This window comes from Pongo abelii, chromosome 1 (genome assembly GCF_028885655.2).
Source record: "Pongo abelii isolate AG06213 chromosome 1, NHGRI_mPonAbe1-v2.0_pri, whole genome shotgun sequence".
Taxonomy (NCBI): domain Eukaryota; kingdom Metazoa; phylum Chordata; class Mammalia; order Primates; family Hominidae; genus Pongo; species Pongo abelii.
In genome coordinates, this window is record NC_071985.2 from 193,410,971 (window position 1) to 193,552,883 (window position 141,913).

General features: G+C 44.5%; 4 protein-coding genes across 22 annotated transcripts in view; 2 read left to right on the forward strand and 2 right to left on the reverse strand.

Moving 5' to 3' along the window:
- Positions 1 to 12,709: 12,709 nt before the first annotated feature.
- Positions 12,710 to 39,513, forward strand: PPT1 (palmitoyl-protein thioesterase 1; the record flags this gene model as incomplete). Its single annotated transcript, NM_001134216.1, is given in 9 exon segments — positions 12,710 to 12,842; positions 17,445 to 17,554; positions 17,780 to 17,907; positions 18,555 to 18,625; positions 22,714 to 22,816; positions 31,714 to 31,804; positions 33,545 to 33,643; positions 35,301 to 35,372; positions 38,047 to 39,513. Coding segments are annotated over 9 exon segments (921 nt in total). The 3' UTR covers positions 38,170 to 39,513.
- A 63-nt stretch (positions 39,514 to 39,576) lies between these two features.
- On the reverse strand, positions 39,577 to 73,413 carry CAP1 (cyclase associated actin cytoskeleton regulatory protein 1). 18 transcript variants are annotated; one of them, XM_054527095.2, is made up of 13 exons: positions 71,889 to 73,413; positions 52,748 to 52,869; positions 52,036 to 52,136; positions 50,397 to 50,474; positions 47,858 to 48,001; positions 47,669 to 47,754; positions 45,907 to 46,012; positions 44,514 to 44,691; positions 42,347 to 42,531; positions 41,939 to 42,062; positions 41,708 to 41,790; positions 41,244 to 41,387; positions 39,577 to 40,775 (listed from the first exon to the last, which is right to left on the reverse strand). In XM_054527095.2, the coding sequence occupies exons 2-13, from the start codon at positions 52,857 to 52,859 to the stop codon at positions 40,692 to 40,694; spliced, it is 1,425 nt and encodes a 474-aa protein (XP_054383070.1). In that variant the 5' UTR covers positions 52,860 to 52,869; positions 71,889 to 73,413; the 3' UTR covers positions 39,577 to 40,691.
- A 56,334-nt stretch (positions 73,414 to 129,747) lies between these two features.
- The window catches only part of MFSD2A (MFSD2 lysolipid transporter A, lysophospholipid), a 16,466-nt gene continuing 4,300 nt past the window's right edge, over positions 129,748 to 141,913 (reverse strand). For both annotated transcript variants that reach the window (XM_002810995.6, XM_054537486.2), the window contains exons 3-14: positions 141,496 to 141,620; positions 134,355 to 134,478; positions 134,140 to 134,218; positions 133,675 to 133,832; positions 133,010 to 133,100; positions 132,769 to 132,890; positions 132,532 to 132,615; positions 131,990 to 132,073; positions 131,784 to 131,896; positions 131,225 to 131,368; positions 130,957 to 131,133; positions 129,748 to 130,197 (exon numbers count right to left, since the gene is read on the reverse strand). In XM_002810995.6, coding sequence (XP_002811041.1) covers positions 130,134 to 130,197; positions 130,957 to 131,133; positions 131,225 to 131,368; positions 131,784 to 131,896; positions 131,990 to 132,073; positions 132,532 to 132,615; positions 132,769 to 132,890; positions 133,010 to 133,100; positions 133,675 to 133,832; positions 134,140 to 134,218; positions 134,355 to 134,478; positions 141,496 to 141,620 — 1,365 coding nt within the window. In that variant the 3' untranslated portion in view covers positions 129,748 to 130,133. The remainder of the gene's footprint in view (positions 130,198 to 130,956; positions 131,134 to 131,224; positions 131,369 to 131,783; positions 131,897 to 131,989; positions 132,074 to 132,531; positions 132,616 to 132,768; positions 132,891 to 133,009; positions 133,101 to 133,674; positions 133,833 to 134,139; positions 134,219 to 134,354; positions 134,479 to 141,495; positions 141,621 to 141,913) is intronic.
- On the forward strand, positions 137,034 to 139,689 carry LOC134760753 (small ribosomal subunit protein uS5-like). Its single transcript, XM_063720394.1, has 2 exons — positions 137,034 to 137,826; positions 139,615 to 139,689. The coding sequence occupies exons 1-2, from the start codon at positions 137,038 to 137,040 to the stop codon at positions 139,687 to 139,689; spliced, it is 864 nt and encodes a 287-aa protein (XP_063576464.1). The 5' UTR covers positions 137,034 to 137,037.

Here is a 141,913-nt window from a genome sequence, read left to right on the forward strand (position 1 = left end):
TTTATTATTTACAGCTCTTTTCAGATTTTTTTTTTTTTTTTTTTTGAGACAAGATCCCATTCTGTCCCACAGGCTGGAGTGCAGTGGCATGATTATAGCTCACTCATTGCAGCCTCAAACTCCGGGGCTTAAATGATCCTCCTGCCTTAGCCTCCTGTGTAGCTGGGACTACAGGCATGTACCACCATGCCCAGCTAATTTTTATTTTTTTGTAGAGACAGGACCTCACTATGTTGCCCAAGCTGGTGATTTGCATTTTTTAAACTTTAACCTGTCTAGTGCCTATGCCCAAGTTTCTTCCTGTGCTAGAGGCTACAGAGCTTCAGCCTGGGCTTCTTCAGTAGCTGCAGATGGGTAGACTGCAGGCTCACTAGATCTTCCTTCCATGCTCTCCTCAGACTAGATTCTGGAACTGTTGTCCTTTGAAGGATTTGTGTATTTACAATGTCTGCCTTTGGTGCTCATTCAATTATTAAATAGGAACTTGTCGAGCACTAACCTTGTGCGAGATCCTCTGAACACCAAGTGAATTAGACCTAGCCTCTGCTTTTGAGAACTTGCTAGTCTAAAGGTGAGACAATGAGGTAAATAGATGGGTGCAGATACTCTGAATAAGTTGAGGACAGAGTGGGTAAGAGAGAACACAGGAGTAGGTATCTAGGAAAGAAATCACGCTTGAGATGAGGATTAGAGGACATGAGCAGTTCTTTTCAGAATCAACAAATTTTAAACAATCAAAAGTGAGATTTAAGTTAATTATCAGGTAATTTATTCAAGTGTTACATTAAAAACAATTTAAGAAACTAATTGGTACAAATGGGTCTTTATTCTTCCACCTTTATAGAGGTATCTTGTACTGGTACCTTTCGCTCTAATGCTGAAGTATGAGAATGTCTCTCTGAAGAAGTAGTGATTTGCCTGGGGAGGAATCCTAGAGAAAACATTTAGCTTGAGAGAAAGTAGATCAGACTTGCATAAAAAGAAGGATGGGATAAAAAAAAAAGTGGCAGCTTCACTCAGGAGTAATTCATGTAATGCACTTCACCCTCATGATGGAGTCAGTTTTGGGGTCATCAGACTGCCTGACTACTCCCCACCCATGCATTCTGCAAAGAAGCCTCCCTGATTATGTGATTCTCCTGCTCGCATAGAGCCCATGATTAAGGAATAGGCCTAGAGGAAAAATACACATGTAGAAGAAATTCATGCCATCTCTCTGTGTAGGAATCTGAGTGGGCAGCCAAACATTCAAAGAGAAAAAAACAAACAAACAAAAACAAAATAGGTTCCCTAAAAAGCAATAAGACTTATCATCATTAAAAATAGATGTTTGGCTGGGCACGGCAGCTCACGCCTGTAATCCCAGCACTTTGGGAGGCCGAGGTGGGCAGATAACCTGAGGTCAGGAATTCGAGACCAGCCTGATCAATATGATGAAACCTTGTCTCTACTAAAAATACAAAAATTAGCCGGCGTGATGACATGAACCAGTAATCCCAGCTACTCAGGAGGCTAAGGCAGGAGAATCGATTGAACTCGGGAGGCGGAGGTTGCAGTGAGCCGAGATCGCACTATTACACTCCAGCCTGGGCAACAAGAGCAAAACTCCATCTAAAAAAACAAATACAATAAACATCTTCAAAATTGGCTGGATGAAGTGGCTCATGCCTGTAATCCCAGCACTTTGGGAGGCCGAGGTGGGTGGATCACCTGAGGTCAGGAGTTCAAGACCAGCCTGGCCAACATGGTGAAACCCTGTTTCTACTAAAAATGTAAAAAATTAGTCGGGCATGGTGGTGGACTCCTGTAATCCCAGCTACTCAGGAGACTGAGGCAGGAGCATCACTTGAACCCGGGAGGCAGAGGTTGCGGTGAGCTGAGATTGCACCACTGCACTCTAGCCTGGGCAACAAGAGCGAAATTCCATCTCGAAAAAAAAAAGTCTTCAAAATTGTAAGGGAAAAAGAATAGGACCCTAGAATTCTTGCAGAGAAACAGAGCCAGACACTAGTTAAAGGTAGTAAAGACAAACATTCAGTCCTATTGTAATAGGGAAGAGAGGTTCAGTAAAACTGAGCTCAATCTTAATGCAGCAAATACAGCTAAGGATTCATAGCCAACAGGTAGATTGGATGAGTCAGGGGATAGAAATTTACTAAGAGGAGACATCAAGGGTAGGGAGGTTCTTGGTAAACCGGCCTAACGGGATTCTTGCTAGAGGCAGGCAAAGAACTTAGATATCAATGGTGGGGAATGAGGATCATGATCAAATATCACTGGCGATCAGATTTCAAGGATGAGGGGATTCTCTCTAAACTGACTTAGCAAGGTTGCTCTAAAACTGGGTAAGGCAGGCTGAGGACAGACCCAAAGATTAGGGCCTGCCTTCAGTTGATAAGAAGGCTCAGAGGAGCCTGTCTAAAGTTTGGTCAAAGAGAGAGTCTCTGTCAGAATTTGATACGTATCCACACACACTGTCAAACAATTATAAAGGCAAAGTAAGGAATATGTCAGAACTCAGAATGTTTAGTGCTACACACTCTATGTGGAAAATCACCCAAAGAGAGACTTTAGCAAAATGGAAATGGAATCTAACAAAGAGGACCCTATGGGATATAAGTAATAGAGGTATATGACCCGGCAAAGTGAAGAAAAGTTGGGGGAAAAAACATAAAAGACCTATTAGATTTTTTTTTTCTTTTTTGAGACAGAGTCTCACTCTGTCGCTCAGGCTGGAGTGCAGTGGCTCAATCTCAGCTCACTGCAACCTCCGCCTCCTGGGTTCAAGAGATTCTCCTGCCTCAGCCTCCTGTGTAGCTGGGATTATAGGTGTGCATCACCACGACTGGCTAATTTTTGTATTTTTAGTAGAGACGGGGTTTCACTATGTTGGCCAGGCTGGTCTCGAGCTCGTGAACTCAGGTGAGCCGCCCACCTCGGTCTCCCAAAGTTCTGGGATCACAGGCATGAGCCACCGTGCCCGGCAATCCATTAGATCTTGATGTGTGGAAGGCTCCCTTTTGAGTTACAAAGTCTTAGTGACACAGTAATATATTTCCATCACTAAGGGTTTAATCATATCTCTTGGCTCTAGAGCAAATATACAGAGGATTATAATATGGTAAATTCTGGGTTTGAGTTTTTAATTTTTTGTCCATCTATATACAAATCACAAAATATTTTATTTATTCCCAGAAAATAATATAAACATTACACTTTTTTCCCCCACCGAGATGGAGTCTTGCTCTGTGGCCCAGGCTGGAATGCAGTGGCAGGATCTTGGCTCACTGCAACCTCTGCCTCCCAGGTTCAAGCAATTCTCCTGCCTCAGCCTCCTGAGTATCTGTGATTACAGGCATGCGCCATCACGCCCAGCTAATTTTTGTATTATTAGTAGAGACAGGGTTTCGCCACGTTGGCCAGGCTGGTCTCGGACTCCTGACCTCAAGAGATCCACCCGTCTTGGCCTCCCAAAGTGCTGGGATTACAGGCGTGAGCCACCACGCCCAGCCAACATTACACATTTTTATTATATTAACAAAAATTTAGAGATGGAAAGGAGAGGTGGAAAGAAAGGCAAGTTTTCTCATTTCTGTATCTTTCACTATGGGGAGATATAGTTTAAAGGTGGTAAATCAATAAATAATTAAATTAATTGAATCAAATTAAAATAATTATATTAATGATAAACATTAGGAAAACTAAAAAGCAGAAATTGTTAACAGAATTGCCTCTAGGGTATAAGACTTAAGAAATGTGTAGAAAAACAAAACAAAAATAAAATAAATGTGGAGGAAAAGAGACTTTATTTTCTCTTTTGTGCCCTTCATAAAATGTAAATATTGCATGTGTGTATGTATATACCTGGCAAAAATTTTCAAAAACTTAAAAAGTTGTCTTAACGCTATGAAAAAAAAATAATATTCTTTTCCACTGGGCAAGAAAATAGATGAAAGCGGCCAGGCCTGGTGGCTCATGCCTGTAATCCCAGCACTTTGGGAGGCCAAGGCAGGTGGATCGTCTGAGGTCAGGAGTTTGAGACCAGCCTGGCCAACATAGTGAAACCCCATCTCTACTAAAAATACAAAAATTAGCTGGGCGTGGTGGTGTGCACCTGTAGTCCCAGCTACTCGGGAAGCTGAGGCAGGAGAATCTCTTGAACCCAGGAGATGGAGGCTGTAGTGAGCCGAGATTGAGCCACTGCACTCCAGCCTGGGTGACAGAGTGAGACTCTGTCTCAAAAATAAAAATAAAAATAAAAATAAAAAAGAAAGAAAGAAAATATATATAAAAGCATTTTCTCAAAAGTTTTTACTATAGATGGTACGTCTAATATAACTTACTCACTTTTATGATCAGTTTTGAAGCCCTGAACAGTTAACAAACCAAGAAATCTTAATGTTGCTTTTTATCCATTGCTGCCACAAGGTAACGGCGTCATAGTCTTTTTTCATGGCCCAGATAATAGAAGTAGGTTGTTGTGCAGTCCAAAAGTATTTACTCTTAATATATTTAGTCACTTGGTGAAATTTCTGCTCATTTTATTGAAAAGCCAGTAAGTCTTTAGATCTTGCTTATTCATAAGTATGCTTTTTAATAGCAAGCAACTTTATTCTCATGTCAAAAAAGAAAATTGAAACCAATGAGCATTCAGATACTTCTCTACGTTCCTGTTGTTCATTGAATTATAGTCTATTCAGGGAATTGATATGCATCTTATTAACTTTCGGTACTAGTTAGGTTGAAATTCAGGCTTTGCAATTTCTCACTTCTTATTACTATATTAATAAGCTTCAGTGGCTGATTACTAAAATAACAATCAAGAATTGACTTACACTGAGAGAACTTATTTGTCTCCCACTAAATGGTTCCTCTTTGAACCAAATCCAGAGGAAGTAGGAACTCTGTAGGTATTTTTCTACATGGGTACTTTTAACTATTTGATTTGAAAATGTTGTGGGGCTCTGGGAGGTCAATGGAAGAGATGGAACAGGACTTGAGCTTTGTGGGATGGGTTGCATTTGTTTAATACAGATAAAGATGGCAAGCCTGTTCCAGATGGTAAAATGATTTGGGTGAAGGAACAGCAGCAGGAATTTTCAGGGAATACTCTTTATATTAATATATTAATTGTGTTATTATTAAATGTGGGAAGTAGGTTTGGGAAGATAGTTTGGGTTCTTATTTTGAATACAAAAGCTTGAACTACATCCTGAACACTAGGGAGAAGTGTTGAAAGTTTGCTTTATGCTTTATTTTAAGAAAAATCAACTTACTGTTCCTGTGAAAATAATATGTTTTCACTGCAAATCATTTAAGCAATGCAAAAGAAAAAGAAAAAACTCCCTGAAATCTCATTATTTGACAATTATACCTCAATAAAGCTGGGGGAAAATATTTTTTTTAAAAAACAACTCCTAAGTCCCACCATCTAAAAATAGTCATTATTAACATTTGATTAACATCATTCTAAATATCTTTTTATGCTTTTATATGGATAGAATGATAGATAAATAGGTATATAGACATAGGTACTTTAAAAATTGTATCATAAGGTGTGTTATTAAAAAATAAAAAGTATTAAATTCAAGTTTACTTGAATTTAACAGAATTGAGTTAAAGTTAACTGAATTCCATTAATCCTGAATTCTAATTTAAGTTAATTGAGTTAAAGATTCAAAAATTCAAGTTTACTTGAATTAAATAAACTAAAAGGAATAAAAAGGAAAAAAGGAACAAGTATAAAAAGAAACTTTTAAAATCTGGACTTCAAATAAGGGTTAGGAAAAGTGATTTTGACATTATGTTGGTTTGTTTATTTGAAGTTAATTTAATTTTATTTAATTTAAATTTAATTTTATGAGACAGGGTCGTGCTCTGTCACCCAGACAGAAATGCAGTGGCATTGCAGCCTTGAACTCCTCCCACCTCAGCCTCCCAAGTAGCTGGGACCACAGGCATGCGCCACTACACCCAGCTAATTTTTTTATTTTTATTTTTTAGGAATGGGGTCTTGCAATATTGCCCATGCTGATCTTGAACTCCTGAGCTCAAGCAAATCCTCCTGCTACAGCTTCCCTTGTTGCTGGGATTACAGGCATGGGCAACTGCCCAGGTCTGGTTTTTTAAGAATACATTTTAAATTAGAATCTATTGTGAGCCCAAGGAGAGCACACTTGTACTATATTATCTTCCATTACCCCCCCCCTCCACACGGCCCAATATTTCTTAGTCATACTATTTTACATTGTTAATTCATATAATATGTACATGGTATAAAGCAATGATTCACACAGGTATTCAGTATTAATTCTGTATTTAAACGGATTCAATGATCATCACAAATCCTTTTCCCAAGACTTCTTAATTATTGAAGTCTTAATTTTGCCCTATTTCTTAATTGGCTGAATTTCACTTTCAAGCATTTTCTCACAAAGAATTTGAGAGAGCTTTTTTTTTTTTTTGAGACGGAGTTTCACTCTCGTTGCCCAGGCTGGAGTGCAATGGCGTGATCTTGGCTCACCGCGATTTTCCTGCCTCAGCCTCCTGAGTATCTGGGATCACAGGCATGTGTCACCACGCCTGGCTAATTTTGTATTTTTAGTAGAGATGGGGTTTCTCTATGTTGGTCAGGCTGGTCTCAGACTCCCAACCTCAGGCGATCTGCCCGCCTCGTCCTCCCAAAGTGCTGGGATTACAGGCATGAGCCACCATGCCTGGCCAGAGAGAGCTCTTTCCTATGCATTCTTTTGTATTTGTGGGAATCTGCCTAGTATCTTTATTTCCAAGTGACATCTTGGCTGGGTATAATTCTTGGAGCATACTTTTGTTCTTTCAGAATTCCGTAGCCAATGCTCCATTGGCTTCTGTCTCTGGAATGTTGCTGTTGAGAAATGTAAGGATAGCCTGAGTTTTTCTCCTTGTAGGCATTCTACTTTTTCTGCCTGGTTATCTGAAGTTCAATAAGTTAATTACAATATTTTTCAGGACAGAATATTCTGTATCAAAGTGCTTTCTGTCTTGACCTTTCAAGCTGTAGATTAGTACTTCATTTTGGGGCAAACTTTTGTTTTTATATTTTTGAATACTTCTGTTCCATTTAATGAGTTCTCAATTTCAGGGACACCAATAACTTCTGTCTTCCATATCTATTGATTTCTATCTGATTGTTTTTAATATTTTTGTGTTTTCACCTACCATTATTTTGATTATTTTAAACATTTTCCATATCAATAATTCCATTTCTAGGGGTGTAAAAGTCTTTAAAAAATAAAAGAAAAAACTAATTCCACTTCTAGCCATGTCTATTTGGTTCCTTGTTTTGAGGTATTTATTAGTCTTTGGATTCTCAAATGTGCAATTTCCCTATTCATCTCCTTCAGTTGTTTTATTATCTTGGTTTTGAGTTCTTATTCTATTGAGCTCATTTTCTTCTCTTTTTTTTTTAGAGACAAGGTCTTGCTCTGTTGCCCAGGCTGGAGTACAGTGGCACAATCATAGCTCACTATAACCTTGAACTCCTGGGCTCAAGAAATTTTCCTGCCTCAGCGTCCCAAGTAGCTAGGATTACAGGTGCCCACCACCATGCCTGGCTAAATTGTTTTATTCTTGTAGAGACAAAGTGTTGCCGTGTTGCCCAGACTGGTCTTAAACTCCTGGCCTCAAGCAATCCATTCACCTTAACCTCACAAAGCACTAGGATTACATAGGTGTTAGCCACCACACCTGGCCCGAGGTCATTTTCTTAATAAATTGTTCTACAGCTCAAAGCACTTGGGATGAAGTTTTTCTGTTTTTCTATTTGTCTCCAGAATTGCTTTCCACTTTATCTGAAACGTATTTGTTTTTCCTACTGAACTGCAGTTAGAAGAGTGTTATTTTATGCAGTATGCAGTTTTTCTATTATTTTTATGCTTGTCTGAAGAGGGGAGAGGGCTGCTCATGTGCAGCCTTTGTTAGAATAACTAAGTTCTGCAATCACTTCTGAGGTTTTGTTAAGTGTCTATTCCAAAGTTCACCCCACTAATGGCTGGTGTAGTCCATTTCCATGGAAAAGACAGCTTCACTTTTTGGAACTTCTCTCAGTTCAGCATGTTTTCCTGAGTCTTCACTGCCACCTTAAAGATTTGGTCTATTCCATACTTCCCATTTCAAGTTTTTCTCCCCAGTAGCCATTTTCGATTTGCCAGAGATGGGAGGGGAAAGAGAAGGAAAGCGTTTTCTTTTCTTCTCTCTTGTAATGTATGTGGATATGTTTGTGTTAATTGTCAGGATTTTGTGGATCTAATTGTATGAGTTTTGATGGAATGAAGGCAGGACTGGAAGCCTTGGCATGCTCCAGCCCAGAATCTTCTATTTATTTCCTTGACCACCACTTATTGACATTTAAGATACTGACCCTTTTTTTGCCGTGGATACAATTTTAACTTTTTAAACTTTCCTAGATATTGGTTGAAACAGAGTCTGTGAGATAGCTTTATTCCATTTTCTTAATCTAGAAGTCTAATAATTTTTAATGTGTGTATATTTTCAATTTTTATTATAAAAATTGTATATCCTTGCTTTAAAATTTCAAACCATACACAAGTATATAAAGTAAAAAGTGAAAGTTCCTTGTAATACTACCCTCAAGAATATTACTTTTAACAGTCTCCAGATCTTTTTAAATATTTATTTTCTTTCTTTTTTATTTTTTTCTTTTTTTTTTTTTAAGATGGAGTCTCACTCTGTCACCCAGGCTGGAGTGCAGTGGCTCGATCTTGGCTCACTGCAAGCTCCACCTCCCGGGTTCACGCCATTCTCCCGCCTCAGCCTCCTGAGTAGCTGGGACTACAGGCGCCCGCCACCACTCCCGGCTAATTTTTTGTATTTTTTAGTAGAGATGGGGTTTCACCGTGTTAGCCAGGATGGTCTCGATCTCCTGACCTCGTGATCCACCTGCCTCAGCCTCCCAAAGTGCTGGGATTACAGGCGTGAGCCACCGCGCCCAGCCTCATTTTTCTTGACAATGCTTTGACCTTTCAGCGATAATGTACAAATATATAAATACACAGATGTCTTCTTTAAAAAAAGAACAGCTTTATTGAAATATATTCCACATGCCATAAAAGTCATTCATTTTATGTGTACAAACCAATGATTTTTAGTAAATTTATAGAGTTGTACAGCCATCATATATGGATGTACATAAATACACAGTTATTTTCTTACACCCTATTTAACTTACTCTCCCAGTTCTGAAAAGTACTTACCTACTTACCTATGCCCACAGCATGCCCACGTGGCTAGAGGCTGCTTTTCAGAACTCTTAGGTAGTTCTGTTCCTGTCAATTGAGCTACTTGCTTACTAAATGCCTTTGGATTTATTTTATTTATTTATTAATATATCGGTGATATTTTCTATCATAATTTAGTTAAATTTTTGAAAACATGAAATATGAGCATAAAGAGAAAAGAGATGTTTCTGTGAAAACTAAGTTGAATGCATTGGAAAGGCTTGTTAAAGGCAAGTTGTTAAAAACAATTGTTAAAGTAACTCTGGGTCAGAAATCTGAGAGTGGAAATTCTTCCATCTAGAATAATTTCACATCCAAACACTGTGGCTCACACCTGTAATCCCAGTACTTTGAGAGGCTGAGGCGGGAGGATCCCTTGAGCTCAGGAGTTCCAGGCTGCAGTAAGCTATGATTGTGTCACTGCACTCCGACTTGGGGAATAGAGGAAGATCCTGTCGCAAAAAAAAAAAAAAGTCATCATAGCACTATTCATAATAGCAAAGACATGGAATTAACCTAAGTGTCCATCAACAGTAGACTGGATAAAGAAAATGTGGTAGGTATACACCATAGAATACTACACAGCCAAAAAAGGAATGAGATAATGTCCTTTGCAGCAACATAGATGGAACTGGAGGTCATTATCCCAAGCAAACTAAGCAGGAAAACAAAACCAAATACCACATGTTCTCACTTATAAGTGGGAGCTAAACATTAAGTACAGATGGACACAAAGAAGGGAACAACAGACACTGGGGCCTACATGAGGGTGGAAATGAAAAGTTACCTATTGGGTACTATGTTCATTACGGCAGTGACAAAATAAAATGTACACCCAACCTCCTTGACATACAACTTACCTATATAGCAAACTTGCATATGTGACCCTGAATCAAAAATAAAAAACAAAAAGAATTTTGGCCTGGCACAGTGGCTCACACCTGTAATCCTAGAACTTCGGGAGGCTGAGGGGGGCGGATTGCCTGAGCTCAGGAGTTCGAGACCAGCCTGGGCAACATGGCGAAACCCCATCTCTACAAAAAACACAAAAAATTAGCGGGGCATGGTGGTGGTATGCCTGTAATCCCAACTACTCGGGAGGCAGAGGCACGAGAATCGCTTGAACCCGGGAGGTGGAGGTTACAGTGAGCCAAGATCACGCCACTGCACTCCAGTCTGGGGGACAGAGCAAGACTCTGTCTCAAAAAAAAAAAAAAAAAATTGCCTTCAGATTGCTTCACAAGTATCTTTCAGTTATTGCTCCAGTTTAAAGAAACCTTTAAAGAAATTATAAATAGTTCATTAAAGGCAGGAAACTTCATTGAGAGGGCTATATTCACAGAAAAATCGTGAAACTACTTCAATTTGTAAGTCTTCAGTCAAAATAAAATGCTTATACAATAAGCTTATTTTTCTTGAAACAAAACTGTATACTGTACTGTATAATGCTTTATGATTCTGCATTTTTTTTTTCTTTGAGACAGAGTTTCACTCTTGTTGCCCAGGCTGGAGTGCAGTGGCTCAATCTTGGCTTACTGCAACCTCTGCCTCCTGGGTTTAAGTGATTCTCCTGTCTCAGCCTCCTGAGTAGCTGGGATTACAGCCACCCACCACCACGCCCAGCTAATTTTTTGTATTTTTAGTAGAGATGGGGTTTCATCATTTTGACCAGGCTGGTCTCGAACTCCCAACCTCAGGTGATCCACCTGCCTCGGCCTCCCAAAGTGCTGGGATTACAGGCGTGAGTCACCGCACCCAGTGGATTCTGCATTTTAATCGACTTTTCAACTAACAATTTACCTCTAGTCCCAATGGCATCGAATAGAAGAGATTACAAACCGTGGGTTTGTAATCAACTTTTCTTTTACAACATATTAAGGGCATTTTTCATGTCACTTTATGTAAATTTACCTCATTTCTCTTTTTTGAGAGAGACAGGGTCTCACTCTGTTGCCCAGGGGGTAGTGCAATGGCAAGATCATAGCTCAATGCAGCCTTGAACTCCTGGGCTCAAGTGATCCTCCCACCTCAGCTTCCCCAGTAGCTAGGATTACAGGCACATACCACCACCCCTGGCTAATTAAAAAAAAAAAAAATTTTTTTTTTTTTTTTTTTTTGTAGAAATGGGGTCTTGCTCTGTTGCCTGGGCTGTACACACTTTTTATTTATTTTTTATTTATTTATTCTTTTTTGAGACAAGTTTCGCTCTTGTTGCCCAGGCTGGAGTACAATGGCACGATGTCAGCTCACCACAACCTCTGCCTCCCGGGTTCAAGCGATTCTCCTGCCTCAGGCTCCTGAGTAGCTGGGATTACAGGCATGTGCCACCACGCCCGGCTAATTTTGTATTTTTAGTAGAGACGGGATTTCTCTATGTTGGTCAGACTGGTCTTGAACTCGCTACCTCAGGTGATCTGCCCACCTCAGCCTCCCAAAGTGTTGGGATTACAGGAGTGAGCCACCGCGCCTGGCCCTATACTCACTTTTTATAAAACTGGCCTCATATTATTCCATTGTATAGTGGATACACTCTAATTTCTTTACAAATTCTTTATTTAAACTATTTTTTTGATGTTTTGTTGAAAAAAACTTGAGCAGGGAACTGAGATTATGAAGGTGGATTGAGGGATGAATGTGGCAATAGAGCATAAAATGGAGTAAAGAGGAGAGAATGGAAAAGGAAATGGTTGATGAGAGACCCTTGAAATAATCCAGCTGAGATTAGGCCAGTTAGTGGCCATGGGTTTTCCCCTCACTCTTATGCATCCAACATATGCTTTTGTCCGTCTTGAAGTCCCGACATTTCTAGAAAACAGTTGTCTTTCTCCTCTCTACCTTAGCTCATCTCAGTCCTTCTGAATTTCATCTTTGCTTGTTGAAATCCTACCTCTCCTTCAATATCCAGAACAAACCCCACACCCTGCCATGATTGGTCCTGGCTGGAAACTGTCCCTCCTTCTTTCTTCCTTCCTCTGTGCATGTTTCTTCCAAAGGCAGTACGGGGCAGTGGTGAAGAGCAACGACTTTGGAACCACCAATTTGCTATCTCTGTGACCTTGGGCACCTTACTCAGTGCCAATTCTCAGTGCCTCAGTGTCTTCACCTGTCAGGGGGAGAAGTGCATACAGCATTGTTATGAGGAGTGAATTAGTTAAAGGTTGTAAGAATAGTGCCTGATAGCATCTGATCAGCACTGAATATATGTTAGCAATTATTTTGATTCACCACAGAGGGCGGTCCACGAGAGCGCAGAGCCCCACTCGGCCAGCGGGGCCTGGCGGGGGACCTGTCGCGCTGAAAGCTCCAGGGTAGGGCCGACGCGCATCAGGCTGGGCATCCGTTCGGGATGCGCAGGTTGCCGTCTGCAACCGGCGGCGCCACGCCCAGGCGGGCGGAGCGCGGTTCCCGGAGTCTGGCGCCCGCGGTCATGTGACACAGCGAAGATGGCGTCGCCCGGCTGCCTGTGGCTCTTGGCTGTCGCTTTCCTGCCATGGACCTGCGCTTCTCGGGCGCTGCAGCATCTGGACCCGCCGGCGCCGCTGCCGTTGGTGATCTGGCATGGGATGGGTGAGTGAGTGAGAAGTTTAAAAGGGTTTGGCGATTCTCTCTCCTCCTAGCCTGGGTTCGCATCTGCAAAATGCGGGTGTAGAGGGCGGGGACCTGGTCCCACAGCACTCGACTGCCTCATTTTAGGATTTGAAGGATTTGAAGGATCTGCATTGGAAACAGAGAAGGGGAAGGAGCCGTCCCCTTCACTGGAAAGAGAGAAGGGGAAGGAAAGAGAGAGCTGCGCACGGCGTTGAAGTTTTACATGCTGTCCTTCATTAATCCTTACAGTAGTGGCGACAGGATGCAGCATCTCGCATTTGGTCGGGCTAGGTGAGCTGCAGCTGGCTATATGACCGGAGCATCTACCCTTTTATTTATTCCTTCACACATTGAACAGAGATTTGTTAGGCACCTACAGTTCATTTACAAGTTGAGTAACCCTTATCTGAAATGCTTGGGACTGGGAAGCATTTCGGATTTTTTTTTTTAATATTTGCATATATACAAGATATCTGGGGGGTGGGACCCAAGTGTAAACAGGAAATGCATTTATTTTTCATATACACCTTATACACATAGCTGGAAGGTAATTTTATGCAATATTTTAAATAATTTTGTGCAACCATCACATGAGGTCAGGTGTGGAATTTTCCACTTGTGGCATCATGTCTGCACTGAAAAACTTTCAGATTTTGGATTTCCCATTTTCAGATTAGGGTGCTCAACCTATATTCATTTAACACAGTTATTGAGCACCTATTAGGTGCTGAGGATACAGTAGGGAACTAAACAGACTAAATTCTTTGTTCTTTTGGAACCTACTCTCCAGTAGGAGAAGCAGATTATAAAGAAATTAACAAGTAAAACATAACATATCAAATGGTGATATGTGCAATGGAGAAAAATATAGTAGGGTGTAGGATAAAGACTGGAGGTGGGGGCTTGCACTTTTAATAAAGCAAAGTTGGGAAAGAATTCATTGAAAAAGTGACATCTGAGTACAAAACTGTCGTAGATTAGGACAGTTGCCATTTGGCTATCTGGTAGAAGGAACAGTAAATGGGAAAGCCCTGATGGGGAAGTATGTCTGGTGTGTTCAAGGGACAGCATTCAGATCAGCGTGGCTGGAAATGAGTAAGCAAGGGGAAGAAGTTAGGAGTTTAGTTTGGAAGGGAGGGACAGGTACAGAAGTTATTGGGCCTAGTAAGACTAATGCAGGGACTTGGCTAGAGTGTCATGGGGAACTTTTTGAGCAGATGAGTGACATGATCTGACACATTTTTAAAGAATCACTTTAGTTGCTTTATTGAGAATAGATCGTAGGGGGTCATGGATAGTCACAGGGAGACAGGTTAGGAAACTATTGCAATAATTTAAACAAGAGATGATGATGACTTGGAACTGTAGAGTAACAGTAGAGGTGTTGAGAAATGGTCAAAGTTTGGATAGATTTTGAAGGTGGATTGCTAACAGATCAGACTTGGAATAAGAGAGAAAGAAAGGAGCCAAAGATGACTCCACAGGTTTTGGCCTGGACAATTGGAAGGGTGAAGTTTTCATTTTACCAAGATGGGGAAGCCTGTAGGACAAGCTAACTTAGGGTGGGGGAAAGATCAAGAGTCTGCTTTTGGGCTTACTAAACTTGAGATCCTCATGAGACACCCAGGAGATGTTGTAGAGGCATTTAGAGTGTGGAGTCTAGGACAGAGATACAGGCTGGAGATTTAAGTAGGGAGTCTTTGGCATACAGCTAGTAGTTAAAGGCTAGGTGAGACCACCTAGGAAATGAGCATACATGGAGGACTAAGCCCTGAGGCACTCCATTCCATTTGGAGGTGGAGGAAATGAGGAGAGACTAGCAAAGGAGACTGTAACTGAATAGCCAGTGAAGTGGAGGGGTCAGGAAAGCGCAGTGTCCTTGAAGCCAAGTGAAGAAAATGTTTCAGGAAGAAGGGCATGATCAGCTGCATCAAATGTTAATGGGTCAAGGAAGATAAAGGCTGACAACTGATTATTGGATTTAGCAATATAAAGATGATTAATCTTGACAAAAGCAGTTTTGGGAGAGTCATGATAGTGAGCTTTATTGGGTTGGATTACAGAAAAATATTCAGAGTAATTAGAGTCAGCAAATACAAACACTTTCAAGGTTCTGCACCAGGCCCTGGGGCTACTCCAGTGGGGTCAAAAGAGGACACAAGGTAGGAGCTTTGTGTTTTCCCAGAGCTCACAGTCAGTTACAGGGGAGGCAGAGGCAGTTAAGTAACCTACAATTACAGCTCAGTGTGGAGAACGTTGTTTTCAGAGAAATAAAAGGAATAGACGATTCTCTAGGCAATAGCCTTTTCTTCTTCTAAAATTGGTACTTAAGCTTTCTCGCAGGTTGAAAATGGAATGAGTAAGTTCAAAATGGGAAATGATCTCAGTCCACTTCTCCTACTCAGTAGCCAGTTTGCTTCCTGTTCCTAGTTCTGGTTCCTTGAAATAGAAACAAGTCTGGGACTAGGACAAGATGAAGAGGCTCCTGAAGTGCAAATTTAAGGAGGCACTCACTCTCAAATTCAGGGTCAGCTCTTACATAAACTTGAGAATGAGTGCCTTCTTAAATTTTGTGCCCTAGAGCAGGGGTCCGAAACTCCCTGGGTCTGTGACCTGTTAGGAACTAGGCCACACAGCAGGAGGTGAGTGAGCCTGGAGCCTTACCGCCATGAGCTCTACCTCCTGTCAGATCAGCAGTGGCATTAGATTCTCATACGAGCTCAAATGCTGTTGTGAACTGCGTGTATGAGGGATCTGGGTTGCGTGCTCCTTACGAGAATCTAACGAATGCCTGATGATCTGAGGTGGAACAGTTTTGAAAAATTGTCTTCCACAAACCTGGTCCCTGGTGCCAAAAAGGTTGAGGACCACTGCCCTAGATGCTTAATTTGCCTCACCCTAGTCCTGGCCCTGAAGAGAAGACTTTGCATCTGTTCACCCCAAATATCCCCTGTGATAGGGGAAGGGAATGTGTACCTCTGCTTATTTTTCATTTGTAAATTTGGTGTCTTAATTATCCTATATGGGCTCTTTGGTTTTTTTGAGACAGGGTCTCATTATGTTGCCCAAACTGGTCTCAAACTCTTGGCCTCAAGCAATCCTCCTGCCTCATCTTACCAAAGTGCTGGGATGATAGGTATGAGCCACCATGCTTGGCCTATATGGATTTTTTTTTTTTTTTTTTTTTTTTTTTTTGAGATAGAGCCTTGCTCTGTTGCCCAGGCTGGAGAGCAGTGGCATGATCTTGGCTCACTGAAACCTCCATCTTTCAGGTTCAAGAGATTTTCCTGGCTCAGCCCCCCAAGTAGCTGGGACTACAGACATGTGCCACCACACCCGGCTAATTTTTGTATATGTAGTAGAGATGGGGTTTCATCATGTTGCCCAGGCTGGTCTCAAGCTCCTGACCTCGTGATCCACCCGCCTCGGCCTCCCAAAGTACTGGGATTACAGACATCAGCCATGACACCCAGCTCCTGTATGGACTTTTGAAGCTTGTTATTACTTGATAAACGAGCTAAGCAAAAAATGTTCTTTCTTCTATTTTTAAAAATTGAGATAAAAATTCATATAAAGTTAACCATTTAAACTTGTACAATTCAATGGCATTTAGTGTATTTGCAATGTTGTGCAACTAACACTTCTGTCTTTTTCAACGCCCCAGAAAAACACACATAGCCATTAAGCAATCACTCCCTATTCCCCCCTCCTACTACTTCTTGATAATCTCCAGCTTAGTTTTCTGTATCTCAGTGGATTTGCCTATTCTTTATTTATCCTATGAAAGGAATCATGCATTATGTGGCTTTTTGAGTCTGGCTTATTTCACTTAGTATAATGTTTCTGAGGCTCATTCAAGTTGTAACATGTGTCAGCACTTTGTTCCTTTTTTATAACTCAGTAATATTCCATTGTGTGAATATACCACATTTTGTTCATTCATTCATTCATGGACTTCTGGATTGTTTCTCCCATTTGACTATTACAAATACTGCTGCTGTTAACATCTATATGCAAGTTTCTGCATGGGCGTGTGTTTTTATTTCTTTAGGGTGTATAACTAGGAGTTGAATTGCTGAGTCATTTAGTAATTGTATGTTTAACTTTTTGAGAAACCACCAAACTGTTTTTCACAGTGGCTGCTTATTACATTCCCACCAGCAATGTCCAAGGGGTCCCATTTTTCTACATCCTTGACAATACATGTTATTTTCTATTAAAAAATTATTATTAAAGACATCCTAGTCTGTGTGAAATGGTATCTCATTGTGGTTTTGGTTTGCATTTCACATGCTTTTCACATGCCAGTTGTTAGCCATTTGTATATCTTCTTTGGAAAAATATGTTTAATTTCTTTTCCCGTTTTTAAATTAGGTTATCTTTTTGTTGAGTTGTAAGTAAGTTGTAAATTCCTTGTATATTCTGGGTATTAAGCCCTTATCGGATAACTGTTTTGCAAATATTTTCTTCCATTCTATACATTGTTTTCACATTCTTGGTAATGCTCTTTGAGGCCTCAAAGTTTTTAAACAATAAATAATATTTTGACTCATGAGTTTCCATCTGTTTTTTGTTGGCTAGGAGACAGCTGTTGCAATCCCTTAAGCATGGGTGCTATTAAAAAAATGGTTGAGAAGAAAATACCTGGAATTTACGTCTTATCTTTAGAGATTGGGAAGACCCTGATGGAGGTAAGGCGCTTCACAGCTGTTCCTTTGAAGGGCTGCTGACTGATTTCATAGCATATACTGTTAAAATGCTTTGCCTTGTGTTTTTAGCAGGAAATCATACAATGACACTTTCACCCTTGAGTGGCTTATGTGAGGATACCAACCTAAATGAGTTTACCTCTTAGAGAAGATGTCAGTGGTTGTTTTCAGTCCCATCCTCTCACTTCTCTCTGGCTTCTTTTTTAGGACGTGGAGAACAGCTTCTTCTTGAATGTCAATTCCCAAGTAACAACAGTATGTCAGACACTTGCTAAGGATCCTAAACTGCAGCAAGGCTACAATGCTATGGGATTCTCCCAGGGAGGCCAATTTCTGTAAGTTCCTTTTTGTTATATTGTACCACTTACATGGAATTGATTTTTTTTTCTTTTATTCAGATAAATCCACTCCTCCAATTCAAGATTGTCACCTATCTTGGAAGGGAAATTTCCTAAAATGTTCCTGTGTAAGAAGCTTTATGGAACTTAATTTCCTTTCTTTTTTTTTTTTTTTTTTTGAGACGGAGCTTCTCTCTTGTTGCCCAGGCTGGAGTGCAGTGGCGCGATCTCAGCTCACTGCAACCTCCATGTCCCAGGTTCAAGCGATTCTCCTGCCTCAGCCTCCCGAGTAGCTGGGACTACAGTGCTCATCACCACACCTAGCTAATTTTTTGTATTTTTAGTAGAGATGGGGTTTTACCATGTTGTCTAGGCTGGTCTTGAACTCCTGACCTCAGGTGGTCCACCTACCTCAGCCTCCCAAAGTTCTGAGATTACAGGTGTGAGCCACCGTGCCCGGCCGGAGCTTAATTTATTTTCTATGAAAGTTGAAAGAAATATTTGCATTTGCCCATATCAGGAAAATCCTGAAACTCTGCAGGTTTGGGGAGTCACAGAGGGTGACTAGCTTAATCTGTGATGCCGATTGTGGATGATACATTTCCATCTGACTGTCGGAGCTAAAACTCCCTTTTATTCCGTAGGAGGGCAGTGGCTCAGAGATGCCCTTCACCTCCCATGATCAATCTGATCTCGGTTGGGGGACAACATCAAGGTAACTTTGCCTCTTTGCTTTCTTTTTTCTCTATTCTAACCCACATGACCACCTGATTTAAAAAAAATCTAGGAACTGTATTTGCACAAGACATCAGCCATCCTTGCAAAATCCTGTTTCTCTAGCTTTTAACAAACTAGCCAGCATTGCTGGAGACATAGGAAGAGACTTAGGATTCCAGAGGCCTGGATCACTAGGTTGGCATCTACTTCTCTCCAATTTCATTGACACGATTGCATGGAAGTGAGATGGTTATAGCCATGTGGCAGGTGGTGGTTGAGGAGTTAGGAAAATCGAGTGACCTTTTCTGTTCTCTGACTTGGTGGTATCCTCTTGAATTTAGGCTTAGGCAAAGAATAGTGTGTAAGCTCTTGTGTCTATAAATTTAAACTCTTTGAGAAACAGCAGGTTTTCGTCCCTCTCCCTCTCTCTCTTCCTCTCCCTCCTTTCTTTGGTCTCCCTCTCCTTCTTTCTTCGGTCTCCCTCTACTTTCTTCGGTCTCCCTCTACTTTCTTCGGTCTTCGTCTGTTGCCGAGGCTGGACTGTACTGCCGTGATCTCAGCTCGCTGCAACCTCCCTGCCTCGGGCTCCTGTGATTCTCCTGCCTCGGCCTGCCGAGTGCCTGGGATTGCAGGCGCGCGCCGCCACGCCTGACTGGTTTTTGTATTTTTGGTGGAGACGGGGTTTCGCCGTGTTGACTGGGCTGGTCTCCAGCTCCTGACCTCGAGTGATCTGCCGGCCTCGGCCTCCCGAGGTGCTGGGATTGCAGACGGAATCTTGCTCACTCAGTGCTCAATGTTGCCCAGGCTGGAGCGCAGTGGCATGATCTCGGCTTGCTACAACCTCCACCTCCCAGCTTTCTTTTTTCTCTATTCTAACCCACATGACCACCTGATTTAAAAAAAATCTAGGAACTGTATTTGCACAAGACATCAGCCAAGGCCTGCCTTGGCCTCCCAAAGTGCTAAGATTACAGCCTCTGCCCGGCCGCCCCGTCTGGGAAGTGAGGAGCGCCTCTGCCCGGCCGCCCCATCTGGGAAGTGAGGAGCGCCTCTGCCCCGCCGCCATCCCGTATAGGAAGTGAGGAGAGTCTCTGCCCGGCTGCCCCGTCTGGGATGTGAGGAGCGCCTAGGCCCAGCCACCCTGTCTGGGAAGTGAGGAGCGCCTCTGCCTGGCCACCCCGTCTGGGAGGTGAGGAGCACCTCTGACCGGCCGCCACCCCGTCTGGGAGGAAGTGAGGAGCGCCTCTGCCCGGCCGCCCCGTCTGGGAAGTGAGGAGTGCTTCTACCTGGCCGCCCCATCTGAGAAGTGAGGAGCGCCTCTGCCCGGCCGCCCCTTCTGGGAAGTGAGGAGCGCCTCTGCCCGGCCGCCCCGTCTGGGAAATGAGGAGCGCCTCTGCCCGGCCGCCCATCGTCTGGGAGGTGAGGAGCGCCTCTGCCCGGCCGCCCCGTCTGGGAGGTGAGGAGCGCCTCTGCCCGGCCACCACCCCATCTGGGAGGAAGTGAGGAGCGCCTCTGCCCGGCTGCCCCGTCTGGGAAGTGAGGAGCGCCTCTGCCCAGCCGCCCCGTCTGGGAAGTGAGGAGCGCCTCTGCCCGGCCGCCCCGTCTGGGAGGTGAGGAGCGCCTCTGCCCGGCCACCACCCCATCTGGGAGGAAGTGAGGAGCGCCTCTGCCCGGCCGCCCCGTCTGGGAAGTGAGGAGCGCCTCTGCCCGGCCGCCCCGTCTGGGAAGTGAGGAGCGCCTCTGCCCGGCCGCCCCGTCTGGGAAGTGAGGAGCGCCTCTGCCCGGCCGCCCCGTCTGGGAAGTGAGGAGCGCCTCTGCCCGGCCGCCCCGTCTGGGAAGTGAGGAGCGCCTCTGCCCGGCCGCCCCGTCTGGGAAGTGAGGAGCGCCTCTACCTGGCCGCCCCGTCTGGGAAGTGAGGAGCGCCTCTGCCCGGCCGCCCCGTCTGGGAGGTGAGGAGTGCCTCTGCCCGGCCGCCACCCTGTCTGGGAGGAAGTGAGGAGCACCTCTGCCCGGCCACCCTGTCTGGAAAGTGAGGAGTGCCTCTACCTGGCCGCCCCATCTGGGAAGTGAGGAGTGCCTCTGCCTGGCCGCCCATCGTCTGGGATGTGAGGAGCGCCTCTGCCCGCCGCCCCGTCTGGGAGGTGTACCCAACAGCTCGGAAGAGACAGCGACCATCGAGAACAGGCCATGAGATGGTGGTTTTGTTGAAAAGGAAAGGGGGAAATTTGGGGAAAAGAAAGAGAGATCAGATTGTTACTGTGTCTGTGTAGAAAGAAGTAGGCATAGGAGACTCCATTTTGTTCTGTACTAGGAGAAATTCTTCTGCCTTGGGATGCTGTTGATCTATGGCCTTGCCCCCAGTCCCATGCTCTCTGAAACATGTGCTGTGTCAACTCAGGGTTAAATGGATTAAGGGCGGTGCAAGATGTGCTTTGTTAAACAGATGCTTGAAGGCAGCATGCTCGTTAAGAGTCATCACCACTCCCTAATCTCAAGTACCCAGGGACACAAACACTGCCTAGGAAAACCAGAGACCTTTGTTCACGTGTTTATCTGCTGACCTTCTCTCCACTATTATCCTGTGACCCTGCCACATCCCCCTCTCCGAGAAACACCCAAGTATGGTCAATAAATACTTAAAAAAAAAAAAAAAAAAAAGAAACAGCAGGTTTTCTATTTAGACAGAATTCCATACTGTTGGGGAAGGATGTGTCATTAGAATGGAATTTCATCTCTGTTGTGATGGGTATAGCTATTAGCTGGTATAATGTGGGAACAGAATGATTCCCCGTATAATCAGGAAACGTGGACTCACCCAATTAACTATTACTCCTAGTCAAGTAATTTGGTATCTTAGGTTCCACTCACAGATGGAGGAAACCAAAATATGGCCCTGCCTGTCCTATGGGAATTTTTCAGAGGATAAAGTGAAATAATAGGTAGGAAAATACTTTTTAAAAGTATAAGGATTATACGAACGCAAGTTGGTAAAAATAGCTTTATTATTCTTTCATTTAACAAATATTTATTGAAAACCTATTATATGCCAGAAACAAGAGAGACAAGGTTCTTGCATTCATGAAATATATATACACACACACACACACACGTGCACATATATACACGTACATACATAGACATATATATACACTTAGGCACCTATATACACACATACATAGACATATATAGACATATATACACACATATATGCACTTATATACACATATATACACACACACATATACATATATACATGATAAAATGGAGGATAGCTGGGCACGTGGTGGTGTATACCTGTAGTCCCTGCTACTTGGGAGGCTGAGGCTGGAGGATCATTTGAAGCCAGGAGTTCAAGGCACTGTGGCATGCTATAATTGTGCCTGTGAATAGCCATTGCACTTTAGTCTAGGCAACATAGCAAGACCCAATCTCTTGGAAAAAAACACAAGAACGACAGGATAATGTTTGAAGGACACACTAGTGGTTGTAGTGCTTAAAGGAGTGGGCTCTGGGGCCAAACTGCCTGTGTCTGAATCCTGGCTTATCCCTTATTGTCTAACCTTGGACAAGGTATTTAGCCTCTCAGTTTTACAGTTTTCTATCTGTGATATAGGGCAAATAATGATATCTACTCCACAGGGTGGTTGTGAGGATTAAATTAATTATTGCCAATATTTTGCTTAGAACTATTGGTGTTACTCAAAACAATGTTATTGATGAGGATGCTAAGGATGAAGTATAACTGGGGGAGGGGAAGGAAATGGGGGTGGGTAGTATTTGAGATAAGGTGGTCAGATATGACTTGTGTAGGACCAAGATCTGAGAGCTGAAAATGAGTCCAGCCATGTGATGCAACACATCCTCCAGGGATGAGCAGGTAAAAAGATCCTTAGGCAAGAAAGAGTGTAGCAGCACCAGGAGGAAGCTGGTGATAGTATTAGTTCTCTGAGCTTTATTTTCATGAGGAATAAGTGAATGAAATCAGAGTTTGGTCCTGTTCATTTTGTTTCTCACAGTGCCTTGTGCATAGTGGGTATTCGATACATCATTATTGAAGGAATGGATATTTGTCATCTACCACTGTAGGTGTTTTTGGACTCCCTCGATGCCCAGGAGAAAGCTCTCACATCTGTGACTTCATCAGAAAAACACTGAATGCTGGAGCGTACTCCAAAGTTGTTCAGGAACGGTATGTATGGTTAGCTGAAAAGATTACAGACCTATCACCGTGTGAAAATATCATGCTGACTTTCATGCTTACAGTGATTCCAGCAGTAGTTCCTTATGATATTCAAATGAGGTCTTTTTTTTTTTTTTTTTGAGATGGAATTTCGCTCTTGTTGCCCAGGCTGGAGTGCAGTGGCGTGATTTTGTCTCACTGCAACCTCTGCCTCCCAGGTTCAAGCGAGTCTCCTGCCTCAGCCTCCGAGTAGCTGGGATTACAGGCATGCGCCACTACGCCCGGCTAATTTTGTATTTTCAGAAGAGACAGGGTTTCTCCATGTTGGTTAGGCTGGTCTCCAACTTCCCGATCTCAGGTGACCCACCCACCTTGGCCTCCCAAAATGCTGGGATTACAGGCCTGAGCCACCGCACCCGGCCTTCAAATGAGATCTTTTTGTATTATCTGCTCAATTTCATTGTAAACCTAAACTTGCTCCAAAAAGTCTTATTAATTAAAAAACAAAGAAAGAAAAACAAGGGCATTTTTCTATGTAAGAAGAATGTAATTATAACAGAATAAATTTCCATCCTTAAAAAACAAACAAAGCCTTTAGAAAGTACTAAGTTCAAGGAATTACTGTTGGTATTTAGAGGACAGATTCTTTATGTTGTTAGCTACTCCCTACATCACTGTCCCTGACTACTCAAATGTATTTGGGTATTTAGCATGGCCAGCCTGGCATAATGGCTCACACTTGTAATCCCAGCTCTTTGAGAGGCCAAGGCAGGAGGATTGCTTGAAGCCAGAAGTTCACAACCAGTCTGAACAACATAGTGAGACCCCTGTCTCTATTAAAATCTATTTAAAAAAAAAAAAAGATGCAGAATTACTTTTGTGGTGTGTGCTTGTTCAATTGTTTCCAAACTTAATTGTATATCAGAACCACAGGGAAATTCATTAAAAATGGATTCCTGGGCTCTATCCTTAGAAGTTGTGAGCCGGGCTCGGTGGCTCACGCCTGTAATCCCAGCACTTTGGGAGGCGGAGGCAGGTGGATCATGAGGTCAGGAGTTCAAGACCAGCCTAACCAACATGGTGAAACCCCATCTCTACTAAAAATACAAAAATTAGCTGGGCGTGGTGGCACGCACCTGTAATCTCAGCTACTCAGGAGGCTGAGGCAGGAGAATCTTAAAAAACGCGGGAGGCGGAGCTTGCAGTGAGCCGAGATTGCGCCATTGCACTCTAGCCTGGGCAACAGGGGGAGACTCTATCTCAAAAAAAAAAAAAAAAAAGTTTTGATGGTAGGTCTGACGTGCTCTTGATGATAGCTGGAGTTTGGGATCAACTAATATCCTGTGGGTTTCCAAGTGTCTCATTATTGTCAAATAACAACTTTTTATTACGGTATATTCTTGAAGCCATTTTTCAAGATACAGCCTTGTGACTGACTCATGTTGGAACCACCTACAGCTAATAGCTGTCTTTTCTCTTCCCACTCATTGGCTACACAAATAGCCACAAAGCTGTTGTGGGTCAACAGTACCACCTGATGGTTATTATAGAAAACTAAGATACTCTGTACCTCTATCTCCTTTTTTTACCCTCAGGCCACACCAAGCTTTCCCCTTTGCCTGGTTTGATTGGCTGTGGCTAATTACAACTTAATTATTTATATTCTACATATTCTCTGTTCTCATGGATTTGCATGGTGTTTAAACTTCATTCTTCCTCCTTTACTCTTTATTCTCACTCTTGGCCAGTTGCCTCCAAAAAGCCTATACTTTTCTTTCTTTGTATGAACCAAAACAACCCTTGGCAATCAGAATTCTGTTAGTGATGCTAAGTGAGCAGTCCGTCGGGGGGTGACAAGTGACACCTAAATACTGATTAAGGCGGGATGCAGTGGCTCATGCCTGTTATCTCAGCACTTTGGGAGGCCTTGGTAGGCAGATCACTTGAGGCCTGGAGGTTGAGACCAGCCTGGCCAACATGGCGAAACCCCATCTCTACTAAAAATACAAAAATTAGCCAGGCTTGGTGGCGCACACCTGTAGTCTTAGCTACTCCGGAGGCTGAGGCTAGAGAATCACTTGCACCCAGGAGGCGGGGGTTGCAGTGAGCTGAGATCACGCCACTGCACCCTAACCTAGGTGACAGAGTGAGACTCTGTCTCAAAAAATAAAAATAAAAAATACTGATTAAAAGTGGTAGATTGATGTGTTTATCTTCACTTCCTCCTTAAACTTTAATGAAGTGGTAGCAGAAGAATAAAAAAATGATAAACCCACAAGGGCAGAGAGAACAGGGAGAGAGGAGGTAAGAGATCATCAAAAATGGCAACATGTTTTTGAAAGCAAGCAAGCAGATGAATGAGTGTGAGAACCGTTTTAGCGGAGCAGATGGTGAAGGCTTAAAGTAACAAAGAGAAATCATTTTGTCTTTGTGATACTGTCCCAGGTTGCCCCTGGTATTAGGGAGGATTAATTCTAGTTGCAAGAAGGAAACCATATCAAGCCAAAGTAAATTTTAAAAGAAAGTAATACTCTGTTGGTGCCTAAGGCCTCATAGGGCCTGGAATCAAGAATTGGGAGCCATGAGGAGCCAGGGTATTCTCTCTCCAATGCCATTGTTGCTTCTCTCTCTGTGTCGCTGCTTCTTTCTCTCCATGCAGACCAGCTTCCCCTGCCACCCACATGATGGAAGGTGGCCTTGCATGGCTTCCAAATGTTTAATCTTCTGTTAGGAGATTGTCTCAGTCTGAGGCTAGAATCTCTTTGTCCCGATTCAGATTCTTCAGGAAGGGACCATGCCCCAGCTCAGGTCAGGTCTCCACCTCTGCTCTCATTAGCTGTGGCCAGAGAAGTGGGACCGTGCATACTAACCATACCCACCTCCCTGTAAACCAGTAGGCGGGGCAGGAAGAGTGCAAGAGTGACTTAGGCAGAGACCCCAAAAGATGTCTTCCACATTCTTCAGATAACTTAACCTTAGCAAAGCAAATGTGATATCCTAATGTGCACAGTAACTGGTGAGGAAGCCCCCGGCTTGGCATGGTGAGGGCAACGAGGAATGGTGTAATAGTTCTCTCTCTCCTTCCTGGATGTAAAACTACCCTCTAGTTCCCTTTTGCCTTTGCAGATGCTGTCAGCCCTTCCTAGTCTTCTCCTTCCTCCAGTTTGCTCCCTGCCATCCCCTGCCTCACGCTCTACCCTCCGACCTCTACACTCCCTGCCACAATGAATACTTCAGTGTTGCCCTGGCCGTGGCCTTGGCCTCCGTCTTCCCCTGTACCAGCTCAGGGGAAGCCAGAGCTTTACATATCCTGTTTAATTTTCATAGCAACTTGCCCTTCCAAGGTCTACTCTGGGCCCTGCTCCCAGTTTGCACCCCACCCTCAGTGGATCTCAGAGTGCTTTTCCTCAATTGTCCAGTTTTCCCCATGTCTTTGCCCTCAGCTGATGAACTTGCAGCTTGGTTTTCTGGAAATATTGAGGCATCTACTCAGGCTCTGTCAGAGACTTTTCAGCCATTCAAACAAGTTAGAGAGTAATGTAACGAACTACAGGCATACCTCAGAGACACTGAGGATTCGGTTCTAGACCACCACAATAAAGCAAATATTGCAGTACAGCAAGGCACACAAAGTTGTTGGTTTCCCAGTGCATATAAAAGCTATGTTTACACTATACTGAAGTCTATTAAGTGTGCAGTAGCATTATGCCTAAAAAAAGTACATGCCTTAATTAGAAAATACTTTATTGCTAAAAAATGCTAATCATTTGAGTCTTCAGCAAGTCATCTTTTTGCTGGTGGAGGGTCTTGCCTCGATGTTGATGGCTGCTGACTGATCAGGGTGGTGGTTGCTGAAGGTTGGGGTGTAGGGTCCAGCCCCACAGGGTCAGTGGGTTTTTCTCCCCGTGTGCGGAGATGAGAGATTGTAGAAATAAAGACACAAGACAAAGAGATAAAAGACAGCTGGGCCCGGGGGACCACTACCACCAAGACGCGGAGACTGGTAATGGCCCTGAATGCCAGGCTGCGCTGTTATTTATTGGATAGAAGATAAGGGGGCAGGGTAAGGAGTGTGAGCCATCTCCCGTGATAGGTAAGGTCACGTGGGTCACGTGTCCACTGGATGGGGCCCTTCCCTGTTTGGCAGCCGAGGCGGGGAGAGAGAGAGGAGACAGCTTACGCCATTATTTCTGCATATCAGAGACTTTTAGTGCTTTCACTAATTTGCTACTGCTAACTAAAAGGCAGAGCCAGGTGTACAGGATAGAACATGAAGGCGGACTAGGAGCGTGACCAATGAAGCACAGCATCACAGGGAGACGGTTAGGCCTCCGGATAACTGTGGGCTGGCCTGACTGATGTCAGGCCCTCCACAAGAGGTGGAGGAGTAGAGTCTTCTCTAAACTTTCCCGGGGAAAGGGAGACTCCCTTTCCCAGTCTGCTAAGTAGCGGGTGTTTTCCTTGGCACTGACCCTACCACTAGACCACTGTCCGCTTGGCAACGGGTGTCTTCCCAGACGCTGGCGTTACCGCTAGACCAAGGAGCCCTCTAGTGGCCCTGTCTGGGCATGACAGAAGGCTCGCATTCTTGTCTTCTGGTCACTTCTCACCATGTTCCTTCAGCTCCTATCTCTGTATGGCCTGGCTTTTCCTAAGTTATGATTGTAGAGCAAGGATTATTATAATATTGGAATAAAGAATAATTGCTACAAACTAATAATTAATGATATTCATATATAATCATGTCTATAATCTAGATCTAGGATAACTCTTGTTATTTTATATATTTTATTATACTGGAACAGCTCATGCCCTCGGTCTCTTGCCTTGGCACCTGGGTGGCTTGCCGCCCACATTGGGGTGGCTGTGCTAATTTCTTAAAGTGAGACAACGATGAACTTTGTATCAATTGACTCTTCCTTTCATGAAAGATTTCTTTGTAGCATGCGATGCTATTTGGTAGCATTTTGGCCTCAGTAGAACATCTTTCAGAACTGGAGTCAATCCTCAAACCCTGACACTGCTTTTATGTAAGCTTATGTAATATTTATTCTAAATCCTTTGTTGTCGTTTCATCAGTGTTCACAGCATCTTCGCCAGGAGTAGACTCCATCTCAAGAAGCCCCTTTTTCCTCATCCGTAAGAAGCAATTCCTTATCTGTTTTATGAGATTGCAACAATTCAGTCACATCATCAGGTTCCACTTCTAATTCTAGTTCTCTTGCTATTTCCACATCTGCAGTTACTTCCTTCATTGAAGTCTTGAATCCCTCAGCCATTCATGAGGGTTGGAATCAACTTCTTTTAAATTCCTGTTAATGCTGATATTTTGACCTCTTCCCATGAATCATGAATTTTTGTTTGTTTGTTTTTGAGACAGTCTCACTCTGTCACCCAAGTTGGAGTGCAGTGGTGCCATTACAGCTTACTACAACACAGCCTCAACCTCCCAGGCTCAAGCGATCCTCCCACCTCAGCATCCTGAGCAGCTGGGACTACAGGTGTGAGCCACTACACCCCACTCATTTTTTAATTTTTTGTAGAGATGGGATCTCATTTATGTTCCCCAGGCTAGTCTCACACTCCTGGGCTCCACTGATTTTCCCTCCTCACCCTCCCAAAGTACATGGTACCCAGCCCGTTAATGTTCTTAATGGCATCTAGAATGATAAATCCTTTCCATCAGGGTTTCCATTTACTTTGCCCAGATGCATCAAAGGAATCACTGTCCATGCAGCTACAACCTTGTAAATGTATTTCTTAAATAATAAGACTTGAAAATTGAAATTACTACTTGATCCATGGGCTGTAGAATGGATGTGCTATGGCAGGCAGGAGGACAACATTAATCTCTTTGTACATCTCCATCAGAGCTCTTGGGTGACCAGGTGCTTTTTAATGAGCTGTAATATTTGTTTTTTAAGTTTGTTTTTAAACTTTTTTTAATTAAAAAAAATAGTTTTTGAGCAGGGTTGTCTCTGTTGCCCAGACTAGAGTGCAGTGGTGTGATCACAGCTCACTGCAGCCTTCACCTCCTGAACTCAAGCCATCCTCCCACTTCAGCCTCCTGAGTAGCTAGGACTACAGGCATGCACCACCATGCTCGGCTAATTTTAAAAAGAATTTTCTTTTGTAGAGGTGGGGTCTTGCTATGTTGCCCAAGCTAGTCTTGAACTCCTGGCCTCAAACGGTTCTCCTACCTTGGCCTCCCAAAGTGCTGGCATTGTAGGTATAAGCCACCATGCCCAGCTGCGTGGTAATCTTTTGAAAGGAATCTTTTTTCTGAGCAATAGGTCTCAACAGTGGGCTTAAAATAGTCAGCAAACCACCCTGTAAGCAGATCTGCTGTCATCCAGGCTTTGAGTTCCATTTGTAGAGCACAGGCAGAGTAATTTAGCGTAGTTCTTAAGGGCCCTAGGATTTAAAAAATGGTAACCGAGCATTGGCTTCAGCTTAAAGTCATCAGCTCCATGAGGCACTCACAAGAGAGTCAGCCTGTCCTTTGAAGTTTTGAAGCCAGGCATTGACTTCTCCTCTATAGCTGTGAAAGTCCTAGATGGCATCTTCTTCCAATATAAGACTGGTTCATCTACACTGAAAATTTGTTGTTTATGGTCACCACCTTCATTAAGTATCTTAGCTAGATCTCCTGGATAACTTACTGCAGCTTCTACATCAGCACTTGCTGCCCCATCTTGCACTCTTGTGTTATGGAGATGGTTTCTTTCCTTGAACCTTACAAACAAACCTCTGCTAGCTTCATACTTTTTTTCTGCAGCTTCCTCACCTCTCTCAGCCTTCATTGAATTGAAAAGTTAGGACGTTGCTCTGGATTAGGCTTTGGCTTAAGGGAATGTTGTGGCTGGTTTGGTTTTCTATCTAGACCACTCAGATTTTCTCCGTATCAGCAATAAGACTGTTTTGCTTCCTTATTATTTGTGTGTTCACTGAAGTAACACTTCTAATTTTCCTCAGGAACTTTTTTTTTTTTTTGCATTCTATAAATGTTCAGAGTTCTAAACCTTTAAAAGGTTTCAAATACATGTATAAACACATTCTAGAATGTCACTCTGACTGTTGCTTCCTTTAACTTCAGTCTCATCTGCTCCTGGAAGGGAGAGCTCCATCTCTGACGTAGCTGGCTCTGTTGGGCTTTAGCGCCAGCCTGCTCCACTGAGTGGGGTTTTCAGGACCACTGCCTCTGGGCAGCTCTTCCACTCTGGCTGCGGAGCGTATGTTGTAGAAATTTTGATTTCTCTCCCTGCCAACCTGGGATAGAGTTTGTTCGAATTTCTCCATGTGAGGCCTTGTGGTAACCATGCCCATTTTGAGGAGGTGGGGGCTGGAAGGGAAGGGGAAGTGGAGAGAGATTGAAAAGAAAGTATAAAGAGTCCCCTTTGCTCCAGTTCCCAGCAAGTTCCTCATCTCCATCTGGGACCACCTCAGCCTGGACCTTATTGTCTATATCACTATCAGGCTTTTGGTCAAAGCCATTCAACAAGTGTCTAGAAAGTTCCAAGCTTTCCCACATTTTCCTATCTTCTTCTGAGGCCTCCAAACTGTGCCAACCTCTGCCTGTTACCCAGTTCCAAAGTCACTTCCACATTTTTGGGTAACTTTTCAGCAGCACTCCACACTACTGGTACTTATTTACTGTATTAGTCTGTTTTCTCGCTACCGATAAAGACATATCTGAGACTGGGCAAATATAATGGACTTACAGTTCCATGTGGCTGGGGAAGCCTCACAATCGTGGTGGAAGGTGAAAGGCACATCTCACATGACGGCAGACAAAAGAAGAGAGCTTGGGCAGGGAAACTCCCCTCTTAATTTTATTTTTTATTTATTTATGTTTTTTGAGATGGAGTCTCGCTCTGTCTGCCAGGCTGGAGTGCAATGGCGTGATCTTGGCTCACTGCAACCTCAGCTTCCCAGGTTCAAGTGATTCTCCCTCCCTCCGCCTCCCGAGTAGCTGGGATTACAGGCACATGCCACCACGCCTGGCTAATTTTTGTATTTTTAGTAGAGACGGGGTTTCCTCATGTTGGCCAGGTTGGTCTCGAACTCCTGACCTCAGGCGATCTGCCCACCTTGGCCTCCCAAAGTGCTGGGATTATAGGCGTGAGCCACAGAACCTGGCCCAACTCCCCTCTTTGAAACCATCAGATCTCATGAGACTTATTCACTGTCATGAGAACAGCACAGGAAAGACCCACCCCTGTAATTCAGTCACCTCCCATGACATATGGGAATTGTGGGAGTTACAATTCAAGATGAGATTTGGGTGAGGACACAGCCAAACCATATCAGCATGATAAATATGATAAATCCCAGTGTCAATAGGGGAAGCAAATATTGATGAGTCCTTTGCCTGAATCTTTTATAATTTCTGTACTGTGCTGAATAGTCCTTGTCTCAACAAGGTGTCTTGTTGACAGACTGTTTCATAGATGCAAGTCTTCTGTATTAAAGGGTAAGGCCTGGGACTTGAGGGCTTTGGCCTTTTGTCCTTGTTTTTTTGAGACGGAGTCTCACTCTGTCGCCCAGGCTGAAGTGCAGTGCTGCGATCTCGGCTCACTGCAACCTCTGCCGCCGGGGTTCTAGCAATTCTCCTGCCTCAGCCTCCCGAGTAGCTAGGATTACAGGCTCCTGCCACCGCACCCGCCTAATTTTTGTAGTTTTAGTAGAGACAGGGTTTCACCATCTTGGCCAGGCTGGTCTTGAACTCCTGACCTCGTGATCCACCTGCTTCAGCCTCCCAAAGTGCTGGGATTACAGGCATGAGCCACTGTGCCTGGCCGGCCTTTTGTCCTTTTAAAGTCTCCTGGTGGCCTTTGCACTGAGCATGCCCTAGGCATACTGACTGACCTGTAGCTTGATCACCTCTTTCCTTTTTTTTCCTACAGCCTCGTGCAAGCCGAATACTGGCATGACCCCATAAAGGAGGATGTGTATCGCAACCACAGCATCTTCTTGGCAGATATAAATCAGGAGCGGGTAAGCACCCAAACCGGGCTCCCATAGATGTGCGTTCTTTTTCCTGTTTAGGTCTTCATAAACAAATCAGCGGTGACTGTTTACCCAAACTGTCCTGGGCAGACCCTAGGAAACAGAAGTTCTGTTTTTTTGGAAGGCAGTGCCTTTGAGATTCAGTTCCCTTTAGGGAGGTTGAAATTCATTTGCCTTTCTTCCCTTAAGTTGTTTCCCTCTCCTAGTGTTGAAACACACAGGATAAGCTTGGTAGGTTGCTGACTTGGCGAGGTGGAAATTCACAGCTGCTGTCTTAATGAGGGAAGCTTTCCTGATGGATCAGTCTGGAGGTGGATTTTTCTCTAGAGATTTACCTAAAAGAGAGATACAGTAGGCACTAAGTATGTCCCAGACAGAAACATGGTTTGGTAGGTTCTGGTAAACTAGATGGCTCAGTTTATATTAGACTCATCTGGAGAATCTTTTGGTTTTTTGTTTTTAAACAGAAAGTTTGAAGGGAAAAACAAACCAAACAAAAAAGCAAAGAATAGTATATAGCAGAACGACCCGGAATTTGCAGTTTCTTATTTTGTCTTGGCTTTCTCTGACTAGAAGCCTCTCACCTATGTGATGGACACCTATGGAGTGTGGTGTAAACTCATAGTTGTACCTGTATGCCATGGTCGGTGGCATGTCAGTCAGATAGGATGGTAAGAAAAGCCTATAGAAGGCCGGGCGTGGTGGCTGACGCCTGTAATCCCAGCACTTTGGGAGGCCGAGGTGGGCAGATCACTTGAGGTCAGGAGTTCAAGACCAGCCTGACCAACATAGTGAAACTTCGTCTCTACTAAAAATACAAAATTAGCTGGACGTGGTGGCGACCACCTGTAATCCCAGCTACTCGGGAGGCTGAGGCAGGAGAATCGCTTGAACCCGGAAGGCAGAGGTTGCAGTGAGCTGAGATGGCGCCACTGCACTCCGGCCTCGGTGACAGAGCGAGACTCCATCTCAAAAAAAAAAAAAAAAAAAGAAAAGAAAGGAAAAGGCTGTGTAAGCAATCCCGTGACTGGTTATATACCCAAAGGAAAACAAATTGTCCTGCCAAAAAGACACTTGCACTCGTGTTTATTGCAGCACTGTTCACCATAGCAAAGACATGAAATCAACCTAGGTGCCCATCAGCGGTGGACTGGATAGAGAAAATGTGGTACATATACACCATGGAATATTACACAGTCATAAAAAAGAATGAAATCCTGTTCTTTGCAGCAACATGGATGCAGCAGGAGGCCATTATCCTAAGCAAATGAACACAGAAACAGAAGACCAAATACCACATGTTCTCACTTATAAGTGGGAGCTAAACATTGGGTACACGTGACTATAAAGATGGGAACAATAGACACTGGAGACTCCAAAAGCTGGGAGGGAGAGGCTAGGGCTGAAAAACTTCCTGTTGGGCACTGTGTTCACTACCTGGGTGAAAGGATCAATAGAACCCCAAACCTCAGCATCACACAATATACCCTTATAACAAAACTGCACATGTACCCCTCTGAATCTAAAATAAAATATTTTGTTTTTCAGAAAAAAAGAGAAAAAAAGGCTGTACGGGTATATCCTGGTCAGGAAGCTGGAAAACAGCCCATACCCATGGGGAAGAAACATAGTGGCACAGGGTCAGGGAGACCTGAGAACTGGAAGGCTTTACTCCCTCTGCTGGTATCTGATGGTAATGACCTTAGGTGTTGCTGGCCTTTCTTTCAGGGTATCAATGAGTCCTACAAGAAAAACCTGATGGCCCTGAAGAAGTTTGTGATGGTGAAATTCCTCAATGATTCCATTGTGGACCCTGTAGATTCGGAGGTGAGGCACTACTTAGGCCACATGCCAGGAAAGTAAATGGCATTAAAATAGGGCTGCTGGCTGGGCACGGTGGCTCATGCCTGTAATCCCAGCACTCTGGGAGGCCAAGGTGGGTGGATCACCTGAGGTCAGGAGTTCAAGACCAGCCTGGCCAACTTGGTGAAACCCCATCGCTACTCAAAATACAAAAAGAAATTAGCCGGGTGTGGTGGCAGCCACCTGTAATCCCAGCTGCTTGGGAAGCTGAGGCAGGAGAATTACTTGAACCCAGGAGGCAGAGCTTGCAGTGAGCCAAGATCATGCCACTGCACCCTAGCCTGGGTGACAGAGCGAGACTCTGTCTCAAAAAGAACATAAAATGAAATTGAAATGAAATGAAATGAAATGAAAAAATACAGCTGCCTGCTGGGGAGAAAAAACTTCAGTCCCTTCCACCAACATTTGTGTAGAACAGTTCTTCACCTGAGGTCCATAAATGGGACACTGAAGATTGTAATCTACCCCCCAACCCCAAAATTCTATGCAAAATTATGTAATTGCATTCTCTGGGGAAGGATCTATAATTTTAATCCATTTTCCAGAGATCAGAGACCCAAAAAAGGTTCAGAATCACTAGCCCAAAATATATAAATTCCTAAGCTTGGCCTCCAAGGTCTGCCTTGATCTGGCTTCACCCTGTTTTCCAGCCTAATCTTCCTTGTCTGCACGCTTCATACACTCTTGATCAAGCCGTATTGTACTACTTGTGCTTCTCCTCTCGTATGCCTTTGTTCATATTTTTCTGTCTCTAGAATGCCCTTCCTTGGCTTCTCCATCTGACAATTTCTATTCGTCTGTCAAGGCCAGGATGCCATCCCCATTCCAAGCAGAATGTGATCACTTTTGTAGAATCATCAGCCTCTGTTAGAACACTCATCACATTATGTCACACCACCAGGGATTGGCCGATTGTGGCCCACAAGCCCAGTCCATCCTGCTACCCGTTTTGGTGTTACCCACGAGTAACACCAAACACTAACATAAAAGAATGTTTTTAACATTTTTTAATGGTTGGGGGAAAGAATTGGACATATAAAGATTATGTAAAATTTATTTAGACATATCAAGTATTTGGACATATAAAGATTATGTAAAATTTAAATTTCAGTGTCCTCATTGGAACAGTTTTAGTTACTTTTTACATACTGTCTGTGGCTGCATTTGTTACAGTGGCAGCAATGAGTAGTTACAACCATATGGCCCTTAAAGCCTAAAATATTTTGTATCTGGCCTTTACAAAAACGTTTGCTGACCTCTGTGCTCAACAGTGAATTGTTTCTGTGCCTTCCAAGACTGGGAGCTTTTTGGAAACAGATGATGTATTCATAATTGAATGTCTAGAGCTCAGCACAGGAATTTTTCACATTTATTGCTTAATAAATGTAGGAAGCAGAAATTCTGGGGAAGTGGAAATCAGCCTCTCAGAAAGATTAACTCATCCCTCGGGCTCCACCTTTAAGAAGAGATGACTCAGACACACCCTATCCATTTTTTCTTCTTCCTACAGCTTTATGATGTTCACTTTGTTGCCAGTTTTAGCTTCTAACCAGTCTCAAATTATTTTGGCAGTATGTGCTATGTGTCATATCTGAGCTTATTTCTTTTGCTTCTTCTGCAGTGGTTTGGATTTTACAGAAGTGGCCAAGCCAAGGAAACCATTCCCTTACAGGAGACCTCCCTGTACACACAGGTAACTGGCAGGGAGTCTATCTTGGGAGGTTGGTGCTTTTTCAGCTCCCAGTTCCTCAAGCTGCTAGGTTCTTTGGTGCTGGAGCCCTTTCCTGTACACCTCAGAGCACTAGGTACTCCTGAAACACCTGACTCATGTCCAATATTGGTGAAGCTTGTTAGGCTCTTGATTATTTGCTCTAGCTCATTAGGCACTGGGTTACAGAAATCCACTACATCCTGAAACCTTATGGTTTCCAAACAAGAACAAGAGAAACGTCATGTCTGATTCCCTTCTTTTGATAAAAAGATTTTAAAACTAGCTGCCTTTGCTGAGGTACAGTCTGCTACAAATCCAGGAAGCCTCCATGCATGATGAGGGGCATTCCCTTTTTTTTTTTTTTGAGACAGAGTCTCACTCTGTCGCCCAGGCTGGAGTGCAGTGGAGCAATCTTGGCTCACTGCAACCCCTGCCTCCCAGGTTCAAGCAATTCTCCTGCCTCAGACCCCTTAGTAGCTGGGATTACAGGTGTGTGCCATCACACCTGGCTAATTTTTGTATTTTTAGGAGAGATGGAGTTTCACCATGTTGGCCAGGCTGGTCTTGAACTCCTGACCTCAGGTGATCCACCCACCTCAGCCTCCCAAAGTGCTAGGATTACAGGTGTGAGCCGGTGCGCCTGGCCAAGGGACATTACTTTTGAACATTAATAGATGTGAAATCCTGTTTCTAAATTAAGCACTGACAAGGGAAGCTCCTGCAGGAGGTTGAGTGGGACTAGAGTTTTGAATTTTGTTTAGCAGTAGGTCCTGTATCTTAAGCAGAAGTTGCAGTAATTTACCACCTCCAGTTCTGGGGCCTTCTACACTTTAAGAATTTTTTTTTTTTTTTTTTTTTTTTTGAGACAGTGTTGCTTTGTCACCCAGGCTGGCGTGCAATGGTGTGCTCTCAGCTCACTGCAGCCTCCACCTCCTGGGTTCAAGCGATTATCCTGCCTCAGCCTCACTAGTAGCTGGGATTACAGGCACACGCCACCATGCCTAATATTTTGTTTTGTTAGTAGAGATGGGGTTTCATCATGTTGGCCAGGCTAGTCTTCAACTCCTGACCTCAGGTGATCCACCTGCCTCAGCCTCCAAGAGTGCTGGGATTACAGGCGTGAGCCACCACGCCCAGCCCTAAGGATTTTATATTGGAGACAGACTCTCCAAAATGCTAAGTACTACATCTGAACCAATCACCTTCTACTAGAATTCCTCCATGTTATTTCAGAGGTCATTTGTCTCCTCTTGGCTTGGCTTTTCTTTTGCATTGGGTGCCTCAACTTGGGGGGTGAGGTAAAAAGGGAAGCTAGAATCTGATTTGAAAAAAAAAAAGGCTTGAGAAATTACAGCTAAGAACTTCCTTATTGTGAAAACTCAAAATGATGTTGGCCACGGCAGAAGCACCATTCTGGCACTGTCGTAACTGCTTATCTTCCCAACCAGAGGTTGTTCTCCAGCACCTAGGCTATGGGTAATGACATTTTCAACTCCAGAATATGAAAGTGTCCAGGGTTTGTTACCTAAGGGTTGGATATGGTTTTTTTGTTTTGTTCTTTTGAGACAGTTTTGCTCTTGTTGCCCAGGCTGGAGTGCAATGGCATGATCTCAGCTCACTGCAACCTCCACCTCCCGGGTTCAAGCGAATTCTCCTGTCTCAGCCTCCCAAGTAGCTAGGATTACAGGTGCCCGCCACCATGCCCAGCTAATTTTTGTATTTTTAGTAGAGACAAGGTTTCATCATATTGGTCAGGCTGGTCTTGAACTCCTGACCACAGGTGATCCGCCTGCCTTGGCCATCCAAAGTGCTGGGATTACAGGCGTGAGCCACCGTGCCTGTCCTGGGTTGGATGTTTTTTAAGTTACCTAGCTAATGTTCTGTCTTTGGCTCAGTCCCACTTACCTATGGCATTCTGAGGCAGTGTCGTCTATGGCTTGCCCACCTATAGGTAGTCCTCTGACTCTGAGCTTTTCAAAAATCAGAATCTAGAACTCTGTATAGAGCAATCTCAATTGCATATCTATTTTTAATACTTAGAAAAAACTGGCTGGGTGTGGTGGCTCACGCCTGTAATCCCAGCACTTTGGGAGGCCGAGGCACGTGGATCACCTGAGGTCAGGAGATCAAGACCATCCTAGCTAACACGGTGAAACCCCATCTCTACTAAAAATACAAGAAATTACCCAGGCATGGTGGCATGCGCCTGTAATTCCAGCTACTCACGAGGCAGAGGCAGGAGAATCGCTCGAACCAGAGAAGTGGAGGTTGCAGTGAGCCGCGATCGCACCACTGCACTCCAGCCTGGGCGACCGAGCAAGACTCTGTCTCGAAAGAAAGAGAAAAAGAGACAGAGAGAGAGAGAGGAAGAAGACGACGGGGGGGGGGGGGGGGGGGGACAGGGGGAGGGGGATGAGAAAAGAAAGGAAAGGAAGAGAAAGAAAATAAGAAAGAAAGAGAAAAAGAGAAAGAAAGAAGAAAGAAAGGAAGGAAAGAAAGAAAAAAGTAGGAGATATTCTTTTTGGCATTTTTGAAAATACACCTCAATTTTAATACTCAGGACAAACTGCATTTTGACAATATATCTCAAGTTAACGTACTTACGATTTTACTCCAAAACTTCATTACGCTTTAATTATGGCCTTTCCTTCTGCAGGACCGCCTGGGGCTAAAGGAAATGGACAATGCAGGACAGCTAGTGTTTCTGGCTACAGAAGGGGACCATCTTCAGTTGTCTGAAGAATGGTTTTATGCCCACATCATACCATTCCTTGGATGAAACCCGTACAGTTCACAATAGAGCTCAGAGAGCCCCTAACTCTTCCAAATCACATGGGAGACAGTTTCCTTCATGCCCAAGCCTGAGCTCAGATCCAGCTTGCAACTAATCCTTCCATCGTCATCTAACATGCCCTACTTAGAAAGATCTAAGATCTGCATCTTATCCTTTGCTATCTTCTATCACCATATGGTGTTGAATGCAAGTTTAATTACCATGGAGATTGTTTTACAAACTTTTGATGTGGTCAAGTTCAGTTTTAGAAAAGGGAGTCTGTTCCAGAGCAGTGCCAGAACTGTGCCCAGGCCCAAAGGAGACAACTAAAGCAGTGAGATAGATTCTAAGGGCAAACGTTTTTCCAAGTCTTGCCATATTTCAAGCAAAGAGGTACCCAGGCCTGAGGTACTCACATAAATGCTTTGTTTTGCTGGTGATTTAACCAGTGCTTGGAAAAATCTTGCTTGGCTATTTCTGCATAATTTGTTAGGCTGCCTTCCTCTCTGAGTACACTGCCCTCTGTGCTATCATCTTATCAATTATTAGACAAATCCCACTGGCCTACAGTCTTGCTTCTGTGGCACCCACTTTGTCTCCTCAGGTAGTGATGAATTAGTTGCTGTCACAAAAGGAGGGAAGTAGCACCCAATTAAGTTGCTTAAGAGGGGAAATGTACGTCTTGTATAACTTAGGGAGTGAAGAAAATGTAGGCACGAAAGTGAAAAGTGAGGCAGCTAGTTCTTCCTATTCCATTCTTGACCAATCTGCTCTTTCTTAATATGACTAGTGGTCTTGATGCTAGAGTCAACTTACTTTATTGCTGGCTTTAGCAGAGTATAGGAGGAGGCGTATGAAAAAGATCAGGCTTTCTGACTTCCATCCCCAAAACACATTTACCAGCATACTCCAAACTGTTTCTGATGTGTTCCATGGGAAAAAGGATTGTTTGTTCAAAAAGCTTGGAAAATACTACACACTCCCTTTCTCCTTCTGGAGATCAACCCACATTAGAGTGTCTAAAGACTCTTGAGAATTCCTGTTACAGTAAACAAAACTAACGTAATCTACCATTTCCTACACTATTTGAGCATGGAAATCATAGTTCCCACTTTGTGAAAACTTAACGCTTTTTGGAAGACATTTCTGTAGCATGTCAGTTTGGAGAAATGATGAGCTACGCCTTGATGAAAGAACCGTGTTGGTGCTGCTAAGTTTAGCCATTATGGTTTTTCCTTTCTCTCTCTTAAGCCTTATTCTTCAACTAAAAGATAAGGATTAAGAGCAAGAAGTTGGGGGGGATGTGAAAATAATTTTATGAGGTTGTCTAAAATAAAGAGTAGTTTCTTATCCTTGGTGTTTTCAGTATTTTTTACATTTCTGTACAGCAAATATCACAGGTAAACAACTAAGCAAGTTTGGTATTAACTTTATTCTATTTTCTGTATAACTTTAAGTACATAAAGGTTTATTTCCACAGGCCTCAGGAAATGGGTAGAAATCACAGGACAATCTCTCTTCCCACCAAAAAAAAGTTGCATATTTTGTTAAGTGTTTGTCCTAGAGGGGAAAAACTGAAATTTACATTAGCAGTGCTGTGCAAGATTCTTACATAATTCAAGACCTAAAACCAGCCTGCAGTGGAGGTTTTAGTCCTCTGTTCAGGTGCTTGGACAGAAGCCATAAGCTGATGAGCATGACAGGGAAAAGGAGGCAGTGAAGACAGGTGACAGGCACCTGGCAGGGAAGGAGGATTCAGGAATGCCAGACTCCTTGAAATCGTGTGGTTTTTGTTTTTTGTTTTTCCTTTTAAAGTCATCTCTGTAGGAAGGTGCTGGGCAGGGATCCCAGAGAAAGAAAGGGTCCAAGACTCCATTAACTGCCCTGGATGAAGGGCACTGCTACAGCAGCTAGTACCAGAGACTCTGCTATCTCATGGTTGAGGCAGACCCAGGATAGAACAGAGAATAAAAGGAATGCTTATAGGAAACAATTTTGCACGGAATGCTAGATGGCCAAGCCTCAGCCTTTGGTCCAGTGCAACCCGTGCCTCGCTTGTCAACAGTGAAAAATTAGTTTGGTTAGAAGAACCATCTGGAAACACACCAGCTTCTGCTACCTTCATGCTCATTGTTAAAAAAAGATTAACCAGTGTGAACATTCTGATCTGTTAATTCCTGGGACTGTTTTCTTTCCACTGGACTGTTTGTTTGTTGGTAGAATAACCCCCAAAAGCTCAAAGCTAAAATGCACCATCAGTCCTAGTTGGCAGTTCCTTAAGAATGGACTGGCGGCGTGGTTGAGCTGATAGGGAAAAGCTGCACCTTCCTGCAGAAGATCAACTGACCTGCTATCCCACCCCAAATTTCAGCCTGAGGTATATTTCAGTGAAGGCAGGTAGCTGTGCTTCTCAGAGCAGAGAAGCAGTTTTAAGAGCAGAAAGGTAGAGGAAATCTAGAAAAGAATCGTCTTGATACAGATTTATCCCATGGTGTGAAGGGAGGGCAAAGAACCCAGTGGCACTTTGCTTATCCAGCAATTTCTGTCACTGTGGTGACCAACTTCTGCCCATTCCATAGGGTCTTGAACTGCTCAGGAACTGGGAATTCATTCTGCAAATAAAGAAGAGACAGCGGGTTTAAATCTGAGCTAAAGAAGAGCTGGGGCTAAATCTCACACATTTTTCCCAACTTGCTTCCACTTAACCCCAGGAGCACGGTAGGATGTAGCAAGAGACAAACCCACAGAGCCATGCTGTGTTCTAGTGTTCAGCGATCTTGGACAGACTATTAAGTCTATGGGATGTAAATAACAGTACATATGGCTTTATAGCACCAGCTTGACAAGGTGCCATGGCTCATCCCCATTCTTTTTTGCTACCTTGAGCTCCATTTAGGCAGAAAGCACCTACCTTTGGGGCTCCACTACACTGGACTACCTCATTTCTGTGTGCTTTTGGTGTGCATTATTGGGTTTTTACCTGCTCAGTGCAGAATGTTCGTAAAATAGCTTTCTCCGATGCAAGAAATCTTCAGTCCTTTCTGTTTTTAACATCATACTAAAGAGATCAAGAAACTTACAAAGTCACCGCCTTCTGTAGGAATGAGGACGTTCATCTCGGAAGATTTGGCACTGACTATTTCACAATCCAGGGAATTCTTGCTCAGGTAAGCATGGCAGCCATCTGTTTTGTTGATGGATATGGTTGGCACTTTACCCATTACCTGCAGAGTAAACAAAGAGAACTGAGTCCCAGCAGCTGGGGAGGACAACAGTGCGTCGCAGGAAAAGCTTTCCTGTTTCACGTGACTCAGCAATTACATTAAAAGCTCACAGATGCGCAAGACACTGGATACTCGGGTGGGTTGGGATGGGTCCTGAAAAGAACTGGCTTGAAGAGCCAACCCTTCTGCCACGTCCAAAGCAGCTCAGCTTACAGACTTTGTCGAATCAGATTCCCACCAAAGCAACATCTGTGGGTCTACCATGTCTCTTTCAATTAATTCCTCAGGGACAAAAAGAAGGAGCCAAAATATCGAGTTACCTGAACTTTGACATCCCTACTGTTGATTATCTCCACAATGCCCACGACGTCATCGAATACCAGACCAAGCTTCTTACAGTTATCTAGGAGAAGAAAGGGAGTGTGTCAACAGTGTAACTTTAAAGAAAACTAATATACATTTAGGAATCTTTAAGAATAGGGTAGGTAAAATGGTATTAGCCTTCTCGGGCTCTGTGACGGGGCTTGCATGGGACAGCGACAAAAACTCACCTACTGTAATGGAGTTAATTTTGCCCTTGATTTGCAATGTCGTGTTGACACACTTGTATATGTAAGCCACCTGTTTCAGCTCTGTGTCCTCAATCACCAGGTTGGAAACATTTTCCTGATTTTCCTATTAGAGAGAGATCCCAGGATTCTCATCACAAAGCACACACCGAACAAAAAAAAACCAGGCTATCCCAAACTTTTTGTTCTTGCAATTGAAGCCAGAACTCTGCCCTCATCCAGCTAAGCTCCATTTAACCTCCTGTTCCTACTCCTTTTCCCCAGGAGGCAGAGGTTGCAGTGAGCCAAAATCGCGCCACTGCACTCCAGCCTGGGCGACAAAGTGAGACTCCATCTCAAAAAAATAAAATAATAAAAATACCTGCCCCCGTCTAGGTATTTTTAACTCACCACTCTCCACTTCTTGCCCTCCAGTTCAAGTACAGCTGGCTCCTTCTTTGTGGCTGGTTTGGGGGATTGGCTGGTTTGGGGTTTAGGTGCAGAGAATGGTTTGGGGCCACTGCGTAGTGGACCACTCTGAGCCTTCAGGGCAGGGTTCTTGTGAGTCTTCATGTCATCAGATACATGTTTCAGGGCTGTAAGAACAACAGCTACCTTGTATCCTGTCCTTCATACCAGACCTTTGAGGTGCTATCATCATGTTAAACATCCTTAACAGAAAATTCAAAGCCAAAAACTGGAGCCTTTGAGATGTTCTCTTGCAAGCAGTTTTGGAAAAGTACTTTTATCATTTCTCTTCTCCCCAAGATTAAATTATATGGTTCCATTAACAACAACAACATGGAATGTGTGTATATTGTGGGTGGGGATAAGGATATGTAAATGCACAGAAAAAGATCTAGAAAGACATATCAAATATATATGCACAAATGTGTAGTTTTTAAAGCAATAAAGAAAAATGAGTGGTAGTAAAGAAAATTTGGTAAAAGGGAAAAAAAAAAACCCTCACTCCCCACAGCTAACCCTACTTCCCCCACCTCCTCAGTCAGGGTTGGCATTTGCGACTCTACAATATTGTTTTCTACATATATTTGGTTTTGTTGGTTGTAATCATACAGATTGTTAACAAATTTAGTTCAACTACTGACACTTAAAAACTTTCTCATGTTAACCTGTAGTTTAATATCTTTCTAGGCCAGGCGCTGTGGCTCATGCCTGTAATCCCAGCACTCTGGGAGGCCAAGGCAGGCGGATCACCTGAAGTTAGGAGTTCAAAACCAGCCTGGCTACCATGGTGTATTTTTAGTCTCTACTAAAAGTACAAAAAAATTAGCTGGGTATGGTGGCGGATGCCTGTAGTCCCAGCTACTTAGGAGGCTGAGGCAGGAGAACTGCTTGAACCTGGGAGGCAGAGATTGCAGTGAGCCAAGATCACACCACTGCACTCTAGCCTGAGCAACAAAGTGAGACTCCATCTCAAAAAAATAAAATAAAATAAAAAATAAAAGTAAAAATATATTTCTTTTATGTTTTAAGGGAAAAATAATTCATCATCTCCCACAGCAGGCTGACACACGCCTCGCTTTGAACATGGCCTGATCTATGTTAACTGTATAACAAATACTGAATGGCCTTTTTATCTCCACCATTCCTTGTGGTTGTAATTTACATACTAGATTTTTTTTTTTCTTAAACATTACATGGTTCACTGTAGAAAAACATGTAATGGTGGCATAACATTTCATCAAGAGGCCGGGCACGGTGGCTCACGCCTGTAATCCCAACACTTTGGGAGGCCGAGGTGGGCAGATCACCTGAGGTCAGGAGTTCGAGACCAGGCTGACCAACATGGAGAAACCCCATCTCTACTAAAAATACAAAAAAAAAAAATTAGCCAGGCATGGTGGCGCATGGCTGTAATCCCAGCTACTCGGGAGGCTGAGGCAGGAGAATTGCTTGAACCCGGGAGGCGGAGGTTGTGGTGAGCCGAGATCACGCCATTGCACTCCAGCCTGGGAAACAAGAGCAAAACTCCGTCTCAAAATAAATAAATAAATAAAAAACATTTCATCAAGAGGACATGTGGTAGTTAACCATTTCTCTTACTGTTGGATTTAGGTTGTTACACCATTTTTAGCTACTATGATCATAGATTCCTAGAAGTGGCTGAACAACTCAAGACTTCCACCAGCTGTGTTAAGGGTATCTACTTTCTCTATACCAACATTAGGTCACTCTCATGCAAATTTTCTATGTAACCAGTATGCATCTTCTGAGGAAGTTAACTCCCTAACACAATGCCTTCCCAGAGGCCATGTGGTGCCACGGAAAAACCTCTGGGGAAAATCGCCAGCTCTGTGCCTTGGCACAAGAGGGTCCTCTATATATGCTACCTAATATTAAGTCACTTTCCCATGGGGCAGAGGGCTTCCTCCAACTGTGATCATCATTTTCAATTTCCATTTAAGCCAGCTTTGCTGTCCCTTAAAGGAAAAGGACACACCAAACGAGTCCCCACCATACAAGCCAGGGTTGTAGTTTACAGACGGTTCTGGTTGGTGGGGTCTGGCCCACACAACTTGTTGTAGCTACTGTTCGTGTCCAAGTGCTCACTCACCATGTGTAATGCTCTCCCCCTGATTAATCTGCGCGAACAGTGCTGAGCGGGAAGCGGACTCATCTGAGCCTGAACTGGTAGAGACTGGGGGAGGAGGGGGGCCTGGTGGAGGGGGAGGAGGACCTGATCCGGCAGAGGGTCCAGATGGCAGTCCACTCAGTTCTTTTGCCACAGGCCCCTGGAACAGTAAGTGCAGGTAACATCGTCATCCTCTCTCCTCCCCTCTGTACCATTCCCAGTAGCGCCCTACATGTGGCCAGTGCACATGGGGTCCCCACCACAGCCTTTGAGGCAATGATTAATGTGTCCTACCCATACCCAACTTGGCTTTATGCCTTCTCACCCTTTCCTGAGGATCCAGCTCTCAGTTCTATTTCTTGACCATCACATTTTGCCTTTGACCTCACCTGATTCCAGCTCTAAAAACTATTTCCACAAATCTACTTGACATCTTCCATAGTGTGTTACCAGTACCTCAGATTCAACAAGTTCAAAACTGATTTCATCATTTCCTGCCTGCCCCCCTCCCTGTATAATCATCCCCTTGTCCCTATTTCAGTGAAAGATGTTACCATCCAGGACTGACTATTCAATCTTCTTTGAGGATTTCAACTTCTTCGACCTTATCAAATCTCTTTCTATTATCTTGGTGCTATCTCCTGCAAATGTTTTTCTACTATCCCCCAAACACCATGACCGCTTTCATAATCTGAGCATGAGTCCTTATCCCTAACCTATACACTGAGACTCTTTTAAAGACAAATTGAATCATTATCACTCCCTTGCTCAAATACCTCATCCCAAAGTCTCAGCCTACCTTCCTTTCCAGCCTTTTCTCCTAAAAATCTGATCATTTCCCCTTATTGAAGCTGGAGATGACCAATCTCTACATTTACTCTGCATTTATTTTGTTTAAGCTGGGCCTTTTGTAGTATCCCACTTCTCACTGCCCTATACTTCTTTCAAGTCTCACAGAAGAGTACATACCTTCAAAGTACAATCTCTTCTAGCGAGAAGGACTCTTCTCTTCCTCATACTCTAGAGTCTGTATCTTTATTATAGCATTTGGCTTGGTGATTTGTATTGGGGTTTTGCATTCTTATTTTTAAGCTCCTTAAAGGCTGGGATAGTGTAACTCATTTGTGTGTGTCTCCTGCTCCAGCACCAATCACTGTCCCTGACATGTTTATTGAAATTGAATACCACTGAATATTCCTTCTCCTCTGATCCTTGCTTCCTTTACTCTTTTTACCCTTTCTTTCTCCTCCTTTTCTTCCTCCCTTCCACTGAAAAAACTAGCATTCCCTCACAGACTTTGGTAGTGCTGAAGTCTAAGAAACCCCATGCTGGAGAGAGAAAGTGGGAGGGAGGGAGGGAGGAAGGATTCACTAACCGTTTTGCTCCAGGCCAGTCCGGTGGTATGGAACTCCTTAATGTAAGCCTGCAGCTCTGTCCATATACTTAAATAAGCTTTGACCCAGTCTACATGCTTCTTATCCCTGGGAGGATTAAAGAAGAACTTGTCACAGGTGGTCTGGGTACATAACAGTGGTGATTCCAGAACCCTTCTTTCCTATGGGCTCACATTCTCCTACCTGTGGTGTTTCTTAGGCTCTGCTCAATGGCAGCTTTTCTATCATCACCAGCTTCTATGTATATACAACCTAGTCTATTACCCTAATCAGACCAAACTCCACTAAGATAGAGACTCTGGATTCTATCTCTATCTCTCATAGCAATGTTTCTCAAACTGTTTTAAGTACCAAAACTTTTTTTTTCTTTTGACCACTTGCTGCTTATTGAAACTTTTTTCAAAGTAGACCTTAAACACAATCTAATATGTAAAACTGATAAAAGCAGACATTCTGTGCATAAAACCATGGTAGAGAGGAGAGCTCTTAAGTATCACTGTGGAACTCTAAGACTAAGAAACTTAACTGCCTTATGAGACAATGCCTTATGTCAAAATATGCCCACCCCGACCAAAAGCAAACTTAAAAACTTTCCCTTAGGGGGAAACAATCAGCATTAAATTATAGAAATAGCATTGTACCTACGGTTCAAGTCCCCTCTCTTCTTGTGTATTAGCTGGGAAGGTTATTTAGCCTAAGGCCTAGTTTCCTCAACTGTAAAGTGATGAGATAATGGTGGGATATATCAAAACACTGTCATGCTTAGTTCCATGTTGCTAGAAGGATAAAGAAGTGCCTGTTGTTCTGGGACACATTTCACTCACAGGAAGGTGTAGTTTTCCTTAAAAAGAGTAGTTAATAACTGTTTGTTGATTGATGAAGGATGGAAGAAAGGAAAGGTTTGTGTAGATATGCAACTTAATAAATTTTGCCTGCAATCATTCCAGCTCAAAACCAGCAATGGAGAAGTCAGAACTGGTAGACGTATGTGGTTAGACATGCAATGACTGCCCTACATAATACCTGCATTGGCTAGGCAGCCTTACTCTCACTTTAACTGACTTCCTGAAAAATTTCTATTAAGTCCTATTGAACCCTTTGCCATTGGGCCAGTAACAAATTCTCAACAAAGGAACAAAATCTTATATAAAGGGCATTAGTCCATGTTACTGCCAGCAAAACTTCCTAAACCCAGAAGGGTAAGGATCAGAAGACTAAAAGGGCCTCTACCAACAAAGGAGAGAAAGCAGAAGTGGAAGCAGAAACATTTCCTGCTTGCAAATGCAGCTGTGAGACAATATCTGTTAAGCTCTCCAGAAAGCAGCCCTGAGATAAAACCAGCACAGTGGCTAAGGGCAGCCTTCAGTAACTCCAAAGTGCTACTCCAGCAAGTAACCAAATGGGTTTATCCTTTACCCCTTGAGAAAAGGCTGAACTTGGCTGGGCACAGTGGCTCACACCTGTAATCCCAGCACTTTGGGAGGCCAAAGCGGGAGAATCATTAGAGACCAGCCTGGGAAACAGTGAGACCTCATCTCTACGAAAAAATTAGAAAATTAGCCAGGCATGGTGGAGCGTGCCTGAAGTCCCAGCTACTTGGGGGACTGAGGTGGGAGGATTGTTTGAGCTGGGAGGTTGAGGCTGCAGTGAGCTGTGATTGTGCCACTGTACTTCAGACTGGGTGACAACGCAAGACACTGTCTCAGAAAAGAAAAAAAGAAAGAGAGAAAAGGCTGAACTTACACATCTTTGTACTCTTTGAGGACTCGGTTTGTATAAAACATGGCAGCATCATTCATTTCTTTCACATAAGGGCCAGGCTTGGGAGCCTAGAGAGAGACAAGCTGTCAGTGACTCAGGACCTCTCCAACTATATTGCCTTCCCTCTTACAATCTATACCCACCCCCAGCCCTGGAATCTGCACTGCTCACCATAGCCACCCAGCCCAGGGCCTGGATACTTTCGCTGACAGCTGACAGGTGATTAAACAACTTGCTGCCTCGGTTCTTCTCCCGAAAGGTTATCACTTCTTTGATCTGCTCTGAGATGGGTGCCAACAAATCGGAAAGCTTATTCTAGGAAGAGATACAAGAAAAGATTCAGGTTAACATCCTTCCACAAAGGTGTCTATGCCTTCTGATCCTGAAGGCAAGAATTCTCTATGGACTCTAGTGAGCACCCAAATAAACTGCATTAGTCCTGTCCTGATTCCTAAGGCTAAAATACTGCTCATCATCTCACTCTCCTCGCAGAGTTCCAACTCCTCAGGCTGCACCTGATGGTCTTCATGATCAGGACCCATACTTCAGCTATACCACAGTACCTCCATTTCAACCACCTGTCTCTCTTCTGTTCCACTCAGAGGACATACACTCAGGACATCATTCCTGTGCCTTACTCATGATGTTCTCTTCTTTTTCCATGAATCCAAATTTTCCTCATGCTTCATGAGGGCCCTCCAACCCAGCCACACCAGCCTCCTACAGCATTTGTTGTCAGCATAACCAATTTTGGCATTTTATCACTCACCAATACAAACTATTAATGGATCCATGTGAATATGTTTTACTTTCTCATTAATTCTTCAAAGACGAGCTCTTTTATCATCATTAAAGCCCCCAATGCATTGCCAGCCATATAGTAGCTGCTGAGTAAAGAACTGATGAATCAAATGCAATTAGGGGGCTTAGTCTGGGCGTGGTGACCCAGGCCTGTAATCCCAGCACTTTGGGAGGCCAAGGCAGGAGAACTGCTTGAGACCAGGAGTTCAAGACAGACTGGACAACACCGCACAACTTTGTCTCTACAAATAATAAAAAGAATTAGGGGCAGGCATGGTGGCTCATGCCTGTAATCCCAGCACTTTGGGAGGCCAAGGTGGGCAGATCACTTGAGTCCAGGAGTTCAAGATTAGCCTGGGCAACATGGCGAAACCCCATCTCTATAAAAATACAAAAATCAGCTGGACATGGTGGCGCATGCCTGTAGTCCCAGCTATTCAGGAGGCTGAGGTGGGAGAATCACTTGAGCCTGGGAGGTGGAGGATTCAGTGAGCCGAGATCCTGCCACTGCACTCCAGCCTGGGCGACAGAGAGAGACTCCATCTCAAAAATAAATAAATAAATAAATAAGTAAATAAGCAAGCCAGGAGTGGTGGTGCACACTGTAGTCAAGGCTACTCAGGAGGCTGAGGTGGGAGGATCATTTACACCTGGGAGGTCAAGGCTTCAGTGAGCTGTGATTGCACCACTACCCTCCAGTCTGGGTGACAAAACGACACCCTGTCTCAAAAAAAAAAATTTTTTTTTAAAACATAAATAAAATAAAAAACAATTACGGGCTTAGCATTCAAGTAGGCACCTTGGCAAAATGGATGAATTTTGTTTGTGTTTGCACCCTTCCTCCAAAGCTCCATTTCCTGAACATCTCAATTCTCAGATCTTAACCATTCAGGACAGATTTAGAATTAGATGGCATCTACACACACACACACACACACACACACACACACATTGTTTTTTGAGAGGACTTGCTCTGTCGCCCAGGCTGGAGTGCAGTGGTGTGTTCATGGCTCACTGCAGCCTCAAATTTTCAGGCCCAAATCTTCCTCCCATTTCAGCCTCTCAAGTAGCTGGCACTATACACATGCACCACCTTGCCTGGCTATTTTTATTTATTTTATTTTTTTAATTTTTAGTAGAGACGAGGTCTTGCTATGTTGCCCAGGCTGGTCTCAAACTCCTGGCCTCAAGTGATCCTCCTGCCTCAGCCTCCCAAAGTGCTGGGATTACAGGAATGAGGCAGCATGCTTAACCAGAATCTAATATATTTGACATTATCTTGCACTATTTTTATATTATCCAGGCATGCTGAAGGTCAAGGGTTTTAATACAGCATTTAGGACAATTTGCTTTATTATTCCCCTGTAACTAGGAAAACCAAATGCAAAAAAAGGGAACTTATATTCTTTGACTCCAGGAGAAATCTAAATCTTCTCTAATTCAACTTTTCACATCTTGCACCATAAAATTTTGAGGTGGGAGTAAAATTAAAGGGAGATTCTCCCAGCCAGTGAAGGATGAGGAGAGAAGCAATACTGTACGAGTTTTAAGATCTCCACAGGAGTACTACTAAAGCCCATCCACAGTGAAGCAAGAGAATCATCTTTAAAGGGCTTTGGAGACACTATGATGAATGTGGACTCAGCAAAGAGGCAGGCAAGCAAAGTCCCAGGGATAACCACAGTCCTATGCAAAATGACAGAGAAAAAGCCAGTAGAGACCATTAAGTACCCAATAGTACCTTCCCATTAAGGCACTTGAAGTATGGCTCTACCTCTGGGACTTGGTATGAACATATATTATCAAAAGCCTAGTAGGTCTATTTCAAAATGTTATAATAGCTTGACAGAAATCTCTCAACTTGTCCTGAGCATCAAACCAAAATGAAACCAGCTAGTAGTGAACTTACATCTGCTGGCTGTTGACACTGAGAAGCTGTAACCAACAGAGCTCGCTCCAACTTCAAACCTGTGTGGACCATCTCCGCCTGCCAGAAAGAAGAATCAGCTATTGATGACACATTATAACTAGAGAAGTCTTGATAAGAATAACCTGAAACCTCTACTTCCATGTACTCTGATAGAAACCCAGGCACTTCATGTTATCCTCCTCATGTATTCCAGATTCCAGGGACTGATAGCAGAATTACATACACTACTGTTCCTATTGGAACTCATCAAGGATATATGTCCAGAGTTGGAAGTGAAGTTAATTGGATAATCACCTAGCTTACATGAAGTCATGTTAGCACCTTACACATGCATTGTGATACTGTGCACTGAAAAATCCTTCCTATTTCACATCAGCAAAATAAAACAAACAGCAACCAAAAAAACACCTTTCTTTTCTCAAAAATTGGAGACAGGAGTAAAGGCAAAGGCCTAAATTTATGCTGAAAATTCTTAAGGTATTTACTCCTTTAGGTTAAAGCTATCTCTCAAATGCCAGATACCATGACCCATTAATAAATAATTAAATCAATTTAGTGAGCTTAACAGAACAAAAGTATGAGTGCAGTGCACCAACTTCAAGTTATTTCCAAATAAAAAGTTAAAAAAAAAAAGTACAGCAGAAGTAGTATAAATATCATTTTGTGAAACTTTTATCTCAGTTACGAATATGTTCTTTCTTTCTAAGGGTCATTCGCAGTCAAAAGAATTTAAGAAACATGAGACTATAAGCACTATTAAAACACAAAAATTCAAAGAAAGCAATCTATTTTTTCTGGATTTGCATTTTTAAAATACAAATGATAAATGTTTTAAAGTTTTTCATATGTTACAGAGCTGTATTAAGTAAAAATGCAAGCCTCTACACCCTTATTAAAGTCCCAGTCCCACTCTCTAGAGCTAAAACCATTGGCAACAGATGGCATTTGAGAGGCTCAAAATAGATTTTCCAAAAGCCAAGCAACCAGTCTTGGAGAAAGGTTTAGGTGAAGAAGATCCCAAGCATGGTTACTGTTTATAATTCGGTGAGCTAGCAGGAAGGTTTTTGGGTCCCAAAAATAGAGGTAGAATGTATACGTGAGTGTGGGGTGGGGGTGGGGGGCGGTGGTGATGACGTAGGAGGCATAAAGGAAGGTGGGAGGAAAGGCACCTGTCATTGCCTACTTCATATTCTTGCTGTGGGTTAAGTGTGAAAATAATCCACATTAGCATAACTAATAACTATCAAGTATAGTTTTATAAATGCTAAGTCATGATAATGACTCCTTTAAATATGCCACTGTAGGTTTGATTATATAATATGTTGGGATCAAACTGGTGCATATTCTTCACTACAAAGATGAACAGAACCATATTTTATGTACCAAGCAAGCTTTCTGTATAAATACGCGATAAAAGCAAGGGGCCTAGAAAAAAATAAGGAATCGTTTCTGTGGCTGGACTGAACTCCTCAGTACAGGTAAAAGAAAAAGAACATGTGTAATGCCCCAAACCAAAAGGAACTTCTCAAGGAGCTCTTAAACCAAGGATAAGGACCTTGGCTGACTGAAGAAACCTGTTAGTCCTTAAAAGAAGGGGAAAAAGGCAAAACATTCTTACATGTTTCTGCACATCTCCCCCAATCTCTTTACTGATCTTCAAGTACTCTGCCACAGGACCAGCAAGCAGCGAGTCAAATACCTGCACATATGGAGCTGCTCCTGCTAAAGACAAACACACCACAAAGAATCAGCCATGCATCAAAAGGAGGCTTCTTTAAAACGTGCTTCTATATGAAAGTGGGGAGGCAAGGTAATACAGTCAACAGGATACAGAACAGGAGTAAGGAAACCTGGGTTCTAGGTCCAGTATCACCACTAACTGGTTGTGTGACCCTGACTAAATTCCTTTTCCTTTCTGAGCTTAATTTTCTTTATCTATAAAATGAAAATAAACAAAATGATCCTCCAAGGTTTCTTTTAGTGCTAAGATTTTATGTTTCAATTGGTGCATGTGCAAAATGTCCAATTTGCCAATTGTTTGGAGAGAGGAATTTTATTATCACTTGTCATTTGACTTACACTGGAGTCATTCTGCTAAAGAAAGAACAGGAAATATCACACAAGCAGGAAGTTCTTGTGTTAAAATAACTTCACCACAGGCCTCCCTGTACAAGTCATTTCCTCTCTTATCTGCTCACAGCAATACAAATTACAAAAGATAAACTTTCTAGATTAAGTTTTGGGAACTTAGCTCCAAAGGAGAGAATAATAGAAAATTTTCAGGCCAAGACGCTCAAAGAAAGCATTCTGCTGGGCTGTGGACTGCTTACCTTTTGAAGGACTGTCTCCATACCCACGGTGCATGTCAGAGGTATGAGATACTGCCTCCAGGCGGCCCACTGCCCTCTCCAATCTTTCTACCAGATTTTGCATGTCAGCCATAATGGACCACCTGCTGAAACAGATCAAATGTCATTTGTTATTTAAATATTAAATAGCACCTACAGAGAAAAAAACAGAAAATTCCTGGTCATCCCCAGGTGGATGAAGAGGATGCCAATTCTCAGCAACAGAATAATTTAATAAAATTAGATGTCATCTGTAAAATGGAACAATACAAAAAAATCAGATAAAAAAGTAGTCTAGTGTATTTACAAAATCAGAAGACCTCATTAAGCAAGAGAACTGCTCAGGAAAAGGTGTTCACTAAAGTAAATGCTTACTCATTCAAATACTCAATATTTACTATGATACTGTGTGTGGAAAGTTAGAATTTGCAAAGGATAGTCACATACATTATCTCAGTTTGAGCCTCCTGGCAACTATTCAGGAATAGAAGGATGATTACTACACGCTTAGAGATAGAAAACTTAGTTTCAGTGAAGTTAAATGACTTGCCTAGTCACATGGCCAGTGAATAGAGAAGCCAGTACTCCATCATATCCTTATCTCATCCTTCTGGTTCTAAGTGCAGTGCGTTTTCTTCCCACAACATCCTGCTGCCTGCATGTGAAATATCCCAAACCAAGATGAATAGGATATTTGCTCTTCCCTCAATAATTTTTTTTTTTTTTCAGACAAAGTCTCACTCTGTCACCCAGGTTGGAGTGCAGTGGCAGGATCTCAGCTCACTGCAAGCTCTGCCCCGCTGGATTCAAGGGATTCTCCTGCCTCAGCCTCCCAAGTAGCTAGGGTTATAGGTGTGCGCCACCATGCCCAGCTAATTTTTTGTAGTGTTAGTAGCGACAGGGTTTCACTATGTTGGCTAGGCTGGTCTTGAACTCTTGACCTCAAGTAATCCACCTGCCTTGGCCTCCCAAAGTGCTGGGATTACAAGCGTGAGCCACTGTGCCCGGCCTGCCCTCAGTAATTTATAGTCTAATGGGGAGACTTAACATATGCACTAACAACTATGAAACAGAAAAAAATGTTAAGGTGACATAAGAAAGTTGCTGATAGAGGGGCATGAGATTTCAAAGAGGGGAGTAATATATCAGCTGGAAGGATCAGATAAAGATATGATGGAGAAGCTGCCATTTGAGCCAGCCTTCAAATGAAGATGAGAAAGATCTGGACGTGCAGTAGGGAAGGACACTAGACACATCCAAAAGAATTTGTTATAGATCTTTCACAAGTACTATCTGAAATAGCCTAATTCGATGTCTAATATCCCAAAGAAAGTAAGGTCCAACAGAGAAAGGACCTTATATAGCTTGTTCCTTACTGTATACTCTACCATCTAGACTACTACCTGGCAGGTAGTAGATGTTCAATAAATATTTATGAAGTTATAAACCTCACAAATAGCATTCCAAAACTCCAGAGGGACAAGGGTGCTAAAAGTTGCCCATAAGTCACACCTAAGTGTAAAATATGATCAATGCACTTCTACATAAAGTATTTGAGACCCTAAGTGATCTCATAAAAACCAGTCAGTGAAATTTCAATCCAAGCTTTGACTTGGAAAGATTCCATTTCATGAAAGCGTCAATTCAGGTAACTGAATTCAGTTCAGGTAACTGAAGCTGAATGAACTCAACTCCCTTGAAGCTGCCTAAAATGACAACAGCAATTATGATTCCCCCAAAGATGACAGCATGCCAGAATTATCTCAATTTAACACATTGTCCTCCCTGTGGAAGAGATAAGCAGCTCACAAGATAAAGTAAGGAAGACAATATAATCTCTGTCCGTTCTCTGTGTACAGGCTCAGGTCTCTGTGGGCCCAATCACTTGTCAGAGAGTGTTGTTTAAAAGAGAAGCAAAGAAAAAAAATGAGAATGAGAACCAAACAAACCTTTCCATTCCCTGGCCTGCAGCAGCAGCAGAAGACTCCAGGTCTATGTCCTACTCTCAAATAGAGCAGACCATAAGCAGTCAACATACTTTCCCTAATGTTATGACACTATCAACTGATATCTGAATTCCTGCCCTGTTCCATTATGCATACTGATCAAGAGACAGACTCACATATATATACAATCCACCACACTATAAATCCAGGGGAAAAGGCAAGGAACATAATAAACTCCTAAGCTACCTTCCATGAACAGATACCACTCAGTTCTGTTATAAAACATGTTCCTTCATACATGGATGTTTCAGGTTGAGACCACTGTTAACATGGAGACACAGTACATGTGTTGCTAGAGGCTGGCAGAGTTTGTGAACATTTACCAATCTTAAGTGCTTAATAATAGAGCTTCATGGGACTTTGGCTCCCTTTTTCCATATTTCATTTGTATTTATAGGTTTTCACTGCTAAACAAGCTACAGTTCCGCTGTCTGACTTAAGCAGAATGAAAAAGGACAATACAGCTACCATTTATAGCTAATCTCATTCTACCATTAACCAAATACAAAAGAACAGAAACTGTTTTTTTTGTTCTTGGTGGGAGTAAGATGAGATTTGAGATGTTACGGAAAATAATGTCCAGAATTTGAGTATGACATTGTATGTATGTGTAGAGAATGAGATTCAGTTGTGTGAAAAACACACCTTTTCTTATTCTCTACACACACGTACATTCTTCCGGTGGTCATGTACACTCCTAAGCCTCTGACTACCCTTGTTGTAGTAACACCCAGCCTATTTGCCAGGTGGTATCACCATAACCACCTATAGACTAAAGACTACCAGAGCAGAATATCCATCTAGCTCAGGCCATTCATCTGGGATTAAATTTTAGATTCAGGCCAAGTACTGTGGCTCACAACTACAATCCCAGCACTCTGGAATGCCAAGATGGGAGGAAGTGTTTGAGCTCAGGAGTTCACGACCAGCCTGGACAACATGGCAAAATTCCATCTCTACAAAAAATAAAAAAATTAGCCGGGCATGATGATACACACCTGTAGTCCCAGCTACTCAGGAGGCTGAGGTGGGAGGGGTTACCTGAGCCCAGGAGGTCAAGGATGCAATGAGTAGTGATTTTACCATGCACTCCAGCCTGAGTGACAGAGTGAGACCCTGTCTCCAAAAAAAAAAAAAAAAAAAAACAGCTTTCACCTAGACATCTCTACCTGGATGTCCCAAAGGCAACCCGAAATGTCCAAAAGCAGAAACCATCTTCCCTAACATTGCTCCAGCACTGCTATCAATCACCTGATTGATCAAGTCAGTAACTGGAAACTGTTAGGCAGTATTATATAGTGGATAAGAGTGTTCTTTAGAGAAATCAGAGAGATTGGGGGTTTGAATAACAATATGCACTGGCTTTGTGACTATAAGCAGTTATCAAACTTTCTGAGACTCAGTTTCCTTATCTTTATAATGAAGACAATAATAGTATAAAAACCCAAAGGGCTTCAGTGAGAATAAATGAAAGAATCCATGTAGAAGTGCTTGGCACAGTCCTGGAAAATAGTAAGGATTCCATAAACTCCCCCACAACATCTTATCAGTCATCAAAATCCATAGGCTCTATTTAGTGTATCTCATGAATAGATGCCCCTTGCCTCCATCCTGACTGATAAGAGTTAGGATACTGGCCGGGCACAGTGGCTCACTCCTCTAATCCCAGCGCTTTGGGAGGCCAAGGCAGGAGGGTTGCTTGAGGTCAGGAGTTCAAGACTAGCCGGGGCAACATAGGGAGACCTTGTCTCTACAAAAATAATTTAAAATTTTTCCAAGCATGGTGGTGTACAACTGTGGTCCCAGCTACCTGGGAGACTGAGGTGGGATGGCGGCTTAGGCCCAGAAGGTAGAGGCTTCAGTAAGCCATGAGTATCACTGCACTCCAGCCTGGGCAACAAAGCAAGATCCTGTCTCAAAAAAAAAGGATATCAAGACTTCACCAAGATTACTGCAATGACTTCTTGGCTAGTCTCCCCTAGTTACAGTAATAAACTTTGTTCATCCATTCTCCACATTATAGTCAGAGTGATCTATCTCAACACTTCCCAGAGTACTGAATGGTCTTAAAGAAATATTTATAATTATATTTGCATTTGAGAAATGATATTAGAGTTGCATTTGACACATACCCCAGAGTGTTCAGGGTAAAGTCCAAACAAGGGTTTCTCTAATCTAGTCCTGCTTAATCTTCTACCACTCCTGTTTTATCTCTTGCTACACCTTTCCTTAGCAAACTACAGCAACTAGGGACTACTTGCGTTTTCCAGAAAGAGCCATGCTTTCTCTCACTTCTGAGCCTTTATAATGCTATCCACTCTGCTTAGATGTTTTCCCTTTCCCATCTGCCCCTCTAGAACTCCTATTGTCCTTTAAGTCTCAGCTAAGTTATCACCTCCTGGGGAAGTATTTCTAGTATGTGCTACCACAACACTGTGCACTTATCTCTGTCACAACACTGTACACACTGGTTTAAAATCATTTATTTGGCCGGGCATGGTGGCTCACGCCTGTAATCCCAGCACTTTGGGAGGGCAACACAGGCAATCACTTGAGGCCAGGAGTTCGAGATCAGCCTGGCCAACATGGCAAAACCCCGTCTCTACTAAATCCCGTCTCCACTAAACATACAAAAATTACCTGGGCATGGTGGCGTGTGCTATGATCTCAGCTACTACAGAGGCTGAAGCACAAGAATGGCTTGAACCTGAGAAGTGGAGGTTGCAGTGAGCCGAGATAGTACCACTGCACTCCAGCCTGGGTGACAGAGCAAGATTCTGTCTCAAAACATTAGTAATAATAAAATAAAGTAAAATAAAATAATTTATTTAATAGTCTTCAGAGTCTAAGAGTTTATGGCCATAATCCCCTGAATGCATCTGATCTCCTCTAACAGTCAACAGGCAACTAGCCACCCTAAGGCAAGGACCATGTCTTGCCACAGTAATTCCAGTACTATAAACATAGGAGGCATTAAAAACACTGCACATTGGCTCATGCCTATAATCCTAGCACTTTGGGAGGCCGAGACGGGTGGATTGCTTGAGCTCAGGAGTTCGAGACCAGCTGGGAAGCATGGTGAAACTTCTTGTCTACTTAGCCAGGCGTGGTGGTATGCACCTGTAGTCCCAGCTACTTGGGAGGCTGAGGCATGAGAATTGCTTGAACCTGAGAGGTGGAGGTTGCAGTAAGCTGAGATTGCGCCACTGCACTCCAGCTTGGACAACAGAGCGAGATTATGTTTCCAAAAAAAAAAGAACAGTGGGCTAATAAAGGTGTTTGAGTAAGAAAATAAATAAAGGTTCTTACTCACTCTCTCCTCAACACAGTGTGGCTATCTTCTCTATCGAATCCATGGAGAAGTGTTTTGTTTTGTTTTGTTTTAATTTTTTGCTTATCTGCTTTTGCAGGACCTTACAAACCCTCCTGTCTTTCAAATAAATGTTGCCTTCTCAGGCATGAATCACACTGATATAGAGATCTTCAAACTAAGTATCATAAGGAAAGCACTCTTCTTAGACTATATAATGTCAATTAAATATAATAATTCTGTATAGTTATAAATGCTTAACATTATTAATCTGTTGATTCTTTTGAGACTTAATTCTGCAAGGTATGTTATACAGACATTGATCCCTATTTTTAGAATGAAGAAACTGAACTGACATTCACAGCAGTTAAAAAGTTAAAAGCCTGCCAGATGGCCAGGCACCGTGGCTCACGCCTGTAATCACAGCACTTTGGGAGGCTGAGGTGGGTGGATCACCTGATGTCGGGAGTTCGAGACCAGCCTGACCAACATGGAGAAACCCCATCTCTACTAAAAATACAAAATTAGCCTGGAGTAGCGGCGCAAGCCTGTAATCCCAGCTGCTTGGGAAGCTAAGGCAGAAGAATTGCTGGAACCTGGGAGGCACAGATTGCAATGAGCTGAGTTCACGCCCATTACACTCCAACCTGGGCAACAAGAGCAAAACTCCGTCTCAAAAAAAAAAAACTTGCCAGAGGTCAAACAACCAGTGAGTAAAGAACCTAGGCCTAGAGTACAAATATTCTGAATCCTGCTCTACAGCTCTTCTTGCTACTCCACAATGGCTTTTAAGAAATTAAGTGACCATATGGTTAATCATAGTATCCAGCCCCGACTTGTTTGCACAGCACTATGGGCTCAAGGTCTCTTTATGATGTCTTTAGTCACATTATTATCATCTTCCATTTTTCTTTTTTTTGAGATGGAGTCTCCCTCTGTCACCCAGGCTGGAGTACGGTGGCATGATCTCAGATCACTGCAACCTCCACCTCCTGGGTTCAAGCAATTCTCCTGCCTCAGCTTCCCGAGTAGCTGGGACTACAGGCACCTGCCACCATGCCCAGCTAATTTTTTGTATTTTTTTTTTTTTTTTTGAGACGGAGTCTCACTCTGTCACCCAGGCTGCAGTGCAGTGGCGCGATCTCGGCTCACTGCAAGCTCCGCCTCCCCGGTTCACGCCATTCTCCTGCTTCAGCCTCCTGAGTAGCTGGGACTACAGGCGCCTGCCACCATGCCCGGCTAATTTGTTGTATTTTTAGTAGAGACAGGGTTTCACCATGTTGGCCAGGATGGTCTCGATCTCCTGACCTGGTGATCCGCCCGCCTCGGCCTCCCAAAGTGCTGGGATTACAGACGTGAGCCACTACGCCTGGCCAATTTTTTGTATTTTTATTAGAGATGGGGTTTCAGCGTGTTAGCCAGGATGGTCTCAATCTCCTGACCTGGTGATCCGCCTGCCTCGGCCTCCCAAAGTGCTGGGATTACAGGCGTGAGCCACCACGCCTGGCCAGCATCTTCCATTTTTCTGCTTTCAATTTTCTCCATGGAGGCCAATTTTTTTCAATCACATTCAGGATAGATGAGACGTATTTAGAAAGCAAATGTTTAAAATAAGGCTTCTCAGGCCAGGCATGATAGCTCACACCTATAATCCCAGCACTTTGGGAGGCCAAGGCAGGAGGATGGCTTAAGGCCAGAAGTTCAAGACCAGCCTGGGCAATACAGCAAAATCTCATCTCTTTTATTTAAATAAATAAATAAATAAATAAATAAATAAATAAATAAGGCTTCTCCCAAACACAGAAGTATCAGAGCAGAGAACTGTATGTCTGCCTAATCTTGTTCCTTGCCATTTCTAATTGTCAATAACCAAGAACTATACGTAAACCTCCATAAATGAATGTCTGGATTTCCAACTACTTAAGCATTCATCATAAAAGCTTCAGAAACAGAGGTGGTCAAAATTACACAAGTCCATATAAAATTAGAAGACTGAGGCCTGAGTCCCAAGCTGTACATACTAACTGTGTAACTTTACACAGTCACATAATGGATTATAATCCTCATCTAGCATACATAGATACAAGGATCAAAGGAGGTGATTTCATAGATACGAGTAATCACTTCAGAAGCCTTAAAATGCAATTCAAATGTAAAATGTTAGCACTACATATTATGTATTGGAATATAGGCTCAAGAAGGATGGGAATTTATCCATTCTACCTCCTGCACTGACTCTATCTCCCAGCACCTAGAAAAACTAGGCACACAGAAGATGCTAATAAAATCAAAGTGCTTAGCATTGTGGGCCTACTGAAGAAATAGAAGACACATGGTCCCTCCCCTCCAGAAGCACTCATATTGGTTAGGACAACAAAATAAAATGTGAATGGAATAAATACTGTAGATTTGTTAAAGTTTTTCGGCTTTTATTTAAAAAACAAAACAAACAAACAAAAAAAAACAGGCTGGGCGTGGTGGCTCACGCCTGTAATCCCAGCACTTTGGGAGGCAGAGGCAGGCGGATCACGAGGTCAGGAGATCGAGGCCATCCTAGCTAACACTGTGAAACCCCGTCTCTAATAAAAAAAAAAATTAGCCAGGCGTGGTGGCAGGCGCCTGTAGTCCCAGCTACTCAGGAGGCTGAGGTAGGAGAATGGCATGAACCCGGAAGGTGGAGCTTGCGGTGAGCCAAGATCGCGCCACTGCACTCCAGCCTGGGTGACAGAGCGAGACTCCATCTCGAAAAACAAAACAAACAAACAAACAAAAAAAACAGGGTCTGGCTCTATTGACCAGGCTGGAGGGCAATGGTGTGTTCACAGCCTTGACCTCCTGGCTTCAGCCTCCTGAGTAGCTGGGACTACTGGGACTATAACTACATGCCACCATGTCTGGCTTTTGTGTGTGTGTGTATGTGTGTGATAGAGACAGTCTCACTATGTTGCTCAGGCTAGTCTCAAACTCCTGGGCTCAAACAGTCCTCTTGCCTCAGCCTCCCAAAATGCTGGGATTACAGATATGAACCATGACAGCCAGCCTATATTTTGAAAAGTTTTATTATGGGAATATCCAGTTGGATTAGGGAAAGTTAAATTATCAGCCTATTCTTGCAGATTTTTCTTCACAGAATGTTGTTGCTATGGTTCTGAATTACATAAATTACTACATGCTCTGAGAGTTCAGAGGAAATCAATGAGGACTGGCGGTAGTTTGGTTTCAGGAGGGAAGTGAGGCATCTTGAAGAGGCAAGAGAAAAAAGGGAAGCCATTCCAGAGCAAGTCAAAAGCAAAAAAAGGAGACCAAGCAGGCTATGCACAGAAAATGTGAATGGGTTAGCCTGCATGGAACATGGAGTATTATAGGGAACAAGGATGCATGAGCAAGCTGGGCCAGATTATGGAGGGCACTGAAAGCCAGGGAAAATTTAAGTTTGATGTTGTAATCAATGTGAAGCCATTCAAGGGTTTTGAGTGAAAGAATAATATGATGAAAGCAAAGAGCTTACAAGTACTGTCTGATAAACAGAATGGGATGTGGAGACAAGTGATGAAATTAGGGTCTAGAAGGTTAGGTTAAAAGCTGTTATTCATCTAGCTGTAAAATAAGGCTACTACAAAAGATATTTGTATTTATTTATTCTTACTGTTATTTTTTGAGATGGAGTCTCACTCTGTTGCCCAGGCTGGAGTGTGATGGCATGATCTCAGCTCACTGCAACCTCTACCTCCCAGGTTCAAGCGATTCTCCTGCCTCAGCCTCCCGAGTAGCTGGAACTACAGGCATGCACCACCACACCCCGCGAATTTTTGTATTTTTAGTAGAGACAGGGTTTTGCCATGTTGGCCTGGCTGGTCTCGAACTCCTGATCTCAGGTGATCCACCTGCCTTGGTATCCCCAAAGTGCTGGGATTACAGGCATGAGCCACCGTGCCCAGACTACAGAAGATATTTCAAAGGAAAAAAATCCACAATATTTGGTGTTTAACCAAATATTGGAACAAAATGAAAAGAATCAATTGACCTGTAAATAATCATCTTTAGGCAATTAAGAGACCAGCACCTAAATTAAGTGCTGTACGGAATATAAAAGAAAGGTAAAATAGTTTCCCTGTCCTAAGGGAGTCTAGCAGGAGAGACAAAGCTACCTTCTATTGACTCACTGGCTCTCAGGATTAGAGGGATTCTAGAAATCATCTTGTAAAAACACCATCTTATGCCAGAACAGTCCTTTCAATTAGCAATTAGTCAGGCAGCCTCTGCTCAAACACCTTTGGTGATGGAGAACCCGAGACTTCTGGAGGCAGTCCATTCCATTCAGACAGCTCAAAGTATTAAAAAGTTCTTCCTTATATGGAGGCAAATCAGCCTCCCTGCAACTTCCACCCACGAATCTTGGTTCTGCCCTAGGAGGTCACATGAAACAAGTGTGCATTAAACTGAGAACAAGTACTAACTGTATGGTACTGACTGTGAGCACAGTAGCATTCAGAGAAGGGAGGCAAAGATGACTCCAGATTTGCAAATATGGGGGCCTTAAGAGAATAATGACATTATAGGCAGAAATGGGTTGTGGCATGTTCTAGTTAGGGCAACAAGATGAGGTCAGTTTTGGATATGCTGAGTTTGAAAAGAAGACAAAGCTTCTAAGTGGAAATGACTAGTGAGTATTTAGAAATAAAGCCTGGGAAAGAATCAAGACTGGAGATAATGTTTGCAAATCATTGGCAAAGAACTGTCATGAAGTCATGAGAATAGACAAGCTTTTGGAGGGATATCATGCAGAGTAAAAAGAAACCATGAACTTGATTCTCCAGCAATGTCTATTGTGGTTTAAAACCAAAAAACCACGCCAGGCGCAGTGGCTCAGGCCTGTAATCTCAGCACTTTGGGAGGCTGAGGCAGGTGGATAACCTGAGGTCAAGAGTTCGAGACCAGCCTGGCTAAAATGGCGAAACTTCGTCTCTACTAAAAATACAAAAATTAGCCAGGCATGGTGGTGCATGCCTGTAATCCTAGAAATCATCTTATAAAAACATCACCTTCTGCCCGAACTGAGGCACAAGAATCTCTTGAATCCGGGAGGCGGAGGTTGCAGTGAGCTGAGATCGCGCCACTGCACTCCAGCCTGGGTGACAGAGAGACACTCTGTCTCAAAAAATAAAAATAAAAAATAAATCAGAAATGGCTAGTGATTCCTGCCAAAGCTGCTTCACACTCTCATACTTCTAACAACTTAACCCAATTCCTTCTGCCTATTCAAGGAAGTCATTCAGAAGTAAATGGAACCAGGTTATGCATGCAGTTCTTGTCACATCCCACCAGGCAATTAAGACAGTAGCATGAATTTCTACTTGAGTAGGAAGTTGCTATGCTTGAAATGTTTTCTACTTTGTCCCATAGTTGTTTTTCTAAGTCATCATCCTTAAGTAAAATTGAAAATAAAGCACCCATACAAATCAGCCTGTCTACGATGGTAGCCCAATTGATTTGCTTCAAAATGCTTCTCTTGCCTTAATTTTGTAATCCTGTTCCTGAGGTTTTATCCTAAGAAAGTAAATCATAATGTGAGAAAAGTGATAAGCATGGAGATGTTTGCTGCAATGTTAGATCTATTGATCTATCTATATCTATTTTGGACTTCTAATTATAGGGGAATAGCTAAATGCAGTGTGGAAAAAAACTTGAACACAAAATTTATAATATTTGTCACATTTGGGTGATGGGGTTTTTGACAATTTCTACCTGTATTCCAAACTTTCTTTTAAAATATAATCTTTTATAATAATAATAAAAATCTCTACTTGAGTATCCCTTTTAAATTACCACTAAACTATGTAGTAGTTAGTTCTACTTCTAATAAATTCTTATCACGAGGTTTTAACATGTCACAAAGTAAAACCTACACATGCTACCAGAAGATACAAGTTGGCTTGTTTAACACAGAAACCAAATAACAAGCACCACTTTGCCCCAGTAAAGATGCCATCTAGGCCGGGTGCAATGGCTCATGCCTGTAATCCCAGCGCTTTGGGAGGCTGAGAATGGCAGATCACCTGAGGTCAGGAGTTCGAGACCAGCCTGGCCAACATGGCAAAACCCCGTCTCTACTAAAAATACAAAAATAAAAAAATTAGCCAGGCGTGATGGTGGGCGGGTGCAATGGCTCATGCCTGTAATCCCAGCTACTTGGGAGGCTGAGGCAGGAGAATTGCTTGAACCGGGAGGCGGAGGTTACAGTGAGCCAAGACAGAGCAAGACACCATCTCAAAAAAAAAAAAAAAAAAAAAAAGATGCCATCTAAATCTAACCCAAATCAGGAGCCACTGTTCTTCTCTAAGCATTTGGTTTCACTGATTAAACCAATGACATTTAGTGCCTGAGTCACTGCCACCCGAGGTTTAGATTTAAAAAGAAAGGCCTATCTTCTAGGGAGGGAAGCAATCCAACCCAACATCAACACCTGTCTCCTGTTCCCTCCTTACACATGTCCTCTATCTGAAACTCCAGGAGTGAGCAAAGTTAGTGTATAAAGTGAAATTAGACTTGGGAACTAGCTGTTTCAATGTCTGGAGCAAACAGCTAACTTTGTGTGGTCATGGGTTCTCTTCTCTCCTATGTTCAAGGAATATTATGAAGACTAATTGCACAGAGCATTCGGCAGTCCCTTTCTACTTCTACATGTTTTATAGCGTGTAAGGGAAAACCGCATTGGCTGATTTCAGCCTGAATAGTTGCTTTAATAAAACAGCGTTTCCCACTCTAATATATAAAGATGGATTCAAGGATGACGTTTGTCCTTAGCCATGATTCATCTACAAGTAGAAATATGGAAAGACTGTAAGTCTATAATTAACTAAAGTATAGGAATTTCAATGCCCTCTGGAGGAAAAAACAAAACAAAACAAAGCAAGTCTGCTCCTTCCATTAAACATTTCAACTATTTTCCAGCCAAATGGAAAAGTTTGGCACAAAAGGTCTGGTAATATAAGGCAAACAAAGCAGCACTGTAGCTGAGGCATATTTTTAGAACTTTGTTTTTAATCAGGTTAACATATAGTACATCAAGAAGAAATAATTTCATGGTGAATGCTGTAGCTGCATTAATTTAAAATTATGAAACTACAGTCATGCATTACATAATGACATTTTGGTCAATGATGGACCACAAAATCAACAGTGGTCCCATAAGATTATAATACCCTATTTTTACTGTACTTTAAAAATGTGGCCGGGCGCAGTGGCTCATGCCTGTAATCCCAGCACTTTGGGAGGCCAAGGCTAGCGGAACACAAGGTCAGGAGTTTGAGACCAGCCTGGCCAATATAGTTAAACCCCATCTCTACTAAAAATACAAAAATTAGCTGGGCATGGTGGTGCACACCTGTACTACCAGCTACTCGGGAGGCTGAGGCAGAAGAGTTGCTTGAACCCAGGAGGCGGGGGTTGCAGTGAGCCAAGATTGTGCCACTGCACTCCAGCCTGGGCGACAGAGTGAGACTCCGTCTCAAAAAAAAAAAAAAATTTAAATAAACAAATACTTATACTGTATTACAAACTGCCTACAGTATTAGATACAGTAACATACTATCCAGGTTTGTAGCCCAGGAGCAATAAGTTACACCATGTGCAGTATCATCCAAATTTGTGCAAGTATACTCTATGATGTTCCCACAATGATGAAATCACCTAATGACAAATTTCTCAGAATGTATCCCTGTCATTAAGCAACACATGACTGTATAATTTTATCAACTAAAATAAATGTGAATAACTCCATAAACTATGTGCAACTTCAGTGTTTGTTTTGTTTTGTTTTGTTTGAGACGGAGTCTTGCTCTGTCACCCAGGCTGGCGCAGATCATGCAGTGGTGCGATCTTAGCTCACTGCAACCTCCATCTCCCCAGGTTCAAGTGATTCTCCTGCCTCAGCCTCCCTAGTAATTGGGATTACAGGTACATGCCACCACACCCAGCAAATTTTGTATTTTTAGTAGGGACGGGGTTTCACCATGTTGGCCAGGCTGGTCTCGAACTCCTGACCTCAGGTGATCCACCCACCTTGGCCTCCCAAAATGCTGGGATTACAGGCGTGAATCACCACGCCCAGCCTATATGCAACTTTAAAAAAAATGATAGTCCCTGTCCACTAAACCAAGCACTCTAAATACAAGGAAGACGAACAAAACAGGAATTTACATAATTTTCAATACAGAGAGGGAAATCTGCTGACTTACACCGTCAACAAGAAGCTTGCTTCTAGTACTTAAACCAATGGCATTTCTCTTAAGATCACATCTGCCAGGTGTGGTGGCTCATGCCTGTAATCCCAGTGACTCAGGAGACTGAGGCCAGGGGTTTGAGACCAGCCCAGGCAACATAGTGAGACCCTGTCTCTGAAAAAAATCAAACATTTGGCCGAGCGCGTGGTGGCTCATGCCTGTAATCCCGGCACTTTGAGAGGCTGAGGTGGGTGGTTCCCTTGAGGAGTTTGAGACCAGCCTGGCCAACATGGCAAAACCCTGTCCCTACTAAAAATACAAAAATTAGCTGAGTGTGGTGATGTGTGCCTCTAGTCCCAGCTACTCAGGAGGCTGAAGCAGGAGAACTGCTTGAACCTGGGAGGGGGAGGTTGCAGTGAGCCGAGATCACGCCACTGCACTCCAGCCTGGGCGACAGAGCAAAACTCCATCTCAAAAAAACAAAAAACAAAAGAAAGAAAAAGAACTGCAGTCCCAGCTACTCAGGAGGCTGAGGCGATAAGATTACTTGAGCCCAGAAGTTGGAGGTTGCAATGAGCCATGATTGCACCATTGTCCTCCAACCTGCGCACCCAGAAATTCCTTGAAGGAACAGTAATTTCTTGAAGCTTCAACAGAAACAAATGATTCATTCATTGCAGGATACTGAGTGCTTATCATGTACCATCGACTGTGCTAAGTATGGCTATGGGGCCTGCCCTCACAATTTAGTTGGGGACATTGTACAATCATAGCTACAACACTTTCTAATGCAGCAATTCTCAACCGGGGCAATTTTGTCCTCCAGGAGACATATGGCAATGTCTGAAGACATTTTTGGTTGTCACAACTGAGGAAGTCTTATTGGCATCTACTGGGTAGAGACCGATGCTGCTTAACAACCCACAATGCACAGGACAACTCCATAATAAAGAATTATATGGCCAGGTGCGGTGGCTCACGCCTGTAATCCCAGCACTTTGGGAGGCCGAGGTGAGCGGATCACGAGGTCAGGAGATCAAGACCATGGTGAAACCCCGTCTCTATCAAAAATACAAAAAAATTAGCCGGGTCTGGTGGGGGTGCCTGTAGTCCCAGCTACTCGGGAGGCTGAAGCAGGAGAATGGTGTGAACCCGGGAGGCGGAGCTTGCAGGGAGCCGAGATTGTGCCACCGCACTCCAGCCTGGGTGACAGATAGAGACTCTGTCTCAAAAAAAAAAAAAAAAAAAAAAAGAATTATATGGCCCAAAATGTCAATTGTGCCAACGTTGAGAAACCCTGTTCTAATTTAATAAGGTGCATAGGGAGGTGCAAAAGGTTAAGTAAAATGCTAGTTCAGGACTTTCTAAATTAGAAAGTCAACCTGTACCATCTAATAAAAATTAAGATAAAGGTCTAAACTGTAGAGAATTCTGTAAGATGGAAAAAAGAGTTCAGAATTTATTCTTCATAAATATGAAGTCAGTGAAGAGTAACAAGATGAAAAATGCTTCTTAGAGAACCTTAAAAAGATTAATCTGATTGTCATAGAGAAGCTGAAGTATAGGTCATGAAAGCCAGGTTAGCACAAATAAAGAAAGAAACTGATGGCAACATTTCAAAGGAATAATCACTAAGATTGGGTAAGATACCACTCGAGAACTCTCAGATTTCAAATCTCAGTATTAAATTTCAAACCAGAAGTTCAGCTTCCAGTGACACTTTGCATTTGCTTAAGTAAAAAAAAATTTGATTCACAATGCTTCACAAAAAACTGAAAGGAGGAAGTCACCTTTTTTTTTTCTTGTAGAGACAGGGGTCTCACTATGTTGACCAGGCTAGTCTCTAACTCAGCCTCAAGAAAGTCACTTTTTAAAAGCTAAAAAAATAACTACAACCAGGAAAAACGGTGAGAATAAAAGATCATCCCTAGGTTGGAAACAAAACATTTTACAGACTCAATAGCTAACCTCCAAAGCAAAAATATACTCACTGAATCTTAACAATATCACCACTTTTGGTTTGCACATCAGGCTGTATTCTACAAAGTACTTTCACTGCTACCATTTTATTTAAACTTCTCTGAGATGTCAATTATGCCCACCCAATTGAGGAAGTATTTCTGGAAAAAGCGAGAAATTTCTTTTTTCTTTCTTTTTTTTTTTTTTTTGAGACAGAGTCTCACTGTCACCCAGGCTGGAGTGCAGCAATGCAATCTTAGCTCACTGCAACCTCTGCCTCCCAGGTTCAAGCGATTCTCCTGCCTCAGCCTCCCAAGTAGCTGGGACTACAGGCGTGTGCAACCACGCCCAGCTAATTTTTGTATTTTTAGTAGAGATGGTGTTTCACCATGTTGGCTAGGATGGTCTTGAACTCCTGATCTCAAGTGATTTGCCCGCCTCAGCCTTCCAAAGTGCCAGGATTACAGGCATGAGTCACTGTGCCCAGCCCAGAAATTTCTTTATGCTGTACCTGGGCAAATCAATTAGCAAACTGCCAACCACAAAATCAAATCCAAGCAAATTCAACAAGGCATTAAAAGCCCTTCACCCCAGGTGCGGTGGCTCACACCTGTAATCACAACACTTTGGGAGGCCGAGGCAGGCGGATCACGAGGTCAGGAGTTCGAGACCAGCCTGGCCAGCATGGTAAAACCCCGTCTCTACTAAAAATACAAAAATTAGCTGGGCGTGGTGGCGCGCGCCTGTAATCCCAGTTTCTTGGGAGGCTGAGGCAGGAGAATTGCTTGAACCCGGGAGGTGGAGGTTTCAGTGAGCCGAGATTGTGCCACTGCACACCAGCCTGGGCAACAGAGCAAGACTCCGTCTCAAAACAAACAAACAAAAAAAACGCCCTTCACAACTTGGCCGACATCTAACCTTTTTTGCAGTCTGGTCTTCTGCAAAACTCCAGGCCCCAGTATCACTGAACAATTTAGGCCCTCTCCTGCCTCCGTATCTTTACTCTTGCTGTTTCCTTTAGCTGACCCACCTTATCAGACATCTTTGCCTGGATGTGCTACAAACACCTCAAACTAAAAACATTCAAAATGCATTTTTTCCCATGTCACTTCCCTAATTTACCTCTCATACTCTTTATCTGAATGGTACTACCCATTCAGTTCCCTAAGCCAGAAAGCCAGGCAATCGCGCTATTCTTACCTCTTCATTCCCATAATCAGCCTCCAATTCTATGGATTCTATCTTCTTAATATTGCTCACATCTGATCCCTCCTCTCCATTCCCATTTCCACTGTCTTAGTTCAGGCCACGTCTACAGCAAGAGCTTCCAAACACTGTTTTACTTCCCCATAGGGCTGGTCCCCTCCTACTTGACAGAATGAACTTTCTGAAATATAAATCTGACGACATCATTTTCCTGCATAAAACCCTTCAAAGCATCTCTATAGCTTTCAGGGTAAAAATCCAAATTCCTTAGCATGACTTACAATGTCCTCCACATATGACGGACCTGACCACATCTCACTTCCTCCACTTCCCCAACCATTACTAGAATTCCAGTCACACTGAACTCGTCATGGTCTTTCAGCTGTCCAGTTCTCCAGGTCCTTGCACCTGTAGTAGTCTCTGCCTGGAAATCCCTTTTCCAGATTCCCTATGTAGCTAAATAAATATTTCAAGAGTTAGCCTCCCATTTCCTCCTGGAAGCCTGGGCACCTGGCTCAGGTATTTCTCCACTATGCTCTTGTAGCCCTGTGCTATGCACTATGACACTGTAAGCCATCCCTCATTTACTTGTCTATTTCCTCTTCCACTGTAAACTCCAGAAGAACAACTGTATTCTTTGCCACAAAGGCTGTCTCATTAAAATGTGCCTCATACATATTAAGGTCTTAATAAACGTCTGGTGGGGCCGGGCACGGTGGCTCACGCCCGTAATCCCAGCACTTTGGGAGGCCGAGGTCGGGGGATCACCTGAGGTTAGGAGTTCGAGAGCAGCCTGGCCTTCACGGTGAAACCCCATCTCTACTAAAAATACAAATAAATTAACTAATTAAATAAAAGTCTGGTAAATGATAAATGTGCTGATATGCCCCCGGATTTTCACTTGAAGAGAGAGCCCCACAAAGAGCTTCAACTGACACAGTTCTGATGCTAACCTGTCTTAAATGTTCTCATTCCCCTCTTCGAACGCATTGCTATTTATCCTTCAAAATTCATCTTAAAAACTCTGCTTCTTCAGAAGGGCTTTTCCTGAACCCCTTGTTACATACTTTCAGAGCACCCTGTTCTTTCTTAACACTCATCAACATTTATAATTACTTCTTAAACGTCCCTGCAAACACTGCTAGCTCCACGCGGGCAGGGTCTACATTGTTTTGTTTTAAAGCTGCATTCCCCGCATCTGGGAAAATGCTGGCACAGAATAAACACAATTTGTTACGCTGAATTTAATCCTGTGGGGTCAGCAGAGATCTCCACTTAAAATATGAACAAAGGGAGGCTCAAAGAAGTTTAAGGCACCTATGGCCACAGACACTTAGCACCGAGGCCAGACCAAACCTGAGCCGTCTGATTTCAGGTCCAGAAGTACACACGTTCAATGTTAGCCTGGCTTTTCAAAATAAGAGCAGCAGCCGAGGAGGAAAAGGAGGATATCTGCCTGTAAATACAAGGATTTGCCCACCTTTCTTTTAAAAACTCCCTAGGCATTTCAAACGGCTCAATTTGGAAGGAGAGAAAAAAAAAAAAAGTTCCACGCAGCGCTGGCCTTCAACCTGCAGCAGCCTGCGGGGCAACACCGACCGGAAGACCATCCTAAGTTAGAGAGGTTCCGAGCAACATGGGAAGAACTGGGGCTGGTTATCTAAGGAACCAGGATCATGATTCCGATTCTTTTCCTCACTCGCTATATATCTCAGACTAGCCTCTTCTCTAGGGATCAATTTGCCTATCAGTGCAATGGGAGCATCAACAGGAAACAGGGAAGACTCTCCGATCTCGGAGGTTCCTTCCAGTCAGAGCACCTCAGGAATCAGGCCTCCGCTGAAGCTGATGGGCAGCGCCGCGAAATCGGGCAGAGGGGCCTCCCAGTGGCAACCGGACTCAGCTGCTCACCCCGGCCCCACCTCAAGAGACCGCGCCCAGGAGTCCGGGTCGGCCTGAGGGCCTCAGCCCCAGCCCTCTCTGCAGGGTTCACGACACGCGCGTAGGCCAGAAGGGCCATTAACAACACCAGGGGCCGATGGGCCCCGGAAGGGACCCCAATCCCTACCAAGCTGCACACCCTCACCTCAGAGTTCCGCCTCACCTCCGGACTGCTATCAGCCGCTCTCGGCTTCCGGCAAGAACCGCCCAGCAATCTCCGCGCGACCCACTTCCGGGCCCTCACTGGGCGCGGCGCCCCCACCGGAAATGAGCCGCCGGCTGAAGCGCTAGGCTGGCCCGCGACTGGGCAGGAAGTCTCACCGCCCCGCTCGTGACTCCGCCCCTCTTCGCCACGCCCCGGAGAGAGCTGCCCGGCTCGCACAGAGGGTACTTGGGAAAGAGCCCCGCCCTCAAGGCGGGAGCGACGCGGGGAGGGCGGGCTCACAAGAGAGGCCACGCCCTCGTTCCACTTTACCTACCCGGAATCGCCCCCGAGGCCCGGGCCCAGGAAGGGCAGAAGTCCCTGGCTGAGCTCCTCTCTGGAAGGAACAGAAGAGTGACCAGTTCCTCTGTCAGTTTGGTCTCAATGGCAGAGGCCGGTTCCTTTAAGCTGCAGTCCGTAAAGGGTCTTGGAACGACTGGGGGCCAGGATTCTCTAAGGGCGGGAATCCGGGCGGCCGTCAGCTCTCGGTGGGGATCGAGGCCAAGCTCCGCCTGTCTCTGGGCGTGCATACCTCGGTTTCCCCGTTTGTGACGTGGGAAGGCAATTAGTCTGGACATTGTTGTGGGAGGACTTGCGGAGACTGGGCGCAGGGCGTGGGGGTCAGTGAGGGCGCGGTGGGTCAGCCCCAGCCCGGCTGGCAGTCGCGGGGCTGGGCAGGTAGGGAACCCTGCTCTCTCACCCCACTTCCTGTTTGGTCGGTGTGTTCTGTGACCATAGATGGTCAGGTCTGGGGCCGCGCGGAAGCCTCCGCCCTGTGGTTTTGGAGCCCTTCCTCCTGGCGCGCAGGGTGTGGTCCCCGAGAATAAGATGAGCAGAATTAAAGCAGATCCTGCACCCACTCTGCTGAAATCCGGCTTCTGAGGCAGCCTCGCCCTGGGCTGGGTGGGCTCAGGCGGCTGCTACTCGGTTCAGGGGAAGTTACGCACGGTGGCTGCCGCGCGCAGGGGAAGCTTCACTTCCGTGCTCCTTGGGCCGGGAGATCCGATCTTTGTTCCCTCAAGACTCACACTCTCCAACCGGTCATTATCCTCCCACAAAGATTTATTTCTAGAAAAAATTGGCGAGTGCCACAGTTCCCGCCCCTTCAGGGGAACGACTGTGACAGCTCCGTGTTTCAAGTTGAATGCAGGCGTTATGTGCCAGAGTCAATCATTCAACAAATAAAGTTCTTATAATAACAGCTACCATTTACTGCACGCTGACTACTTGCCAGGCCCATGCTGAGTTCTTCAAGCGTATTTTCATTTACTCCTAATAGCAACTCTCGGTGGTAGGTACCATTATGCCCTCTGGTTTTCAAATGAGGAAGCTGAATAACTTGCCAAGGTCAGAAAGTAACTGTTGAAACTTTGAAGGAAACACATCTGTCTGACTCTAAATCCCATGAGCTTAATTAGCCCCTGTGATAGACCATACTGCAGTCATTTGAGGCAGTTTTGAGGTGGTGGATGCCTCTGGATCTGGAGACACTGGGTTCCAGTGCTGGCATAGGCCCTCTACTAGGGGTCAGACTTTGGTCAGGTTACTTTGGACGGCCTACTGGGCCTCTTCCTAACTATGTGGCTCCCAGCATGTTTAAAAGAACATGACAACATGAAAAAGTACGGTATAAAAGTCATAGTATATTTTAAATATTGACATTTAACTAAAAACACTGTCTCTCTCACACACACACACAAACTCTAACTTTATTTGGACATAATCTTTGACTCTGCATTTAGTTCTTCTAAATCTCTTTCTGGATTAGAGACAGAAGGAACATAGACCATACATGCATTCTGGAGAAAGAGGAGAGAGAAGAGGAAGCAGGAAGGAGAAGGAAGAAAGTTTCCTCATCAGATGGGGAATATTCATGGGGCTGTAATAAGAAACAGAAGCAGTAATGTATGTGAAACCACTTTGTAAAATGCTTCACTATAAAGAATGCACACATGACTTAAGTTACAACCCCTGCCCTAAGGAATGTCCAGTCTTTTAGGAAGTCTAGATCCATGCATTTGTAACTCCAGTAGGAGACTGGAAGATAGTTTAAGAATATCCGTCACATGAAGGGCTGGGCGCGGTGGCTCACACCTGTAATTCCAGCATTTTGGGAGGCCGAGGCAGGCAGATAACAAGGTCAAGAGATCAAGACCAGCCTGGCCAATATGGTGAAACCCCATCTCTACTGAAAAATACAAAAATTAGCTGGGCGTGGTGGCATGCGCCTGTAGTCCCAGCTATTTGGGAGGCTGAGGCAGGAGAATCGCTTGAACCCGGGAGGCAGAGGTTGCAGTAAGCTGAGATCGTGCTTCTCTACTCTAGCCTGGTGACAGAGCGAGACTGTCTCAAAAAAATAAATAAAAAAATAAAAGAATATCTGTCACATGTATTTATGCACTGAAAAAAAACTATTGACCTACATAGTGGCAATTATTGGAAGAATTCAGTAATTGCTATGCTACTTTGTACCAAGCACAACTAGGGATCCAGCAGTGGACAAGTCAGACCCTGTTACTGCTCTCATGGAGCTTACAGTCTATTTTGGAAATGATATTTCCATTTGGAGTGGTCATCAGAAGATATGCTGCCTTCTGTCTTCCAGCTTTTTCCTCCTCGCTGATCTTGCCCCTTGTCCAGTACCCAGTGCTTCATCCATGGTGAGTTCTCATCTAGCACATGTTCAGTGAGTGCCTTGAATTCAGAATAGTCATTTCCTAGGCAGAGATGGACAGATAGATCCTTGCAGAGCAAAAATGAATGAACAGTAGTGGAGATGGGAATCTGTTCTGGGCTGAGGTGAGAGGTTCCTGCAGGAGAAGAGTAGGAGATAAGACTGAAGAAAAGGAGGTTGAGCAAACTATGCCAGGCAAGAGCGGTCAAACCTTAATGTGAAAGTGAGGAGGCACTAGTCATACTGTATTTTAGAAATAAAAATCTAGCTACAGTGTAGGGCATGGCCTTCAGTGGGCAACAAAAGAGGCAGGGAGAACTGCTAGAAGATAAGCACAAAGATCTAATAAGAATCTGAATTGGCCAGGTGCGGTGGCTCACACCTGTAATCCCAGCACTTTGAGAGGCCGAGGCGGGCGGATCACCTGAGGTCAAGAGTTCGAGACCAGCCTGGCCAACATGGCGAAACCTCATCTCTACTAAAAATACAAAAATTAGCCGGGCATGGTGGTGGGCACCTGTAGTCCCAGCTACGCGGCTGTAAACCCAGCTACTCGAATCTCCTGCTGAGGCAGGAGAATCACTTGAACCCGGGAGGTGGAGGTTGCAGTGAGCTGAGATCATGCCACTGCACTCCAGCCTGGGTGACACAGCAAGACTCTGTCTCAAAAAAAAAAAAAGAAAGAAATTTGTATTATTTATAAATTACCCAGTCTAAGTATTTTGTTATAGCAGCAGGAATGAATTAAGACACATTCTCATTCAATACTGCTTTTCCTTCCTGGCAGGTATTACAATCCTCATTCATTATTTGTGCAATTATCTTTTAATATCTTCCTCTCCTGTAAGTTGCTTCCTCCCAATAAGTCCTTGTTTGTCTGGCACAAAATTGATAATAAGTATTTATAGTAAAAATTGACTAAATGAAAATGGTGAGAGGGGCCAAGGTGGCTCTGAGACTTGGCATGTGGGGAAATGGAAGGTGTAAAAAGGATTGGATCTGGGTTTGGGGGTTTTGAGCCTCAGTCCTCAAAATCCAGCCTGGGAAGAGAAAGAGAAGAAGGAATCCAATTAATCAATTTACAAGCAAGAATTGCCAGCAGAGAGTTGATTGATTCTCACACATTCCCCCTCTTCATGTATTATTGCCACTTTCTTATGGCCTGGATTTCAGCACATTCTGAACCTGCAGAATCACTTTGTGTCTGAGGGAGCCACCCAAGTTTCCTCTTTATCTCTCAGGGTTTCAGACACAGAAGTCTGGCGGTTCATCTGGAGCCTTTCCCAGCCTGACTCAGAGGACTGCCTGCATCTGTGCAACCTGGCTCAGAGCCTGTCTACGTTTGGGCAGAGCCTATATCCCCCTGCCAAATGGGCTAATGACAGACAACAGTCTATGTGACCCTATCTTTCTTCCCCTCCAAGGGTATGGCCCCAGATTTCAGCCTCAGATAGGGGATCAGGCCCAAAAATTAGGAGTTGGCAAAAGAAATAGCTGCAATATAGAAATATGATTAAGATCTGGCTTCGGGGTCACTCTGAAACTGAATCCCAACTCTGCCAACTGTGTGATCTTGGAGTTATCCTCATTTAACCTCAGAGAAGATATTAATACCCATCTTAAATGGTTGATAGGAATTAGGACAGAAAACTAATAAAACACTTGGTTCACAGTAAACACTCAATGAGTAGTAACAATTATTATTAAGTATAGAGAATCTCTTGTCTGTTTCCCTGGCAAAGGCCATCAGAAAGCAAAATAAGGTCTAAAGTGTCAACATACTGGATGGTGCCACCAGAACTACTACTACTGTCCCCATCCCCAGAAAGTTTTCCCACAGTCCCTGCTTCTTTGTATTGCTAACTTTTTTTTTCTTTTTTTTTTTTTTTTGAGACAGAGTCTTGCTCTGTCGCCCAGACTGGAGTGCAGTGGCATGATCTCAGCTCACTGCAACCTCCACCTCCCAGGTTCAAGCAATTCTCCTGCCTCAGCCTCCAGAGTAGCTGGGATTATAGGCACACACCACCACGCCTGGCTAATTTTTGTATTTTTAGTGAAGAGGGTGGGGTTTCACTATGTTGGTCAGGCTGGTCTCGAACTCCTGACCTTGTGATCCGCCCGCCTTAGCCTCCCAAAGTGCTGGGATTACAGGTGTGAGCCACCGTACCCGGCCTTGTTTTTGTTTTTGTTTTTGTTTTTTAAGACAGAATCTTGCTCTGTTACCCAGGCTGGAGTGCAGTGGTATAATCATAACTCACTGCAGCCTTGAACTCCTGGATTCAAGTGATCCTCCCACCTCAGCCTCCGGAGGAGTACCTGGGACTACAGGCACATGCCACCATGCCCAGCTACTTTTTGTATTTTTTGTAGAGCTAGAATCTTGCTATGTTGCCCAGGCTGGTCAGGAACTCCCGGCGTCAAGCAATCCTCCTGCCTTGGCCTCCCAATGTGCTGGAATTACAGGCGTAAGCCACTGCACCTGGCCTGTATTGCGACCTTTGAACTCAAAGTTAAGCCGGGGCGGTGGCTCATGCCTGTATTTTCAGCATTCTGGGAGGCCAGGGCGGTAGGAACACTTGAGCCCAAGAGTTCAAGACCAGCCTAAGCAACATAGTGAGACCTCATCTCAAGGAAAAAAAAAAATTAAATAAAAAAACCCACAAAAGCAAAATTGGGCCTGTGCCCTTGGCTGTAAATGAGACCAAATAAATCAGTTAGGAATGCGAATGCTTTTGCCCACAGATAACAGAAAACTTGACTGTAGTCACTTTTAAAGTCAGTTTTTCTCACATACAAGAAAAATGAAGGTAGGCAGTTTTACTGGCTCAGTAATGTCAGAGCTGATATTTCTGCGATTCACTTCACCTTACCCTTGTGGTTGCAAGTTGGCTGTTGCAGCCCTAGCGCCATCAAATCATGTTTAAGGGACAAGGAAAGAGGAAGGGGAACGTGCAGCATTTGAAATGGGAAAGCTGACGTTTTCTAAGGAACCCGCAAAGCATACCCTGCTTCCTGTCTCATAGCCAGATCTAACAGCAAATACTTCAGCTTTTTTGCCCCTGAGAGGAACACATCTGAGATGCATTTCACGGTGTTTTTGAGGGCCCCTAGTGGGCCTAAGCCCAGTTGTCCATAGCAGTAACCACTCATTAACAAACCCAAGTTAGCTTTTCTCCTTTCCCTAACTTACTTGTGTTAGGGAATCCAAATTAAAGAGAATGGAATTGGCTGAGTCTGCTACACGCGGAAAGTGACAGTGAGCATTGCCAGCTTTGATAGTGTAAGGTGCATGCTCACTCTCTGTCTCTCTCTCTCTCTCTCTCTCTCTCTCTGTCTCTTATGTTTGGGATATTGTCCAAACATACAAAGGGGTTACAGATTCTGAGTGTACAATAAGAATGATAGGTGTCCACTATAATAAACCCTTGTGACTGCCTGACATCGAAATATATCCTTCTTTCTCTACTTACACTTCAAAAAACAAAACAAAACTCCAAACTGAAACAACCCTCCCTTTTATAACCTAAATTGTACTCACTATGCTCACCTTCTACCCCCCAAAAAGAAATTATCTCAAATCCTCATCAGTAACTTCATCCAGCAACAAGTCCAGGATCTCTGAATAATGTTCATTCTTTCTCCAGTTCATAATAATCCTGCCTCAATAGTCTGTATGGACTGAACTTTATTTATTTATTTATTTATTTATTGAGATGGAGTCTCACTCTGTCGCCCAGGCTGGAGTGCTATGGCTTGATTTCACCTCACTGCAACTTCCGCCTCCCGGGTTCAAGCGATTCTCCTGCCTCAGCCTCCCGAGTAGCTGGAATTACAGGTGTGTGCCACCATGTGGCCTGAACTTTAAAGTTAACCACTATAACATGCCACACCCTATATATATTCGTGGGAGAAAGGGAAATGAAAGGAGAAGAAAATTTAATACAACATGTAGATATTTAACTGGCTTGGCGAAAAACTTTCTGTAACTGATCACAAAGCCTTAGTTACCTTTGACTTCGTATATCCACTACCCATTCCATATCCTCTTTGTCTTCAGCCAGCACCTCAGTTCACTAGGATCATAGAGATGGAAAGAGAAAGAGGCATAAAGAAGGCATGCCACTGTCCTAAACGTCCTGATCCAGAAGTGGGAAATATTAATTTCACTTACATTTCATTGACTAGAACTTAATCATATAGCTTCTGTTTGGGGCTATAACTGAGTTTCCTATAGGTGACCAAACCCTCTTTCTTGTGGTATTGGAGACCTTGGTGGTCCATCCTGTATAATATTTTCACAATTTTCCATTAATTTTTAGCACTGGATTTAGAAGAAGTAGGAGGTACCCCTAGTATTCTTTGGGTTATATGCATAATCCTACAAGCTATTGTATAGTGACATTTCTCTTTTACCTTGAAAATAGACCCATTTACCTGAGCTAACCATCATAACTGGTGCAGATTAAGTTTAACATCAGGCTGTCCATGGGAGATAGCCCTGATTTGTAGCAATTGGCAATTTTTGTGGTGTAAATACTCTCACTACAATCAATTGCAAGCTACCAAGGTTATGTTACTGAACGTAGAGTTGAGGAAAATGCACTGTGGTATGCAGAACTATGATGCTCCAAAGATGTGCACATCCTAATCTTTGGGACCTGTGACTATCTTACCATAAATGGGAAAGGGGACTTTGCAAATATGGTTAAATTAAGAATCTTGAGATGAGGAGATTATCCTAAATTATCCAGGTAGGCCCAATGTAATCACATGGATCCTTATAAGGGAAAGAGGGAAACAGGAAAGTTAGAGTCAAGAAGCTCAGAAGTCAGACGAAGCTCAGAAGTCAGACGAAGCTCAGAAGAAGCAATATTACAATGAAAGCAGAGGTCACAGTGATTTGACCAAGGCCACATTTTCCCCTAGAGCCTCCAGAAGGAGCACTGTTGAGCTGTGGCATGGGGGCAATGGTATTAAAAGGATTATGGTATCGGCTGGATTTGTTAATGGCTTCTGAAGTCTTGAAAAAAGAAGTAAGATCTGGCTGGGACTGGTGGCTCACTCCTGTAAACCTAGCACTTTGGGAGGCCGAGGTGGGCAGATCACCTGAGGTCCGGAGTTTGAGACCTGCCAGGCCAACATGGCAAAACCCCATCTCTACTAAAAATACAAAAATTAGCTGGGCATGGTAGCACATGCCTGTAATCCCAGCTACTTGGGAGGCTGAGGCAGGAGAATCTCTTGAACCCAAGAGGCAGAGGTTGCAGTGAGCCGAGATCTCACTACTGCACCCCAGCCTGGGTGACATAGCGAGACCCCATCTCAAAAAAAAAAAAAGTAAGATCATGTTAATTATCAACTCCAGTATGGAAGTCAACTCTGGCTGGAGTGATACACTGCATGATTATATATTTATTTGCTTCTCCTTCATCAGCCACTTCTTTCTGTCGCTTTCCCTGACTTCTCTGCTGCATATGCCAGTTCCTAAAAGTCCAGTCTTAGTTATTGTCTTTATTCCAATGCCTCTCTGGTATATCTGCTATCCTTTTATGTAGCTTTAGTTTCTAGAACATCTTGCTTCAACTCCGCTCAATGACATTGGACAATGTGCCAGTGAGTCACCACAAGATGGCAGACTTGCTAATTTTGGCTGCACTGAATTCGGTTATTCATTCCTTCAAGTTGGAGGGATAGGGGAGGTTCTGAATAAGACTTTAATCTTACTTATTTAACATTTCTTGAGAGCTTGCTCAATAATGGGTCTTTTAACATATTAGTGTTGTTGTCTTTTAATGGTGAAAGCTAGGATTATCCCTTTTGCAGATTAGAAAACAGAAGTTGAAAATGATTAACTTGTTCAAAGTCAGGACCTAGATTTGAAACCAGTTTTCTGAGTCCAGAGCCAGTGCTCTTTCTATTACATAACTGAATCATAAGCTGCAACAGTATTGTTTAAGGTTTTTTTTTTAAATTATAAGTAACGAGCTGGGCATGGTGGCTCATGTCTGTAATCCCAGCACATTGGGAGGCTGAGGCTGGCAGATCACTTGAGGTCAGGAGTTCGAGACCAGCCTGGCCAACAAGGTGAAACCCTGTCTCTACCAAAAGATACAAAAAATTAGCCAGGCATGGTGGCATGCATCTGTAGTCCCAGCTACTCGGGAGGCTGAGGTGGGAGGGGAATTGTTTGAACCCGGGAGGTGGAGGTTGAAGTGCAGTAAGCCAAGATCATGCCACTGCACTCCAGCCTGGGTGACAGAGTGAGACCCTGTCTCAAAAACAAACCAAAATAAAATTACAAGTAACAGAAAACCAACTTGAGCCAGTTTAACAGCAACAACACAACAAAGTATTTGCAGTACCTCATGGAAACTTAGGATAGAAATGATGCTCTGGCTTTAAAAGAGAGAACAGAGATAGGGATTGGAAAGCCTTCAAGGTGTGGGGGAAGAAAGACAGAAAAATGGGGAAAGGAAAGGGAAAGGAAAAGCTGGGGAGGCCCAAGAGATTAAGTTCTGTCCCATCCCCCATTTAACTAGACTGGCTTCATTTTAATGCATTTTACGTATCAGGGCCCCATGCAATGTATTACTTGAAAATTAAGGATTCACTACATTATTATTATTATTGAGACAGAGTCTTGCTCTTTCACCCAGGCTGGAGTGCAGTGGTGCTATCTTGGCTCACTACAACCTCCATCTCCCAGGTTTAAACGATGCTCATGCCTCAGCCTTCCAAGTAGCTGGAACTACAGGCATGCACCACCATGCCTGGTGAATTTTTGTATGTTTTATAGAGATGGCGTTTCGCCATGTTGGTCAGGCTGGTCTCGAACTCTTGGCCTCAAGCGATCCACTCGCCTCAACCTCCCAAAGTGCTGGGATTATAGGCATGAGCCACTGCGTCCAGCCTAAGGATTCACTATATTAAACAATACTTTTAAAAAACCACATATATTAAGGCATTCCCCCATTGTTGGACATTTAAGGTTGTTTGTTTGTTTTGAGACGGAGTCTCACTCTGCCACCCAGGTGGGAGTGCAGTGGCGCTATCTCTGCTCACTGCAACCTCCACCTTCCAGGTTTAAGCCATTCTCCTGCCTCAGCTTCCCAAGCAGCTGGGATTACAGGCACATGCCACCATGCCCGGCTAATTTTTTTGTATTTTTACAGAGACAGGGTTTCTCCATGTTGGCCAGGCTGGTCTCGAACCCCTGACCTCAGGTGATCCACCTGCCTCGGCCACCCAAAGTGCTGGGATTACAGACGTGAGCCACTATGCCCAGCCCTAGGGATTTTTTTTCTAATTGTTCACTCTAATAAGTAAAATTATAATGAATATGTTATCATGTTGCCATAGGCAGTACATAAAACCATAAAGTAATTCCATTTCCCCTGACTCTTACAAGTTTTCTTAGGGGAGCACGGGAGTGAGTGTAGTCACAGACAGTTCTAGCCTGTGGCCAAAGTCCAGTGCTACTTAAGTCTTCACTCGCTGTGCCCTAAGACCGCAAATATTTAGTAAGCATCTAACTGCATGCCAGGCACTGCTGAAAACTGTGGATACAATGGTGAATAAAATAGGCACAATCTGTCATCTTGGAGCTAACAATCTAGTGACAAAGACAGACACCAAACAGATATTGTACTAAATAATTACAAGAATCATAAGCAAAGTGCTGCCAAACAGAAGTTCAGAAGTATAAGGAAACGCATAACAGGGTGAGCTGATTTAATCTGGAAGGATTAGGGCAGGATGCCCTGAGGAAATGCTATTTAATATGAGATCTGATGGATAAATATGAATTAGCCAGACAATAGAATAGAGCAGAGAGGAAAAGTATGAAGTCCCAAAGGTGAGAGACAGCATAGTAGGTTCAAGGAATTGAGAAAAGATTAGTGTGGTTGAGCACAGAAAATAAAGGGAAATGAGATGAGACTGAGGCAAAATAAATAGCAGGGTCCATATCATGCACAACCTTGCGTGTTGTATTAAAGATTTTGGAATCTATTCCAAGGGAAGTCACTAAAGGACTTTAAACTGAGAACATGCACGGTCCTATTTGTGTTTGAACAAGAACATTCTAGCCATAGCATGAAGAAGGGCCAAAGTGAATGCAAGGAGGCCAGAGAAGTTAGCTGTTGAAGAAATCCAGGCAAGAGATGATGATGGCTTGGACTGCAGTGGCAGCAGTAGGGATGAAAAGAAGTGGACAGATTTAGCCGGGCGCGGTGGCTCACGCCTGTAATCCCAGCACTTTGGGAGGCCAAGGTGGACGGATCACCTGAGGTCGGGAGATTGAGACCAGCTTTATCCACAAGGAGAAACCCTGTCTCTACTAAAAATACAAAAATTAGCTGGGCATGGTGGTGCATGCCTGTCATCCCAGCTATTCAGGAGGCTAAGGCAGGAGAATCGCTTGAACCTGGGAGGCAGAGGTTGTGGTGAGCCAAGATTGTCCATTGCACTCCAGCCTGGGCAACAAGAAAGAAATTCCATCTCAAAAAAAAAAAAAAAAAAAAAGAAGGAAAAAAGAAAAAAGGAGTGGACAAATTTTAAAGTGAGTGATCTAGGAGGTAGAAATGACGGAAGCTAGTGACTGATCTTTTATGGGGGTGTGTGTGTGTATGTGAGAGAGACGGGAGTAGTCAAGTGGACTTTTAGTTCTCCGGCTTGAGCAGCTGGGTGAATGGTATTTCCTTACAGACACTGGGAGCACTAGAGGATGAGGAAGTTAACGGTAAAATGTGATAAGTTCTGTATGAGACGTGTTCAATTTAAGGTGTCTGTGAGATTTCCTGAATATGCAGGACTGAAGCTCGGAAGGCAAGTCTGGCCAGAAGGTGTGGACTTAAGAGTTCTAAGATTTTTTTTTTTTTTTTTTGAGACAGAGGCTTGCTCTGTCGCCCAGACTGGAGTTCAGTGGCACAATCTTGGATCACTGCAACCTCTGCTTCCAGGGTTCAAGCGATTCTCATGCCTTAGCTGCCCCACTCTCACCCCCAGTAGCTGGGATTACAGGTGCATGCCACCATGCCCAGATTTTTTTTTTTTTTTTCTTTTTTGAGATGTAGTCTTGCACTGTTGCCCAGGCTGGAGTGCAATGGTGCGATCTCAGCTCACTGCAACCTCCGCCTCCTGGGTTCAAGCGATTCTCCTGCCTCAGCCTCCCGAGTAGCTAGGATTACAGGTGCCCGCCATGCCCAGCTAATTTTTATATTTTTAGTAAGATGGGGTTTCACTGTGTTGGCCAGGCTGGTCTCAAACTCCTGACCTCAGGTGATCTGCCCACCTCGGCCTCCCAAAGTGCTGGGATTACAGGCATGAGCCACCGCGCCTAGCCCTAATTTTTGTATTTTTAGTAGAGACAGGGTTTCACCATGTTGGCCAGGCTGGTCTTGAACTCCTGGTCTCAAGTGATCTGCACACCTTGGCCTCCCAAAGTGCTGGGATTACAGGCATGAGGCACTGCACTTGGCCATGGAGTTCTAAGATTGAAAGAGTACAGAGTGAGGCAAGAAAAGGGTCAGACAGAGCTACGCACAGAGCTATATGAAGAGCTAGAAGCCAGAAAAGAAGATTGAAAAGGAACAATTAGAGAGTTAGCAGAAAGTCAGAAAACTACATGGTCCAAAAAAGCCAAGGGAAGAAACATTTCAAAAAGGCAGTGGATACCTGTACTAAATAAAATAGAGTGATCACATAAGAAGGATTTAAAAGTATCCATTGGATTTTAAGACATGGTGGCCTTTGGTGATATTTTCAGAAGCATTTTTTGCAGACTGGTAGTAGGCAGAGACTAGATGAAGTGTAATGGGAAGTGGGAAGTGAGAAAATGGGGAAAGCAGTGTAGGTTACGCTTAAAAATTTTTCTCTGAGAGTGGACAAACAAAAGGGGTTGAAGGGAAACTTATTAACCCAGCTCTTCAAGCTAAATATTGAAGAGTTGAATTTGATTCGACTCTTCTATTCCTCTTATGTCCCATTTCCAATATATCAGCAAAGCCCATTGGCTCTAACTTCAAAATATATTCTGAATCTCTCCACTTACTCATTTTCTTCACTGCTACCTACTCCAAGCTACCATCATCTCTTGCCTGGACTATCTTAAGAGCCTCTCAATTTATCTAATTGATCTCTCTCTGCCATTTGTTTGCTACATAGCAAATATATGAACTAACGAGGTAACTTATCTGCCTCCTATACACATCCTACATACAATGGTGGGAAAGGCTAGAGTTGCTCTAGAGTCGCTCCCATGGCTAGAGTTGCTCTAGAGTTGCTCCCCTTCAAAACAAGGGAAAATGGGAGGCATACAGCAGAGACAATTCTGAAATCCAACTGATGTAGGTTGATTAGAGCTTAGTCCAATTGCCGGAGAGTTGTTCATTGTGGTTTCAGCTCCAATGTCTGGGCTCTTGGTTACACTCTCTGAATCATCCTTCCTTTTCCATAAGAAAATTGAGTTTGTATCTGAGTAGCCTTCTCAGCCTGCTTCCTCCCTATAAAAGGCATCTTTCCATTTTGTACTGTCTATGTCCCCATTAGTCCTAGCTGATAGATGCTTCTGCCAGAGCAATTCTCTTAGAAGCTTTGTGGGTTCCTTATGCATGAATTTATTATCCACTCCAACAAAAGCTACTTTCATAAATCTCTTTGAGATAAGCACTTCCTTCCCTTGAGAGACTGCTCCAAAATGTCCTTAAGATCTTTGGAGAGACTTTTTTTTCTATCAGATGGATTCTATAAAACATCCTGTAAAGCATTCTATAAAGGTCTTAACCTTTAACTTCTTTTTTAGATAATATTTTCCTGACAGTGTCTTCGATTTTACTTCTGCCCAGAGCTATTTCTTAACTTTAGAATCATTAACCATCTGGAGAGGCTGACAGTGAAAACAGTTTTATGTTCAAGCCAAGTAAGCCCTGGTCCTAGATATATATATGTATATCTCTTAGCTTTATTGAGATATAATCCATATACCATACAAGTCTCCCATTTAAAACATACAATTCAATGATTTTAGTATATTCACAGAGTTGTACAACTTTTACCATGATCAATCTTAGAATGTTTTTATCACCCCAAAAAGGGACCTGGTACCCATTAATGGTCATACTCTGTACCCCCTCACCCCTGCCACCTCTGTCTTAGTCTGTTTGTGCTGCTACAACAAAATACATGAGACTGAATAATTTATAAATAATAGACATTTCTCACAGTTCTAGAGGCTTGGAAGTCCAAGATCAAAACATTGGTGTTTGGCGTCAGGTGAGGGCCTTCTCACATGGCAGAAGAGATGGAACCCACTAACTCAAGGCCTTTTATAAGGGCCTTAATGCCATCCATGAGGGCTCGGCCCTTATTGATCATCTCCTAAAGGCCCCACCTCTTAATACTATTACATTGGTGATTCAGTATCAACATATGAATCTTGGGGACACATTCAGACCACAGCACCCCACAACCCTCCCTGCCCAACCATAGGCAATCACTAATCTACTTGTCTCTATAGATTTGCCTATTCCGGGCATTTCATATGTTAAATACAATGTATGGTCAGGCACAATGGCTCACCTACCCAGCTAATTTTTTAAATTATCTGTAGAGATGAGGCCTTACTATGTCGCCCCAGGTGGTCTTGGGCTCAAGCAGTCCTCCCTTCTCAGCCTCTCAAAGTGCTATGATTACAGGTGTGAGCCACTGCACCCAGTCTTATAAATTGATTTTTTTTTTTTTTAAAAAAGACAACTCAACCATCTGCAACAATAGGGGCTATAGTTCATCCCACTAACCTCACTCATTCAGGTTTCTCCTCAGGAAGAGGGGCCTGTGAGAGCTGTAGAGGAACTTCTCTCCAATGATGTGTGGCAGATGGATCTTGGCAGTGCAAGGGGATGGGCTATGTGAGCAAGGGGTGGACTGTGTGCACAACCTTGTACATCCATCTTCACAAAGAGAATCTGCTGCTGTGAGGCGTGGAGGTAACTGCCGTACCTCTGGGATTTGCCACAGCATTCTTGCCAAGGCACGCTTTCCCTGGATTCATCCCAGCCAATGACCGAGCTCCAGGGCATACTACAGCTGGGCCATTTCTGCCTTATGTGGGACTCCTTTACTGGGCAATCAGCCTGGCCAAGAGTTTTTTCAGAGCTGCACTAACACTCGGAGCCTCTTCCTACCCAATCCTCCTTATTTCCTTCTCTCCTCTCACAGGTGTCAGTCCTGCACCATGGTCTGAAGATCCTCCCTGTCTACTCCTGCTTCTTCTTATCTTTTCACAGCCATTTTCCCCTTGAACTTTTTTCTTTTCTTTTTTTAGAGGCAGGGCCTCACTCTGTCACCCAGGCTGGAGTGCAGTGGCTCGATTATATCTCATCGTAACCTCGAACTCCTGGGCTCAAGCCACCTCCCGTCCTCAACCTCAATCTCTTGAGTAACTATCTGCCTCGAACTTGTGAGTGGACTCAAATTTATGCAGCTTTTAGCTGTTTCTAAGAAAAAGTTTGGTATGGGTGCTACCATAATGAAAGCCTAAAATGTGAAATTGGCTTTGAAACCACCTGGCTGACTGAGGCTGGAAGGACATTGAGGTGTGGCATGGTGGCTCATGCCTGTAATCCTAGCACTTTGGGAGGCTGAGACAGGTGGATCACCTGAACTCAGGAGTTCAAGACCACCCTGGCCAATATGATGAAACCCTGTCTCTACTGAAAATAAAAAAATTAGCTGGGCATCGTGGCGGGCACCTGTAATCCCAGCTACTCGGGAGGCTGGGACACGAGAATTGCTTGAACCCGGGGGACAGAGGTTGCAGTGAGCTGAGACTGCACCACTGCACTCCAGCCTGGGCAGCAGAGTGAGACTCCATCTCAATAAATAAATTAATTAATTAAAATTTATGGGAGGCCATTGATTTGGACTAGGCTCCTGCACTCAGCCTAACAGACCAACCCAATGGAGTTTAACTACAGTAACTGAGCTGGGATTATAGGCATGCACCATCACACCCAGCTAATTTTTGTATTTTTAGTAGAGATGGGGTTTCACCATGCTAGCCAGGCTGGTCTTGAACTCCCACCTCAGGCGATCCACCTGCCTCGGCCTCCCAAAGTGCTGGGATTACAGGCATGAGCCACTGCACCCAGCCTATTTTCTACATGATTTTGCAATGGCTTTCCAGCTTAAAATTTAGAGTCAATTTGTTCATACAAAGAGGATATCAAATACCAATATCCTAAAATATTGACAAACTATTAAGTGTAAAACTTCCCTAAATTCAGTTTAATATGAAGCATACTACATGTATCATAGAATTTTTGAATATCTCATGTCACGTTAACAAAGAAAGGAAAAATTGGGTAACTGTTGCCAAAGATGTCACAGATAGTATGTAATTCTGACAGACAGATCGAAGACAGGGAAACAGTTTAAAACAAAACAAAACAAAAAAACAAACAAAACAGGTTTGACTTAATAGGTTATACTTAGAAAATGTTAGCCAATATTAGAGAATATATATTTTTGTCAGGAATTTCCATGGAACTTTTATAAATATCGACCATGCTCCAGGTTACAAAACGAGCCTCAAACACCAAAGAATCAATATACTTACCACATTGGGTGTCTCATTATAACTGGAGTACAATAAGAACAATAACAGCAACACCTTAAAATACCCTGTATGTTGGAAAAACTTTAAATATACTTACTGCTAAACTTATCAAAGAAGACACCATACAAGAAAGTATCAGAAAATACTTAGAACTGAATAATTTTAAGAACGCTATATTGAAATTTATAGGATGTACTTAAGGAGAAATGCATAGCCTTAAGTGCTTATATTAGAAAAAAAGATAGGCTGGAATTTAAAGAGCTAAGCTTTAAAGTCGAGGTGTTAGACAAAAAAACAACAAAGAAAGCAGAAGTGGCCAGGCATAGTGGCTCACACCTGTAATCTCACCACTTTGGAGTCCAAGGCAGGAGAACTGCTTGAGGCCAGGAGTTCGAGACCAGCCTGGGCAGCATAGCGAGACCCCAATCTCTAGAAAAAAATTTAAAAATTAGCCAGGCATGGTGTCTCAGTCTTTGCTACTCAGGAGACTGAAGCAAGAGGATCACTTGAGCCCAGGAGATCAAGTCTGAAGTGAGCCGTCATCACATCACTGCACTCTAGCCTGGCAACAGAGCAAGACCCCATCTCTAAATAAATAAATAAAACAAAAAAAAAGAAAGAAAGAAAGTAGAAGTAATGGGATAATAACAACAAGAGGAGAAAAAACAACAGAAGAAACTAAGCAGAAAACAAATATATGTGATAAAAGAGATTGACATAACCAAATGTTGGTTCTTTGAGAAAAGTAATAAAATAGACAAACCACTGGTGAAATGATGAAGAAAAAGACAAAAAAAAAAAAAAAAAAAAAAAGAAGTGAAAAAGAGGACATACTACAAGTACAGCAGAGACTGATGATGTACATATTTAAAAACTGTCTACCACAGCCCGCCCTCTGGCCAACACCATTCATGTCCATTCCATGTGCAAAATATACTCACTCTCCTCCCAGGACCCCCAAAGTCTCATCCCACATGGTATCAGCTTGAAGTTCACGGTCTCATTACCTAAATGAGGTCTAGCTGCAGATGAAGCTCTTCAGGTGTACCTCCTTGAGTGTGGGTTCCTCTTGATATGAAGACCTGTGAAATACAGTCAAGTCATCTGTAACACAAACACAACATCCAATAGTCATATGAGGATAGGAAAACTGCAGTAAATGCTCCCATTCAAAAGGGATGAACAGGAGGCACATAACAGTCAGCGTTCCATAGTAATTCTGAAATCCCAGATTTCAGAATGCACATTTCCATGTCCTTAACTGGGACCCAATCCTGCTTCTTGGGAGTGATTTTCTGTGGTTCTGAGTTCTGCCTTCTGGACTCTTGGCTCTTCACTTTGAACCATCATTCCTTTTCCAGAAAAAAAGTCTTATATTTGCTGCTCTGTAGCTTTTGAAGCCTGCTTATTGCCCATAGGAAGTTCTGAGTTCCAAGGGTTTTTTTTCATTTTAAACTATTCTTTTTAGTTGAAGCTGGTGGTGCTTCTACATGTGCAATTCTCTTAAATTATTATGAGTTTCCTATGAATCTTATTTGAGTTCTTGAAAGCCACAGTCACAAATGTTTTCAAGATAGGTCCTTCTCTACCATGGTCTGAGATTCAGTGTGCTATAGGAAACGTCCTTAATATTCTTTTTTTTTTTTTTTTTTTTTTTTTTTTTTGAGATGGAGTCTTACTCTTGTCTCCCAGGCTGGAGTGCAATAGCGTGATCTTAGTTCACTGTAACCTCTGCCTCCCGGGTTCAAGTGATTCTTCTGCCTCAGCCTCCCAAGTAGCTGGGATCACAGGAATCCCCACTTAGTTAGCTCCTGCCACCATGCCCAGCTAATTTTTGTATTTTTAGTAGAGACAGGGTTTCATCATATTGGCCAGGCTGGTCCTGAACTCTTGACCTCAGATGATCCACCTGTCTCGGCCTCTCAAAGTGCTGGGATTACAGGCGTGAGCCACCACGCCTGACCAAGATTCTTAAAAGAGTGGAAAAAGAGTCTATGAAGCATTCTAGCATTCTTAGTAGACCCTCATTTACTTGAGAGCATCTAAGAGATGCTTAAAACTTAAAACTTTCTAAAGTCTTAAAAAGTCTTACAGGTGCACTCTTGACTTCATCTTAATACTGTTCTTCCTTTGAAAAACTTCTTTTTTTTAATTTTTATTTATTTATTTTTGAGACAGAGTCTCACTCTGTCACCCAGGTTGGAGTGCAGTGGCAGGATCTTGGCTCACTGCAAACTCCGCCTCCCGGGTTCAAGCAATTCTCCTGCCTCAGCCTCCCGAGTAGCTGAGATTACAGGCACATACCACCATGCTGGCTAATTTTTTGTATTTTTAGTAGAGACGGGTTTTCACCATATTAGCCAGAATGGTCTCCATCTTCTGACCGTGTGATCCCCCCTCTCAGTCCCCCAAAGTGCTGGTTTTACAGGCGTGAGCCACCGTGCCTGGCCCCTTTGAAAAACTTTTGATGGCTAAAAAGATTGTCCTGAGCACTTTATATACCCTCTAAATTCTTCTAGAAAGCAGAACCATTTCCTTGTTAGATTATCTTTCTCTTCTTGTACCTTACCATTGACTGCTAAAAGACACCAGTCGGCACTTTGAACATTCCACCTAGAAATCTCCTTAGCCAAATTCACTAGTACATTAAGTACACTTTCTATTTTATGTTTTACCACAGGTGACATTCTTCAAAACATTTTGCTACTACATAACAATAGTTGCTTTTTCTCCAGCCTCCAATAACAATTTCCTCCAATAACAATTTCCTTCAAATCTTCACTAACAGTCTCCTAAGGCCCTTCAGCTTCCAACAACTACCTGGTCCTAGGTCACTGTCCCATGTTTTAGGTTTTTGTCACAGCAGCATAACACTACTTGTGTCAATTTCTATTCCAGTTACCTATTATTACCTTGGTGCAAAAGTAATTGTGGGTTTTGTCATTAGTTTATTATTATTATTATTATTATTTTTGAGACAGTGTCTTGTTCTTTGGCCCAGGTTGGAGTGCAGTAGCGCAATCTCGGCTCACTGCAACCTCCGCCTCCAGAGTTCAAGCAATTCTCCTGCCTCAGCCTCCCAAGTAACTGGGATTACAGGTGCCTCCCAACCATGCCCAGCCAATTTTTGTATTTTTAGTAGAGACAGGGTTTCACCATTTTGGCCAGGCTGGTCTCGAACTCCTGACCTCAGGTGATCCACCTGTCTCTGCCTCCCAAAATTCTGGGATTACAGATGTGAGCCACGGCATCAGCAGGTTTTTGTCATTACTTTTAACGGCAAAACCCGCAATAACTTTTGCACCAACCTAATACTATTATAATAACAATCTATACCCAACTTCATGACTTAAAACAATTACTTATTATCTCTCATGCTCAGTGGGTTGACTGAAGTCAGCTGAGCAGTCCTGACTTGGGGTCTCATGTGATTACCATCTGAAGGTGGCTGGGGCTGGAGCCATCTGAAAGCTTCACTGGGCTGGATATCCAGAATGGCTCATTCACGTAACTCGAAGTTGATGCTGGTTCTCTGCTGGGAGCTTAGATAGGACTGTCAATCAGAGTGCCAACAGGCAGCCTGTCCATGTGGCTTAGGATTCTCACATTCTAGTGTGTGGGTTTCTGAGGAGTGTCTCAAGAGCAAACATTTCAAGAGATCCAGCTGGAAGTTGCAATGTTTCTTGTTATCTAAACTTGGACATTTCAGAATGACACTTCCTCTGTATTTTTTTTTTTTTTTTGAAGCAGGGTCTTGCTCCGTTGCCCAGGCTGAAATGCAGTAGCACGATCATGACTCACTGCAGCCTCCACCTCCTGGGCTCAGGTGGTCTCCCACCTCAGCCTCCCAAGCAGCTGGGACTACAGGGGTACACTACTATGTGTGGCTAATTAAAAAAAAAAACAACAACATTTTTTATAGAGTTGGAGTCTCACTGTGTTGCGCAGGCTCTCTGTATTCTATTGATTAAGCAAGTTAGCATTCACTAAGTCCAGCCCATATTCAAGGAGAAGGGTAACTCCACATCAGGGAGGAAGAAATTGATGATGTTTATAGCTGGTGACTATCTACATCATCAATTTAGAGATTATTTTATCCATTTCACAAAAGTTACTACGTTTATAACTAGGATTGTATTAAATGTATTAATTTCAGTAGACTGGACATATTAAATCTTCCCATCTAAGAATGGGAGACAGGCTCTTCCCATCTAAGAATGGGAGCTCAAGTGATCCGCCCACCTTGGCCCCCCCAGAGGGTGGGATTACAGGCATGAGCCACTGCCCCGGCCGTGACCCAGTCATTTTACTCCCAGGTGTATACTCAAGAAAATTGAAAACAAATGTTCATACAAAAGCTTATATACCATATTTGCAAACTATTCATCCAACAAGGGATTAATATCCAGAATATACGAGGAACTCAAACAACTCAACCATAAAAAACAAATAATCCCATTAAAAAGAGGACTAAGGATATAAATAGATATTTCAAAAGAAGACATACAAATGACCAACAGGTATATGAAATAAATGCTCAGCATCACTAAGCATCAAGGAAATGCAAATCAAAACCACAATGAGATATCATTGTATCCAAAAAGGAATGATTGTCATTATGATTATGATTATTATTGTTATTCTAAGAGACAGGGTCTTGCTCCATTGCCCAGGCTGGAGTACAATAGCATGACCATAGCTCACTGTAGTTCAAGCAATCCTCCCACCTCAGCTGCCGCAGTAGTTAGGACTACAGGCATGCACCACCACACCTGGCCAATATTTAAAAATTTTTTTCTAGAGATGAGATCTTGCTATGTTGCCCAGCTGCTCTCCAACTTTTGGCCTCAAGCAATCCTCCTGCCTCAGACCCCCAAAGCATGGGATTACAGGTGTGAGTCACCATGCCTGAGAATGGCTATTACTTTTAATTTAATTTTATTTTTTGAGATAGGGTCTCACTCTGTCACCCAGGCTGAAGTGCAGTGGCACAATCATACCTCACAACAGCCTTGACCTCCCTGGCTCAAGTGACTCTCCCACCTTAGCCTCCCAAGTAGCTAGGACTACAGGCATGAGCCACCACACCTGGCTAATTTTTTTATTATTATTATACTTTAAGTTCTAGGGTACATGTGCACAATGTGCAGGTTTGTTACATATGTATACATGTGCCATGCTGGTGTGCTGCTGCACCCATTAACTCGTCATTTACATTAGGTATATCTCCTAATGCTATCCCTCCCCCCTCCCCCCACCCCATGACAGGCCCTGGTGTGTGATGTTCCCCTTCCTGTGTCCAAGTGTTCTCATTGTTCAATTCCCACCTATGAGTGAGAACATGAGGTGTTTGGTTTTTTGTCCTTGTGATAGTTTGCTGGGAATGATGGTTTCCAGCTTCATCCATGTCCCTACAAAGGACATGAACTCATCCTTTTTTATGGCTGCATAGTATTCCATGGTGTATATGTGCACACCTGGCTAATTTTTAATGTTTTTGTGGAGATGGAGTCTCAGCCGGGCGTGGTGGTGGCTCACACCTGTAATCCCAGTGCTTTGGGAGGCTGAAGCAGGAGGATCACTTGAGGCCAAAAGTTGGAGAGCAGCTGGGCAACATAGCAAGATCCCATCTCTAGAAAAATTTTTAAAATATTGGCCAGGTGTGGTAGTGCATGCCTGTAGTCCTAGCTACTGGGGCGGCTGAGGTGGGAGGATTGGTTGAACTCAGGAGTTAAAGGCTACAGTGAGCTATGGTCATGCCATTGCACTCTAGTCTGGGCAATGGAGCAAGACCCTGTCTCTTAGAATAACAATAATAATCATAATCATAATGACAATCATTCCTTTTTGGATACAATGATATCTCATTGTGGTTTTGATTTGCATTTCCTTGATGCTTAGTGATGCTGAGCATCACTGTTGGTCATTTGTATGTCTTCTTTTGAAATATCTATTTATATCCTTAGTCCACTTTTTAATGGGATTATTTGTTTTTTATGGTTGAGTTGTTTGAGTTCCTCGTATATTCTGGATATTAATCCCTTGTTGGATGAATAGTTTACAAATATGGTATATAAGCTTTTGTATGAACATTTGTTTTCAATTTTCTTGAGTATACACCTGGGAGTAAAATGACTGGGTCGTAGCCGGGGCAGTGGCTCATGCCTGTAATCCCACCCTCTGGGGGGCCGAGGTGGGTGGATCACTTGAGCTCAAGCATTCGAGACCAGCCTGGCCAACATGGCAAAACCCCATCTCTACTAAAAATACTAAAATTAGCTGGGCATGGTGGTGCTTGCCTGAAATCCAGGCTACACGGCAGGCTGAGGCATGAGAATTGCTGGAACCTCTGGGCGGCAGAGGTTGCAGTGAGCTGAGATCACTGCACTCCAGCCTGGGCGACAGAGGGAAACTCTGTCTCAAAAAAATAAGAATAATAAAATAATAATAAAGAATGACTGGGTCGTATGGGCCTTATGGAAATTCTATGTTTAACTTTTTGAGGAAGTGCCAAACTATTTTCCACAGTGGCTGCACCATTTTACATCCCTACCATCAACGTATCGGGGTTTCAATTTCTCCACAATCTCTCCAGCACTTGTTATTGTCTTTTTTTTTTTTTTAATTATAGCCATCCTAGTGGGTGTGGGGTGACGTTTCATTTTGGTTTTAATTTGCATTTCCTTAATGACTTTAATGCTCGTGTGTTTATGTATGTGTGTGTGGTGCTGGTGGTGTAATAATTACCTTGCTTCAATAACAAGATATTAACGGATTATATGTTAAAGAAAACATAAAATCCAGGAAAAGTCAGTTCTTTCCTGTCCCATATCTTTTACTCATCTATCTATCCTTCCCTCGACAAATGCCCAATCAATTAATTTCCATTTCTTTATGTAGCAAGATGGCTAGATTGAACGTAACTTCAGAGTCAGTGCTTTTGATGAGTGAATCCAATAATACCCTTCTCTCCACCTCTACATATCTATTTAAATCTGTCTAGTCTGCTTGAGTTGCCATAACAAAATAATGCAGAATTAATGGCTTAAACAACAGGAAGGTATTGTCCTATAGTTCTAGAGGCTTGAAACCCTAAGATCAAGTTGCCAACCAATTTGGTTCCTGGTAGGGGCTCATTTTCTGGCTTGCAGACAGCCACCTTTATGTTCTTCCATGGCCATTCCTCAATGCATGCGTGAATAAGGGTGGAGGTAGTCTTCTAGTGTCTCTTACAAGGACACTAATCCTATCAGATAGGGCCCCACACTTATGACTTCATTTAACCTTAGTTACTTCCTTAGAGGCCTCATCTCCATATACCACCACTGTGGGTTACCATTTCAACATATGAATTTGGGAAGTACACAAACATTCAGTGCATCCACTGATTTTCTACATTCAGTATATCCACTGATTTTCTAGGAACTTCTTGAGAAACAAAGTCTTGATCTCTGTCCACCATCTGATTCAGACACATACAAACTGATCTGATGGGCTGGTACAGCCCTGACTGATTGCAGGGAACTCAACTGTGGGTTTGAGAGAAAATTCAAGAGGAGGAAGCTGCATGAGGCTAGCACAAAAAGCCAAATTCAGCAACAGGGACTGACTGTAACGGGACACTACACTGCACCGTACCAATAGCACCATTCACACCACAACCTGTGTAAGTTTCACTTCCAGGAGTTTTTTGTAGTGCAAAGCCTGTGAGGCCATACCTCAGATAGTGGTCCTGAATACATTGTGTCAGGAATTACTTGTACCCTTCCTAAAACCTTTTCCAATTCAGATACTGTGGAGTTATGCCTGAGGAGAAAATTGCAATATGCATTTGTTGAAAATACTGAATCACTAAATATTATCTCATTTTTGGGTCCTCTTTGAAATGGGACCCTCTTAATTGAGCTAATGCCAAGAGATTAAGTACTAATTAAAATTATTTGGCCACAAGCAACAGAAGCCAACTCTGATTAACTTAAAAAAGAACATAAAGGAATTTATTGAAAGAAAATGTGAAAATTCACAGAGTCAAAAGACAATTTGGAAAAAAAAAAAAAAGAACGGTGCAAACAGTCAAGTATCAAGATATACAGGAATCAAGGCAGTTCTGGACATGCAGATAACAGAAACTCATAGAAAATACCTTCAGGATACTGCCCCAAAATCAATCAGCTTCAAGTTTTCTGTCTTCCTGTCTCCCACTAAAATTTTCTTCCAGAAAATTTTCTTCCAGAAAAATCACTTCCAATTGATCTAGCTGGGATTGAGTATCATCCCCTGACTAGGGAAGGGCATTGAACGATGATTGACAGCCCCACAAAACCAGTGTGTAGTGGGGGAGGGGGTGTTCTCCAGAGAATGAGGTAGAATGCTGATAGAAAAAAACAACAGATGTCCTCTGCATTCCAACCATGGGTTGCCAAGCAACGTCTTCCCACTTTTTAAAATACCATATATAATTTTTTAAATGCCTCTGCCTGACATAATTAGCTCAGATGCAAACAAAAGATACACTCAACTCCTTCTAAAAGGAGACAACCCATGTTCATTTCTTTCTTTCGTAGTTCCGTCATGACCCCTCTCTATAGTTTGCAATTTGTGTACAAAATTACAAATTTAACCATCATCAACCCATACCACACACGATTCTAAGAGAAAAGAGAAAGAAAATTACTTTAAAAATATATCTGACTTTCTGCATATTACTATAAGTAAGTTATACCTCAATAAAGGAGAAAAAATATCCATGACGCAGCAAGGAAGGAATACTGGTAGAAGCTACAGTCCTCACTCATGGAACTGATCATGGTATTTTTGACTTCTCTCATCCCCCACCCAATCACATTCTCTTGCCATTGATTGGCCAGCACGTCAGTTGGTTTAGCGCTTTGCCAGGTAGGTTGTGGAACTCAGCCTTCAAGGTAGCACCAAATGACTCTCACCTCTTGGTCTATGCCTTTGTGTAGTCCCCTCCCACATTAGGTATATCCTAGAATATTTTAGATTGTTGGAATTATAGCCCTTCCCCAGCATAGCTACATCTTCTGCTCTAAATTGATCAGTTTCTATCACTTTAGTAAACTATTTATCTGTCTGGTTTCAGCTCTTTCTTCACTCTGGACCCTGGAGATGTTTTTTTCTTCCAACTTCATTCTACATTTCTTTAAATTTTGGCCAGCATTTCTTTTTCTTTCTTTCTTTTTTTGTTTTTTTTTGTTTTTTTGAGGTGGAGTCTCACTCTTGTAGCCCAGGCTGGAGTGCAGTGGCGCCATCTCAGCTCACCACAACCTCCACCTCCTAGGTTCAACAAACTCTCCTGCCTCAGCCTCCCAAGTAGCTGAGATTACAGGCACCTGCCACCACATCCGGGTAATTTTTGTATTTTTAGTAGAGAAGGGATTTCGCCATATTGGCCAGGCTGGTTTCAAACTCCTGACCTCAGGCGATCCACCCGCCTTGGCCTCCCCAGGTGTTGGGATTACAGACGTGAGCCACTGTGCCCAGTCTGGCCAGCATTTCTAAATATTCATTACAAGAACATCCTCAGATTACCTAGTCAGCAGATGCTGAATTGAATGTTCTGTGTGTTTACCTTTCTGTCTCTCCAACTAGACTACGAGCTTCATAGAGATTGTCTTGCTCATAATTGTGTTCCCATAAACTAGCACTGTGGCTGGTACATAGTAGGCATTCGTTACATGTGTGTTGAATGAATGAATGTAACCAGGGAAGGAATGAATGCCATAACCGGACATGAATTGTCTCCTTTTGGAAGGAGTTGAGTGCATTTTTTGCTTGCATGTGAGATAGTTACAAAAATAAAGAAATTAATTGATTAATGAAGATATATCAGACTTGCCCATTTAATATTATCGTTCAGAATTGTCTACTGTTGATAATGAAACCTCAAGAGTTGCATTTTACATATTATTGCTTGGCCTACAAATACAGTGGTTATTTGAGTTTTACTTCTTCTTATATGTTATTTTTAAGCCTTGAAAGTCTCCAGAAGAAGTGGAATTTGGTTATGCTGACCTAGTTATAACACTGACTAGACATGGCTTTCTCTATGTCAGGGTAATAGAAATAAAATTTATTTCCGTGAGTATATTATTTGCATTGGCATTTATAGAGCTTAGTATTTAATTGATGACTATTTTAGTGATTGACTTGAAAATTTACATTGTTTAGAATAGGTATCCCTTAGACTGTGGAGTCATAGACCTGGTCAATTTCATGATCAAAAAAGAATTCTTGAATTAGACTCAGTCAATTTAGTAAACTATTTCACTTTAAAGAAAAATAATTCTCAATTGTCTTTTTCAAACATGTGTTTACCCTCATCTTCCATTTTTCTTTTTTCTTTCTCTTTTTTTTTTTGAAATGGAGTTTTGCTCTTGTCGCCCAGGCTAGAGTGCAATGGCGCAATCTTGGCTCACTGCAACCTCCACCTCCTGGGTTCAAGCGATTCTCCTACCTCAGCCTCCCGAGTAGCTAGGATTACAGGCGTGTGCCACCACACTCAGCTAATTTTTTGTATTTTTAGTAGAGATGGGGTTTTACCATGTTAGCCAGGCTGGTCTTGAACTTCTGACCTCAAGTGATCCCCCCGTCTTGGCCTCCCAAAGGGCTGGGATCACAGGCATGAGCCACTGCGCCCAGACATCTTCCTTTTTTCTGTAATTTCATCTACTAGGTCAGGCCAAACTCTAGGAAGCAACCTTCAACCCTCTTTTCCTCCTATCTCTCAACTCCCACCCCGCCCACCCCATGTTCAATTCTTTAGCAGTCCTGTTGTCTCTCCCTTCAAAAGATATCCAGGATCCAACCACTTATCAGAAGTCCCACCTACCAATGCTAAACTCACATCATCTCCTGGCTACACCACTGCAATACCCCCTTAACTCATTTGCCTGCTTTTACTCTTGTCCCTCACTATCAGCTCTCTACACAACAGCTAGGGGAACTTCTCAAAATACAAATCAGATCACATCAGATATATAGTCACAGGTCAATTTAAAAGACAGCTTCCAGCCTGGCCAACATGGCAAAACCTTGTCTCTACTAAAAATATGAAATTTAGCTGGGTGTGACGGGAAGCTCCTGTAATCCCAGCTACTCAGGAGGCTGAGACAGAAGAATCGCTTAAACCCTGGAGGCCGAGGTTGCAGTGAGCCAAGATCAGCCACTGCAATCTAGCCTGGGTGACAGAGCGAGACTCCATCTCAAAAAAAAAAAAAAAAAGACAGCTGGAAAACATAGCCTCTGTGTCATCCCTGGCTATACTGTAGCAAGCCAGGGGCCATCTCATTAAAAATGGTGTGATATTCCATCCCTAGCAAATTAATTTTTTTTTTTTAAAAAAAAGGAGGGGGATCTTACTGCCAAGGGAACTTATAAATAGCAGAGGTTGGCCTAATCATCTTGGCTCTTTTCCACACTTCATAATACAGTACAAACAACCTCTGAACAATCAGCATAATGCTGAGAAAATAGTCATAATAACCCAGATGTTTTCCGGATAGATTCTTGCTATTTCTACTTGTTTCTCTCATTTCAAAGTTGACCTTTAATGAGCTAGTGAAAGGCTGGTTTCTGTGATGACCCAGGCTTCCTGCTCTGATGTTGTGCCACCCATTCAGCAGTAATTAATATGGTGGAATTTGGTCCTTTTCCACATTGCCTTCCAGAAGGACTGATGGCCAGAAATAAAGCAGGCAGAAAGAAGTTTCCCAAATCTCAGGCAGGCTTAGAGGCATATTTACCATGAAGCTAAGGAAGCTTAAAATTTAAGAACCCTTACTTGCAAAACACTTTTCCAAGGACTTTACCTAATTTTGTATTTATACTTTTGTATTCTTTTTCTTTTCTTTTCTTTTTTGAGAGAAGTCTTGCTCTTGTCCCCCAGGTTTGAGTGCAATGGCTTTATCTTGGCTCACTGCAACCTCCGCCTCCCGGGTTCAAATGATTCTCCTGTCTCTGCCTCCCAAGTAGTTGGGATTAAGGCACCTGCCAACACGCCTGGCTAATTTTTGTATTTTTTAGTAGAGATGGGGTTTCACCATGTTGGCCAGGATGGTCTCGAACTCCTGACCTCAGATGATCCACCTGCCTCGGCCTCCCAAAGTGCTGGGATTACAGGCGTGAGCCACCGTGCCCGGTCGTATTCTTTTTCTTAAAGGACTCCACCTGTTTGAAAGCAAGCTTTCAGTTTCTCTTCCTAGGTTTTATGACAATTACCAGGAATAGGAGACATGAAGAACTAGGGGAAGAGAGCAGCAAATGCAAAGCTCCTGTGGCCTTCCATTTTGCTGGTATGAGGTTATCAGGTCGCTTACGGGATGAGAAATCTTCTGTCCTAACCATCCCATGTCATCAGCATCCATATTCTTTTTTTTTTTTTTTTTGAGCCAGAGTCTCACTCTGTTGCCCAGGCTGGAGTGCAGTGGCGCCATCTCAGCTCACTGCAACCTCTGCCTACCAGGTTCAAGCAATTCTCATGCCTCAGCCTCCCAAGTAGCTGGGATTACAGGCATGCACCACCACACCTGGCTAATTTTTGTGTTTTTAGTAGAGACGGGTTTTCACCATGTTGGCCAGACTGGTCTCAAACTCCCGACCTCAGGTGATCCGCCCACCTCAGCCTCCCAAAGTGCTGGGATTACAAGCGTGAGCCACTGCACCCGGCCTCAGCATTCATACTCTTAACGCAGCAAACACTGCTCTGAATCCTTCCTAAGAATTCTGACAGATTGCTGGCTGCATGGATATCAGTGAAACCCCATTGGGAAAGATGTTCCTAAATATCTTGATGGTGAAACTGCATATTCACTTGATCATCCCTTCTTCACAGAACAGCACGGAGACCCGTTTGCAATAGATAGTTCCACTTGGCCTTGTCTCTCTGCCACTGAAGATACGGGCTGTGAACCACTGAAGTCTGGGCATGATGCATTACAACTTCTTGGAATGCAGCTTATTAAACTGAACTTGGCTTATTGAACTTAACTAGAAGTGGCTAGGCACAGTGTCATGCCTATAATCCCAGCACTTTGAGAGGCCAAGGTGGGCAGATCACTTGAGGTCAGGAGTTTGAGACAAGACTGGCCAACATGACAAAACCCCATCTCTACTAAAAATACAAAAAATTACCCAGGCATGGTGGCAGGCACCTGTAATCCCAGCTACTTGGGAGGCTGAGGCAGGAAGGAGAATCGCTTGAGCCCGGGAGGTGGAGGTTGCAGCAGTGAGCTGAGATTGTGCCACTGCACTCCAGCCTGGGCGACAGAGCAAGACTGCATCTCAAAACAGACAAAAAACTAGCTAGGTACAGTGGCTCATGCCTGTAATCCCAGCACATTGGGAGGCCAAGGCAGACATATCACCTGAGGTCAGGCGTTCAAGACCATCCTGGCCAACATGGTGAAACCCCGTCTGTACTAAAAATACAAAAATTAGCCAGGCATGGTGGCACGTGCCTGTAATCCCAGGATTTGTAGTTACTTAAGTAGTTCCAGTCTTAGGCAAAATTGTACAAAGCGACTTAACGAGCATTAGCACCTCCCAGGTGCTAACAATAGCCTCCCCTTCATCATCTCTAAAGCAGGACCTTAAAGATTTACTGAAGTATGCCTTCAGTAAATTTTTTTATGTTTAAGACTCACCATAAAAAAGCACCTGCCAAAACGATATAATCTTCAGATCCACAAAACTCAACTTCATCTCCTCCATGCTTCAGGGTCTGGCAAACTGAAGATTTTGTAAAGTTTCTTTCTTTCTTTCTTTCCTTTTTTTTTTTTGAGACAGAGTCTCACTCTGTTGCCCAGGCTGGAGCGCAGTGGCACAATCTCGGCTCACTGCAACCTCCGCCCTCTGAGTTCAAGCGATTCTCCTGCCTCAGCCTCCCGAGTAGCTGGGATTACAGGCGCCTGCCACCGCGCCTGGCTAATTTTTTTTTTGTTGTATTTTTAGTAGAGACAGGGTTTCACCATCTTGGCCAGGCCGGTCTCGAACTCCTGATCTCGTGATCCACCGGCCTTGGCCTCCCAAAGTGCTGGGATTACAGGTGTGAGCCGTTGCACCCGGCTTGTAAAGTTTCTACTTAGAGATCAAGTTAATAAAATATCAATATATTAATGATTAAACAGGTACACAGAACATTATATATTTCCCAGCAGTGTGGAAGTCCATGTGATAACTCAAGTTTCCAGTCTGGCTAAAAGTCACTCTGCTTCTAATTTTACCTAATATTCTGTTCTTCCCTCCTACTTATTAATTATCACATAACTGGCTGGGCACCATGGCTCACACCTGTAATCCCAGCACTTTGGGAGGCCGAGGCAAGCGGATCACCTGAGAGGTCAGGAGTTCAAGACCAGCCTAGCCAACATGGTGAAACCCCGTCTCCGGTAAAAATACAAAAATTAGCTGGGTGTGGTGGTGTGCACCTGTAATCCCAGCTACTTGGGAGGCTGAGGCAGGAGAATCTCTTGAACCCAAGAGGCAGAGGCTGCAGTGAGCCAAGATTGCACCACTGCACTCCAGCCGGGGTGACACAGCGAGACTCCATCTCAAAAAAAGAAAAAATAATCACATAACTGAGGAGGTTCCCCAGCAAGTTGCATGGTTGAATAAAGCCAACCTTTTTTTCCTTAGGTTTTTATAGCTGTATCATATGTATTACAGAGGATGGATTCCATTAAATATAAGACCCTACATGGTGGGTTCAAATATTCAGGTTGGAGGTTCAGAACTGGAGAGAGCAAAATTGCTCGGCATAATAGAGGAAAACCACTTTGGGGTACAGAGGGCAGTTCTAGAGGAAAGAGGAAATGGGAAGGGGAGAGAATGAAGCCAGGAACATTTTAAAAGATACAGAGTTAAAGGTTAGTGAGAAACCCTTAGAATAGTAGGACAACTGAAAAAAAAATTAAGATTGGAATTGATCCTTATGCAAAGTTTAAGTGTATATCACTTCAATTTAAACACTTCCTTCATCATGTTCCTGTCCTCCACCTCCAAATCTTTCATAATACATGCTACCCATATGAATGCTTAGTATGAGTAGTATTTGTACAACTTGGAGAAAGCAATGAGATCATATATGTGGAATCCCAAAAGCAGAGGGATCATGTGAGAATGGAATCCATGGGAATTCATGGGATCCTTGAAGAGTGTGTGGGTTTCCTTCATGGGGTCTGGGATTGGAGGTTACAGGCAATTGTAAGTAATCTCAGAGGGTAGAGAGCTGGGCTACACATAAAACCTGTGTGCTTGGTCTCTCCTCTTCTCATTCTACAAGGCATGTCTGGAGATGGGGAGAGTCCTGGGCATTGCCCTTGTTCCATCTCCATTTGGGTCTATGCCTGTTGGCAGATGTTCCTCTGCAGCCCACTGATTTGCAATGAGGCCTGCCACTCAGGCCATGGAGCGTAGCCTTGGGAGTCATGCAGTGCTCATGGTGCCTGGCCAACACTCCTCTCATCAAACTGTGAGCTGCACCACTCAGAGAGGGGGCACCTGTTTATAACTTGCACCAAGGGGCCCTGTGGGATAGAGGTAGCCCTGCTCCCTCCAGCTGTCAGAACAGGAAGGGGAACTTACCCCTCCCACACCAGTCCTTTATAACACCTCCTCACCTACCTTCCCCTGGAGGTTTACACAGTTCTCCACCCTTGGGTTTTACAAATTGTTCCTGCCCTAGTGACCTCACTCCCTCTACCCCTGTAATTTGCAAAGCTGCCTCCCTCGCCATGGAGTTAGGACTTCTCTTTGCAATACAGAACAAGTTGTATTTATCTTTTTGATCCTTGGCTTTTCAAAACTGTGCTCCCTTAGGCCTGCTGGGGATAATAAGCAAGCCTATTGAAGAGTCAGGTACCTCTTAAATGGCTTCTCCCTTTTCTACACAAAGACATAAAGGCACTGCCAAAGCTTTGAAACTAAACCTAGACTCCTGCAGTCTGTGCTTGTGTGTATTACATAAAAAGGAGCCCAGAGAAAAGGAGAAAGAAGGGACACAGAGTGAGGTTTTCTTTTTATTGTATTTATGTATTTATTTAATTTTTGAGACAGAGTCTCACTCTGTTGCCCAGGCTGGGGTGCAGTGGCACGATCTCGGCTCACCACAGCCTCTGCCTCCCGGGTTCAAGTGATTCTCCTGACTCAGCCTCCTGAGTAGCTGGGAATATAGGCTCACACCACCATGCCCGGCTAATTTTTGTATTTTTAGTAGAGACGGGGGTTTCACTATGTTTGCCAGGCTGGTCTCGAACTCCTGACCTCATGATCCGCCCACCTCGGCCTCCCAAAGTGCTGGGATTACAGGCATGAGCCACTGTGCCCAGCCAAGAGTGTGGTTTTCTTTTTCTAGTTGCAATTGTTTGCATTTTCTGATTCTTCCGAAATCAGTACACAGAGACTCAGGGAGGTTATATAAATTGCCTGAAGTCACACAGCCGGTACCTTGCGAACTATGAGTTAATCCCAGGACTTCAGGCTGCTAGTATGGTAGAGCATTTCTACTATATCTGAGCTAGCCACCGAGCCTGGAGTAGAAAGATGTTTTCCCTTCAGGAGAGACATATCACTGTCCCTCAGCAGGTGAAAACAATGGTATAGGACCTAAATATTTCTACAATCAAAGAGAGTTAAAGTACCCAAAACACCCACCTCCTGAAGTGTCTGCCCGCTTCACTCCCAGGTGGGCAGTCCTACATACCAAGTGTGTGTTCCATGACTCTGCCACAGGGATTGGACCAGCAATATCACTCTCACTCTTGTGATGTCTCTCTCTCTCTCTCTCTCTCTCACACACACACACACACACACACACAAATCTGTAATTAGAATCAGGAGTATCCAATTCAATCTGGGAAGGTTGAACGGAGGAGATACATACTTGGGAGCTGTGGGTTGGCCTCTTCTACCTGCCATGTGGAAAGAGCAGCTGAGTGGTGGTGTGCAGAGAGAGGAAGAACCACTTATGAAACGAGGAAATATAACGGGATTCCTGATATCTTTAGTTCCCGGTACCACTGGGTTTCTGCTTCATTTGGGGAGTCACAGAACTTGGAATAGAGAGCAATACATCCCAAATCAGTCATTTCCAAACTATAAGTCAATACCAATCTATCACATGTTTTCATGTAACAAGAGGCCATACAGATTAATGATTTTTTTTCTTTTTGAGACGGAGTCTCACTCTGTCACCCAGGCTGGAGTGCAGTGCCATGATCACAGTTCACTGAAACCTCCTTCCCACGGGTTCAAGCTATTCTCCTATCTCAGCCTCCGAGTAGCTGGGATTACAGGTGCGTGCCACCACGCCCAGCTAACTTTTTGTATTTTTAGTAGAGATGGGGTTTCACCATGTTGGCTAGGCTAGTCTCGAACTCCTGACCTCAAGTGACCCACCTGCCTTGGCCTCCCAAAGTGCTGAGATTACAGGTGTGAGCCACCATGCCTGGCTAGATTAATAATTAAAAGCCCCAATGAGGACGTAGACTGCTTGGGTGAGCAGGGTAAGTTTATCAGTATCTGTTTCCCCAACTATAAGACAGGAATATAGGCCGGACGCGGTGGCTCATGCCTGTAATCCCAGCACTTTGGAGAGGGCTGAGGCAGGCGGATCATGAGGTCAGGAGTTCGAGACCAGCCTGACTAACATGGTGAAACCCCGTCTCTACTAAAAATACAAAAATTAGCCAGGTGTGGTGGTGGGTGCCTGTAATCCCAGCTACTCAGGAGGCTGAGGCAGGAGAATTGCTTGAACTGAGAGGCGGAGGTTGCAGTGAGCCAAGATCGCACCGTTGCACTCGAGCCTGGGTGACAGAGCAAGACTCCATCTCAGAAAAAAAAAAAAAAAGACAGGAATATAATACTGAATAGTAGTTTTCTCATACAGTTTTTGTGATGATTAAATGAGTGGATCTGTCTCAGAATAATGACTCGAACATAGAATGCAGTATGTAAATGTTATCTATTATTCACATTTGTTTTCTCCTCTTTGCTCCTATTTCATATGTCACAAAGTTAACCACTACCAATACTTCCTGTATAAGGTAGTGAAGAAAAGGAAAGGCAAAATTTTGGTTAATATATGCAAACATATACACAACAAAGAAAAGAGGAAAATAGGCTGGGCACAGTGGCTCACACCTGTAATCCCAACACTTTAGGGAGGCCGAGGCGGGCAGATCGCCTGAGGTCAGGAGTTCAAGACCAGCCTGGCCAACATGGAGAGAAACCCTACCTCGACTAAAAATAAAAAATTAGCTGGGTGTTGTGGCGCATGCCTGTAATCCCAGCTACTTGGGAGGCTGAGGCAGAAGAATCACTTGAACCCAGGAGGCGGAGGTTGCAGAGAGCTGAGATTGCACCATGGCACTCCAGCCTGGGCAACAAGAGCAAAACTCCATCTCGGAAAAAAAAAAAAAAAAGAAAGCAAGAAAAGAAAAGAGGAAAATATACATAGTTGTAAAAGTCTGTATTTCTGTATCAGGTCACATGGCCAAGACCCAACAAGTCAAAGGTGTTGCTCTTGATGTAGCAATTACATAGTAGGTCCTGGAACTAAGGTCTCCTGATCCCAAGTTCAATGCTTGTTCCGTCACCCTAGATGTCCTGCAACCAACCACCTGTTGCAGTTTCCTTGGGAAGAGTGTGAAAACCTAAGCCCAGAGGGTGTTATGAAAACTACTCTGGGCCAGGTATGGTGGCTCACACCTATAATACCAGCACTTTGGGAGGCCAAGGTGGGCAGATCACCTTAGGTCGGGAGTTCAAGACCAGCCTGACCAACATGGAGAAACCCTGCCTCTACTAAAAATACAAAATTAGCTGGCCATGGTGGCACATGCCTGTAATCCCAGCTACACAGGAGGCTGAGGCAGGAGAATCACTTGAACCCGGGAGGCAGAGGTTGCGGTGAGCCAAGATCGTGCCATTGCACTCCAGCCTAGGCAACAAGAGCAAATACTCTCTCAAAAAAAAAAAAAAAAAAAAAAAAGAAAAGAAAAGAAAACTGCTCCATGTCTCTACTTCTGGTTGGGGAACCAGGCTATTCCAACTTGGCCTGTCCACTGGGGCTTCCACACCTATGTAATTGATGAAGAGGAAGAAGGCTTAGTAGTGATAATATTTGATTTTGAGAAGTATTTTGCAAAGAATCCTGTAGCAAAAAAATATGTATCTGCTAATATTTAGGAAATGAGGAAGTGCAGAAATCACAAGAAACCACCACAAAGTGATCTCATCTGCCAAAGGCATCAAAGTGGGTGATTCACAGGAGGGTGTCTGGAAGCTGCACCCCAATCTCTCATCCTCTATCTGCTGAAGCCCTAGGCCTACTTACCACCAACAGAATTATAATGGCCTCTCCTTTCCTTCTGCCATCCAAATTTCACACAAGCGCCTCTCATTTGCAGCATACAGGCTAGAATCCTGTCTAGGGAGGCTAAGAAATATAGTTTTGAGGCTTCTAGCTCCCAAAATATAGGAGAAAGCATAGGAGGAAGTGAGAATGAGGCAGAGATGCCAACAATCTGGTATGGTGTACACCAAGCTTGTCCATCCCGTGGCCCACAGGCCACACGCAGCCCAGGATGGCTTTGAATGTGGCCCAACACAAATTTGTAAAGTTTCTTAAAACATCATGAGTTTTTTTTTTTTTTAGCTCATCAGCTACCATTAGTGTTAGTATATTTTACATGTGGCCCAAGATAATTCTTCTTCTGCCAATATGGCCCAGGGAAGGCAAAAGATTGGACACCCCTGGTCTATACCTTTGGCTAGTCGGTGAAATTCATATATACTCTTTTATCTATGTTTAACTTTCAAACAACAATATTAATGACTCTAGCTAATATGATGCACCTATATGGCAGACCAGGTCTCACTAACCCAGGCCTCCATAACAACTGTTTCAGCACTGACTGAGGGGTTGAGTTACATATTAAAAGCTGATAGAGGCAGTGTCCTTATACAAAGGCTGGAATGTAACAAAAGCTCACCAAGAGTTTTGCCCGGGCCTTTCCTGAGCCTTGAAGCATGACAAGATAATGAAGCAATTCTTTTTTTTTCTTTTTTGAGACGGAGTCTCGCTCTGTCCCCCAGGCTGGAGTGCAGTGGCATGATCTCGGCTCACTGCAAGCTCTGCCTCCCGGGTTCATGCCATTCTCCTGCCTCAGCGTCCCGAGTAGCTGGGACTACAGGCGCCACCATGCCCGGCTAATTTTTTGTATTTTTAGTAGAGGCGGGGTTTCACCGTGTTAGCCAGGATGGTCTCGATCTCCTGACCTCGTAAGCCGCCCATCTCAGCCTCCCAAAGTGCTGGGATTACAGGCGTGAGCCACCGCCCGGCCAATGAAGCAATTCTTAACAGGACTCATTTAGGATTAAATAAGTTTCATTAGGGTTCTGAAGAAACTCCCCTGACCTCCACGAATAAGTTTACTGAGAGTCTGAAGGAACTCCCCAAACCGCCATGATTTAGCAGGAGACAAGATAAGGGTAATCACCCCAGCACCGGGAGCCATTTAGATTAAATAAATTTACTGAGGCTCCAGAGGAAGGTCTTCAGGACTCAGATCTCAGTTATAGGAGAAGGTTTTGTTTTGTTTTGTTTTGTTTGTTTTTTTTGTTTTTGAGACAGAGTCTCGACCTGTCACCCAGGGTGGAGTGTAGTAGCACAATCTTGGCTCACTGCAAGCTCCGCCTTCCGGGTTCACGCCATTCTCCTGCCTCAGCCTGCCGAGTAGCTGGGACTACAGGCACCCGCCACTGCGCCCAGCTAATTTTTTGTATTTTTAGTAGAGATGGGGTTTCACCGTGTTAGCTAGGATGGTCTTGATCTCCTGACCTCATGATCCGCCCGCCTCGGCCTCCCAAAGTGCTGGGATTACAGGCGTGAGCCACCGCGCCCAGCCGAGAAGTTAATCACTTATGTCTTTAGATGAATGCACACTTACACATAGACATATAGCTTAGAAGGTACATAAGCTCTGGAAACTTTGTAATTTTGAGTTCGTCTGCTGATATTTTCCAGGCCTTCTCCCTGTATCCAGTTACAGAAATAAACTCCCTCCTTTCCCAGTTCATCTGCATCTCATTATTGGGCCGTGAGAATAAGCAGCCCTTCCCTTGGTTTGACCTGCAAACACCTATTCCTCATATAAATAAAGGTGTTGTTATGGCTGAACTGCATTCCCTCAAAATTCCTATGTTGAAGTCCTAACCCCCAGTTCCCCAGTTCCTCAGATTAAGACTATATTTGGAGATAGGACCTTTAAAGAGGTAATTACGTTAAAATGAGCCCATTATGATGGGCCCTAACCCAACCTAACTGCTGTCCTTGTAAGAGGAAATTTGGGCTTGGTGCCGTGACTCACACCTGTAGTCACAGCACTTTGGGAGGCCAAAGTGGGCAGATCACTTGAGGTGAAGAAGTTGAGACCAAGAGGAGAGGCATCGGGAGCAAACCAAACCTGCTGACATCTTGATCCTAGACTTCCATTTTCCAGAACTGTGAGGAAATAAATTTCTGTTTTTTAAACCACCCAGTCTGTAGTATTTTTGTTTGTTTTTGAGACAGAGTCTTGCTCTGTCACCCAGGCTGGAGTGCAGTGGCGTGATCTTGGGCTCACTGCAACCTCTGCCTCCCAAGCAATTCTCTGGCCTCAGCCCCCCAAGTAGCTGAGATTACAGGCTCTTGCCACCACACCTGACTAATTTTTTGTATTTTTAGTAGAGATGGGGTTTCACCATGTTGGCCAGGCTGGTCTCGAACTCCTGACCTCATGTGATCCACCCCCGCTCAGCCTCCCAAAGTGCTGGGATTACAGGCGTGAGCCACCCTGCCTGGCCGAGATCCGGTCTTTAAAAAAAAAAAAAAATCACATGGCTGGCATGTGGCAAATAGAAAGTAGAGACCAGAGTCGAAGCATAGAGACCATTTTGCAGGCTGTTGTAACCATTCAAGGAGAGATGACAATAACTGGGACTGCGGTGGTAGTGACAATGATGGCAGTGATTATAAAAAGCGGTCAAAGTGGAACGCATTTTGAAAGTAGAGCCAACTGAATTGACTGATAGATCAGATATGGGGCATGAGAAAAAGAGAGGTCTCAGGAATTAGTCTAATGTTGTTGGCCTGAACAAAGTAGAAGAATTAAATTGCCACATACTCAGCTAAAATAAATCTGGGAAGAGAAGGATGGGGGTGTATCTGTTGAGGAATAGATTCAAGGTTTTGGTTTTGACATGTAAATTTTGAGGCTGGGTGCGGTGGCTCACGTCTGTAATCTCAGCACTTTGGGAGGCCAAGGCGGGCAGATCACGAGGTCAGGAGTTCGAGACCAGCCTGACCAACATGGTGAAATCCTGTCTCTACTAAAAATACAAAAATTAGCCAGGTATGATGGTGCATGCCTGTAATCCCAGCTACTCGGGAGGCTGAGGCAGGAGAGTCGCTTGAACCTGGGAGGCAGAGGTTGCAGTGAGCCGAGATCATACCACTGTACTCCAGCCTGGGCGACAGAGCAAGACTCCATCTCGAAAAATAAATAAATAAATAAAATTAAAATAAATAAATAAATTTTGAGATGCCAGTTAGTGGTGTAAATCGAAACATCAAGTATAAATGTGCATATTCAGCAGAGAGGATAAGCCTGAATAAATAGTTTTGAAGACAGTGAATGTATTAATAAATCCGCAGGACCAGAGGAGATCACCTAGATCAATGATTCTCCACTGGTATGACCTACTCATTAGAGAAAATTCTGGAAACATGGCACAACATTGATAGGGGAGGATGTCATGATGATTAGGGTAAGGAGATTTACGGGGGGTGGGGGTTCAGTGGGTGGGGCCAGGGCTGCTAAATACCCTGCAATACACAGAACAACTCTGCACTACAGAAGTTGACTCACATTCCATATGACTCTCAATTGTCCTATCAGACATTCATTTGGTGAAAACATGTTTATTATTTATCTCGACCCAGAATCTAACTCTGTTTTCCACATGAACCAAAGTATTTTCTGTATGGTTTTAATATACACTGGGTTTCCCAGGAACACCACTTCCATGTAATTGATGAAACAGTGTGCTTTGTTTTGTTCAGAAAATCAACAACACACTGCTTGCTGAAGCTGCCAGTCCAGTTCTCCTGGATTGGTCTGCGTGTAGCAACTTTGACAGGCACACTGATTCTAGGAATGACCACAAGCATCTGATGTTTACACTGGGCTTCTGATAAAGCTGTGTGTAATTTTTACATGTTCAAACATATAATATTTGTATGCATTAATTTCCTCTTATTTTTCTTTGTATTACGTTTAGGAAATTAAATTCATTTGTTTGAAATTATGTATGTAGACCGGGTGTGGTGGCTCATGTCTATAATCCTAGCACTTTGGGAGGCTGAGGCAGGTGGATCACCTGAGGTCCAGAGTTCAAGACCAGCTGGGCCAACATGGTGAAACTTCTTCTCTACTAAAAATACAAAAATTAGCCAGGCGTCATGATGTGTGTCTGTAATCCCAGCTACTCGGGAGGCTGAGGCAGGAGAATCACTTGAACCCCGGAGGCAGAGGTTGAAATGAGCCAAGATCTCACCATTGCACTCCAGCCTGGGCAACAGAGCAAAACTCTGTTCCAAAAAAAAAAAGGAAATTATGTATGCAGATAATTGTGAGGGGGTATTATTCTCCATTTGCCCCTCCAGATCCACTCTGCTCTTCCATACCTTGCTTCCTGCCCCAGAAGACTGACTGTTACAGATGGCATCAACCAGCTTTCTTGCCCAGTGGCTTCCCGCTGGGTTCAGCCAAGTCGAGATACCATTCCCTCATGCTGGCCCCTCAGGCCTAAGGGTGGCAGATACTCTCTCCAGTGCTCCACAGTTCCTTGTTGGTTCCCTTTACTTTGCCCACATCTTTGGCAATATTCCCTTCATTAAACTGGCCTCAATTGGACTTGGTTTAAGTATTCCATCTGTTTCCTGCCAGGCTCTAACAAACACAGTAGTTACATTATCTCTGAATTTCATTTCAGGACAGGGAAGGGCCAAGTTACAAAAGCTTCGTTATAAAAAGAGAGTAAGTCCAGAATGTGGAACATTCTACAGGACAATTGAGCTGGTCTCTGCAATAAGTCAACGGTATAAAAAACAAAGGGTGGGGAGGAGAACTGCTGGCGATTAAAAAGATTTTAAGGGCACAACAAAATGCGATATGTAGACCTTTTTTGGATCCAAATTTGAATAAACCCACTGTAATAAGACATACCTGAGAATTAGGGAAAGTATAACTATAGACTGCGTATTAAATAACACCAAAAAACAATTTCACATTCTATTAGGTATAATCATGGCCTTGTGGATATGCAAGAAAATGGTCCATGTCTTTTTTCTTTGAGACAGAATCACGCTCTGTCACCCAGGCTGAAGTTCAGTGATGCAATCTCAGCTCACTGCAACCTCTGCCTCCCAGGTTCAAGCGATTTTCCTGCCTCAGCCTCCTGAGTAGCTGGGATTACAGGCACGTGCCACCACACCCAGCTAATTTTTTGTATTTTTAGTAGAGATGGGGTTTCACCATGTTGGCCAGGCTGGTCTGGAACTCCTGACCTCAAGCAATCCACCCGCCTTGGCCTTCCAAATTGCTGGGATTACAGGTGTGAGCCACCACACCCAGCCGACAGAGCAGTTTTAATGTAATGGTGGGGGCCAAACCTCACTGTGTTTGAGTTCAATCTCTCAGATACAACCTCTATGGATACTGCCCCATTTCTCTGCTCCCTTTTACAGCACTCCCTGTGGTTAGGGTAAGTGAATTGGAGTGGGCTCAAGGGAGAATGGGAGTAGAAAAAGTGGAGACAGGGCCGGGCACAGTGACTCATGCCTGTAATCCCAGAACTTTGGGAGGCCAAGGTGGAAGGATTGCTTGAGTCCAGGAGTTTGAGACCAGCCTGGGCAATATGGCAAAACCCTGTCTCTACCAGAAATACAAAAATTAGCCAGGCATGGTGGTGCACACCTGTAGTCCCAGGTACTTGGGAGGCTGAGGCAGGAGGATCACTTGAGACTGGGAGGCAGAGGTTGCAGTGAGCCCACATCATGCAATTGCACTCCAGCCTGGGTGACAGAGCCAAACCCTGTCAAGAAAGAAAGAGAAAGAGAGAGAGAGAAAGAAGGAAAGAAAGAAAGAAATGGGCACAGGATAGAGTCAACCTCTTGAGATGTTTTGCTCTTAAAGTGGATTATAGAAATGGGGTGGTATCTGGAAAACAGTGTGCTGTCAAGGGAAGGGTGTAGATTGGTTTGGTTTTTAAGACAGGAAATAGCATAGCATGTTTATAAGTTCCCAAGAGTGCATCAGTAGAGAGGGAAAGATGGAAGATTTGAGAGAGATAAAATAATTGGCCTGGCACGATGGCTCACACCTGTAATCTCAGCACTTTGGGAGGCCGAGGCAGGCAGATCACAAAGTCAGGAGTTCAAGACCAGCCTGGCCAACATGGTGAAATCCTGTCTCTACTAAAAATACAAAAATTAGCCAGGCGTGGTGGTGCACGCCTGTAATCTTAGCTACTTGGGAGGCTGACGCAGGAGAATCGCTTGAACCCAGGAGGCGGAGTTTGCAGTGAGCTGAGATTGCACCACTGCACTCCAGCCTGGGCCACAAAGCAAGAGTCTGTCTCGAAAAAATCAATCAATCAATCAATCAATCAATAATTGTGGAAGGGAAGTGCTTGGATAGGGGAGAGGAAATGGGATCTGGTGCACCGGTGGAAGGTTTGGCCTTAGATGAAAACAGGGCAGTTCTCTCATTATTAAAAGCAGGAAAACAGAATATGTGGGCACAGATGCTAGGGGTAGGTAGATGTGGTGGGAGAGTGGTAGAGGTTCTTTTCTGATTGCTTTTCTAATGAAATAAGAAGCAAAATCGTCAGTTGAGAGTGAGAATAGGGAGGAGACTTTGGGGGCTTGAGGAAGTAAGAGTGAAATAGTTGGCTAAGAGAGTGGGAGAACAAACGATTAGGGAAATGAGCAGCATTACTGGCCCATTTAGAGTGAATATCATGTATTTTTCTCAACCATTGGTATGGACTGGGTTAAGAACCCCCCAAATTCTTGTGTTGAAGCCCTAATCATCATTATAATGGTATTTAGAGGCAGGGCTTTTGGGAGGTAATTAGGTTTAGATGAGATTATGAGGGTAGGGTCCCTATGATGGTATTAGTATCCTTATAAGAAGAGTAAGAGAGCCCAGAGCGTGCTCTCTCTCTAGTATGTGTGGACACAGAGAGAAGGTGGCCATCTGCGTGCAAGGCAGAGGGTCCTCACTAGGAACAAAGTCTGCCAGCATTTGATCCTGGACTTCCCAGCCTCCTGGTCTAGGAAAAGTAAATACTTGTTGTTTAAGCCACCTGGTCTTTGGCATTTTGTTATAGCAACCTGAATAGACTGAAGCAATCAGATTGAGCCTGAGCTTTGGATTTAAATACGAGTAAATCCAGGCAAGATCTGTGGCGGGGAAAGGGAACAAGAAAGTAATACTAATAAGACCGTGGAATCTAAGATGTGTAAGATGACAAGTTAAAGGGCAATGAAAAGGTGATAGTGTCAATGGGTTGGATGTCATGAAGAGGTTGACAAATTATTGGATTCAGAGTACTAGAGAGAGTGAGCCAGAAAGATAAAAGGTGGCGGTCAAAGAATAGGATGTTTTTGTTTTTGTTTTTCTGAAACAGGATCTTACTCTGTCACCCAGGCTGGAGTGCAGTGGTGCAATCATGAGCTCAAGCAATCCTCCCGCATCAGCCTCCCGAGTAGCTGGGACCACAGGAATGCACCACCATGCCTGGCTAATTTTTGTATTTTTGTGGAGACGGAGTTTCACCATGTTGCCCAAGCTGGTCTCAAACTCCCGAGTTCAAGCAGTCCTCTTGCTTTGGCCTCCCAAAGTGCTGGAATTACAGTCATCAGCCACTGCGCCCATCGGCCTAGGATGTTTTAAAATAATCAAAATACTAGCTTGAACTTTAAGATCAATACAAATGTTTTCAAAATTAAAAATGTAGAGGTTTCCTATAATTAATATGTGAATTTAGCAAGACTACTGGATATGAGATCAACATACAAATGTATTTCTTTATAGTAGCAACAAAAAAATTAGAAAATGAAATTTACAAAAAATATCATTTACAACAGTATCAAAAATATCAAATACTTAGGAATAAATCTATTGAAAGATGTTTGAGATTTTAACCTGTGGCCAGGAGTGGTGGCTCATACCTATAATCCCAGCACTTTGGGAGTCTGAGGTGGGAGAATTGCTTGAGCCCAGGAGTTGGAGACCAGCCTGGGCAACACAGCAAGACCCCACCTCTACAAAAAATGTAAAAAGAATCATAATAAATGTTCAAAGAAAAAAAAAGACCTCAACCTGAAACATTCTCTCTCTCTCTCTTTTTTTTTTTTTTTTTTTTTTTGAGACGGAGTCTCATTCTGTTTTCAGGCTGGAGTGCAGTGGCGCAATCTCAGCTCACTGCAACCTCCACCCTCCGAGTTCAAGCAATTCTCCTACCTCAGTCTCCCGAGTAGCTGGGATTACAGGTGCCTGCCACTGCACCCGGCTAATTTTCTGTATTTTTAGTAGATACAGGGTTTCACCCTCTTGGCCAGGCTGGTCTTGAACTCCTGACCTCGTGATCCACCCGCCTCGGCCTCCCAAAGTGCTGGGATTACAGGAGTGAGCCACCGCGCCTGGCCCTCTCTCTCTTTTTTAAGAGACAGTGTCTCACTATTTTCGCCAGGCTGGTCTCAAACTCCCTGGCTTAGGTGATCTTCCCGCCTCAGCCTCCCAAGTAGCTGGCACGATGGGCATGCATCACCATGCCTGTTTCTATAAGACATTCTTGACATAAATTAAACATGACCTAAATAAATGGACAGATATTTCATGTTCATAAATTAGAAGACTTACTACTGTTAAGATACCAGTTTTTTCCAATTAGTCCATAGATTCAGTGTAATTCCATCAAATTCGCAGCACATTCTGTGTGTGTGTGTGTGTGCACACGCATACATCGACAAGCTGATTCCAAAATACATATGGACAATCCAAAAACCTTGAAGTTTGGCCAGACATGGTGACTCATACCTGTAATCCCAGCACTTTGGGAGGCCAAGGCGGGCAGATCACCTGAGGTCAGGAGTTCAAGACCAGCCTAGCCAATATGCTGAAACCCCCTATCTACTTAAAGTACAAAAAAATTAGCTGGGCATGATGGCGGGCATCTGTAGTCCCAACTACTTGGGAGGCTGAGGCAGGAGAATCGCTTGAACTTGGGAGGTGGAGGTTGCAATAAGCCAAGATCGTGCCATTGCACTTCAGTCTGGGCGAGAGTGAGACTCCATCTCAAAAACGAAACAAAACAAAACCTTGAAGTTGAAAGACTTACACTACCAAATTTCAAGATTTACTATATAAATCTATAGTAATTAAGACAGGGGACTCTTGGAGTAAGAATAGCTGAGTAGATCACTTGAACAGAATAAAGAGTCCAGGGCCAACCACGGTGGCTCATGCCTGTAATCCCAGCACTTTGGGAGGCCGAGGCAGGTGGCTCACCTGAAGTCAGGAGTTCGAGACCAGCCTGACCAACATGGTGAAACCCGCCTCTACTAAAAATACAAAAATTAGCCAGGTGTGGTGGTGTGTGCCTGTAATCCCGGCTACTGGGGAGGCTGAGGCAGGAGAATCGCTTGAACCTGGGAGATGGAGGTTGCATTGAGCCGAGATCGCACCATTGCACTACAGCTTAGGTGACAGAGCAAGACTCTGTCTCAAAAAAAAAAAAAATAGAGTCCAAAAATGGACCTACACATATAAGTTCTTTTGATTTATGCCACTGTAATCAAGTAGGGGAGGGACGTCCTTTTAATAAAAGGTGCTGGAATAATTGGATAAGTACAGAGAAATATAAACACTGACCCTTAACTCACACTATACACAAAAATTAATTTGAGTGGATTACAGACCTAAATAAGAAAAGTATAACAAACAACTTCTACATAAAAACATAAGATAATTTTTTTGATATTGGGGTAAGTAAAGATTTCTTTTTTTTTTTTTTTTTTTGAGACAGAGTCTCACTCTGTTGTCAAGCTGGAGTGCAGTGGTGTGATCTCGGCTCAACTACAACCTCCACCTCCTGGGTTCAAACAATTCTCCTGCCTCAGCCTACCGAGTAGCTGGGATTACAGGCATGCACCACCATACCTGGCTAATTTTAGTATTTTTAGTAGAGACAGGGTTTTACCGTGTTAGCCAGGCTGGTCTCGAACTCCTGACCTCAGGTGATCCAGCCGCCTTGGCCTCCCCAAAGTGCTGGGATTACAGCATGAGCCACCACGCCCGGCCTCCTGAATGTAAATTATATCTCAAAAAAACATTGAAAAGTAAGGAGTTTGGTTTTTTTTTTTTTTAATTACAAAAGCAAAATAAATGCTTGCTCTTTATAGACTACTAAAGCAAGTATAACTAGAAGAATGACAGGCCTTGATCTCATTTCTAGGGACAAGGTCTGTCTTCAAATTTACGCAGGTCTTCAATGGGACAAAGAGAAGGGTTGTATTGTGCAGATGCCAAAGAGAGGATCTAGAATCTGTGGGGACAAGCCACAAGGAGATAGCTTTCAAGATGAAGGAAACCTTTTTTTATGCCCTTATCCACAAATGAAACAGGCTGCCTTGAGCCAAAATGAGCTGGCTGCCAAAGGCATGAGCAAGCAGAAGGCAGCCACAGGCATCCACGCATCAGGTGGGGTTGGATTCGACAGCCTAAGTCTCATCCTCTGCCTCTGCTACTCCTTTAAGGAATAGCAAGGAGTAGAACAGCCCCTCCCACACTATGAGTTGTCCCTTTATGTTAACAGAAATGGCCAAACCCATCTGCTGAAAGCCATAGATTGCTGGAGGACTAGCTCTGGAGTCTGAGCCCTGATGGCAGTGAAAAAGGAGGGAAGGACACAGGACAAAAGTCTTGGTTCTTAAGAAACTGACAGGCCAGGCAAGGTGGTTCACATCTGTAATCTCAGTACTTTGGGAGGCCAAGGAGGGAGGATCACTTGAGCTCAGGAGTTAAGACCGACTTGGACAACATAGGGAGACCCTGTCTCTACAAAAAATAAAATAATTAGCTGGGCAAGGTGGCACGCCTCTAGTCCCAGCTACTCAGGAGGCTGAGGCAGGAGGATTTGTTGAGCCCAGGAGTTCGAGGTTGCAGTGAGCCATGGTCACACTACTGCACTCCAGCTTAGGGGACTGAGTGAGACCTTGAAAAAAAAAAAATAAAAGAAAAAGGAAGAAGAAAGGGAGAAAGAAAGAGAAAGAAAGAAAAAGAAAGAGAAAGAAAAAAAGAAAAAGAAAGAAAGGAAGGAAGGAAGGAAGAAAGAAAGAAAGAAAAAGAAAGAAAGAAAGAAAGAAAGAAAGAAAGAAAGAAAGAAAGAAAGAAAGAAAGAAAGAAAGAAAGAAAGAAAGAAAGAAACTGATAAATTTGGTGGGAAAAAATGGTCAGGTGCGGTGCCTCACATCTGTAATCCCAGCACTTTGGGAGGCCGAGAAAGGCAGATCACCTGAGGTCAGGAGTTCAAAACCAGCCTGACCAACATGACGAAACCCCGTCTCTATTTAAAATACAAAAATTAGCCAGGCATGATGGCGCACATCCCAGCTACTTGGGAGGCTGAGGCAGGAGAATTGCTTGAACCCAGGAGGCGGAGGTTGTAGTGAGCGGAGATCGCACCACTGCACTCCAGCCTGGGCAACAGAGTGAGACTCTGTCTCAAAAAAAAAAAAAAAAAAATTTTGGTTGGAAAACAAAAATAACTCTGAGCTAGGAGTGAGACAGATTCTCTCCTTCTGCCTGTGGCTGGTTGTGTGACCTTGTGCAACTCCCTTGTCCTCTCTGAGCCTGGGGTCTAGGCTGGGTAGTTCTTGGGCCTTCTCTGGTACTGGCATCCTTTGAGGCCACATGGATGGCCACCTGGGCCAGATGGGAGTCACTGAAGGGGAAGGTACTGGGATGAGTGACTGGAGTGACTGTAGTGGCAGACAGGAGAAAGACAGACTTTAGGACTCATCCCCCATCTCTTATGCAACACAGTAAGGGCAAACAGTCCTGCCCTTTCCTATTTCTCTGACCCTCAGTAGCCCTAGGACATCCCAGCTTCCTCCTACGCCACTCAGGCCCCCTTGGATCACCTTGGGGCAGGAATCCAGTCCACTCAACCCAGGCTAATTTAACAGGATTTCTGCCAGACAAAGGGCAATTTCCTGGATGGTGAGCAGGCAGGGCTGGGCCTCTTTAGGGCTTGCGCCTCACCCCAGAAAGAGCCTTAAGCCACAGCAATCAGGGACTTCCTTGATTGCCTTGGAGATATAAGCCCCACCCAACCCTGCCCAGCTGCCCTGGAGGGAAAAAGGTAGGCTCTAGATCTTATCCAACACACCCAGTCCTAAACCTTCTCTGACTGCTACCTCCTGTCATCACTGCTTCTTTCTTCTCTCTTCCCTGCCTCCATTCTTTTCAACATATTTATGACTCCACTTTGTGCTAGGCATTGTATTAGATTCTAGATATACAAAGACTCGTGATCCAAGGTTGGTCCTGCCCTAGGAACTCGAAGACTAGGAGAGACATAGACATGTACACTTGGTTCTTATGACTTGTAGTTGTTATATTCCATATAGTCACCATGAACACTGAATTAGCAAATACTAGACCATTTTTCCTAGGGGAAATGGGAAATACAAAATTAGGTTCCTGAGAGCCTCTGATCACAATTTTTTTTTTTTTTTTTTGAGATGGAGTCTCGCTCTGTTGCCCAGGCTAGAGTGCAGTGATGATACGGCTCTGATTTGGAAGAACACCAGGGCTCTTGGTCCTCATGCCAGTTTAGATAAAATGACACGGACACACATGGAGTGGTTTTAAGGAACGGAGGGTTTAATAGGCAAGAAGGAAGGGAGAAGAAAGAAGGCAGAAGCTCTCTTGTACAGAGACAGAGGGAGGGGGGCTCCAAAGCCAAGAGAGGAGACCTCACGTGCCACAGATACCAACAAGGTATATGAAGAGGCTGGAGGAGGCGGTGTTTGATTTACATAGGGCTCAGGGGATTAGTTTGACCATGCATGTCATTCATGTAGCCCACAAAAAAAACTGGCCCTCCCACCCTAGCCTTTTAATATGCAAATACAGGGCACCATGATGTTCTACACATGTGGAGATATGTGGGGGTGGCTATTTTGCCAGGCATATATGGGGCAAGAGCAAGAAGAAGAGGGCAGGAATCCCCATGTTTGGGTGGACCCAGCTTCTAATGGCCTGCGTTTGCGTATCAAAGGTTGACGCCCGGGTCTAAGAGCCAGGGCTTTCATGCTAGACAAGAAATGTTTTTGGAGCTGCTTTGAAAATGAAAACTCTCCCAGGACTCCTTTTCCACTCTATCTGCCTAAAATAACTTCTTAATAACTCCTACCACAGTGACACGATCTTGGCTCACTGCAACCTCCACCTCCCAGGTTCAAGCGATACTCCTGCCTCAGCCTCCTGAGTAGTTGTTATTACAGGTGCGTGCCACCGTGCCTGGCTTAAATTTTGTATTTTTAGTAGAGATGGGGTTTCGCCATGTTGGCCGGGCTAGTCTCAAACTCGTGACCTCAATTGATCTGCCCGCCTTGGGCTCCCAAATTGCTGGGATTACAGGCATGAGCCATCGCACCTGGCCTGATCACAACACTTTTATTAAATGATCAATACATAACCATGTTTTACATGTGCTTCTATTTAAAGACACCTTATTTAATTGGCATTGTTGATTCATTGACATTGAACTCATTATAACTCATACCTGAATGAAGCTTGTCTAACATATGTATTTTCTCCGTAAGGCACATCACAGCTGTCTTAGTCTATTTTCTGTTGCTATAACAGAATACCTGAGACTGGATAATTTATCAAGAAAAGAAATTTCTTTCTTACAGTTCTAGAGGCTGCGAAGTCCAGGAGCATGGTGTCAGCATCTAGTGAGGGCCTTCTTGCTACATCATAACATGGTGGAGGACAACAGATGCAAAAGTGTTAGGTCAGGTCGCTCTTCCCCTCTTTGTAAAACCACCAGTCCCATCATAGAGGTCCCATCCTGATTATCTTATCTAATCCCAATTACCTCCTAAAGGCCCCATCTCCAATCAACATACAAATTTGGAGATTAAATTTCCAATGTGAAATTTGGGGGACACATTCAAAACACAGTGACAGCCTTCTTGTGCTTAGAAACACTAGACAACACTTCAGCACTCTGTTCGAGGCAAGAAAAAGTATGAAAATGAAAACACATGGCACTAAATAGACCACAAAAAGGACACTTGTTAACAATAGCAAGTGAAAAAAAGAAGGGCCTCACTTTGTTCAGCCTCAGCTGGGAACATGCACATTAGACAACTTGAAATTTTTGCCACTGTGCATATCCACGAATGACCGTGAGTATTAATATGGGAGTTGGGAGTTAAGCTATGAGTACACAAAGGCATAAGAATAATCCAATGGACTTTGGGGACTCATGGGAAAGGGTGGGAGAGGAGTGAGGGATAAAAGCTACACATTGGATACCATGTACACTGCTCAGATGATGGGTGCACAAAAATCTCAGAAATCACCACCAAAGAACTTATTCATGTAACCAAAAACACCATCTGTTCCCCAAAAACCTATTGAAATAAATAAAATAAAATAAAAGTTCAGGCCAGTCATGGTGGCTCACGCCTATAGTCCCAGCACTTTGGGAGGCTGAGGCAGGAAGATAACTTGAGGTCAGGAGTTCGAGACCAGCCTGGCCATTATAGCGAAACCCTGTCTCTACTAAAAACACAAAAATTATCCAGGCGTGGTGGCAGTCGCCTGTAATCCCAGCTACTTGGGAGACTGAGGCAGAAGAATCGCTTGAACCCGGCAGGTGGAGCTTGCAGTGAGCTGAGATCGCGCCACTGCACTCTAGCCTGGGTGACAGAGCAAGACTCCATCTCAAAAAAAAAAGAAAAAAGTTCATAATAAAAAAATTAATTGTATTTCTATACACTAGCAATGAAAAAATAAGGGGGTCACAAATAAATGTTAGCAAGTAGACAAATTCATAAATATGGAATCTGTGAATAATGAAGGTTAACTGTGTTTTACTCTAGGAGATCCTGGAGGAATCTTTGACACAGGTTGGAAGCATCAAGAAAGACTCCCAAAGAGATAATACTTTAGCTATGTCCTGAAATACAGGGAGGTCCATGCAGGTGGCCCATGACCAAAAACTAAGTTATGTGGTTTGACAAAGAATTATTTCATTCTTATTCAGAAGCATTTTGTTGTTCTCATAAATGAGGTCACCTCTTTCACTGTATCTTCTAAGTCAACACTGAACAATAGAACTTTCTGCAATGACTGAAATGTTCTGATACAGCATATTCTATAATACAGTAACCAACAGTCACATGTGGTAATGAGACCTTAAAATGTGATTAGCATGATTGAGGAATTGATTTTTAAATTTATTTGATTTCAATTATGTGGGATATGATGAGGTTTCTCTTCAAATAGCCTGATCAATCCTTTATTCTTTAATTTATAGTACCCCCCTACCCACCCCTTTTTTCTTTTTCTTTTTTTTTTCTTCCTTTCTGCCTTTGTTACATGCCCAGACATGCCACAGTACCAGGTGTTGTCAGTACCAGCTCACATTCCTTTCCTTATTTGGAAAGAAGACTAGCTCTCTAGCTCATTGCAGATACCCCTCTCCCTTTCCCCTCTCTCCCTTACATGCCCACCTTATCTAAAAAAAGTTCAAATGTTTAGCCAACCAGGATTAGTTTAGAGTGTACGACCCGACCCTAGCCAATGGGAAAAGGGTAGAGGGGCAGGACTTACGTCAGGAATAAAGGCTCTCGTGCCCCTTTGTTCAGGTGTGCTCTCATGGCAACTGGCCAAGGAGAAGCACCCCTCTGCGCAGAAATAAAATTGCTTTGCTAAGAATCCTCTGTTTGAGTGTTCAATTTCCTTAGGATTTTGAACGTTATTCCCAACAATTCGTTTTAAATTTAAAATTAAATAGGCAATGTGGTGTGGTTATTACATTGAACAATGCAATTTAGCTTAATGCAGTTTGTATATATAAAGGGGATTGATTTTTGTGTAATAATTTTATACCATTTTTCCTTACTGAGACTTCTCATTGTTTATAGTAGTTTTTCAGTTGATTCACTTGGGTTCTCTTGGAATACAAACATGTCATTGACAAATAAAGATAATTGTATCAGGCTGGGTGCAGTGGCTTACTCTTGTAATCCCATTTGGGGAGGCTAAGGCAGGCGGATCCCTTGAGTCCAGGAGTTCAAGGCCAACCTGGGCAACATGGTGAAACCCTGTTTTTAAAAAATACATAAAAACAAAAATAAATTAAATTAAATTAAAAATTTTACATATATCTTTCCAATTTTTATTTCTTTTTCTTGTCTAATTACATTATCTAATGCAATTTATGTTGCTTGTTTATATTGGCCAATGAAATGTATAGTGGCTGGGCGTGGTGGCTTATACCTGTAATCCCAGCACTTTGGGAGGCCAAGGCGGGCAGATCTCCTGAGGCCAGGAGTTTGAGACCAGCCTGACCAACATGGAGAAACCCCATCTCTATTAAAAATACAAAATTAGCCGGGCATGGTGGTGCATGCCTGTAATCCCAGCTACTCGGGAGGCTGAGGCAGGAGACTCACTTGAACCCAGGAGGTGGAGGTTGCAGTGAGCTGAGATCGCTTGCCACTGCCCTCCAGCCTGGGCAACAAGAGCGAAACTCCATCTCAAAAAAAAAAAGAAATGTTGTATAGTAGTAGTGGTGATAGTTTGTAGGCTTGTCCCTGACAGTGGAATTCCTAAGTGTGATTTCTTCCCTATTTATACGAAAATGTTATAAACAAGTGGCAAATGAATTTTTTTGGCCTCCAAACTTGCTCATGTTTGCTGTGTTTAGAAGTCCCACTCATTGTTTCCCAAGATAGAAATCTAGGCATTGCTGGGCTCCATGGCTCACACCTGTAATCCCAACATTTTGGGAGGCTGAGGAGGAAGGATTGCTTGAGCCCAGGAGTTCGAGACCAGCCTTCGCCACATAGCGAGACCTTGTCTCTACAAAAAATCAAAAAATGAGACAGGAGGATCGCTGAAGCTTGGGAGGTGGAGGCTGCAGTGAGCCATGATCGTGCCACTGCACTCTTGTCTGGGCGACAGTGAGACATTCTCTTAAAAACAAACAAATGAAAAAGAAATATAGGCCGGGTGCAGTGGTTCATGCCTGTAATCCCAGCACTTTGGGAGGCCGAGGCGGGTGGATTACAAGGTCAAGAGATCAAGACCATCTTGGCCAAGATGGTGAAACCTCGTCTCTACTAAAAATACAAAAATTAGCTGAGCGTGGTGGCACGCACTTGTAATCCCAGCTACTTGGGGGGCTGAGGCAGGAGAATCACTTGAACCCAGGAGGCGGAGGTTGCAGTGAGCCGAGATTGTGCCACTGCACTCCAGCCTGGCGACAGAGTGAGACTCCGGCTCAGAAAAGAAAAGAAGAAAAGAAAAAGAAATATAGACATCACTTTCATACTCTCTCCGCCTCTCCCTCTCCATCTCAATTATATCCAGTCCTACCAGCTTCCAAATCAGTCCTTTTCTATCTCCACTGCCTCCACTCGTCTTGTACTCATCAATATCACTCATCCTTGGAACATTACACGAGCAGCCTCTTCATTAGTCTTCCAGCTTCCCTTTTCACCTTCTTCAATTCTTTCTCCTCAGAGCAGCTGATAGGTCTTTCCAAACTCTTCATCTATCATATGGCTTCCCTGCTTAAAACTCTTCAATGGCCTTCCTCTGCTCTTAGGATAAGGACCAAAATGCTTAACACAACCCACAAAGCCATGTTGTGGACCATCTGCCTCTGCCTTCATCCTCAGCCTCATCTTGCATCCCATTCCCTCAATCTTTGTGCTCCAGGCACACTGGCCTTTCTGTTCCTTGACTCCACCATGATCTCCCTGGCCTCTGGGCTTTAGCACATGCTGTTCCTTCTCCCTGAGATACTCTCTTTTTTTTTTTTTTGAAACAGAATTTCACTCTTGTTGCCCAGGCTGGGGTGCAATGGCACGATCTCCGCTCGCCGCAACCTCTGCCTCCCAGGTTCGAGCAATTCTCCTGCCCGAGTAGCTGGGATTACAGGCATGCGCCACCACGCCTGGCTAATTTAGTATTTTTTGTAGAGATGGAGTTTCACTATGTTGGTCAGGCTGGTCTCGAACTCCTGACCTCAGGTAATCCACCTGCCTCGGCCTCCCAAAGTGCTGGGATTACAGGCTTGAGCAACTGTGCCTGGCCTCATTCACTACACTGGCCACACTGGTCTCCTTTCTGTCCTTCCGATATTCCAAGCTCTTTGGGGCCTTGGGGTCTGCGTTGTCTACTTGCAATGCTTTCCCTCTAAGCTCTCTTCACATTTAGCTATTTCTCATACTTCATGAAGATCACTCTCTTTTTCTTTCTTTTTTTTAAATTTTTTAATTTTTTATCTTTAGTAGAGATGAGGTCTCTGTATATTCCCTAGGCTGCTCTCAAACTTCTGAGCTCAAGCGATCCTTCCACCTCAGCCTCCCAAAGTGCTAGGATTACAGGCATGAGCCACTGTGTCCAGCCAAATGTTACTTTCTCAGGACATTCTTTCCTGAGCACTTGACTTAAAGTAGCTCCGTACCAGCTTCCTCCATCACATCACCTCGCTTCTTTCATGATGCTTATTACGATCTGAAATTATTTATTTGTCATTGATCTCCACCGAGAATGTAAGCTCTATTTTGTTCACCACTTTGTCCTCAGAGCCTAGTTGGTGTATGGCATATAGTAGACTCATTGTAAATATCTCTTCGGATCAATGGAATCGATATTCCAAACCAATGTCAGATCTGGAATTTCTTCTTTGAAATGTGGAGGTGCTGCTCCTTTCTTCCAGCAGGTGGCGCCAAAGCTGCACCTGGTCCTTAGCAGAGGTGTGGGTGGGCTGTGAGGTTGGCAAAACAGGGCAGCAGGGCCGAGTGAAGAGGGAGAGACAGGGTTTGTTGTAGTAATGCTGGATTCAAGCATAGAGGAAGTCAATATGGCTCTTCTCCCAAAGAATAAGTAGGTATGATCTGTCCAGAAGGGACCTAGAGTAGCCAATGACCCAACAGACATTGCTTCCCCTCTTCACCCGTCCCACCCTGAAAGAAGTCCCCAAGAATTCAACAGGGGATCTTGGAAGAGGAGAGCAATTTTCTGTGAGTGTGAAACTGGAGAGAAGCAAGGGCGTTCAAGTCTAAATCCCCTGGCTGGGCGCGGTGGCTCACGCCTGTAATCCCAGGACTTTGGGACGCCTGTAATCCCAGCACTTTGGGTGGATCACGAGGTCAGGAGATCGAGACCATCCTGGCTAACATGGTGAAACCCTGTCTCTACTAAAAATACAAAAAAATTAGCCGAGCGTGGTGGCGGGCACCTGTAGTCCCAGCTACTCAGGAGGCTGAGGCAGGAGAATGGCATGAACCCGGGAGGCGGAGCTTGCAGTGAGCCGAGATGGCGCCACTGCACTCCAGCCTGGGCCACAGAGCAAGACTCTGTCTCAAAAAAAAAAAAAAGAAAAAAGAAAAAGAAAAAATGAAAAGTCTAAATCCCCATAGGAAGTTTGGGGGAAATTGTGACCTGGAGAGAGGTGTAACAGTGGGTCAGTGGGAGCCGGGTCTGACACCCAGCCAAAGCCTGCTCTGGTCACAGCTCCCATTCACTCAGCTTCACGTGCCTGCCCCACCCCACCATGCCTGGCCCTCGGCTCAGTGTGGGAGACCACGATGAAAGAGACGATCCCTCAGAGAGTCCCAAAGGCAGAGGGGTAGGGACTGCTTCAGAGGGGCTTGCTGGAGTCAAGACATATTGGATGGGTGTCTGCCAGGTGGAACTGCAGCAGGAGCTGCAAGACCAGGGTCCAGCAGGTGGCCTGCAAAAAGAGCTGCATCTAGATCTGGGCCTGGGGAGGTCAGTAGGGGTCTCAGGCAGAAACTCACAGAAGGATTTCTAGGAAACTTTTTGTTTTGTTTGAGACAGGGTGTCCCTCTTTTCCCCAGGCTGGAGTGCAGTGGCGCAATCGTAGGTCACTGCAGCCTCAGATTCCTGGGCTCAAGAGACCCTCCTGCTTCAGCTGCCTGGGTAGCTGGAACTACAAGGTGCAAGCCACCACACCTGGCTAATTGTTTTTTATTTTATAGAATTGGGGTCTATGTTGCCCAGGCTGGTCTTGAACTCCTGGCCTTGTAATCCTCACACCTCAGCCTCCCTAGTAGCTGGGATTACAGGCAGAGCCACTACACCCAGGTTACGGAAATGTTTCTAAACAGGAGAGCTACTGAGTTGTCTTGGATAGTTTGCAGAAAGAAGGTGAGGAGATCAAATTAAAGTCAAGGAGACCAGACAGGATGCTGGTCTATTCACCCAGGTAAGAGAGCATAATGCCTGAGAAGTAATTGTAGGGACAGGAAAGAAACAAGCTTGAGTGGTTTGGAAAACTTTAATTTTTTTTTTTTTTTTTTTTTTTAGGCAGAGTCTTGCTGTGTTACCCAGGCTGGAGTGCAATGGCATGGTCTTGGCTCTTTGCAACCTCCACCTCCCAGGTTCAAGCCATTCTCCTGCCCTCAGCATCCCAAGTAGCAGGGATTACAGGCATGTGCCACCACCCCTGGCTAGTTTTGTTTTTGTTTGTTTGTTTTTGGTTTGTTTCTGAGACTGGTTCTCTCTGTCCCCCAGACTGGAATGCAGTGGCGTGATCTCAGCTCACTGCAACTGCTGCCTCCTGGGTTCAAGTGATTCTCCTGCCTCTGCCTCCCGAGTAGCTGGGATTACAGGCATGTGCCACCACACCTGGCTAATTTTTGTATTTTTAGTAGAGACGGGGTTTCACCATGTTGGCCAGGCTGGTCTCGAGCTCCTGACCTCAGGTGATCTGCCGCCTCGGCCTCCCAAAGTGCTGGGATTACAGGCGTGAGCCACTGCGCCCAGCTGAAAACTTTAATTTTTTTTTTTTAAAGACAGGACTTGGTGGTTACTAGTTAGAGTGGTGGGAGAGAGGAGGTATAAGTGGGCTTCTATAAACATTATCTCAGAGTCTCTGAGCAGGCTAGCTCCAGAGGCCAGACCAGACTCTAGGCTCCTGCCTTGCCCAGACAGCCTGACATGAGATGGCTGATACAAAGACAGTGTGTGACTTGCCTTGGTGTTGACAAAACCATTGGTTCACCTAACAGCCTTAAGTAGTGGTTAAGAGCCCAGGCACTATAGCCAACCTCAATTCAAGTATCAGCTCTTCCAGTGACTGTCCAATGACCTTGAGCAGGTTACTTAACTTTTCCCTGCGTCAGTTTCCTTATCTCTAAGGTGAGGATGACAATAATACCTTCCTCATAGGGAAGTTCTGACAACTATCTGAAGACTAACTGAATTCATACTTATTACGCACATGTAACCATGCCTGTTAGTAACGCTTAATGTAATTTATCAAAGTAACCTGGCAGAACTTCATCAGTAAAAATGGTAGACCCCCCTCCCACCCAAAACGGAGCCCCACACTCAAGGTAAGAACCAAACCAGAATAGCCTAAGAGCTTTCTCTTGTCTGGGCCTCATTTATCTATTTGTAAAATCAGGAGGTTTGACTAGTAGCTCCTGGTCCTGCCAGCTTTGCCTTCTTGTGATTTTGGGGGCTTGGCCTAAGTGTGAGACCCAGTGGTGTGTTAGGCAAGCTCCTACCAGCTTGTAAAAGCCAACTACTAAATGTTTAGGAAATGTTCAAAGTAGAACAACCATGGATAACTTGAAATTGGCTATGGTGGGAGTTATTTATACCATGGAAGTTAGCCAAGTGCTCCCAACTAGGCCTTCCCCACCACCCCGTTCCCTACCGGAGGTGTTTGGTTTTTTTTTGTCACCAGTGCGTCTGTGGTAAAATCCTCCCTCATCTGATACACACATCCAGCAGGTACATTTTCACCTTTCAATACCATCAGTAACAGTTGTGGAGAAAGAACCACCAGTCTCCAGGGACCCCACAGGCCTCCAGCCCCGCCAGCCCTGCAGGCTCAGGCATGCACCAGGCAGGAAGCACAGTGTACAGGCACACCCAGAGCAAGCATCTGTCTGCCGGTCCCCTGGTCATTCTCAGACACAGGGAAGTAGACAGTGGGGATTACGGTATTGGAGTCTTACAGAGTTGGGATAAAATTCCAGTTAGGTCACTAAAGGCTGCGTGACTTTAGCTAAATCCCTCTCTACACTAGGGTGTTCTTATCTTTCAAATAAGAACAGTCCTGACTTAGCAAGAGGCCAGGTGCAGTGGCTCACACCTGTAATCCCACTACTTTGGGAGGCTAATGCAGGAGGATTGCTTGAGTCCAGCGGGAAGGATTGGCCTGGGCAACATAGTGAGACCTCCATCTCTACAAAAAAATTTAAAAATCAGCCAGGCGTGGTGGTGCATGCCTGTAGTCCCAGCTACTCGGGAGGGTGAAGCAGAAGGAAGGATTGCCTGAGCCGAGATTGCGCCACTGCACTCCAGCCACAACTCCAGACATGTTCGCCCCCACCCAGTAGCACCTGGGGCTCAGTGTGTTCTCTAACGGAGTCTTAAGGCAGAAGGGCTCAGTGAGTGGTTGAAGACACAGACACAAACAGGCAGCTGTTTTCCAGCTTTTATGAAAATTAATAACATTAATAGCTCACAGACATATACATACACACACATTGCTATGTACACAGTCATTAAGTTATTAATTAGGCTCTGTAAAAAAAGGTTTCTACATTAGTGTTCCGGGCTAGGCCCGATCAGTCCTTGGCATATTCACAGTGGCAGCCCCAGGGCTTGGCCCCACAGGCAGGCAGAGGGGAGGCAGGAGGCCACAGAGCAGCCGGCCCCACAGTGAGCACAGCAAGTGTCCTGGGCCACCTCCTTGAGTCTTCAGTTCCCTTCCTAGCACCTGCAGTCCAGCTGATCAGCAAGCCGGCAGACAGGTCCTGATCCCTCCCGCGGCCTTCTGCGTGGTGGCTTCGGGCAACGTGGCGGGCCCTAGAGGATGCTAGCCAGCTCTGTGGAGTCTGTTTCTGAGCAGCCAGAGCTGCTGGCCTCATCCCTGCAAGAGCCAGAGGAGATGGGTTGGAGGAAGCATCCATCCTTACCCCTCTCCAGCCCACCTGCCTCCTTCCTGACATGATCTTGGCCCTGCTGTTGGACTAAAGTGAACCACGGGACACAGAGTTTGCTCACTCCCACTTTCAACTGTTGGTTGGTCTGTTTACTGTCCTTGCTGCACACAGGGTACTGCAAACCCTAGATCTACACTCTCGCCTGGGCTGGCTGACGGGCTGGCATGACTCACTCCAGCCTGCCCACTGGTTTCCCCAGATGCAGGGTTCAGGCCATACTCAGGTCCTATGTGCCAGGAGGGTGAGGAAGAGTGCAGTCTCTGGAGCCAGAATGCTGAGGCTCAAACCTCAGCTCCGCCCCTCTCAGCTGGGCCAGGTACTCTTCCTGCTGAAACCTCAACTTCTTCACCTGCAGAGGGGGAACCCTAAGAACCTGATACTTAGGGTTGTTGGAGGGGTATGGGAGGTGATGGATGCACACGTCCTATAACAGGCTCCTTAAGGACAGAGATTTTTGTCTTGTTCACTAGAGCAATCAATTGCCTAGCACATAGTAGGCAGCCAGTATGTATTTGTTGAATAAAGGTAAGACCATTTAACACAGTGCCTGGTGCGTACTTAAGTGTTACAGCTGTCCAGAGAAGATGTGCGGGGGGTGAGTCTGGACTTGGCCACAGGAGACACAAATTGAGGGTTTAGACACGGTGATGTCCCCTCCTCCAGCATCCTGTCCCCTCCCAACTCACCTCAGTGCCTGCAGGGCCTTCTTATTCTGCCGCCGCCTCTCCTCATCAATGGGGTACATTTTGAAGAGCAGTAGGCCCAGCAGGATGAGAACTATGGGAGCCATGGTCACGAGCATGTTCAGTGTAAACTTGACACGTTCCGGCTGCGAGCAGCCGCGGGTCTGGTACCCTGCAAAGCTATGGGACCCAGGGGGCAGGAGAACGGTGAAGATGGGGCACCTGGGGCCTGGCCCTGCCCAGTCCTGCCCCAGGTCCCCACCCCACTCACTCCAGACTGAGGGTGGAAATGCCCAGTGACACTCCAGAGGCAAACTTGGTGAAGAAGACATAGAAGGAGAAGAAGATGGGCTCGGTTCCATGGAAGTGGGGCTGCTTCAGATGGAAGTCGTCAATGACATCAGGCAACATGGACCTGCGCAGAGTAGTGACAGCCATGAGGACCGACCCACCTAACGGGCCTCTGTGTTAATGAGAAGAGGTGGCCCTCTGGAAGCTTGCAGTACCATGGGTACACAGCTCAGTGAGGATATGGGACCTTCACATGAATAAGAAAAGGCCTCTTGCTCTAAGAGGAAGTAACCCTGCCTGGAGGTGCTCAGCGTGGCAAGTGGAGCCCAGGCCAGATTATAGCCCCCATTTTTCACTCTGACTAGGTGTTCTTGCAAAGCTCACTACCTGTACAACTGTACAGGACAGACCTCCCCCACTCCTAACCTGGACCCACAGAATGGCCTGTGGGAGAACACCGCATAGAACTCTCCCCGAGGAGCTTCAAAACTGGGGACTAGGGACTGGAGATACCCGAGGAGGGGCCTGTATATACCTACCAGGGTAGTAAGAAGGCAGCTGCCACACTGATGCCAGCTGCCACAGCTACCACATATGTAATGATGAGGTTACTCTCCATGAGGGCCACCAAGATGAGAAATGGCACTGCTGACTAGGGAAGGGGGTGCAGGAAGATGAGTCAGCTGAGAGGTTCCCTCCAGACATCCCCAACTCAACCCAGGCTCTGCTCTTCAACCCCACTCACTGAGATCCCAACATATACAGCTGTCTTCTTGCCAAACCGGGTCAAGAACCACTGCCAGATGGGAATGGTGAAAGTGGCCGAGAGCTGTGGACGGACAAAGGGGGTTAAAGGGAGATGGTTTAGAGCCACAGAGCCCCTCCTGCCCTTCCCAGAACCCCAAAGCGGCTCCCAGCCCTGCCCAAGAGCAGCCAGATGACATCATGTGGGCAGCAACGAAGATGACAGGCACCTTCGATGGCTCCCCAGGAGAGCTCAGAGCTGGTCCAGGCCCACCTTGTCTGCTGCCCTCTCAAACCTCTGAGCCAAGTTCCCGGTGTCCTTGCCCTTGCTTTTGCTGTGCTCACTACTCAAACATCTAACCTCAAACTCTTTCTTTCACAGTCCTACCTTTGCAAGGTCCAACCAAATATCCTGAGAAGCCTCCCTCATCCTTTCACGACCTTGGGCCAGCCTGAGAAACATCCTCTGCCTATTCCAAGAACCATTCCACAGCCTATGCCACCTCAGCCCAGGCTGCCCGCCCCTGCTCAGGCCCCACTCACCATGATGGCCAGGAGTAGATTCTGGAATTCATTGCGGAAGCCCAAGGTGTAGGTGCAAAACAAGACAAAGTTCCCCTCCACCAGCTGGGCATGGGGCAATGTAGGGAAGGAAATGCAAGGAAGGAGGTGATGTTGGGGCTGAGCATCCCCAAGACATCCCCCAAGCCCCAGCGACCTCTGCTCACCCCGCTTCCATTACACTCCCTTCTCAGGCTGAGCACGTCACAACCCACTCACCATGAAAGCCAAGGAGGTGAAGAGGAAGCCGGTAATAAGCTTGATGTATGGGCCGTGGCTCATGACCAGCCGTAGGCCCCGGAAGTAGGCGATCGGCTCAGCCTGCTGGGCTTCGTAGGGTTCTGGGGGCCAGAGCAGACAGTGAAGAAGGAGCAGAGACCCCTCCCAAAGCCTGAGGGCCAGGCATAAAGACACAGCTGTCCATGCTGAGGCCTGCATCCCTTCCCAGGCACCCCCTTACCTCTCTGCTCCCGCACGCCCAGGATCAGGATGACAGCACAGATTATATAGATACAGACAATGACCCCCGCTGCCAGCAGGTATGCCTTTTGCTATAAGGGAAGTGAAGGTGACATACAAGGATGGTCAGTTTGAGCTCATCTCAGCACCCCAGTTCCAGCAGCCCCTCTCAATGATCTTGAGCCAGTCCCCTCTCCTCTGGGAGCGTACTGTCTCCATGGGTGAAATGGGAGGATCATCCCGGGCCTGCTGTTGCTTCCCAAGGCTGGACAGTTAAGATACACAACATGCTCAGAAACCAGGCTGGTTGAGTACAGCCCTCACACCTGTAATCCCAGGAGTTTGAGACCAGCCTGGGCAACTTGGCAAGACCCCGTCTCTACAAATAATAACAAAAGGAAAAAAATAGAAACCAGGCTGCAGAGTCTGACAGCCCAGAATTCAAATCTTCCCAAATCTCTGCAATTCACTAACTTTATGACTCTGGGCAACTTATTCAGCCTCTCTAAGCTTCAGTTTCTTTTTCTGCAAAGTAGGTATATTGGGTGTATTAATTGTTATGTATATCAAATGCCCAACATTTATTTAATAAACACTAGCTGTTACTATACAAACCACCTCATTGTTCCTTATCTCCCCAAATCCCTGCCCTGCCCAGGGCCTCACCGTTTCCCTGTGTGAGGTGGTGCCATGTGTATGGTTGGCACTTTGTGAAGCTACTGTAGAGCTATTGAGGTCCTGGAAACAAGGCGTGTCTGCTTGGCCCACGATTTGCCCCTGGATCGCCGTACCCAGCACTGTGCCCAGCACTTCCACAGTCATCCCTGGCAGGAGAAAAGGAGGTGTTTTGGAGGGGCCTCATGGGTTGTGGGCCCAGGGAGGAAGGTCAAATGGGTGGGAGCCCAGCGGTAGCTCCAGGCAGGGTGGGTAGAGGTAGTGGGGTAAGTGACACCTTGGTTTGAACGCATATGCACGTCTCCAGGTCTCATCTGACCAATAAGGGGATTGAGTTATTTTTAAGATGGTTTCACACCCACACCCTAGAGCAGAGCAAAGAGCTGGACCCGCAAGCGAAGAAGTGTGGCTGGAGGGTCCCTGGAGGGTGGGGTCAGGTGGGTTGGGGAGACTCACGATAGGCGGTGGCAGAATCCCGCTCAGTCTGCTCGGTGCTGATGAACATGGTGAGAGCCGAGTAGGGAACATGGAAACACTGGCATGGAAGACAGGTCATTGGCCGGTCAGGCGGGTGGACACACGGATGTAGCTTCCGGTACCAACCCTGGGGGCCCCAAGGACCGCCCTCCTCTCGGCCCCTAGAGACACCCAAGGGAGGTACCCACACTCACCGTGACCATCGTCTCAAAGAGGCAATAGAAAAGCAGGTACCAATAGGTCTGGCCGTCTGGGAAGTCAGGCACGAACCAGATAAGGAAGTAGGCAATGACGGCCAGGGGTGTGGAGAAGATGATCCTGAGGAAGAGGAGGGTGTGAGTGGAGGCTGGAGGCTGGAGCCCAGGAGCCAGGCCCAGCCCAGTCTGCTATGCCTCACAGGGTCCCCACAGGGAAGGAAGCTAAGCTCTTCCTTCCTTCCCCATACTCCTGCCGAATCCACCCAACCTGGACCTCTGGGAAGAGGCTGATGGCCAAGCCCGGAATGGCAGATGGGAACTGGGCCCCCAGACTGAAATCCTAGGCATGGAGTGCGAGGTCAGACCCTGAGTCTACTCCAGAGGCAGCAGCCTCTAATGGGCTGAGAGCTAGGACAGGAGTCCAAGACCTCAGGTGGCTGGGCAAGGAGGCAAAGAGAATGAGCAGCCCCAACTCCCGTGTTCTCACACGGATACTCATCAACCACACACACACACCCGGTTCACACACACACCCCATTCACACACAAACCCCATTCACACACACGCACCCCATTCACACACCCCATTCACATACACGCACCCCATTCACACACACACCCCATTCACACACACATACTCCATTCATACACACACGCACCCCATTCTAACACATACCCCATTCACACACACACACCCCATTCACACACACAAACCCCATTCGCACACACCCCATTCACACACACATCATTCACACACACACACCCCATTCAAACACGCACACCCCATTCACACACACACACACCCCATTCTCACACACACACACTCCATTCACACACATCATTCACACACACACACTCCATCTCACACACACACACACCCCATTCACACACACATCATTCACACACACCCCCATTCACATACACATCTCATTCACACACCCCATTCACACACACACATACCTCATTCACACACACATACACACCCATTCAGACACAGGGAAGCTGGCATGATGGGGAGAGGCCAGCTCCAAGTGAAGGAGAGTTGAAGGCCCAGGTGGGCAAATGTCCACCTTCCCCATGTGAGTTCCACACCATCAAAAGGGGTTAGACCTCAGGATGGACTAACTTCATGACATCACTATAGCAAGGCAGCACAGGCCGTGGTAAAGAGAAAGGCCTTTGAGCCACTCTTCAGGGATTCCATTCTAGCTCCACCAACTAACTATGAAACTTAGTCTCGGGAAGTTATTTAAATTATCTGAAGCTCGTTTCCTCATTTCCTCATTTCCTCATAAGTTCCAGCTATGGGCTGGGTGCTATTCTAATTACTTAGGATAACCAGAGAACAGATAAAAAATCATTGCCCTGGTGGAACTTACATACTAGTTGGCAAACAGAAAAATTGACATAATTTAAAAGTTATATATACCATTCAACCTTCATAAGGAATAAAATTCTGACACATGCTACAACATAGATGACACCTTGTAGACATTAAGCCAAGGAAAATCAGCCAGACACAAAAAGATAAATATTGTAATTTCACTCATGAGGTACCTACAGTGGTCAAATTCATGAAGAAAGTTGAATAGTGGTTGCTAGCGGGTGTGGGGAGAGGGGAATGGGGAGTTAGTGTCTAATAGGTAGAGAGCTTCACTTTGGAAGGATGTAATGGATGGATGGTGGTGATGGTGGCGACAAAGTGAATGTACTTAGGCTAGGCGCGGTGGCTCATGCCTGTAATCCCAGCACTTTGGGAGACCGAGGCGAGTGGATCACCTGAGGTCAGGAGTTCAAGACCAGCCTGCCCAACATGGTGAAACCTCCGTCTCTACTAAAAATACAAAAATTAGCCAGGCATGGTGGCGCACGCCTGTAGTCCCAGCTCCTTGGGAGGCTGAAGCAGGAGAATCACTTGAACCCGGGAGGCAGAGGTTGCAGTGAGCCGAGATTGCACCACTGCACTCCAGCCTGTTGACGGAGTGAGGCCCTGTCTCAAACAAACAAATAAACTCCTTGATTATTACATCCTTAATGTGGAATGTTAAAACTGCACTGCCCAAAAAAGAAATATTAGAGAACCGACAGGTTTGTATCCCTGCTGTACCAAAAACAAAAACAAAAAAACCAAAGTGAATGTACTTAATGCCACTGAACTGTACACTTAAAAATGGTTGTAATGGCAGTGGCACATGCCTGTTGTCCCAGCTACTTGGGAAACTGAGGCAAGAGGATTGCTTTTCCCCAGAAGTTTGAGTCCAGCCTGTGCAACATAGCAAGACTCTGTCTTGTAAACATTTTTTTTTTAACAGGCTTAATTCACTTTACTTTTCTTGTATAAAAACCCTATGTTGTAGCCACAGCTGGAGCCTGGGTCTGCTGCATGGAGACTCCGGTGTGGGTCTTGACGAGGTGCTCAGTGAACTCCTGATAGGGAGACTTGGTAAATACAGTCTCCTTCCAGAGGTCGGAAGGTGGACAAGGCCTACCTTGTCCACCCATTTGTGAATTGCACCCTTATTCTAATCTCCTGGAGCCAGCTTTATTTCTTTTCTTCACAGCACTCATCTCCCAACATGTTATATAACCTTTTTGTAAAACTGTGGTAAAGTATATGTAACATAAAATTTACCATAACCTTAAAAAAATGTTTATGAGCTTCTTCTCCGAGAAAACACCAAATGGCAGATGACGCCGGTGCAGCGGGGGGACCCGGAGGCCCTGGTGGCCCTGGGATGGGGAACCGCGGTGGCTTCCGTGGAGGTTTCGGCAGTGGCATCCGGGGCCGGGGTCGCGGCTGTGGAAGGGGCCGGGGCCGGGGCCGAGGCCGCGGAGCTCGCGGAGGCAAGGCCGAGGATAAGGAGTGGATGCCTGTCACCAAGCTGGGCCGCTTGGTCAAGGACATGAAGATCAAGTCCCTGGAGGAGATCTATCTCTTCTCCCTGCCCATTAAGGAATCTGAGATCATTGACTTTTTCCTGGGGGCCTCTCTCAAGGATGATGTTTTGAAGACTATGCCGGTACAGAAGCAGACCCGTGCCGGCCAGCGCACCAGGTTCAAGGTGTTTGTTGCTATCGGAGACTACAATGGCCATGTCGGTCTGGGTGTTAAGTGCTCCAAGGAGGTGGCCACCGTCATCCGTGGGGCCATCATTCTGGCCAAGCTCTCCATTGTCTCCGTGCGCAGAGGCTACTCGGGGAACAAGACTGGCAAGCCCCACACCGTCCCTTGCAAGGTGACAGGCCGCTGCGGCTCTGTGCTGGTGCGCCTCATCCCTGCACCCAGGGGCACTGGCATCGTCTCCGCACCTGTGCCCAAGAAGCTGCTCATGATGGCTGGTATCGATGACTGCTACACCTCGGCCCGGGGCTGCACTGCCACCCTGGGCAACTTCGCCAAGGCCACCTTTGATGCCATCTCTAAGACCTACAGCTACCTGACCCCCGACCTTCCGACCTCAGTTTCCCAAGTAGCTGGCACAACAGGCATGTGCCACTGCCATTACAGCCATTTTTAAGTGTACAGTTCAGTGGCATTAAGTACATTCACTTTGACTTTTTTGTTTTTGTTTTTGGTACAGCAGGGATACAAATCTGTCGGTTCTCTAATATTTCTTTTTTGGGCAGTGCAGTTTTAACATTCCACATTAAGGATGTAATAATCAAGGAGAAGGTGGCATCCATGCCAAAGGCCTGAATGAGAGGAGGGAGTTGGCCTTTTAGACATCTGAGGCAAGAGTCGACCGGGCAAAGGGAATAGTCAGTGCAAAGGTCTTCAGATAGGTGCGTATCAGGCAGGTCTAAGGAAGGGCAAGGCCAGGAGGGCTGGAGTGAAGAGAACGGGGAGATAGAATCAGGAGATGAGGCGGGAGTGGAAATGGAACTCCTGAAAGGCCATTGGAGGTGCCTTGGCTCTAGTTCACAGGATTGAAGTAACTTTGAGACTTGGTTGATACTAAAATGTCAAACACTGTTTGGGACACTAAGTGCTGTAATGATCACATCAGGGAAGCTCAGCAGGAGAGTTGGCATGCGTAACTAATGCAGGCCACACCAGGGGAGCTGCAGAAAGCCCTGGGCTGGGAAGGAGACCTCAGGCCCAGCTGTTGCAGCCTCCCCATGGGACCCTGCTTGACATCTGGTCTCTCACACAGTAGCCTTGAGAACTCCAGGCAAAGTGACTGTCAAAGTCTTTCTGGTTTGGCCAGGAATGGTGGCTCACACCTGTAATCCCAGCACTTCAGGAGGCTGAGGCAGGAGTATTGCTTGAGGCTGGGAGTTTAAGACCAGCCTGGGCAACATAACAAGACCCCATCTCTATATATGTGTTTTTTTGTTTTTTTTTTTAATTAAAAAAAAGGAAAAGGGCCAGGTGCAGTGGCTCACACCTGTAATCCCAGCACTTTGGGAGGCCGAGGCGGGCAGATCACAAGGTCAGGAGATCGAGACCATCTTGGCTAACACGGTGAAACCCCGTCTCTACTAAAAATACAAAAATTAGCCGGGAATGGTGGTGGGCGCCTGTAGTCCCAACTACTCAGGAGGCTGAGGCAGGAGAATGACGTGAACCCAGGAGGCGGAGCTTGCTGTGAACTGAGATCACGCCACTGCACTCCAGCCTGGGCGACAGAGTGAGACTACGTCTCAAACAAACAAACAAACGAAAGGTGGAGGAGGAAGAAAAGTCTTCCTGGTTTCAAGAAGAGGATTTAAATGTAGGCTCAGAGCAGGGGTTGCCCTGAGGTCCAGGAAGAGAGAGAGCTACAGGGCTCACAAACCCTGACAGACCCAGTTTCTTCCTACACTGAAAGGAAAGGGGGTTCCAGGTCTCCAGGCCTGGCCTGAGGAGGGGTCTGGTGGTATGGGTGGAGAGGTCTGGCCAGGCATGGTGGCTCATGCCTTTAATCCCAGCACTTAGGGAGGCTGAGACAGGAGAATAGCTTGAGCCCAGGAGTTTGAGACCAGCCTGAGCAACATAGCCAGACCCCATTCACCACAAAAAGGAAAAAAAGTTTGGACAGGGAGGTCATATGCACACCAGCCTTCAGCCCACGAGCCATCCCACGTGCGCGCATACACAGGCACCACCAGCCACAGAAGCATACGCACACAGGCACCTGCTAGATCAGAAACCAGCCTGAAGGGCCCCCAGCAACTTCCCCAAGCTGGCTGCCACACCTGCCCAGGAAGTTGCTCAGTTCCTACATGCCACAGGGAAGGCCTGCCCACCTCCACCTCTCTTGACTCTGTCTCCTCAGGGAACAAGAGCTCCTCATCAGCCTTTGTCAAACACTCCAACCTCTGCTCATAAGCAGCTGAGCAGCTGCTGCTGAGGAACCCAGTGTAACTGGGAGTATCCCAGCCTGCAGCCACCATCCCTGGGAGCGGCTGCCTCCCATTGGCTGGGCCTCATGAGGCGATGTGGCAGCAGAGCCTCCCCTTCTACTGGCTGCCAGGGAGGCGGGCACAGGGCCAATTCTCACGGGCTGGCGCCGCAGGAGCCCTGAGCAGCCTGCACAGGTAAGGCAGGCTGTCCTGCCCCCGGCCCTGAAGACTGGATCAAAGGCTCCAACCTGGGCCTTAGCCAGGGGCTGGCAGGATTGGGGTGGGTGGGGGGCCTCGTGGGAAAGGAAGCTGTAGTGGGGGAAGGGGTTGCGGGAAGAGCTTTGAAGGCCGGAGGCCAGGTATGGGCGCCCCTGGGGCAGGAAGGCGCCCACTTAAGCCGGGATGGGCTGGAGATGAAAGGGGTATGCCCCCCCACACCCTGAAGCAGGATGTCCTGGAGGGAACCAGAGCCCCCGCCTGACAGCCTATCCTGTGCGTCTCCCCTGCCGTCTGATCCGATCCGTGGCACCACCTCTGCCTACTTTGGCCCTGAAGCTGAGTAGCACAGGCTTTGTACCAAGGGAAAAGGTAATTTACGTCATCCAAGGTGCCAAAGGTTATGGGTTTGCTACCCCATCCTGGGTATTACCCCATCCCCTGCTCTGCCAGGAGCCACCCTGAAGGGGTGCCAAATTATATATCAATGTGCTGTTGGAGGGTCCCACAGGGAAGCAGAGATGCAGCAGGCTGGGCCTGACGTCTAATTCCCAGCCCAGGATTCCGCAGTTCCCCTGGTGTGGCCTGTACTAGGGACCACATGCCAGCTCTCCTGCTGAGCTTCCCTGAAGTGGTCATCATAGCACTTAGTGTCCCAAACACTGCTTGGTATTTTAGTATCAACTTATTTAAGTCTCAAAATTACATCAACCTAATGAAGTAGAATTAAGTCAGGCACTGTTCTAAGAACGTCAAAAAAAAAAATTAATCCACCACAACTCTGTGAGATAGGCGTAATTATTATCCCCATTTTCCAGATGAAGAAACTTGAGACTCAGAGATGTGAAGTGACTCAGCTGTAAGTAGGGAAATTGGGATTTAAACCCAGGCAGGGGCCGGGCATGGTGGCTCACACCTGTAATCCTAACACTTTGGGAGGCTGAGGCGGGAGGACACCTTGAACCCAGGAGTTCAAGGCCAGCCTAGGCAACATAGTGAGACCCTGTCTCTACAAATCATAATTTTAAAAGATTAGCCAGGTGTGGTTCATGTGCCTGTAGTCCCAGCTACTCGAGGGGCTGAGGTGGGAGGATCACTTGAGCCCAGGAGTTCCAGGCAGCAGTGAGTTATGATCACACCACTGTACTCCAGCCTGGGTGACAGAGCGAGACCCTGTCTCTAAAAAAAAAAAAAAGGAAGAAAGAAAAATAAAAATAATAAAATAAGCCCAGGCAGGCTGGCTCCAGAGTACAACTGCTTAACCACTCTTAAGTACTACCTCGGCCACTGCAGGAAGTGATAGAGTGGGAGAATTCAGAATTCCAGCTTCACCAAGGGGAATGAGTGGACCCTGGGGAGGAATGAGGCCTGAGCTGCCCAGCCTAGCACTTTGGCTGTCCTGGAAATGAACTGGCTGAGCATGCCAGTGCCCGTGCTCAGGGTAGCTGATGCCTTGGATGGGGTTTCGACACCCTTGGGCTTTTAACTCCTTCCTTCTCCTCACCCTCCTGCCTGTGACAAGACAGAGAGAAGGACCAAGGAGCAGATATGCTGGAAGCCCTGCCTTGTGCCACCTCAAAGGGGCATCTTCTACTCACCAGGGCATAAGGCGACCCAGGCAGGTCCAGGGGGATTTGCTGATGCAGAGGCCCACCAGGGGGTCTGTGATGGCATCCCAGGCTCGGCCCACAAACAGGATGATGGAGGCAGAGAAAGGGCCCACCTGGAATGGGGAGAAGCAAAAGACAACTTCTTCATCCTTCTACTCGCCTCAACTCTCATTGGTAGGCAGAAGCGGAGGCTCCCTCCCTATCTCAGCCAGGATCTTGTGACCCTGAGCTGCTCCCACGTAGACCTTACACATCTTCACTTGCCTTGTTAATAATGACAATAGCATTTCTCCAATAAGAGTAGCACTGGGTGGCTTCTTAGAAGCTTTCCCAGCTCTGTTTCCTTAATTGCTTCCCTCCACTGCCCTCGAAAACATTCCCATCAATTCAAATGAATTCATAAACA

Bases quoted from the DNA above. Each gene is read 5' to 3' on its own strand.
- LOC134760753 (XM_063720394.1), top strand. From the start codon at position 137,038: ATGGCAGATGACGCCGGTGCAGCGGGGGGACCCGGAGGCCCTGGTGGC. The intron at 137,827-139,614 runs GTAGCTGGCACA...CTGTCTCCTCAG, and splicing joins TTCCGACCTCAGTTTCCCAA to GGAACAAGAGCTCCTCATCA.
- CAP1 (XM_024232303.3), bottom strand. From the start codon at position 52,859: ATGGCTGACATGCAAAATCTGGTAGAAAGATTGGAGAGGGCAGTGGGC. The intron at 50,475-52,035 runs GTAAGAATGTTT...TCTTTCTGGCAG, and splicing joins GGGGAGATGTGCAGAAACAT to GCGGAGATGGTCCACACAGG. The intron at 42,063-42,346 runs GTGAGTTAAAAA...TCTCTCTAATAG, and splicing joins AGGGCAAGAAGTGGAGAGTG to GAAAATCAGGAAAATGTTTC.